General features: G+C 26.9%; 36 protein-coding genes and 1 pseudogene across 37 annotated transcripts in view; 17 read left to right on the top strand and 20 right to left on the bottom strand.

Moving 5' to 3' along the window:
- Nucleotides 1–1550, top strand: part of MKS88_004242 (20 kDa chaperonin) — a gene marked incomplete at both ends in the record, with an annotated part of 2231 nt that extends 681 nt beyond the window's left edge. Inside the window, 4 exons of the mRNA XM_067217401.1 lie at nucleotides 77–195; nucleotides 303–370; nucleotides 982–1075; nucleotides 1170–1550. Coding sequence (XP_067071833.1) covers nucleotides 77–195; nucleotides 303–370; nucleotides 982–1075; nucleotides 1170–1550 — 662 coding nt within the window. The remainder of the gene's footprint in view (nucleotides 1–76; nucleotides 196–302; nucleotides 371–981; nucleotides 1076–1169) is intronic.
- Nucleotides 1551–2651: 1101 nt separating this feature from the next.
- On the bottom strand, nucleotides 2652–4730 carry MKS88_004241 (uncharacterized protein; the record flags this gene model as incomplete). Its single annotated transcript, XM_067217400.1, has 1 exon — nucleotides 2652–4730. One exon carries the CDS (start codon nucleotides 4728–4730, stop codon nucleotides 2652–2654), a length of 2079 nt encoding a protein of 692 aa, XP_067071832.1.
- Nucleotides 4731–7620: 2890 nt separating this feature from the next.
- Nucleotides 7621–12890, top strand: MKS88_004240 (ubiquitin-activating enzyme; the record flags this gene model as incomplete). Its single annotated transcript, XM_067217399.1, has 2 exons — nucleotides 7621–9610; nucleotides 9712–12890. The coding sequence occupies 2 exons, from the start codon at nucleotides 7621–7623 to the stop codon at nucleotides 12888–12890; spliced, it is 5169 nt and encodes a 1722-aa protein (XP_067071831.1).
- A 948-nt stretch (nucleotides 12891–13838) lies between these two features.
- Nucleotides 13839–14486, bottom strand: MKS88_004239 (transmembrane emp24 domain-containing protein; the record flags this gene model as incomplete). The annotated part of the gene is made up of 1 exon (XM_067217398.1): nucleotides 13839–14486. The coding sequence occupies one exon, from the start codon at nucleotides 14484–14486 to the stop codon at nucleotides 13839–13841; it is 648 nt and encodes a 215-aa protein (XP_067071830.1).
- A 2153-nt stretch (nucleotides 14487–16639) lies between these two features.
- Nucleotides 16640–18409, top strand: MKS88_004238 (AMMECR1 domain-containing protein; the record flags this gene model as incomplete). The annotated part of the gene is made up of 2 exons (XM_067217397.1): nucleotides 16640–17307; nucleotides 18274–18409. 2 exons carry the CDS (start codon nucleotides 16640–16642, stop codon nucleotides 18407–18409), a joined length of 804 nt encoding a protein of 267 aa, XP_067071829.1.
- Nucleotides 18410–18485: 76 nt separating this feature from the next.
- On the top strand, nucleotides 18486–19715 carry MKS88_004237 (uncharacterized protein; the record flags this gene model as incomplete). Its single annotated transcript, XM_067217396.1, has 1 exon — nucleotides 18486–19715. One exon carries the CDS (start codon nucleotides 18486–18488, stop codon nucleotides 19713–19715), a length of 1230 nt encoding a protein of 409 aa, XP_067071828.1.
- An 844-nt stretch (nucleotides 19716–20559) lies between these two features.
- On the bottom strand, nucleotides 20560–25182 carry MKS88_004236 (U3 small nucleolar RNA-associated protein 4; the record flags this gene model as incomplete). Its single annotated transcript, XM_067217395.1, has 1 exon — nucleotides 20560–25182. One exon carries the CDS (start codon nucleotides 25180–25182, stop codon nucleotides 20560–20562), a length of 4623 nt encoding a protein of 1540 aa, XP_067071827.1.
- Nucleotides 25183–27385: 2203 nt separating this feature from the next.
- On the bottom strand, nucleotides 27386–27886 carry MKS88_004235 (histone H3-like centromeric protein CSE4; the record flags this gene model as incomplete). Its single annotated transcript, XM_067217394.1, has 1 exon — nucleotides 27386–27886. One exon carries the CDS (start codon nucleotides 27884–27886, stop codon nucleotides 27386–27388), a length of 501 nt encoding a protein of 166 aa, XP_067071826.1.
- Nucleotides 27887–30369: 2483 nt separating this feature from the next.
- Nucleotides 30370–31011, top strand: MKS88_004234 (Voldacs domain-containing protein; the record flags this gene model as incomplete). The annotated part of the gene is made up of 1 exon (XM_067217392.1): nucleotides 30370–31011. The coding sequence occupies one exon, from the start codon at nucleotides 30370–30372 to the stop codon at nucleotides 31009–31011; it is 642 nt and encodes a 213-aa protein (XP_067071825.1).
- A 1042-nt stretch (nucleotides 31012–32053) lies between these two features.
- On the bottom strand, nucleotides 32054–32586 carry MKS88_004233 (uncharacterized protein; the record flags this gene model as incomplete). Its single annotated transcript, XM_067217391.1, has 2 exons — nucleotides 32054–32393; nucleotides 32507–32586. 2 exons carry the CDS (start codon nucleotides 32584–32586, stop codon nucleotides 32054–32056), a joined length of 420 nt encoding a protein of 139 aa, XP_067071824.1.
- A 1583-nt stretch (nucleotides 32587–34169) lies between these two features.
- Nucleotides 34170–39010, top strand: MKS88_004232 (uncharacterized protein; the record flags this gene model as incomplete). The annotated part of the gene is made up of 2 exons (XM_067217390.1): nucleotides 34170–36612; nucleotides 36951–39010. 2 exons carry the CDS (start codon nucleotides 34170–34172, stop codon nucleotides 39008–39010), a joined length of 4503 nt encoding a protein of 1500 aa, XP_067071823.1.
- A 1312-nt stretch (nucleotides 39011–40322) lies between these two features.
- On the bottom strand, nucleotides 40323–41630 carry MKS88_004231 (RING zinc finger protein; the record flags this gene model as incomplete). Its single annotated transcript, XM_067217389.1, has 1 exon — nucleotides 40323–41630. The coding sequence occupies one exon, from the start codon at nucleotides 41628–41630 to the stop codon at nucleotides 40323–40325; it is 1308 nt and encodes a 435-aa protein (XP_067071822.1).
- A 2495-nt stretch (nucleotides 41631–44125) lies between these two features.
- MKS88_004230 (uncharacterized protein) lies at nucleotides 44126–47146 on the bottom strand (the record flags this gene model as incomplete). The annotated part of the gene is made up of 1 exon (XM_067217388.1): nucleotides 44126–47146. One exon carries the CDS (start codon nucleotides 47144–47146, stop codon nucleotides 44126–44128), a length of 3021 nt encoding a protein of 1006 aa, XP_067071821.1.
- Nucleotides 47147–51695: 4549 nt separating this feature from the next.
- MKS88_004229 (chaperone binding protein) lies at nucleotides 51696–53297 on the top strand (the record flags this gene model as incomplete). Its single annotated transcript, XM_067217387.1, has 1 exon — nucleotides 51696–53297. The coding sequence occupies one exon, from the start codon at nucleotides 51696–51698 to the stop codon at nucleotides 53295–53297; it is 1602 nt and encodes a 533-aa protein (XP_067071820.1).
- Nucleotides 53298–54621: 1324 nt separating this feature from the next.
- Nucleotides 54622–60502, bottom strand: MKS88_004228 (MSP7-like protein; the record flags this gene model as incomplete). The annotated part of the gene is made up of 4 exons (XM_067217386.1): nucleotides 54622–55433; nucleotides 55898–55941; nucleotides 57131–58387; nucleotides 59508–60502. The coding sequence occupies 4 exons, from the start codon at nucleotides 60500–60502 to the stop codon at nucleotides 54622–54624; spliced, it is 3108 nt and encodes a 1035-aa protein (XP_067071819.1).
- Nucleotides 60503–61666: 1164 nt separating this feature from the next.
- On the bottom strand, nucleotides 61667–62533 carry MKS88_004227 (MSP7-like protein; the record flags this gene model as incomplete). Its single annotated transcript, XM_067217385.1, has 4 exons — nucleotides 61667–61719; nucleotides 61937–62050; nucleotides 62274–62335; nucleotides 62451–62533. 4 exons carry the CDS (start codon nucleotides 62531–62533, stop codon nucleotides 61667–61669), a joined length of 312 nt encoding a protein of 103 aa, XP_067071818.1.
- Nucleotides 62534–64161: 1628 nt separating this feature from the next.
- On the bottom strand, nucleotides 64162–65346 carry MKS88_004226 (MSP7-like protein; the record flags this gene model as incomplete). Its single annotated transcript, XM_067217384.1, has 1 exon — nucleotides 64162–65346. The coding sequence occupies one exon, from the start codon at nucleotides 65344–65346 to the stop codon at nucleotides 64162–64164; it is 1185 nt and encodes a 394-aa protein (XP_067071817.1).
- Nucleotides 65347–66624: 1278 nt separating this feature from the next.
- MKS88_004225 (MSP7-like protein) lies at nucleotides 66625–67824 on the bottom strand (the record flags this gene model as incomplete). The annotated part of the gene is made up of 1 exon (XM_067217383.1): nucleotides 66625–67824. The coding sequence occupies one exon, from the start codon at nucleotides 67822–67824 to the stop codon at nucleotides 66625–66627; it is 1200 nt and encodes a 399-aa protein (XP_067071816.1).
- A 3423-nt stretch (nucleotides 67825–71247) lies between these two features.
- Nucleotides 71248–72093, bottom strand: MKS88_004224 (MSP7-like protein; the record flags this gene model as incomplete). Its single annotated transcript, XM_067217381.1, has 1 exon — nucleotides 71248–72093. The coding sequence occupies one exon, from the start codon at nucleotides 72091–72093 to the stop codon at nucleotides 71248–71250; it is 846 nt and encodes a 281-aa protein (XP_067071815.1).
- Nucleotides 72094–74287: 2194 nt separating this feature from the next.
- On the bottom strand, nucleotides 74288–75664 carry MKS88_004223 (MSP7-like protein; the record flags this gene model as incomplete). Its single annotated transcript, XM_067217380.1, has 1 exon — nucleotides 74288–75664. One exon carries the CDS (start codon nucleotides 75662–75664, stop codon nucleotides 74288–74290), a length of 1377 nt encoding a protein of 458 aa, XP_067071814.1.
- A 2332-nt stretch (nucleotides 75665–77996) lies between these two features.
- MKS88_004222 (MSP7-like protein) lies at nucleotides 77997–78788 on the bottom strand (the record flags this gene model as incomplete). The annotated part of the gene is made up of 2 exons (XM_067217379.1): nucleotides 77997–78509; nucleotides 78630–78788. The coding sequence occupies 2 exons, from the start codon at nucleotides 78786–78788 to the stop codon at nucleotides 77997–77999; spliced, it is 672 nt and encodes a 223-aa protein (XP_067071813.1).
- Nucleotides 78789–81924: 3136 nt separating this feature from the next.
- Nucleotides 81925–83795, top strand: MKS88_004221 (DNA replication complex GINS protein; the record flags this gene model as incomplete). Its single annotated transcript, XM_067217378.1, has 3 exons — nucleotides 81925–82854; nucleotides 83022–83319; nucleotides 83524–83795. 3 exons carry the CDS (start codon nucleotides 81925–81927, stop codon nucleotides 83793–83795), a joined length of 1500 nt encoding a protein of 499 aa, XP_067071812.1.
- A 1670-nt stretch (nucleotides 83796–85465) lies between these two features.
- MKS88_004220 (WD repeat-containing protein) lies at nucleotides 85466–87305 on the top strand (the record flags this gene model as incomplete). Its single annotated transcript, XM_067217377.1, has 2 exons — nucleotides 85466–85652; nucleotides 86053–87305. 2 exons carry the CDS (start codon nucleotides 85466–85468, stop codon nucleotides 87303–87305), a joined length of 1440 nt encoding a protein of 479 aa, XP_067071811.1.
- A 587-nt stretch (nucleotides 87306–87892) lies between these two features.
- On the bottom strand, nucleotides 87893–93427 carry MKS88_004219 (conserved oligomeric Golgi complex subunit 3; the record flags this gene model as incomplete). The annotated part of the gene is made up of 5 exons (XM_067217376.1): nucleotides 87893–88070; nucleotides 88247–88280; nucleotides 88443–88534; nucleotides 88621–88708; nucleotides 89041–93427. 5 exons carry the CDS (start codon nucleotides 93425–93427, stop codon nucleotides 87893–87895), a joined length of 4779 nt encoding a protein of 1592 aa, XP_067071810.1.
- A 1346-nt stretch (nucleotides 93428–94773) lies between these two features.
- Nucleotides 94774–96756, top strand: MKS88_004218 (uncharacterized protein; the record flags this gene model as incomplete). The annotated part of the gene is made up of 1 exon (XM_067217375.1): nucleotides 94774–96756. One exon carries the CDS (start codon nucleotides 94774–94776, stop codon nucleotides 96754–96756), a length of 1983 nt encoding a protein of 660 aa, XP_067071809.1.
- Nucleotides 96757–98272: 1516 nt separating this feature from the next.
- MKS88_004217 (uncharacterized protein) lies at nucleotides 98273–100225 on the bottom strand (the record flags this gene model as incomplete). The annotated part of the gene is made up of 1 exon (XM_067217374.1): nucleotides 98273–100225. One exon carries the CDS (start codon nucleotides 100223–100225, stop codon nucleotides 98273–98275), a length of 1953 nt encoding a protein of 650 aa, XP_067071808.1.
- Nucleotides 100226–104821: 4596 nt separating this feature from the next.
- On the top strand, nucleotides 104822–106799 carry MKS88_004216 (uncharacterized protein; the record flags this gene model as incomplete). The annotated part of the gene is made up of 3 exons (XM_067217373.1): nucleotides 104822–105290; nucleotides 105751–106475; nucleotides 106683–106799. 3 exons carry the CDS (start codon nucleotides 104822–104824, stop codon nucleotides 106797–106799), a joined length of 1311 nt encoding a protein of 436 aa, XP_067071807.1.
- A 372-nt stretch (nucleotides 106800–107171) lies between these two features.
- Nucleotides 107172–108950, top strand: MKS88_004215 (uncharacterized protein; the record flags this gene model as incomplete). The annotated part of the gene is made up of 3 exons (XM_067217372.1): nucleotides 107172–107250; nucleotides 107921–108180; nucleotides 108762–108950. 3 exons carry the CDS (start codon nucleotides 107172–107174, stop codon nucleotides 108948–108950), a joined length of 528 nt encoding a protein of 175 aa, XP_067071806.1.
- A 981-nt stretch (nucleotides 108951–109931) lies between these two features.
- MKS88_004214 (uncharacterized protein) lies at nucleotides 109932–112089 on the top strand (the record flags this gene model as incomplete). Its single annotated transcript, XM_067217369.1, has 5 exons — nucleotides 109932–110782; nucleotides 111152–111226; nucleotides 111388–111438; nucleotides 111594–111708; nucleotides 112024–112089. 5 exons carry the CDS (start codon nucleotides 109932–109934, stop codon nucleotides 112087–112089), a joined length of 1158 nt encoding a protein of 385 aa, XP_067071805.1.
- A 601-nt stretch (nucleotides 112090–112690) lies between these two features.
- Nucleotides 112691–113999, top strand: MKS88_004213 (uncharacterized protein; the record flags this gene model as incomplete). The annotated part of the gene is made up of 2 exons (XM_067217368.1): nucleotides 112691–113202; nucleotides 113873–113999. The coding sequence occupies 2 exons, from the start codon at nucleotides 112691–112693 to the stop codon at nucleotides 113997–113999; spliced, it is 639 nt and encodes a 212-aa protein (XP_067071804.1).
- Nucleotides 114000–114293: 294 nt separating this feature from the next.
- On the bottom strand, nucleotides 114294–117133 carry MKS88_004212 (uncharacterized protein; the record flags this gene model as incomplete). Its single annotated transcript, XM_067217367.1, has 9 exons — nucleotides 114294–114489; nucleotides 114650–114728; nucleotides 114959–115091; nucleotides 115242–115301; nucleotides 115650–115712; nucleotides 115825–115893; nucleotides 115998–116104; nucleotides 116645–116778; nucleotides 117087–117133. The coding sequence occupies 9 exons, from the start codon at nucleotides 117131–117133 to the stop codon at nucleotides 114294–114296; spliced, it is 888 nt and encodes a 295-aa protein (XP_067071803.1).
- Nucleotides 117134–119773: 2640 nt separating this feature from the next.
- Nucleotides 119774–120277, bottom strand: MKS88_004211 (parasitophorous vacuolar protein 3; the record flags this gene model as incomplete). Its single annotated transcript, XM_067217366.1, has 1 exon — nucleotides 119774–120277. One exon carries the CDS (start codon nucleotides 120275–120277, stop codon nucleotides 119774–119776), a length of 504 nt encoding a protein of 167 aa, XP_067071802.1.
- A 4896-nt stretch (nucleotides 120278–125173) lies between these two features.
- On the top strand, nucleotides 125174–126331 carry MKS88_004210 (nuclear movement protein; the record flags this gene model as incomplete). The annotated part of the gene is made up of 1 exon (XM_067217365.1): nucleotides 125174–126331. The coding sequence occupies one exon, from the start codon at nucleotides 125174–125176 to the stop codon at nucleotides 126329–126331; it is 1158 nt and encodes a 385-aa protein (XP_067071801.1).
- A 999-nt stretch (nucleotides 126332–127330) lies between these two features.
- MKS88_004209 (tryptophan--tRNA ligase) lies at nucleotides 127331–130009 on the bottom strand (the record flags this gene model as incomplete). The annotated part of the gene is made up of 2 exons (XM_067217364.1): nucleotides 127331–129256; nucleotides 129896–130009. The coding sequence occupies 2 exons, from the start codon at nucleotides 130007–130009 to the stop codon at nucleotides 127331–127333; spliced, it is 2040 nt and encodes a 679-aa protein (XP_067071800.1).
- A 1384-nt stretch (nucleotides 130010–131393) lies between these two features.
- On the bottom strand, nucleotides 131394–134801 carry MKS88_004208 (mitochondrial intermediate peptidase; the record flags this gene model as incomplete). Its single annotated transcript, XM_067217363.1, has 2 exons — nucleotides 131394–131564; nucleotides 131874–134801. 2 exons carry the CDS (start codon nucleotides 134799–134801, stop codon nucleotides 131394–131396), a joined length of 3099 nt encoding a protein of 1032 aa, XP_067071799.1.
- Nucleotides 134802–134938: 137 nt separating this feature from the next.
- On the top strand, nucleotides 134939–138811 carry MKS88_004207 (annotated as a pseudogene). The gene is made up of 9 exons: nucleotides 134939–135015; nucleotides 135237–135292; nucleotides 136339–136488; nucleotides 136632–136711; nucleotides 136898–137244; nucleotides 137592–137625; nucleotides 137719–137805; nucleotides 138030–138129; nucleotides 138753–138808. Coding segments are annotated over exons 1-9 (987 nt in total).
- A 584-nt stretch (nucleotides 138812–139395) lies between these two features.
- On the top strand, nucleotides 139396–142986 carry MKS88_004206 (1-deoxy-D-xylulose 5-phosphate synthase; the record flags this gene model as incomplete). Its single annotated transcript, XM_067217362.1, has 1 exon — nucleotides 139396–142986. One exon carries the CDS (start codon nucleotides 139396–139398, stop codon nucleotides 142984–142986), a length of 3591 nt encoding a protein of 1196 aa, XP_067071798.1.
- Nucleotides 142987–144179: the final 1193 nt, after the last annotated feature.

Raw genomic sequence — 144179 nt, 5'->3', positions numbered from 1 at the left:
TTAAGCATGTGTGCTCTCTATTTTTTCTTATCACCTTCACTATCACATATTTAATTTAATTTTAATTTTTCGCAAGAATACAAACTTGAAAATAAAATAATTAGAGGTCCTCTAACCCCCATAAATGAATTTGTTCTGATCCAGAAGGACGATGCATATGATACAACTGAAGCAGGGGTTTTCATTGGAGATAGTGTAATTTATATATATATATTATTACTATGCCCTTTTCTATCTGATGTTGTAATGACATTACATTTATATTACTTTTCTTTTTCATTTTTTTTTTTTTTATTTTGTAGCTAAAAAAGAACCAGTATGTAGGAAAAGTGTTGGGTGTTGGAACAGGAGTCGTTAATACAAAAAATGGGTAAAAATATAGTGTTAAAGAAAAGAAAAAAAAATAGTAATAAAAGGAATACGTTTAAAATATACAGAAAATATATACCCATACATTTTGAGGATAGTGCATTTTTTTCTTTTTTACATATATGCACTTGTTCTGTCCGTACACATAGTGTGCATTTTAAAATGTAACAAATGAAATGTTTGGTACATATTTTAATAAGAGCAAAAATAAAAATTATAGGCGCAAAAAGGCTGATTTTTTAAAAGTAAAGGAAATTTTAAAAATAGAAAATTTAGCATAATGCGCGAAAATAAGCTTTTTTTTTTTTTTTTTTTTTCTTTTTCGTCTTTTTCTTAAAACTGCAAATAAAAAGAAAAATAATGAAAGAAAAAAAAAATACAAAAATTGAAGTAAATTTGTAGAAATATGAAAATAAAAAAAATTAGTATTAACGCGTTCATAAATTTATGAACACATTTGTCGTTTTTATTTTTATTACTTTTTTTTAACTCTTGTTTTTTTTTTTTTTTGTCATTTTGTTTTATTTTACCTTTTTTTTTTTTTTTTATTATTTTATTTATTTATTGATTTATTTATTTACATATATATACCCATTATTTTTTAAATTTTAGTGAAAGGGTACCAATAGATGTTCAAGTTGGCGATGTTGTAATTTTTAACCCAAGTGATGGAAATAAGGTAAGACCAACAACTAAGAATGTTGAAGTGCGTATATCTTTTCATAAATTAGATGAAGCATTTATTTTTTCGTTGCCACGTTCTACGCTTCATTTCTTTGTGTACATTTTTCGCGCTGTAGGTAAAATACAACGATAAAGAATGCTTGTTAATATCGAATGAAGAAGTTTTAGCAAAAATAATTGATGCTTCTGCTGAAGTAAGTCCACACAACATTACTCCTTATTATGACCGTGTGTTAATAAAACTAATAAATAGAAGTGTATCATCTGACTCATTAATAATTATGCCAGAAACCAAAAATAATGAAAAATCATGTGATGGATTAGTTGTAGCACTTGGAAATGGAATTTATGATGCAAATAATAATAAAGTACCATTAGATATACGTGTGAATGATTATATAAAATTTTCTCCATTTTCGAACGAGAGTTGTGAATTTACTTATAATAATGAAAAGTATACTTTTGTAAAAGCAAGATATATTATGGCAAAATACTAGCCACAAAAAAAAAAAAAAAAAAAAAAAAAAATTATGATAATTTCGCAAACTAGACAAACGTGTGTGCTGTTTTTTAAAGAAAAAAAAGATAATGATCATGGCATAAACGCAGTAATAACAACTTTTCAACTGCCCCTAAATGTTAATGTACGCTTCCATTTCAACACTTTGAATTAAAGAAGCGAATTTCCAGTTACATGGGCTTCATATTTTTATTTTAGTATGCACGTTTGTTTTTATTTTGGTATTCATTTTGTTCATTTTTACATAATTTTTTGTATTAACATTTCTTTTCATTTTTGTATTAACATTTCTTTTCATTTTTGTATTAACATTTCTTTTCATTTTTGTATTAACATTTCTTTTCATTTTTGTATTAACATTTCTTTTCATTTTTGTATTAACATTTCTTTTCATTTTTGTATTAATATTTCTTTCCATTTTAGCATACATGGTATCCTCCATTGTGGCCTGCATATTATTTCCTCCCTCCACTTAACACCTTTACCAATGTTACGAATGAAATGGCATTGTAATACATTTTCATTTTAAATAGTTTTTTTGTTGTTATGTATAAACGTATGATATTATTTAGTTTAAAAAAATATATATACTCTTTTAAAGTAGGTTTTGTTCATTTTAAAATATTTGCGCTACTTTGCTAAGTTAAGCATAAATATACGCGTATCACGAGCGTATATTTTTGGGACTTACAACTGACAGTTGCTTAAAGCGTTGCTAGGACAAAACAGTGAAGGCGCGAAAAATGAAAAGTGAAAAATGAAAAATGAAAAATGAAAAGTGAAAAATGAAAAGTGAAAAATGAAAAGTGAAAAATGAAAAATGAAGAATGAAAAACGAAAAATGAAGAATGAAAAACGAAAAATAAAAAATGAAATACAAACACGTACGTAAAAAAAAAAAAAAAAAAAAAAAAGAAAAAAAAGACACATTAAAAAGAATACAAAGGTGCAGTCATATATGCATATAAGGATGGGTGCGTGTTGGTAGGTAAATCCATCCGCATGCGCATGAAAAAAAAAAAAAAAAAATGAATATTCTGCCTCTATGCACCAAAGGCAAAAGATAAAAAAGAAATTATTAATTAAGGTCAATTAACGAAATAACGGCTTGCAATAAACTGAGGGTTATCACTGGGTAAAATTTTGTGCAATATACATCATTGATAATTTGCATTACTTCAATAATTTTATAATTACGAATAATTTTTTTAAATAATCTGTAATTAGTGCCATATATTGGGGATTTGCTACATTCATATGTTCGAACGTAATAGTCTATAAGCTCAGTTTCGTAAGTATTATTGTTCAGAATATTTTTCTTTATATGTTGAATAAATTCAATTGAAACGTGGATACATATAGCTTCTTCCAACTCGGGTGATAAATAAAAAGACAAATTTTGATGATAATTTTGATGATAATTTTGGTGCCTATATTTTTTTTCTTCCGGAAAAGAATGGTCATATAATATTCTGACCAAGGAATAAATATGACAAAAACGTTTGGATTTTTTAATTTTGGAAAGCCATATGTATGTATGCATTAATTCATGGCACATATAAAAGAAAAAAGAAATTTTGGGGATTGAATTAGTTAAAGATAAATGATCAATCAGTTTTATATGTTCATTATCATAATGAAAAAAAATTTTTAAATTTGTATTTAAGTTTACATTTAAATTTAGATTTTTATATTTATAATTTCTGAATTTTTTATTTTGTTCATGTAACTGGATCAATTTTTTTTTGGAAATAATCACACAGTTACAAGTAGCACAAGTAGCTGCTGTTTTTTCATTTGAATTATTATTAAATATATTTTTAAAATATAACAGATCTTTATATTTTAACTGATTGTTTAATAACCTATTGTATATTTCACTTTCATTATGTCTGTTCATAAAATATAATACAATATTTAAATTATACTTATCCATAATTTGGTCAATTTTCTTCTCTTCCCAATTTTGAGTATCTTTTTTTTGTTTTTCTTTCCGTTTTTTCCCCTTTTTATACGAATAAATTACATTATTATAATATATATATTTTTTTTTTTCAACTTGTTTCTCTTTTAACCTTTTAATATATTCCAAAAGGGACCTTGTTGCATAGTTATATAAACTTGAGCATCTCGAAAATAGAGGTTTTACTGTGTACTCTCTGTTCCTTGCACTGTTTATTAATTCCGTTACTTCTTCACTTTCTTTTTGTCTTATTTCTAAACTCTCGTTAAATATCCCTTTTTTTTTATCCATTGAGGAGGGTCTCTCTTCTATAATAGCATTTTCAATGTTAGCTTCATCTTCCAACTGTTCACTCCTTAAATGATTGGGTGAAATCACATCACTACTACTATCTTTACTTTTACTTTTAATTTTTATTTCGTTCCTATTTATGTATCTTAAGGGGGACAAAAAATGTATCTTTGCCTTATTTACTTCTGTAGACTTAATTTCTTCTTCCATAAAAAATGAGTTTCCCATTTTATTCTTTTTTCTCTTCTTTAAAAATTTTAATTCATTCATTAAAGTTTTTATTCCTCCTTGTCTTTTCCGTTCTGTATTGTATTCCGATTGAGTAGTATTATTTTCCTTATATATGTCAGAAAAATATCTACTGTTCAGGTAAACTGACTTTTTGGAATATTCATGGGAAATAAATGATTGATTATTATTTCTATTACCCATGTTACCTATCTCAACATTTTCAAAAATAAAAGCATAATTATTCTTCTCCTTATTCATATATTTAATATGGTCATATTCAAATGTGCAGCTATGATTCATATCATCATAATTTATTTTATTAAATGTATAAATATTCTGAAGAATAATAAACTTGTGTGATATTTGTATACGCATGTAATGGTCTAAATAATATAATATTTCGGCCATAATTGCTGTTAAATTTTTATCGCAGCAAATTAGAGATAACTGTCTACACTCCTCACACAAATTGTTAACTTTCCATCCACAGCAAAAAGAGGGAAAGGATGAATTCATATTTTTTTTAATTTTTTTTTCACAAGAAAAACATGATTTTAAGTTGTTCATACAATAAGTGCACATATTATAAGATTTCCACAACTCATGCCTATGGGGAACCCCGTCTATGCCTTCACAGCAGTACGAGCAAACATCGCCTAGAGGAGAACTCATTTGGCAAGGGGGGGCATGGGGCAAAAAATGGGGAAATATACATGTACATATGCATATATTTATGTACGTTCAAATTTCGACAATTTACACGCTTAATCCACATAATTGCGCAAAAAGTTGAATGGTATGCAAAAAATATATGTTCAAAAATATTATAAAATCTAAAAAAAAAAATATATATACGGTTTAAATGAACACACACACAGCCATATACATATACATATATATATATATACATATATATATATCTATATGTACAAGCTCTACAGGTGAGCATATATACATAATATAGCTAATTGTCGGTAACATAAAAAGAATGTGAAATATTTTAAAAAATTAAGAGAAAAATGCTTTTCTTTTATGAAAAAATTTAAAGTAATTAAAGAAGTTATAAACGGGAAAATGGTAAAAAAAAGATTTGATCTTAATGGGGCAGTATACAAATGCAACCCGTATAGAAAAAAAAAAGAAAGAAAAAAAAAAGAGAAGTCAAGTAAAGCATAACGTAGAGCAGTGTTATAAAATGATGAATCAGCACGAGACGAAAGAACAAAATATAGCACAACAAAATTACAATTCTCGCGATTAATACTTACAAAAAACAAAGAATCATAAATTGGCTTAAATATTAATAAACTGAAAAAAAAAAAAAAAAAATAGGCACACAACAAAAAACATTGGTTTTATAAAATTTTTTAATGATGTTATATTTGGTTTTCCCAATTTTATTGGCTTCATTTCATCTTATTGCTTTTCTCTTTATGTCTATCACTTAAGGGAAAAAAATTAAAAAGTAAAAGAATAAACCAAAAAAATAAAGGGACAAAATTAAAGAATAAAAACGAATATAACTGCTCAGTTTTACAATTAACAAAGTACATGTTGTAAAATATGGGATAAAAAAAAAAAAAAAAAAATTGTCTCCTCATGTTTAGCTTTTTTTTTTTTTCTTTTTTTTTTTTTTTTTTTTGTAGATAGCTAAATAATTCCATCATTGAAATAATAAATGTAAAGCCACAGAGAAGAATAAAAATTGCATATATTTACAATTTCATCTTAGTGAAAAAATCGTTCATAGAGACTTCTTTCTCATTTACCACTCCAAATATATACTTACATGGATGTACATATAAGAAGCGATAGTTTCCATTCCTTGACTTATATATATGCATGCACAGTTATCTCTTTTAATTGTAAGCAAAATTAAAGAGAGAAGAAGAGCACTGTGCACGTATATCTTCCAAAAAAAACAAACAAACAAACATTGAAATGAAGAAGCAAAATGTTCCATAAAAAATAAAAATAATTAAAATTATTTTCTCGAAAGAAAAAAGCTTAACATAACAAGGTAACACATTTTACAATTATTTTTGCAGAGTTACAATGATCCCATAAGTAATATATTATATATAACTAGAAAAAAACAATTATAAAAAAAAAAAAAAAAAAAAGAAAAAAAAAAAAAGAAGGAAGATATACAGTAAAAAAAGAATTATATATCATGAAAAAACTTATTTATTAGGGTGTACACACATATGTATATATATATATATACGTACATGTAGCATGTATGTATGATGTATATGTGCCAAACAAAAGCCATGTTTCAAAATATAAAAAAAGAGGCAGAGGGAAAATGATAATATAAAGATAACAACAAAAAAAAAAAAAAAAAAGAAATTACAATAAAGAGAACAACTAAAATTATGGTATCGAAAATACGAAAATTTTAAATCAAAACATGTTCAAGAAAAATTTGATTAGAGTAGATATCATAAGCAAAAAATGGTTCCAACAATTATTTGAAGAAACGGATAAAATAAATTACGTTATTTGTAGAAGCATTTATTTTTATCCCATCTTGTTCAACCGTATATGACTTACCTGAACATAAATGGAGGAAAAACAAACAACAAAAAAAAATGAATAAACAGATAAATGAATAAATAGATAAATGAATAAACGGATAAATGAATAAACGGATGAACGAATAAACGGATGAACGAATAAACGGATGAACGAATACACGGATGAACGAATAAACGGATGAACGAATAAACGGATGAACGAATAAACGGATGAACGAATAAACGGATGAACGAATAAACGGATGAACGAATAAACGGATGAACGAATAAACGGATGAACGAATAAACGGATGAACGAATAAACGGATGAATGAATAAACGGATGAATGAATAAACTAATGAACGGGTAAGTGCGTGTAACAAATTTCCTTTCATTGAATTGAAAAAAATGAAATGTTAACGAGTAAAAAAAAAAAAAAATAGTAACATAATTTTTTAATTTATCGCACCATCAGAGTACCAGTTGACGCATCAATTACAGGAGAACACAGTTATAGGTGGTTGTCAAACAAATGCAAAAGAAAACAATTAAAAAGAATAATCGCTACGTTAAGTGCGCATATGTATATATACATATGTACGTATGTATGTGCATACAGACATATGTGTGTTTGTATTTACGCGGAAAACACGTTTGAGAATATTCGTATTAACAAACACAAGAATTCCATCGGTAATTTCCGTACAGGTGTAGAATATTTTTACAAACAAAAAAATGTTCATCAAAATAAATTTCTGATTAAGTCGAAAAAAATGATTGGGCGCAAAGCGAAAATTGATAACTTTATTTTTAGTATAATACTAGAAAGTTGTACATTTTTATATTTTTTATTTTTTTATTTTTTTGCTTCATCTTGTTATAATTCATTTTTCCGTGCTTCATTTGGACATATTTCATCTGGTTATACTGCATCCCGCTTTACTGCATCCCGTTTTACTGAACCCCGTTTTACTGAACCCCGTTTTATTTCATTTGATTATACTTCGTCCCATTTGTGACATAATTGCAAGACATAAAAACTATGAATTTTTTGTGTACATATTTTTATATTTTAATTTTTATTTATTTATTAAGTAAAAAAAATCAGTTGGTCTCACGTTCATTAAATAGCAATATAGGGAAGGGCGTAAAGGACTATTCCGTACCAATAACCAACAATTATTTTTCAAAATGGCGTTTTCAAGGGGAGCATTTGGACAGAACACAAGGAAAAAAAAATATATACATTCTTTATAATTTATACAATATAAATGTAAGGAGAAAAAAAAGAATAAAGATAAAAAATACAGAAAATGTAAAAATTCCAGAAAAGATAAAAAATACAGAAAATGTAAAAATTCCAGAAAAGATAAAAAATACAAAAAAGGTAAAAATTCCAGAAAAGATAAAAAATACAAAAAAGGTAAAAAATTATTTCTCATTACACAAATATTTAATTGAGGAAAAGCAAAGGAAAAAAAATGAAAATATCGTTGGCTGTGTAACGAGGAAAAACAATCTTTTAACCCCTGGTTTTGATAAGAATCAGATGAAATGCCATGAGAATATTTTAAATAGCGCTAATGAAAAAAGAAGCGTAGACAAAAGTAGGGATAAGAGTAAAGAGAAATATTCGGCCGATAATGACGTTCAAGTGTATGGAAGTCCTTTCGAACGCTCAGAAAAAAAAAAAGATTTTAAAAAGGAGGGAAATGAACAAATATATAAAAAGGAACAATTATGTGAGGACTGCGGAAATGAAGAAAATAGCGATAGGGAAGAGAATTATGATTGGGAAGAAAATCCATATGATGAAAATAATTTCCTTGGTGAAAAAAATCGTGAGGGTGAAAGGAGCACCAGCAATGAATGGAAAAATCGAAGTGATGAAATAAATGTAAACATTTTGGAGGACGAGAAAAAGTATAGCAGACAAATGTACACACATGGATATAAAGAGGAAAAAGAAATTAAAAAAAGCAAAATATTAATTATCGGTTTAAATGGAACAAGCAGCGAAATATGTAAAAATTTAATTTTGTGTGGAGTTAAAGAAATTGGTATATATGACAATCATATTTTAACCAACAACGACGTGGACAATCTCTTTTTTTGTGATAAAAAACTAATAAATAAGGAAAAAAGAAGTATTTCCTGTGTTCAAAATATGCAAAATTTAAACGATAATTGTAAAATAAAAGCTATTACAACTAATATATTTAATAGTATAACTGATTATGACATAATTGTATCTGTAAATCAGAGGGAACTATTTAATATAAACATAAATAATCTGTGCAGACAAGAAAAAAAAAAGTTTATATGTGTTAACACGGTTGGACTGTTTGGTCGAGTTTTTGTCGACTTTGGTCATTTTACCTTTACGAATGTAATGAATAGTGAGCAGTATAAAATAAGCAATATAGCATTTCAAGAGGATAATTTAATTTTGCATTACTTGCCATACTACAACGATATACAGATAAATGACAAGGATAGGATTAAATTGTGTATAAAAAATGCGAATAAAATGATGAATATCGAATGTGAAGTCAAAAATGTATGTAGGGGGAATAATACCATTACAGTATCTGTTATAGGAGTAAATTTTTGGCATTTTGCAAGTTATGCATTATGTAAGAAAATTTTGAAATATTTAGAAAAAATATTCTTCCCTTATTACATTCATTTTGTTACAAAATTGAGGAAGAAATTAGCAGAAATATATATACAAAATTTGAGAGACATGATTAAAAAAAATAAATTAAATCAGGTGAGTGTTGAAAAAATGCATGAACAGACAAAGTTGAATTATACTTGTTTGGAGGAATATTTAAAAAAATTAAAAAAAAAATTAAGTAGGGGGAAAATATTATCATACGTTTTAGATTTCCTTTCAATGAGTGGGAACACGAACGAATTGTCCGATGAAGAAGTATGTTTTTTATGTTATGACGAAATATGGAAAAGTAAAAATGAGGATGAGAAAATTTTTCCAACAGATGAAATTGTTAAAAAGTTTAAAATTTTATGTAAAAAAAAAAAAAAAATATGAATGTTCAGATAATTAATCAATTTTTGTCCGCTGTACACATTGAACTTGCTCCATTTTCTTCTTTTTTTGGCTCTTTAGTAACTCAACAAATATTAAAAGGGATAACCCATAAATTTAAGCCCATTTATCAAACATTTTATTTTGATAAGAGAGATTTATTCCCTTTCTCAAAAATATCCAAAACGTATGATGGAAGGTATATGAATCAGTTAAATTTTTTTGGTAAGAATTTTCAAAATTTCCTGAACAATTTAAATATTTTGCTGATCGGGTCAGGTGCTCTAGGTTGTGAATTTTTGAAATTGCTCTCCTTAATAGGAGTTTCTTCATCTATAAGAAAGAGAAAAATATATAGCGTAAGTAAAGCAGGACATGAACAAAACAATGAACAAAGGGTTGAAACAAAAAAAGAGGAAGACAGTTCATTAAAAGGTGAAATAGAACATAGGAAGATTAAAAGAGGAGGTATTATTCAAATAGTTGATTATGATCTCATTGAAGAGTCAAATTTGACTAGGCAGTTTTTATTTACAACAAAAGATATAGGAAAGTTAAAATGCCAAGTAGCTGCAGATAATATTAAAAGAATTAACGAGGATATAAATTGTTTATTTTTGAAGATGAAGGTGGATGAGTCGGTATTGAGTAACAGGGACTTGCTGTTAAAGCAGTTTTATGTTGAAGAGGAGAAAAGCAAAGTTCAGGACGTTGAAAGAAAAAACATGAACGGTGCAGCTACATTATTTACCCCTTTTGAAAAAGGGAAAAAAAAAAAAACAGTTTTGTGCATATTATGTCTTGATAATTTGAAGAGTCGAGTTATTTGCGATGAATTTTGTTTAATAAACTCTCTTCCATTCATTGAGACAGGTATAGAAGGACTAAAGGGAAGTAGTCAGATTATTATGCCATTTTCAAGCGAAACGTACTCAAGTAATTCTTATGATAAAGAAGGGAATGAGGAAAAGAGTAACTCTTGCACGATCACGTCGTTTCCAAAAAATCATAAACATATCATCGAATTTAGCAAAAGTGTATATAATAATTTTTTTTTTGATAACGTTTTAAAAATGAATTGTTTTTTAAACGATCCAGTATATTATTTTGGACATTTATGCAATTATGATAATATAAGCAATTTAGTGCATTTCTTTAATTTAACTAAAATTTTTTTTAATTTAAATTTTGAAGAAAATGTTCATAAATTATGGAATTGCATTTTTGTAAATAATATTATTAACCTTTTAAGTAATAATAAAGAGGATATACTGAAATATTATGATGGAAATACACAAAGTTTACCTCAACCTATATATTATAATAAACAGAATAAAGACCATTTATTGTTCTACAAATGTGCAATTAACACTTTTAAAAAGGTCTTAAAAAATTTAATGAAAATTAAACCGGACATGATAGATCATATATTTTATTACAAAAATTGGGGAGATAAAAAAAATGGCAGTAACAGCGTGGACCTTCAGATTGCCTTAACAAATTTAGTGGAAAAAAATGGCCTAGTTATAAATTTGAAAAAATTATTTTACTTTTTATCAGTTATAAAAAAAAATACGAATTTAAAATTTTATGCCATTATTGAAAAGGAGTTATATGATTTGTTTAATAATCCTCTTTTTATTATGTCATTGATATATGTTCAGAAGAGGAATGGGAAGGCAAAATATGTTGATGAAAAAAAAATAAAACAAAAGGAGCAATTTCCCTTTTTTACTCCGCTCATTTGTAATCTGGAAGACAACAAGGATGATATTAATTTTATTTTTAGCATTACAAATGTAAGGAGTGAGAATTACAACTTTTCCAAGCTAAACATTTTGGACTTTTTTAAAATTTGCAATAATATTATTCCGTCCATTGTAACCGTTGTGTCAATGATTGCTTCCCTGGCAATGTTCGAATTTTACAAAGTAGCATATTTTTTAAAATTAAGTGAATGTAAAGGGGAGGAGGATCCATCGAACAGACCCGTCTGTAGCAATAAGAGAAATATCGAGAAAACAAGAAAAATGGCAAGTGAGATGGAAAAAATGGCAGAAATAAAATTCTGTTTGAAAAAACTCTTTTCAAACCACCCTAATGAAACAGTGCGTGTGGAGAAATTCAAAAACTTGAATATACGTGTATATAAAAACATAATATATGTACAAAAAGGCAACAAGACTTTATTTTACTTTTTTAACATCGAATATGACAAATTGGCAAGGATATCTTCTTTACTTAGTAACCAATATATTAATTTAGGAGATAACTTTTTAACGAAATGTGAATTGAACAGGTTGTATACCACATCCTATGAAAATGCTTCAATACCTTTATTAAAAAATGTTAAATTTACATTGTGGAATTATATCTATATCGATATATTTCGTAAAAATAAAATTAATAATAATAATCAAAATAATCAAAATTGCACGTTGGGAGTTTGCGGTTTTCCTTCTTATATTTTTACCAATCAGATAAGCGTTCTTTCAAAAGAGGAGAAGAAAAACATAAAAAAATACTTGGATCAAGTTAATAAAAAATTGAATAACTTAGAGAAAGTGCTACGTATTGACAAACCAACAGGAGTAGACACAACAAATAAGGACTTCATAAATGAAAAGGAAAAATATGCATATAGTAGTAAAAACAAGATTACCAGAGAACATATTGATAAGATAATAAAAGAAATCGATTTAATTTTTACCTTTATGGACAATGAAATATATAATAAATATATATCCAATGTTACATCTGATAAAGCGTTTTTGAATTATGTACAAGCAAATATGTGTTATGTTAAGAAAAAGATCCAATTAATAGAAGGAGGACAAGGGATTGGTAAAGAAGCATGTACAACTGTACAAAACGATTTAGCATATATCACAATGACTGTTAAAAATCTACAAAAAAACATAGAAGAAATAAAAAGTAACGTGCTCCTCTTTTTTAGTATTAACAATACAGAAGAAAATAAAAAAGATATAACTTTAGACGAGTTTGTAAGATCTGTTGAACAACTATTTAATGTTACCATTCAGACAATAGGTGTGAAGGATAAAATTATTTATTCGAATTTCCAAACTGTTTCTTCATCTTATTGTAAACAAAATTATTTATATGATATTTTACATGAATTATTTAAAGACCAACAGGACATGAAAACATTCGTTTTGCACATTTTTGCAACAGATAATGTTACCAGAGCAGAGATTGTTTTACCTGACGTTCAGGTAAATGTTCACTATCACACTTAGTTTTGAGTGAGGTGGGAAGAGGGGGGCGCAATAGTGTGTAGATATATATATGAATGCACATCAATGTATATGCATATGTGTGTATACATGTTGTGTATAAGTTATACATATGTTGTGTATGTGCATACGGGCACGTATGTCTGTTTGTGTGTTTATGCACCCCTCCATGTTATGCATATTTATTGTTTTAATTTTTCCGATTTGTTTCATTTTTTCCTTTTTTTTTGTTGCCTTTTAAAGAGTTTGTTTTTTCTTTGTAACTGTTTTGCAGATATGTTTTTTTCACAGTTTGAACAGAAAAAAAAAAAAATATATATATTGAAAAAATGCAAAAATTGAAAAAATTGAAAAAATTGAAAAAATTGAAAAAATGAAAAAATGAATAAAATGAAAAAATGAATAAAATGAAAAAATGAATAAAATGAAAAAATGAATAAAATGAAAAAATTGAATAAAATTAATAAAATGATTAAACCGCAGAGTAGCCACTAATCTGCTTAAAATTGCACAAACGATTTACAATTTCGTTAACTGACAGCTGGTCTTATTTTATGAGCAGGTGAAAATGTCAAAGAACGATTTACAGTGAAAACGGGCATATACACTGAACTAACCCCGAGTTATCTGTACGTACATTCGACTATATATATATCTATGTATTATATATATATATATATATATATATATATTCATCCTTATAAGTATATACTAGCAAAGTGCAGTTCTTACATAAGCAAACAGTTAAATATATTTTTAAAAAAAAAAAATCTTTTTTTTTCAATACAAAAGAGGTACCATTTTTAACGCTTTTCATGAGATTAATAAAAAAATTTGTTCGAATGTCCGCATGGTAGTAGTGCACACAAACACGAGCATATGGACGTGTGTGGCTATATGTCTATGTGCCTGTAAGCCTATGTGCATATGCCCACGGGAATAAATCATTATTTAAATAATTTTTTTGGAGGTGAAAAATCTTTTAAAATAAAAGTCTTGAATAACAGCAGCAATAATTATAATAAAAATATTTATAAAGGAGAACCACATTAATGTATCGTTTAATTTATCACTCGATTTTTTTTCATTCTCTTCGTCTTTTTTAATTCTTTTTAAATTTACATGAAAATCATTCATATGGTCAACAATTAATTTTAAAAACAGTGTAGCTTCATTAAGATGTTCTGTTTTGGCTATCTGTGCATAATCTTTTGCGTCTGTTCCATGTTTCACTTCGAAATATATATCTATTGTTTTTTTTGTTTTGTTATATGCACAAAATGAGTAAGAGGAGGAATAAAATGTTGAAAATGCTGTTTTCACATTATGCTCATTAACTGACTCAAAGATAGGAAGTTTTTGTTGAGAATTAATATTCTTTTCATTTACATCCGTATCATATATATATATAGAAACTAAATTATTCTTATCGTCTGTTTTGAACTTACATACAACTAATGTGTCTTTGTTTATTCTTTCTTTCATACATTTCACTTTGTTCGGCTTCAGAGTAATGAATATTTCTAAACTATTCGTTAGGAACGGATTAACAATCAGCAGTGCAAGCAGAATAACGAATATGCTTATTATTCTTGCCATTTTTATAGCTCACACAGTCACACACAAGCGCCAACGAACGAAACAAACGTTCGTGCACACACATGGAAAGATATATATTAAGATATGTACATACAAGTACGCATAAGTGGTACATATAAAATATACCGCCTCACACATATATATATACAAATTGTGCCTATTTACGCTCAATTACACTCTCATGATATCGCTCACAAAAAAAACTGAACTAGCCTGAATTGTTCATGTATTTTTTTTCTTTTTTTTCTTCCCTTCCAAATTATTCCCCTTGTGCATCCTTACACAGTCAGAAAAAGTTACTATGTACTTGTAATTTTTCGCTTGCTCAACGAAGGAAAAAATTATTCAATAGGCAAAAATTGGTCAAAATAAACCAAGGCAAACCAATTAGTAAAAATCCTTTTATTTATTTTTTTAAGCAAAAAAATGGTGTAAGTGGTATAATTGGTGTAAATTGTGTAAAAGGTACAAAATGAATAAACAATTCAAATGCATATATAATATAAATGCATATATAGTATAACTGCATATATAGTATAACTGCATATATAGTATAACTGCATATATAGTATAACTGCATATATAGTATAACTGCATATATAGTATAACTGCATATATAATATAACTGCATATATAGTATAACTGCATATATAATATAACTGCATATATAATATAACTGCATATATAATATAACTGTATAAATGTTATGACCGTGTACATAGCATAAATATACATATGTCACAAATGCATAAATTAATTAACGTATTTGTTATTCACTAATTGTTATGTTAAAATTATGCACATTTCGTATCTTTCTTTTTTCCCTAATCATTTTTTTTTTTCCTTCTGTAAAAAAATAATTCTAATAAAAAAAAAAAAAAAAAAAAAAAAGGGTACTCACCAATTTATATTAATATATATATATATATCATTCAAAATACTTAGCGCTATTTTAATCTCGTGTGAATAGCATATTTCTGTACCATGTTCACATGTACGCTTTGCACAAATGCTTAAGTTCATAAATATATATATACATAAATACATATACATATACATAAGTGCGTACACATTCGTACATCATTACATAATTATATTACGCTCAGGTTCGTATGTACGAGTGCGTACATGCGGCTTCGTACTTTTTTATATCAACATCTTTACTGATATTCCTTTGCACCTTTAAAAAGTGCCCTTATGCATTGTCCCTATTTCGAAAAAACAATAAAAAGAAGAAAGAAAAAAGAGAACAAAAAGCAAAAAAGAAAGAAAAAAAATAGTAAAATGTTGTTATTTTGCGACTTACCGTAACAGGCGCAAAAAAAAAAAAAAAAAAAGAAAGAAAATTATATTAAGTTGTATTGTATTAATTATATTGTATTAATTAAATTGTATTAATTAAATTGAATAAATTAAATTGAATTGAATAAATTGAATTGTATAAATTGAATTGAATAAATTAAATTGAATAAATTAAATTGAATAAATTAAATTGAATAAATTAAATTGAATATATTATATTGAATAAATTATATTAAATGAAGTAAATTAAATTAGATAAATTAAATTGAATTAAATTGAATAAGCCGAGTTGAATGAGATGAATAGAATTATGTTAGGCTAGACGAGTACTGCTAATGCATCTTTATTCTTTACGAACCTAAAGAATTACCTTAGTGTAATTTATATATAAAAAAATAAGACTAGAAACCATTAAAAAAAAAAAAAAAAAAAAAAAGGATTATTGAACAGTGTGCTTTTATATGAAGTTTAGTTGTACATCTTAAAAATGGTACGCGAAGAGTAACAGTGTTGTAATGTTAATTTCACTGATGAGCTATCAGAATAGAAAAAAAGAAAAAAGATATAAAACAAAACAAAATAATACGCAGCAAAAAAAATTTAACTTAAACAAAATAACACATAGCATAACAAACTTAAGCTAAACAAAATAAAACTCAGCAAAATAATACAACTTGTAGCAAAACAGAACAAAGAAAAAAAAGGAGTTCTCCCCTCTCCCTCCGTGAGCATATTCAGCCCTAAAGGAAAAAATCCAGTACGTTGCTTTACACGTACTAATGAGCATAAAAATAGTTTGATCTTTTATCTTTTCTTCATTAGTTACATATATTTTTTTATCATTTTTAAATATGTATTCCTCCGCGTCAACTAGTGTTGAAAAGACAGTAGAATTAGTAAATGATAAAAAAGATGTGGTAACTGAACTAATAGAAAAAAAGGATATTATATGTTCATGGTGCTTTGACATATTAAAGCATGAGTTAAAAAGGGAAAAGTATGACTATATTCCTGCAGTGTTAGAAGCATTGCATCAGAAAGGATTTAAGATACCCTTTTTTGTAAAATGGATGAAATTGAACGACATGAATGACATAGGCTCTTATGATTACGATGCATATGAATTAAAAGGATGTATAGGTTGTTTAAGTGAAATAGATATTTTAGAATTACATTATTATACTTTACAAAGTTCACTTAACGATACAAGATTTGACCCTATAACACTTAAAGATTTACCATATTTAATTGTTACTATTACGTATTTATTTAATTTTGAAGAATGTAATCATATTTATGATTGGGTTATTGGGAAACATGGTATAAAAATAAATTTTACTGTGAACAAAAAAAAATATTCTTCTACATTTTTACCTGATGTAGCATCACAACATAACTTTGATCATCAAACGACGATCAGGAAATTAATAAGGAAAGCAAACTACAGGGGGGAAATTAACGATGAATTGTTGAAAATCATACAAGTAGAACGATACGAAGGTGTAAACTGTAGCCTCACGTATACAGACTATGAAAAGATGAAGCGTTCATAGGTAGTAAAATGCCACGCTCAACTGTTATAAAGGTGCGCACGTGGAGAAACCTTAAGATGTGCATATATATATATATATATAGGTATAGATAGATATAGATATATAGATATAGATATATGTTCCAACATTCATGGATCAATGGAAATACACACCACAGGTGGGAGAAAAACAGGAGTATAAAAAATTAAAAAAAAAAATAGAAGTTATCTTCGTATATATTCTACATAATACATATCACTTAAAATTTATCTTACGTTTATTCTGCGTGCCGCTTAGCCCAATATCTGTGCACTGCATCTCTTTTTGAACATCAACTTTTTTCACAAACCGAATAGGAGTTTTGTTAATAAAAGAAAAACAAAAATAAAAAATAAAAAAAATGTGAAAAAGGAAAAACAGAAAAAAAAAAAAAAGAATAAAGAAAAAAGAAAAAAGAAAAAAAAGGTAAATAATGAAAATGTAAAAAAGAAAGAAAAAAACTCAATTTTTGGAGAACCCTCCTCAAAAATTTCAGCAAATTTTATATGCATTACATGCGCATGTTTATCACGTTCCTTCAAGGGGAAAAAATAAAAATTATTCGCGCGTACGCATGCTTTATATAGTCATATATAGTTTTCCTTTAAAAAAAAAAAATAAATAAATAAAACTATATATTATATTTTTAAATATTATTATAATGTTATATCATTTCGTGAGTTATTTTAATTGTTAATCAATATTAAAAGTTATAAACCTTTTTTTCATTTTACGAAAATTCGTACTTTTATCATCCCATTTGCGTTATGTATACACATAGGGTGTTTTTTCTGAACGTGCAAGAATATTTGAGAAAAAAAAAAAAAATTATGGAATAGCAAAAAAGTTGGCTAGTTAAAATTAAAAAAAATAAGCTAATAAAATAATAGCAATATCGTTAGTAGTAGTATTAGAAGAAGTAGCAGCAACATCACTAGTAGTAGTAGTAGTAGTAGTAGTAGTAGTAGTAGTACTAGTACTAGAAGTAGTAGTAGCTGCTGGAGCAAAAAGAAGGACAGGGGGCACTCCAGGATATCGCAACATCACTAATGTTTCCTCATGTGTTAAATATCACTGCTACTTTTAAAAAAAAAAAACGCAGATAAAAATAAACAGTTCTGTTCCAATGTTCATAAAATTGATAAAGAGAGAGTTGGTATATTTTTCTACTTTTTTAAAAAATCAGCTACAAAGTAGTAGTAGTAGTTGCAGCAGTAATAGTAGCAGTAGTAGCAGTACAATTGGCAGTTACAGGGGCATTGGAGTGGTACGCTATGTGTCAAGCATTAAAAGCATAGAGCACTGTTTGGAGGAAATGAAGGCGAAGGGATGTAACATAAATGTCCTGAGCTTAGTAATTAGTAACAACAATTTGTGTTACTGTTTGTTAAAAAATAAAACTATAAAAAAGATTGGGCTGATAAATATTAAAAAGGATTTTTATTCATATGAACAGGTTAATACAAATACAAAAAAAAGAAAAGCGAATTTTGAAAAGGAGAATTTGAGATATAGTTATGATAAGGAGGAAAGTCCACTAAGTTTTAATATCAGAGAAATTTTGACAGTCTTAAAATTTATTAAGTTATATTCAGTCAAAGAAGAACATAATATAATTGGAAATAATAATGAATATATTGATGAAGAAAATAGCTCGAAAAAAAAAAAAAAAAAAAATGTTTTTATATTAGATCAAATTGAGAAGGATAACGATCGAGGAAAAAAACATGAACTGTTAAGTAGTGAGAAATTTACTGAAATATTATCGGATGAGTATGCGAGTGAACAAGTAACTCATTGTGATAATTTAAAAAATGCTTTGGGAAAAAGGAAGGAAGAGTGGATTATAGGTATAGAGAAAGTAAATGAAAAATATGAAAAAAACAGAATTAAGGAAAAGATACTCTCAGTAATTGTTTATTTTTTACGCTCTATTTTTCAGTGTAAAATATTATTCTTTTGTCCAAAAGAAGCAAGAAAATATTTTAGCAGGAAATGCAATAGTAATTTGAATAACAGAGAAGAAACATATAAATACATAAAAAACAAAATAAAAGATTTTCCAAGTGTTGATAAAAATGATAATAAAATGAACTGCTTATTTAGTGACTCTTATGTTATATCGTTTTACACCTACAGATATTATATGCATGAACTTGTAAAAAGTAATAGAAAAATATTCTTGTACCTCGAAAACGAAGTTCGAAAAAATAAAAGTTTCAATAACATTTTACAGACATTAAAAAAGACACAAGATGAGAAATATAAAATTGATCTTAGAGATCTCTTAAAAGATAGGATTGACAGAATTGTCGAAAATGAATCCTACATATTAGTAGACAAGCATATTATTTAAAAATAGGGGAAGGGAAGATACGAAATAAGGGCGCAAAAATGTATTATCCTGTATTAACGTTTTTGAATAAAACAATTTAGTATACTCATGGATATTCATTTTTTTTATTGTTTGCTTAAAATTGGAGGAACAGAAATGTTTTCCTCGTTAAACATTTACACACAAGCATATTACATATGTGCGTATGTGGGAATAAGTGTACATGGGGCGTATTTCTGTATATATATATATATATGTATATACATACACATATGTGTACCTGTACCAGCATCCACATTTTTACGTACGACGCCGCCTCTTTTCTCGTCGTGGCGTATTTTGTTACAGGAAAATTATGAATTAATATGTAATTATTATTTTTTAATTATTATTTTTTAATTTTAATTTTTTAATTTTTTAATTATTAATTTTTTAATTATTAATTTTTTAATTATTATTTTTTAATTTTAATTTTTTAATTTTTTAATTTTAATTTTTTAATTTTTTAATTTTAATTTTTTAATTTTTTAATTTTAATTTTTTAATTATTAATTTTTTTGTAAATTTAAAAAAGCTTTTTACGAATGGTTAAAATGAAGAAAAAAAGAAAACAAATTGTAGTTATATAATATTCAATCAAATGTACTCGAGTGGAGACTCTGACAACAATAGATGGTGTGCATGGGGTGTGGAAAACAGTGGAAAGAGTGAGTTGATAAATGAATAAACACATATTTTAATGTACGCACAAATATATAAATGGACGAACGGGCGATCAAACGAATGGCAAACCAAGGTACTTCAAATGCAGCACAGTTGAAACCCCAGTGATTTCCCTTCGCATGCGTAAGGGTGGTGGGGTTATTTACTTAACGTACTTCTTCGTGTCCGCTACGTTAATTAAGGTGCTGTCGATATTCTTTGGTATGCAAATTAGAACGATTATGTTATTTTCAGTGGTGTACAAGAAGTGAATGTTTACAATATTACTTCTTTTTAAGTGTGTGAGTGTTTTAAAAGAGAGTGAAAACATATTCATGTATAAGGACTCGCTCTCTTTCCTCAATTGATTTTTTCCTTTTTTTTGTTCACTTAACGAGATGTGATTTTGTTCATCGCAACTGTTAACCATAAAATTACCATCTGCATTTGGTATTCCTGCTTTTCTTATTTCCTTTTTAATAAAAGAATAGATATTTGCATCTTGAAAATATAAATGCTTTAAATTTAAAAAATTGTATTTAAAATTTAAGGAAGGAATGTAATATTGACTACATGTATTGTTATTAATATTTGATATGGTACGTGATCTACAAATATTTATGTCAATAAGAGAATGGTCATGTATATTAAAGTCAACTATTCGTACTATATTTAATCCTTTTAATATAAGACAATATTTGTATTTTAAATAATATTTTATATGTACTTCATTATTTTCCTTTTGTTCTTTACTCAATGTTTCTACATCCTCAAATGTGGACATGTTATCTTCTTTTTGATTCTCTGTATGTATATTCAAGTTGACTAAAATAATATCACTTAACTCGTTAAGATTATAATATTTGATAAGACTCTTCTTTACCATATATATGTTATTCTTATTAAAATCCATGTAATATATATACAATAAATTATCTAATGTAAAAACTAAAAAAAAATCTTCTACAACGAAATAGAAGAGAAAACTACGATGCGCATTTTCCTCATTCATATTAAAATCACTCAGTCTTATACATTTGTTTAAGTATCTTTTCATTTTCATATTTTTAAAAAACAAATAAATGTTTTTCATATAGTCAGAACAAACTATTAATCCTTTCTTATATTTCTTAAAATTGCAAAGAACCCTATCAACCTTTAGCTCTTCTTTAATTTTTTTTTTTTTTATATTATATATTGTTATGTAGTAGCTAAACGAATTTTTGTATATGTTTAGATTTTCATTTAAATTATTGTTAAAGATGAAGCTTAGTTTTGATTCTTTTTTATTTCCTACTCTGCTGGAGCAGTTTATATCATCACCATAGGGGAAACCAGCCAAGCTATTGTTCACTCTTTGAATGGACAAGCGACTGTTGCTGCTTTCCCTAGGGTTTCCATCATTACTGTACATGTTGTCAGTGTGATCCACTTGGTCATTCCTTTCAAATCCGCTATGGTTTTGTTGCATTCGATAATTCTTACCATTCCATGTGTTACCATTGGCTTTATTCGTATTGTTAATCGTTTTTACCTTATTATAATGAAGTTCATCTGTGCGTCTATGCAAAGAAACAATTATATGATTATTATTTAAAAAACAAAAGTCATACACTTTAAAAAAGTTCAGATTCGAAATGTCGTAGTTAAAAATAGTCAAAGTATCTGCATTAAAATGGTATAAGCTAAAATTCTTATTCGTTACACAAGCTATTTTATCAAATTGTTTGTTTAAATTGCATTTGATTATGTATTCGTTTTCTTCATAAGTAATGTTCACTAGATGCCTGTAATTCGATGCATTTATGCATGCACCAACTTGAGGAGTTATCCTTCCTTCAGCATTTGTCATATATGTATTGCACCTCTTTAATACCGTTCCTTCATCTGGTTCCCTTGAGGAGCGGCCAGCATAGTCACCCGCATTAATAGCGTTAGAAACATCACTAGTGTTAGCAGCGCTGGGAGAAGCAATGCAATTTTCATTGTAGTAAACATTCAACTGATTCGAATAAACACACAGGATGTTCTTCAAATTCGATGAAAAAAATACATGTTTGCTATTTGAGATATTTTTAATTGAGTAGTACTTCTTTCGGTTATGCAGAATATCAATTAAGCAAAAGGTTAAATCATCGCTTATACTTAACAAGTAGTTGTCACTTAAAAAAACGATCTGTTTAATGTCTGAAATGTGTGCAGAATATTTATTAATAAAATACCACTTCTTGTCCATCTTCCTTGATGCTTTTACCTTGTGGATAAAGAATAATTCCTTCGCACTGATGTTACTATTACCATGATGATTATTGTCATTACAGTTAGCACCACGGTTAGCATATCCATTAGGATAGCCATTAGGATAGCCATTAGGATAGCCATTAGGATAGCCATTAGGGTAGCCATTAGGGTAGCCATTAGGGTAGCCATTAGGGTAGCCATTAGGGTAGCCATTAGGATAGCCATTAGGATAGCCATTAGGATAGCCATTAGGGTAGCCATTAGGGTAGCCATTAGGATAGCAGTTATCATCGCAGTTAGCATCGCAGTTAGTATCGCAGTTAGTATCGCAGTTATCATCGCAGTTATCATCGCAGTTATCATCGCAGTTATCATCGCAGTTATCATCGCAGTTATCATCGCAGTTATCATCGCAGTCAATAATATTATTATTACTTTTCTGTGGTCGAGGCGAAGGGACTGTCCCACCTGAGCTGGGGTGGGCTTTTTCATGAAAACGATCCCTTCCATTATGCTCATCAAGCTTGTAGTTGTTCACCCATATGAATCTACTTCCACGAGCTGTGTTACTATCCCTCTGATAGTTAACACTACCAGCCGTATGTATTTCGGATAATGTATATTTAATTATATGACGATCAACACCTGCTGAAAAAATGAACTTCTCATTTAACGTTTTAGTTAAAGAAACAGATTTGTAATTGTGAATATTAAAAAAATATTTAATAGAATAAGTGTTGTTGTCAAATATTATTAATGATCCTTTATTATCAACACATACAATTTCATCTGTTTTGTAAATGTACATGACATCCCATATTACAGAGTTCTTATTCATACTTATAAACTCCCCTTCACATATACTGTTCGACAAATTGTATTTATAAATTTTCGAATTTTCGCTTCCTAACAGTACATAGTGATTATAGTTATCATACGACTTTTCAATGGATCGAATTCCGCTTCGCAGTTCACTATGGCACTCCTTGTTGTTGGAAACGGAGCGGTAGCCGCCGTAGTCGATGTAACGGCCAGTTCCAGTTCCGGTGCCAACGCCAATGCCAATGCCATTGTATTTTCCTATTTTTTTATTCTTTTTCATCAGGCCATGATCCATAACATCCAGCAAAACACTCCTCTTTTTAAGCACGTCTACAAAATATAAACAAACTAACTTTTCTTTGCACTTAAATTTATTTTTAATATAAATGTTAAACGTTTCGTTTTTTACATAATCATAATTGTGTTCGTCCTTCTGAGCAAATAGGGGAAGGGTTGTGCCCTCGCCAGTGTTGTTTGGCTCGTCATTCGGCACAGCACTGCTCGTATTTCCATCATTATTAATGCCACTATTATCATTATTAACGCTACTATCATCATTATTAACGCTACTACCATCATTATTAACGCTACTACCATCATTATTAACGCTACTACCATCATTATTAACGCTACCTTCGTCGCTATTTTCTCGGCTGCTTTGCATGTTATAAGTATCATCCAAGTAGGACGACAAGTCATTCGACAGCTTTATCCTTTTATTACATTGCTGCTCCGGAGAGGATATATAGGTGCATCCTTCGCTAGCATGTACGTACTCGTCCCTTATGTTGCATAAGCTACCATCCCTACTTTCACTACTTCCTCTGCTTCCTCTACCTTCTCTGCCTCCTCTGCCTTCTCTGCCTCCTCTGCCTTCTCTGCCTCCTCTGCCTTCTCTGCCTCCTCTGCCTTCTCTGCCTCCTCTGCCTTCTCTACCTCCTCTGCCTCCTCTGCCTTCTCTACCTCCTCTGCCTCCTCTACTTCTGCTTCTTTCTCCATTTCCTCTAATTTCAGCTCTGCCCCTCTTGGCACCTTTCCTATAATTCTTACTCTTCTTGTAGTTTGTCCCATACTGGACGATTATTCCCCCCTCTTCCTCTATGTCCGATTCGTAAAATTTGTCAAAACAGTTATATATCGTTTTTCCCTCATTCTGGTAAATATTATATAAATAAAAATATCCATTTAAATTGCACATTCCGAAATACTGCAACGTATTGTTTAATTTGCAACAGCTTATACTTCCGTTCGTTACTATCTTTTGAACAATATTTTTACTTTCTAAGTCGTACAGAATTATAATTCCACACAAGGTTGAAATGAATAATAAATAATCCTTATAATCATTGTTCATAAATAAGTGTATTTTCTTTTTACCATTTTTTGTACTATTTTTGCTACTACATTTATTCTTTTTGCTAACCCATATAACTGATTTCACTACTGTGCTAGTACAGTAAATGTCCAGCTTCAGTATATAAACAAATTCATTTCCTACAATTTTATATACATATATTATACCAAACGAATCACAGATACTCATGTAATACTTACATGGAGATATGTTAATGCAGTTTAGTTCTCTTTTCTCATTTTCGTAAAAATTAAATTCTCTTAAACTTATATTTATTTTCTTTTTATCATTATTTCTTTCTAACAAATTTGTTAAAATGCTTTTGCATCCATCGTAAAAGTCGCTTTCTTCTCCTGTCATAGTTACCATTTTGCCTTCATGCAGTAGGTACGTAAACTAAATGTACATATATGTATCACACGTATATATACAACTTGCATATATATGATTACATATATGCCAATACTTAGATATATATACTTACTTACATATCTATACTAATTTTTGCTTTTCTCTTTTAAAATACTGTTTTACAATAGAGTTCGTTAATAAAACTATTTTTTTTTTTTTGGGAAAATCAATTCCATCATTCTGCTTTTTCCTGTGAAACTTGAAATGAGGGTTTTTCACCAGTGTTACATACGATTATAATATATACATAACATGAATTATACAGATGTACGCGCAAACATATATATGTATATAAATGTATACATATAATACGATTGCTGTACTATTGTTTGTACAAAATGTAACTTTGACGAAAAGGAAAAAATATATTTTTTTTAATTTTATATACATAAGCATGCATACATACATATATATATATATATATATATATATATATATATATATATATTTATATATTAATTATATGTATGCAATTTTTTTTTTTTTTTTCAACGGTAAAGTCGCACATATATATATATATATATATATTTATATCTATATCTACTTGTGCTCAATTTTTCATGCTTCTATGTAAAAATTTAAAACTCCAAAAAAAAAAATTATATCTCATAAAATATTATAATAATATTGTGCTAATAAATTAGTGTCGTTTTAACCCCTTAGTCAAGAGTTGAATCACTAATGTATGCATTTTCGTATTTACCGACAACGCATATTTGCTCGCATATAATTAGTATTTATATAACCATACAATTTATAAGCATAAATACATATGTACGTACTTACCTGCAGAACGATGTTGTATCCTGTACTAGTTCCCACCTCATGAACGCCGAAAAATACATTCCGCTTAATTTAAAAAAAAAAAAATAAAATAAAATTACGACCTCTACATTTAAATTGAAAGTGGGAAAAGCCAAAATTAAAATTTTGGAAAAAGTACAAAAATTATGCAAAAATTACTCATCTTTTTTATACATAGTAATAAGTGCCAAAAAAAAAAAAAAAAAAATACATATATATGTGTATACATATATATTTATATATATATATATGTACATACATAAATGCATACAATATCACTCGCTAACATGCTCGTATATACAGCATTAATCCAACAATGAAACAACATATAATGCGTACGGGTGAACGCATTTGCAAAGGAACTATTTTTTTCATTTTTAATACCTAATTTTATTATAATTAAAAAACTTAAAAAGTACGGATGAATATATGTCAATAAAAAAAAAAAAAAAAAAAAAGGAAAAAATATATAATGCTTGGTAAAACATGAAAAGTGAGCTTGTAAATGGAAGAATTTGAAAATTAAAGCGCTCAAAAGCGTATTAATATATATTCGTACGTGTATTTATGCATACACTTATGCTAACGCGAAACAACATGGGTAAAAAAGAGAAAAAAAATTAAAGGCCAGAAAAGTATTATGACAACAAAATTAATATCGAAAAAAAAAAAAAGAATTGTTGAAGTTGAAATGATCAGTTGCAGTTATATTAAACGTTCATTTTATCCTTGTTCGATTGTAATTAATGTATGGGGTTCTTTACATAAATAACTATTATGCCTTTTTAGAGGTAGCACCATAATTGTACTACATATATATTGGTTATACACACATACAGACAAAAGTATATGAGCACATGCGTCCATTTTCCAATACATAAAGGAGTAACCTGGAAAATACTCTTTCCTGAAATGTCGTTCCCCACGAACATAATCAAAATGTTATCCCAGTTGTACTTCTTCACTTGTTTATTTTCGCTCATACATTTTTTTTTTTTTTTTTGTGTTTATTTTTTTTTTTCCTTGTACCTTAACGGGTTTAGGGGTCGATTGGGAGGAGAATTTTTTTCTTTTTGCTTTTTGCTTTTTTCTTTTTTCATATATATATTTTTTTTTTTTTTTTAATATAACGTGTGCTGTTATTATCATAATCATTCGTGTTTGTCCGTTTTTGCACATATTATTGCAACAGCAAAAAAATAAAAGATAATATAGTGCAATAAAATTTGGTACACTGTATTAAAATGTAGTACGTTGTAATATTGTGCTGAGTGATAAAGGGCAATAAAATATGGAGGAATAACTGCTTCATATCTGAACGTCCAAATACTGCAAGGAGTAATTGCACGTAAAGAACTCAGTCTCGTCCTCGTATTCTTCTAGCTAAGTGTATGTCTTTTGGCATAAGGGTAACTCTATTTGCGTGAAGAGAACATAAATATGCATCTTCAAATAAACTAACTAAATAAGCTTCTGACGCTGTTTGAAGAGCTAACAAGGCCTCAGGAGTATAACGAAACTGATCACCTGGTAATTCAAACAAACGAGTAATTTCTTTTACTACTCTTACGAATGGTATTTTTGGAATTAATAATTGTGTAGTACTTTGGTAAGCTCTTATTTCTTTTAAAGCTAAAACACCTGGTCTATATCTATGTGGTCGTCTAATACGTGCTTTCTTTAAACCTTTTTGTGAAACTTCATTTAAGTTTCCTTCATTTATAGTTCTATTCGTTTTAGAAATAATTTGTTTATGTGATAATCTATTTTGTGCAATATTATTTATAGGTAGATTCCCATCCAAATTAATTATGTTTAATGGGTTATGATTTACGGCATTCTTTTTTGTCCTCACCATTTTGCAATTCGCTCAGACGGTTTATCAGTGCGGGTGGGTTACCTTTTCTTCGTTGTTGGTCACTCTGCTTTATTCGTTGTGCGTTATTCGATGTACCTTTTGTGTTTTACTTAATATTCTTTACAAGACTTCTGCTGAAAGTGCACGTTTGAAATCACTTCAAAAAATCTTCCTCAACTTTGTGGGGATAAAGTAAATCAAACCCTCTGCATATAGATATATACATATATATGCATATGCATATGCCCTTTTAAAGGTGATATTTTTAAAAATAACAAATGCCTTTATAAATTTGCGAAACGTACAAGGGGTGCATTTTAGCATATTTCAGCGCATTTTAACATCATCGCTATGGTTGTAGTTTCTTTCTTTTTGTTTCTGTTTTTGCTTCTTTTTTTTTTTTTTATTTCCCCATTGTAATCGCTAATTCATTCGCTTTATGGAAAATAGTACTCGTAAAAACAGAAATTTACCATTTTACAAATATACTGTTATTTTGGATATATGGAAACCGCTATTTTTGATCATTTTAAAAAAAAATGTTTGATAATTATTGGCCTTAATACACAAATTATTAATTATAATTTAAGAAAATTTTGTAAAAAATATTTTAAAATTTTACGAATATTTCACTTTCCATTTTGCTTTTTAGCACTGTCAGATAATTGCATAAAAGTTTTTTTATTTTTTTCTTTTTCGAACAATTTATAAAATTTAAGAATTGTAAAAGAAATCGAAAAACAAAAAAATAAAAAGAAGCAAATATATTGTTTAATCAATAATGGAAATTTTTTTTTTTTTTTTTCCAGCTCTATGAGGAAAACAGTTAATGTGCAAAGGAATATGTAACACTTCATGGCAAAAAATTATCATTTAGGAATCCGCGCAATTATATCTATTCATGTGCATAACATACATACATATATACATACATACATATATACATACATACATATATACATACATACATACATATATACATACATACATACATATATACATACATACATATATATATATATGGGTATTCTATTGCGGAGTGTAATACTGTGCTATGGAGCACGAATTACCAACTTACATTCTCGTATTGTTCGTTCCTTTGTTCACTTGTGCATTTTGCTCCTTTTGTTTCATTTCATATTATTTCTTTTTTTTTTTTTTGTGTGTGTAAAAATGTTTTCCCTAAATTTTTTTTTTTTATTTTTTAAAAGAAAAAGTACACACATTGATTAATTTCCCAATACACCTAATTTTTAGCCAACTATTTGAAAATTTTAACGAAAAAGACAACATGGTGATAGATCATCCATCGATTACAGTGAATGTTCATATATAGATTACATATGGAAAGACAGATAAGGACAAAATAAAAATCCATATACTTCCTGTTCCCCTTAAAAGGGTATATTCGCAGCACAATATAAGAAATGTATAAACAAACATATATATATATTTATATATACATATATTTATATAATATATATTATATATATATATATATATTTATATATATATATTATATTTATTTATATACGGGATAAAACGTAAGCTTCTACAGAACAGTACATTCGCTCTTTTTTGATAACAGTTAAAACGTTTTTTCAAATAACAGAATGAAAAATTGCATGCCGAATATTGTATTTTTACATTAAATACGTAAACCAGAAGGGTAAAAAGATGTAAAAAAAAGAAAAGTGAATTCGAAAATATAGATGATTTTTGTGCATGTATGTTATACGTATGTATATAACATTCTCTGTGCTTTTTTGTGTTCCTTATGTATTATCCCCTTATCGTTAATTATTTTCTTTATTTTGGATTTCACCAATATTGTAGATTAAGCTACTACATTATCGTTTGTTCTCTTATATATATTTTTGCTTTTAATTTTTTTTATATTTTTTTATTTTTCAATATGTTAAATATCTTATTTTAATTTAAAATTTAAAAATAATCATGTAACACTGTACAATTTGTATACGAACATTTCATTTGTTTACTTTGCAAATTATTGCGTGCTTTATACGGATGAACAAAGGTAAATAAACCGTAATAAAATAAACAGCTGTTATTTATTTACGAACTCGTAACAGCAGGTGTAAATGAAAAAAAAAAAATATATATATATATCCTATACATTTATATATGCAAGTTTGAATGAAATAAACTTTTTTCCTACAAACATTTTTAGAGTACTTGCTCAAGGATTCAATTTGTATCAGTTTTCTTAAATTTTAAGGAGGAAAAAAGGAAAAAAAAAAAAAATTAATTTGATATAGTTTTATCCGTTTAACATAAAGGTAAAATTTTTGCTTTCTATTAGAAAATTTAATAGGAGGGCAACAAAATAGGGCTACTTATATATAGCATACCCAATTACAGTAAAATAAACATACACGTGATATTTATATGTATATATATATATATATATATATATATATATATATATATTATATATATATATAACGTTTAACAGCGCAGAAATGGCAGTTTCTTTAAACACTCTCAATGAAGAAGACCTCAAGGCAATGGAAAATGGGGGAGCAGACCCCGTTTTATACAAAGGCAATGATATAGAGTTTGTTTATAATAAATTAAATTTAGGAGGAGGGAAATTATTCATATTAGAGAAAAAAGTAATTTGGGTGAGAAATAAAAATGAATATAAAAAAGAGAAAGTAACAAGCTTTAAGGAATTATCAACAAATAAAATATATTTGAAGCATTATGAAAAGAATAAAAATTTCTATTTACACCTTTTAAATGACGTTAATAGCATTAGTATAGACTCTTCGAACATTGCCTTGCATGCAATAACTTCTGATAAAAATATATGCAATAGTTCTTGCGTGTACATACAATTAAATTCAGATTTGTCAAGTACTTTTCAAAATGATAAAAATGATGATGATGATGATGATGAACAGAACTCTTTAAAAAGTGATAATGAAAATACAAAGTCGGATGAGGATACTAATATACTAAATGATGAAACTATAACACCTGAAATATTGCTAGTGAGTAAGAATAACTCATCTAATGATGAAATTTTTCGTCAGTTAAGTAACATGGACAATTCGTTTAAGGAGCAAGACGATGATGAAGAGGATGATGAGGGAGAATAAGAACGAGAACAGGAGTAAAGAAAAAAAAAAAAATGTTTATATATTTATGTATTTATTTCCCATAAAAAAAGGACCAGACTTGCAGATAAAATATATTACACTTTTAAGAAGAAGAAATGTTAAAGAGTAACGCTAAACACCCTTGTGCAGATTAATTTTTCAGGAATTTTTTTTTTTTTTATGACCTCGATCCACATATACAAGTTATATGCAAATAGGAATTAATAAATTGCAGATACACACACACTAACACACACAAAAAAGAAAGAAATACAAGAAACAAAAGTAATGAAGTATATACAATAAACAAAAGTAATGAAGCAAATACAAGAAACAAAAGTAATGAAGCATATACAATAAACAAAAGTAATGAAGCAAATACAAGAAACAAAAGTAATGAAGCAAATACAAGAAACAAATGAAAGAAAAAACAAAGGACAAGGAGGACCTGAACTATGTACAAAATAATAGAAAATATTCCTTTATTTTTACAATATGTTATTGTAGAGATATGCATTAAATTCAGTTATAAGTATCTTGCTTTACAGTTAGCCATTTTTTTTTTTTTTTTTTTTTTTTAAGACTTTGTTTTTCCCTTATTTTATTGTTTACAATTAACCTGCTTATTTTTAACTATAAAAAAAAAAAAAAAAATGCAGCTTTGTTTTCACCTTTTTAATATTTAAAAATTGGATAAAATTATGTTTTGAACTTTTCATGTAAAAATAGTTTATTTGCTTCATATGTGTTTACTCATTTGTTCCAGTTTTGCCCATTTATGTCTTATCTACGTTTTTACGTTTGAATCTATGTGTATATATCCTTCGATATTTCGAGATATTGCTTCAAATTGTGGTAATTGTGTAAAATATTGCAAACAATTGGGAATGACTATAAATAGATAAATTATTTAGCTTTATTTTACTTCATTTTTTCTGTATAAATGACTTTATAACTACAACTTTTAATATTATAATCTCGAAAAAAAAAAAAAAAAAAAATTGGAGATGTATTCCAAACTAGTACGATGGTATAGTGCATTCTACCAGTTTGCCATCCATCTGATATTATTATTATTATTATTTTTATTATTATTATTATTATTATTATTTTTATTATTATTATTATTATTATTATTATTATTATTATTATTATTATTATTATTATTATTATTATTATTATTATTATTATTATTATTATTATTATTATTATTATTATTATTATTATTATTATTATTATTGTTATTATTATTATTGTTATTATTATTATTATTATTATTATTTATATTATTATTTTTATTATTATTATTATTATTATTATTATTATTATTATTATTATTATTATTATTATTATTATTATTATTATTATTTTTATTTTTATTTCTTATTTTTTTAATTTTTAATTTTTAATTTTTTTGTTCTTTGTTCTGATGGTACACGAATTTTGTGAAACGTAAAAAAAAAGAAAATGTTTTTGTGTTGAGCAGATCTTACACCTACGCTTTAATTGGTTACATCTTGTACTTAAAGGTGTCTTCCTCTCTTCCTCTTTTAATGTTTTAACTGAGAGAAGCATTTTATTTCACATATACTTATAGTTGTACGTATAACGCTACACAAAATAAAGGACAAGTTCACCATAGCACTAAATCAAATATACATATTACATAGAATTTCATGCTAATACGTAATTTTATTGATTCCATAATTTATAATACAGAAACTGCTATAGCTTATGAAATATAAGGGTCTAATCAAATGTATGGTGCTACTCCCCTTATAGGAATATTTTACACAAAGTGGTGTAATAAATTACATTCTGAATAACGACATTACCAAGTAACTTTACAGTAGTAACTTACTAATATATCAAATAAGAAGACTGGGTTATAGTGTTTTCCTTCCTTTTAGTTCATCTCTAAAGGTAATAACGACATTAAGCAATTTATATATAAGCCTTAAGTCCCTATGATGATGTGGCACTGGCAATAACAGTAACAATACCAATTGAAACGATAATGCCAATGCCCATGGAAACAGTAATAAATGTAGTAGTAAATATTTTCAAAGTAAAACTGCTAATAGTCACTAATTCTTGCAACGTGAAAGGGAAAACCTCCTAATTTTACTAGTTTAAAATTATATGAAATGAATAAGAATTCTATTCATGTTCCGTTATGAGGAGAACCCATCAGGGTGAACAAATGTTAACATAAGGATGGGTAAGAAAAATTAGCAAAAAAAAAAAAAATAAAATAAAATAAAAAGTGCAAATGTTTGGTATGAGCTATACATGTGCATATTTTTATGCTAAGGGTAACATTTTGCCCATTTTTAATATATATGTAAAATCTGGCTTTTCTCAATTTTGCATTTGATACGTTAAATTTAAAGGGTACTTTATTTTAATTTTTGTGTAAATTGGAAAAGCTGACGATTTCATACTCATTTTTATTATTATTATTATTATTATTTTTTTTTTTTTTTTTTTTTTTTTTTTTCAAAGTGATCAGGAATAATATAACAGAATGGTATAATTACAGTGTACCTGTATTACTAAAGAAATCCAGTGAACAGATCTTAAAGTATTTTCCAAGGGTCAACCTTTTTTTTTTTTTTTTTTTTTTTTTTTTTTTTTTTTTTTTTAAACATATAGCTAATTTGATTATGAGTTTTTTATTTTAAGATGATATATAAAAAAAAAAAAAAAGGGGGAAATGCATTAGCAGATATAAACATATCGTAGTTCTATTATAAACTTAAGTATAAATATGCATATAGAGAATTACAGGAACATTTGTAGCTAAAAAGGATAAAAGCTGCATAAATAGTGTAATAATATATTGGGCAAGAGATATGTATAAGTAGGCGTAAACATATAACGAGCCAAGAAGAAAGAGATAACCAAAGGAGCCAAAAAGTGCACGTTAAAATGCAGAAATGTGGTAAGGATTATATACACATAAAAGTAGAAGCCCATCTGAATAGATACATAGCGTCCAGTATGTCTGCTACTGAAGCTTTTCATATTGTGTTATTCACTTTTAGCGGGTAAGGCATCGTGAGACTGTAAAGGTGAAGTAAAATAAAAATCAGCTAAGAAGAAGGCAAGAATATGAACAAGCCTGATAATCATTTCCCCCTCATGCAGTAGTCCTAATGATGAATATATTAAAAAACGTAAAATTAGGAAAAGCCTTCTTTAACACCTTGAACGTAATGAAAAAAAATAATTTTTCAACAAAAGAAAAGAACTACGAAATATTTGAAAATGAAAATTTTCTAATTAAATTTCAAGAATTAAAAATGAACAAGATAATATATAAGAAGGATTATAACGAATATTTAAAACTGTACAAGATGTATAATCCGAATTATGTCAAGCTAACTACAGAAAAAAACAATTCCTTTAAGTTTTCCATCTGTTGGATAATCAATGATAAAACTGTACATGTGAATAATGAAGAGACTAAAAAGATTAAAGCCTTTACTGTTACCCTATGTAATTTAAAAGAAAAGCTGAGCAAACTAGGGGAAAATTTAAATCAAGCAGAAGATGACTTTGTAATAACTGCAGAGGGAGGGAAAGAGAGTGAACATGGAAAAAGCTTGAGTAACATTGTAAGCAAAAGTGGACAGGATGATATAGGTAAAGGTGAAAAGAATGCAAACTATGTAAATATAACAGGCAACGTGAACAATAGAAATGGCGTACATGGCACAAATGTAGCACAAAAGAAGGAGGGAAAACGAATAAATTTATGCAAAAGGGTTAATCATAAGTACAGGGGCCATACAGTGGACACTTTGGAAGAGAAAACCTACACAGAAGTAGATTCAAATTGTGGACACATCCCCCCCCGTATCAATTACAGCAATTTCGAAATACATGTAAATAAGAGTGTAATAATGAAAGAAGAGGAAAAAAAGGAAACCAGAATAAATTATGTAAAAATGGCAAAATTGTGGGAATTATTTTTATTTCATAAAGAAAATAATAATGTGAAAGAAGAAAAAGTATATTTTGAAATTTTAAAAAAATTATTTTTAAAAGCCTCTTTTTTTGAAAAAAATAAAAAAAAAGATTTCCAATTTTTTGAAAATATACTAACTTCGTCACTCCTAAAACCGGATATATTTATTAGTGTCTTAAATTTACTTTATTCAATTTTTTTTAATTCATCATTAAGTACAAATAATGATATTATGAAAAATGGGAACCAAGTTAAGGGTAGTTGTAACAGTAGTAATCATCCTATTGTAAGTAGCACTGTGAACGGGGCAAAAATTAATTCATGCAGTTGTTTAGTGGATGGAAATAGTATTGTTAATAGGAAGGATGTGTATACATACAGAGATCCAGCCATTACTAATGTACATTTTAAACAAAATAATATAGTAGTAAGTGCTAAGAGAAAAAATATAAATGATACAATAAAACTTACACACATTTCTGATAGCCAACATGAGTACAAAAATAGGTCCACTGAAAATTTATTACTTAATTACGATATGATCAGCAAAATTAGGAGGTACATACTAAAGTATTTATTTAACACTTTCTATGAAAAACATTTAGGTCTAAAGAGCCTGCATGATACCTTCGATATGCATTACTCATACAAGTTGAAATACTGCTCAAGGGAAAATAATCTGTTCAAGTTTGTTTCCCTAAACGGGGTTGAAGCGGAAGCTAAAAATGTTTTATTGATTAGGTGTACCAGTAAGAGGAGTGCTGGTGGTACCAACTATACTGGTAGTACTAGGTGTACTAGGTGTGATATTAGCCCTGGAAGTTGTAGTATTAACGAAGGTACTTGCAGTTGTCGTTGTGATGGTAGCACAAAGGATACCTTTTTTCTAGGATTAGTAAAAAAAGCTCAGCGGATCAATGATTTGTATGTCCTACATTTGGATGTAAAAAAATATAAGTTGAGTAAATGTAACAAAGACATTATGTTATATGAAGAGATGAACATGAATGAAGATTATTATGAATGCTACTTAAACAGTAGGAGTAAAAATTGTACAAAAATTCTAAATGAATATGCGCAAAAGAAGCAGTATGCTTCGTGTTCGTGGGTCAACAGTACGCCTTGCACAGATAACAACAGTAGTAGTAATTGTAATAATAATAGTAATAACGTGTATGAAGCCGTCACGCTGACCGTTCAACTTAATACCATCTCGAATAGAATAAAATATTCCATGTTGAACCTATTCGATAAAAAGGAATTCTTAAATAAGGAAATTATCCAAGTATTATTAAATGAAGAAAATGGGCACATAAGTAAAGGGGAGTTAAAAATAAACAAGTTTAATAAAATATTAACTAGTGTAGGAGATTATAATTATTTAATTGAAGAAGCCATAAATAAATTCTTACAACACAGAAAAAAGGAAATTAATTATTTTAATGTATCAGACAATGATTTGATAAAAAAGGATCAAATAATAAATATATTGTACAAAAAATTGAAGAATGACCAAAATGAATTTACCAAACTGTGTAATATATATAAAAAATTTGACATATATCAAAAAAGTGTTTTATACGATATCTTAGTTAATGAGAAGCTGGTGCCCGTACACTTGGTTCACGGTAAAAAAAAAAAAAAAAAAAAAAAAATATATATAAATATATATATATATATATAAAACAGTTCTGCTTTTTCTGCGTATATGCATGAGTATTCAATGTAACTTATGATTGTGGATATACGCACTCACATGTAAGACATATATATATGGGTATTATTCGTTCGATTGGTTTTACACTGTAGAGGTGCAAAACAAATGGAATTTTTTTCTTTTCTTTATATTTTCCTTTATTTTAACTGTTATTTTATCCTTTTTTTTTTTTTTTTCCTGCTCATATTGCACCACATTTTGCTTACTTTTGTACCGTTTCTATTCTCCCAACCCCCTTCCTTTTTGTAGGCGCCCCGGGAAGCGGAAAGAGCGACCTCATTTCTTTCATAATATACGTGTTGACGCTTGAAAAAAAGAACAACGTTTTTGTTGGAACGAGTAAACACATATCGGTGCAAAATATACGAAACAAATTACATCATTTGAATCTAAGCTTGAATAGAGATACCATGAATAGAAGAATTCATCAAAAATCAGATGTATATATTGACACCATATATCAAGCATTTAAAATAAAAGAAAAGAAGATAAAACATTTAATTATTGATGAAGCTTCAAGTCTATCAGAATACAGTAGTTTGATTTGTCTAAATTTGAATTGTGATTATATATACGCTTTTGGAGATGACAAACAGTTAACATTTCCAAGTGTTATAAATGAAAAGAAGAGATTAGAAATAAATTATTTAAGTATATTTGAAAAATTAAAAAAGCATAAAAACATAAAGTGTCATTATTTGTTAATACAATATAGATTAATTTTCCCAATATATTTATTTACATCTTTTTATTTTTATAAAAAAAAATTGATTGCCTCAAAAAATATTGTAGATAACTTTTTTCATTCGCATATTATGAACAAATCCATCTTTTTTCAAATTTTATCAAATTACAATTCTTCAACCAATTTAAAAAAAAAATTCTCACAAAATGTTGGTATCCCAATTTTATTTATTGATACATATGATGAAGTATTTAACCATCAAACGTTCGAAGAAAAGATTAATTACTCTTATATAAATCCATTCGAGGCTCAGGTCATTTTAAAATTAACACAAATTTTGACCTTAACAAGTCAGCAGAATGTTGCTGTTTTGACACCCTATACTAGCCAAAAATTGTATATACAAAAAATGTTAGAGGACAGCGACGCGTACAGATATAATGATAATAACAGTGATAATAATTATTATGATAGTAATAACAATAATTATTCCAATAACAGTAATAACAATAATTATTACAGTAACAGTAATAACAATAATTATTACAGTAACAGTAATAACAATAATTATTACAGTAACAACAATAACAACAACAATAGTAACAACAATAACAACAACAATAGTAACAACAATAACAACAACAGTAGTAACAACAATAACAACAGTAGTAACAACAATAACAACAGTAGTAACAACAATAACAACAGTAGTAACAACAATAACAACAGTAGTAACAACAATAACAATAGTAGTAACAACAATAACAACAGTAGTAACAACAAAAATTATTATAATAATAATAGCACATGCCACGATAATGAAATGTATCGGAAGAGAGAAAACTATGAAATGTATGAAAATATTCTGTATCAAAAAGAGTTTAATAATTCGTGCAATAAAGTTCAAGTAGACAAAACTATTACTACTACTGCTAAGAAACAGGGGCATATATCGCCTCGTGCTAACCGTAGCTCTTATACACACATATTCAATTTTTTTAAAAACACAAATAAGGAAAATAGATTAAATGAATCTAATTATCATTCAGAAGATAAAAATGTAAAATTAGATGACCTGGATATGTGTAATTCTAATCAATTTATTACTACTGACAAAATGCCCCAGCTATATTTCTCAAAATGTAAGGGGAAATATAGTAACAATTTAGCCTCGTCAGAGGTAAAAATCCATTTAAAATGTAAAACAACAAATAATTGCAGTGGTATGAATAGTGATCATAAGAATGACTTTTACGGAAATAAGCTAATTGATTTGTTTAATAGACCAAACGATAATGTAGTATCAACTTATAATTCCGAGGACAGAGAAAATTGCAACACTTTACATAAAAATGTGCATACAATTGACAGCTACCAGGGGTGCGAAAATGACTTAATTATTATAAGTACAGTCAGATCAAATGACAAAAATATTTTAGGCTTCCTAAATGATGAAAAGCGAATGAACGTTTTGTTAACCAGAATGAAAAAAGGAATTATTATCGTTGGAAATTCAAATACACTAAGGAATAATTTTTTCTGGAATGAATTTATATCATTTCTTGACTTCTTTAATTCAAGAAAGTCTATTTTGAGTTTTCCCCGCTTAAGCAGTTTCAAATGAGTACATTAATTGCATTAGTCGTTGCAGTATTGCGGTGTTAAGGTGATATACAGTTCCACTGTTAAACTGTTACGCGAATGTTTCATTTTTATTTTATTATTATTTTTGTATTTTTATTTTGTTTTGTTTTCTTTTTTTTTTATTTTAATGTATAACGGTAAAATTTACCTTTTCTTTTTTTTTTTTTTTAATGTGTCATTTTTTAAAAAAATATCTTCACAAATTTTTATATTTTTATGATCTACATGTTTGAAATTTTTCTTTAAAAATGATATATAGTTTATGGCTCCTTTACACGTGTTTTAATATTTATTGTATTTATGCATAGTTTTAAAGAATCTTAATTATGAAACTTTCATATTTTGTGTTCTTCCAAAAGGATGGAAGCTACTATTTTACCTTTTTTCTTATTTTTAATCTTTTTAAATAAAACTTTCGTCATTTTTTCCCTTTTTCCTTTTACTTTTTACTATCTACCTTTTTCTTTTTTCAATGTATGTAATTTTTTAGTAATTGTTCCCCCCTTCCCCTCTTATTAAGTAAACATAATTATACTAATAAATATGTATGTCCCACTTATTCGTTCTTGAGTCTTCATTTATGTACGACTCTGCGTTTGTACTTGTCCATTGTTCATACTTCATAATTCTTTTTTTTCTATTATTTTTCATATTTTTCGCCAAACAAGCATAAACAATTTTTGAGTGTTAGAATTAAATCCTTTTTGGAAGAAGACTAAAATGCTTGAAAATTTTTTTTAATATATTACAAAAACAAGAAAGAGATAAAATTAAAAAAAAAAAAAAATGACAAAGTGTATATATATATATATATATATAGCTGTAAAAAATTAAAAAAAAAAAAAATGACAAAATGTATATATATATATATATAGCTGTAAAAAAAAAAAAAAAAAAAAAATTATGAATAAGTAAGGTAAAGTGAGGGAAATATATTATAAGATAAGGAAAAATGAAGGAAAAACATAATCATGTAATAAAAAATGAAGGGGGAATATGATCAGGTAAGGAAAAATAAAAAAAATGATTATACTTTATTCGAAAATTAAAAACACAACGTGTGCCTATGTGTCTACGTATATGTGCATGTGTGCATGTAGATACGTACATATGTACACAGTTATAACAAAAAATATGGTCACAAAAACGTTCCGAAAAAAAACAAATTTGGTGCAATATTTATTGTTTAATAAAATGGTGCCTATGCATGAATTATAATACACACGCACTTATTGAGGAACTGCAAAATGAAAATGTGCTTCATACGGAAACGCTTATGCAAAGTTATCAATTCAAATTCTTCTAAAAAAATCGGTTATTTTAGTTGACTGAATTGGAAAGGATTTCCTATTTTTATTTCTATTAATTTTATAGGTGTGCAAAAGTTTTAACGAAGTGGAAGTAGGCGTCTGCGTTTTGTAGTTATGTAATGAGTTTACTGTTTGACCGGAATCTGTTGGATTGGAATATACTTCACTGTTATATTCTTTTTTATTTTCGTTATGATAATTTTTATCAGTCAGGTTATTAAAAATTTTGTCCACTGATTTATTTCTAAGTAGGTCTATTTCAATTGGTTGATATTTCCGTTTTTTTGGAGTAACATTCACTTGTTCAGGAGACTCTGAACTGTTCATTTTTTTATTAAGAAAATTCATAAAACCTATACTATTATTCAAGAGACTATTATGATTAGCAGTTTTTGACTTGGAATAAATAGAATTGTCGTTACTGTTTCTGTTATTTTTTCTGACTGATTCTAATGTTTTAACACGTCTAATTATCTTATTTTTAATCTTAATAGTTTTTGTATCATTTTCATCATTGGACACTTGTTCATTACTATCAGTTATATCATGATTGAGCTTGTATTTATATAACTTCTCTTTTAAACTTTGAATTTGGTCATCTTTTTCGGTTATATTTTTATTTAATTCTTTAACAACTATTTCATTTTTTTTTTGGTTACTTAGACAGTTTTTAATATAATTATGAATAACATTTTGTTGTTCTTCTAAGGTTAATATGTTAAAACCAAATAATAAATTAATTTTATTTAAGTCTTCTTTATTTAAATCGTCCAAATAATTTTGTACGATTTTGTATTTCTTTAGTTCTTTATCATATTCTTCAATTTTTGTTGTGAGGAATATTTTATCTTTCAGATATGCATCTTTTAATTCTTTTAATTTTAATTTTTCACAGTGATCTTCATTCATTTTGACATTATTTTTATTTATAGTATCACTTAAAATTTTATTTTTATTTGTTAAGGTTAAAATTTCAAGTGCATATTTCTCATTTTCATTTTGAGTTTTTATTAATTCAGCTTCGTATTTTATTAAAGCTTCACATAATTCATCTTTACTTTTATTTACCAAATTTTCATTAATATTAATTTTATTTTCTTCGTTTATTTCGTAGTAAATATATAACAAATTTTTTTTATAGCAAGTACATTTGCATAGAGGGCAAGACTTCTGAACAGATATCCATTTTTTCATACAGGCATAATGAAAAATATTTCCGCAGTTCTTTTCTACACATAAGTTTTTCTTCAAGCTTAATCTACATATACAACACTCGGGGATAAGGTACATTTTGTTTCTTAAAGAAAAAGGATATCAGTGGAACTGCCAGGTCGCTGTGAGCCTTTCCAAATGTTTTGCGACAAAAAAGGGCGAAGACGAAAAAAAAAAATAATAAAATAAAATAACGTAAACAAACGAACAAACGACCAAACAATCAAACGATCGAACATATGAACAAACGAACAAACGATAAATCAAATGAACGAAAAAACAGAAAAAAAAGACATATTTGAAGAATATGGCATGTATAAATACATTTATCTTGTTCCTTCTTTCGTAACATAGAAACAACTGTGCATGCTTCCTACCATATGTAGGTGAAGGACTACTTCATGAAGAGTATTACATATATCTACAAACTTTTAAATAGGTGTTAAATTTGGATATTATATATACATATACATATTTACATATACATATTTACATATACATATTTACATATACATATTTACATATACATATTTACATATACATATTTACATATACACATATGCATATTTACATATACATATTTACATATACACATATGCATATTTACATATACATATTTACATATACACATATGCATATTTACATATACATATTTACATATACACATGTACACATACACATATACATATTTACATATTTACACATACACATATACATATTTACATATTTACACATACACATATACATATAAACGTTTTTCTTTTTTTCAGGGCATGCCGTGGCCCTCTCTGTTTTGCTAATTCAGTATTTCCTTTTATGTTATTCTTGGGGCTTTTTTTTTTTTTTTTTTTTTTTTGCAAACACTAGAATTACATTATTAAACGTTGTCCAACAAATATAAAGATATATTTTTCGTTTTATGAGGTATGCTCGAATTGTTTATCTTTTGTATATATTTATGTTTTCCTATATGAACTTGTACACTTCTGACTTCATCATAAAGTTCTCGCATATATTATATGTTCACATGTTCATACATTTCGCATATTAACAATTTGATAAATTCATATTTTATGTATACTTCATATGTTTAGATGGTGATCTCTTTGAATTTTTAAAAGGATCATAAGTATGCACATCAATGAAAAATTACGGTGTGTAATTTAAAAAAAAAAAAAAAAAAAAAAAAAATTGGTGATTTAGGGATAATTAAGCACAATGTTAAAAAAAAAAAAATTTCATAAAAATATTTTATTTTAACATAATTTTTTTTTTGAAATAAAAGGGAGGAAAGGAAATGGATAAAGGGACTCCTCATTTTAGCGTGTAAAAATTGAAATGTGAATTATATTTTGCGAGTAATTTGAAGTTGAACTTTTCGTATATTTATATATGTTCGCTTCATATTACGCGAACATATATAGCTTATATAATATATTTATATATATATATATATATGTACACATATATGCATAACTTCATATTTATAAAATCATCATTCCTTAGAGCGAGAATATACGTCCTTTTACTATCACGGGTAATTCCTTTACAATACCTGCTGTAGCATTTAACAAGTGGTACAATTTCTTCATGTAAGGTCAAAATAATCCCATCCTGTATGTTATCATTTCTTTTATAATACAACTAGGAATATGTAACAGCTTACGCCAAACAAGGAGTTAGGAAAACTGCCGCTTTATATTCATTTTTAACAAAAATATTACCTAATATGTATATAAAAAAAATGCGTTTTAGGTAAGTTAGCCTTTCCCATATTTGCAGTGTTAGCGAATAATGATACAAAAAAAAATAAAATAATGAAAAAAGAAAATAATTAAATAATTAAAAAATGAAAAAATGAATTAATGAAATAATGAAATAATGAAATAATGAAATAGTGAAAAAAATGAAAACATGAAAAAATGAAAAAATGAAATAATGAAATAATGAAATAGTGAAATAATGAAATAGTGAAATAATGAAAAAATGAAGAAATTTAATACTAAGAAAATATAATACGAATAAAAAGAAAGCACAAAATACGGAGACCACATAAAACAAGCTGTACTACGATAATGGGATAAAGACGTTGTCATAAATTTTTAAAAACGTTTGGAAAAAAAAAAAAAAAGAAGATATCGTGGTACGGCTTAATTGAATTGAAGGCCTTTTTATATAATATATCCATGAACTTAAAAAAAATACTGTACATATATATTAATTTACAAATCATTTGAGAATATGATAAAAAAAGGAGAAAAAAAAAAAAAGAAAATGCATTAAATGTTAATATTTTTTAAAAAAGACAAGTGGTTAATATATAACTGTATATACCTTACAAAATGTGGAATGGGAAAAAAAAATAAATGAAGTAAAATAAATTAAGAATAAAATTTATAATTAATGTAAGGCATTAAAAAAATACACTCCTAAACGTGCATTATATAGAAAACATATTTAAAAAGGTTAACAAACTATTTCTACAAATATGCCAATGGGGGGGGGAAGCGGCCAACTACACACACACACACATACATATACATATATCTATATATGTAGGCGTAAGCATACCCCTACTGCATAACCTCGGTATTGTGCTTTACCCACTGAATTAGATTATGGTTTAAATTATAGGATTCCAAGTTTTCCAGAAATATATCATAACAAGGAAATTTGGTTGGTTCATGTAACCCAAAGGAATCGTTACTAAAATTTTTGATATTCAAATGGCTTAATGAATAAGAGGATAAAACGATAATGTCTAAGTCTACTAATCTAAAGAATGATCTTCTGTAAGCATCTACTGAAAAGCCGATAATTTGTTCTTGTGGGTACGCTTGTTTAAATTTATTTATTTCTAATATAATTACATACAACGTTTTTGGTAATATCTCTTTTTTATATAACCTTGTAAAAGCACATAATATCATATACTCAATTGAGCATAGATCACGTAACACCTTTTTAATATAATGCTTCCTAATAAACTTGGACTGAACGTTGTTCAATATGTATTGGCTTTCCGTATTACTTTTGAATTTTATGTTTTCCTTTAATTTACGCGGACTCATATCCATGTGCATATCAAAGTGGAAGTTTTCTTCCTGTCTATGGGCATCCCCATCAGGATCCCTTACATTATCATTACCACTTCGACTTCCAATACCACCAACTCTATCATTACCACTGTCATTCCCGCTGTTAAAATTTCTTTTTACAGGAGTGCAATCTAATTTACCTTGTCGTTCCCTTAAATATTCTACATTACCCCTTTTCTCTTTGGAAAAGAAACATAATTTGTCAGCACCAACGAAGGAAGATAAATTATCATTATTATTCTTGTTCTTCTTACCTTTTCTTGGTATTGCTTCCCCTAAGTTGCTTAGGTTACCTACTTTTCTGCTCTCCCCATAATTATCGTATTCCATTTCTCTCATATCAGCCATGCCCTTATCAACTTCTCTTGCATGTGTGTCATTACACGAAAGGGTTATACCTCCTGTTAAGTAACTGCCTTTAGTATATACGTTAGAGGAATCTTCTCCATTTTCTGATTCTTCCCCATTTTCTGATTCTTCCCCATTTTCCGCTTCTTCCCCATTTTCTACTTCCCCCCCGTATGCGTGCCTACCGGAGTAAGAATCCAGAAGTGTGTTATTCTTAAATGTACGCCTGTTCGAATTTAAGATATGCTTGTACTCACATATGGAGAGAATCGCGTCTACACAGGTGTGGTATATATGCCTTATGTCGAGCCCATAATTTATATCGTATGACCACTGTTTCAACAAATGTTCATCGGCAATTTCTTTCTGCATAGTAGAATTATATATTTGTAAAAATTTTTGAATTTTGATCAAATCTGAATATGTAAAATAAACAGAATAATATTTTTTAATAAGATGAAAATCGTCTAAATTAACATACAATATTTTGTATACTAATTTCGAAATTTCTTCTATATTTAAAATAGGAGATATATGTAACATTTCAAAAGTAAACCTAGACTTAATTCTTTTTTCTAATGTTTGAGTAATATCTAATACGTTAGTTACACAGATAATGTTAATAGAAATATTTCTTTTATGTAGTAAATCAAATAAGGTATATAATAAATTTTGCTTATTTTGTAAACAAAATTTTTCCACATTTTCTATTATTAATAATGTTTGTTTCTTTTCATTATTTATTTGAATTAACAATTGCTCTAATATTATAATATAATCATTTAGTAATAAATTAGTTTCCATCTTTTCCTCTGTATTGATGTAATTATATAACTGTGTTAAGATAGACTTTATACATTGTAAATCGTCTCTATATAGATATGCACTAATACGAATTGTATAAATACATCTTTCTTCATTTTCTTCTTTTTTAATTTCTTCTACTATTTTTCGATATTTTTCATTAAACTCTGAATTTTCCTCATTACTATCTGCTTCCTCCTCTTTAGTATAATTATTATTTTTTTTAAACAATTGTTCATATTGAATTTTGTTCCTTATATTTGCATTTTTTCTGAGTGGAGATAAATCATTATTTTCGAAAATATTTTTTATGTTATCATTTATCTGTGCAACATTTGAATTATATATATTTTCCCTCAAATTAAAAGAGCAATTTTTTTTAATCAGGTTCTCTTCCTCACTCTCTGAAGCGGATTCATTTGAATTTACCGTGCTGTTACTCGTTTTGGTATATTTTGTTATTCTATTTTTTATCATTTTACTTTCCAGCATTTTGTCATTGTTTTTGTTCTTTTTTGGAGTGAAATTAAAAAGCGGTTCATCGCAGTTAATCCTGATTTTCTTCTTAGCATGAGTTGGTGTAGAGTCAGACGTATTCAAATCCTCTTGTTGGTAATTCCTACTAATATAGGGAGTTTTCTTGTATATCTTTTTATTTATACCCTCATCAGGGGAAACAAATAAAACATTTTTTCTATTATTCTTATTGTTCATATTTTTTTCAATTTGCAAAAATTTATTAAAATATTCTATGGCTAAGCTCACGCAGGTAGTTTTCCCACACCCTAACATTCCAGTAACTAAGAATATTTTATTTTCTCTAATCTTGTATGACTTAATTAACTTTTTTAGCAATTCTTTAATTGAGTAATTCAAATCTTTTTTCTGTTCCTCCTCAGTTAGGTTACCTCTTTCAGGGAGTCCGGTTTCTCTTGGTTGTTGTTCCTTTTTTCCTCCTATGATACTTTGGTTAATGCTACTCGGCTTTGTGTCCTTATTACTCCTTTGCCCATACTTCCCTTTATCCTTGCTATCCTCATTATCCTTATCACCCTTATCATCTTTGTCCAATTCGTTCTTATTTAATAATATTTCATACATTATGTTTGAGATGGACTCTTCTTCATATTTTTCGAAATAATTACTGTATAATCCTCCATGTAAAGCCAAATTTGCTTTTATCCTAACGATATGTTTTATATATGTTAAAATATAAACATTGTAGAAATTTTCATTTTCCCCTTCTTTTCCTTCCCTGTCCTCATATATATTTACATTTTTGTAAGCCTTTATTTTAACATTCGCAATGTTCTCCAGGCTCAGGTTATTCAATGGATAACTCATTTTTTCGATATTTTTTCGCTATTTATTCGATATATTTTCGCTATTTATTCGATATTTTTTCTCTATTTATTCGCTATTTATTCGCTATTTTTTCTCTATTTATTCGCTATTTATTCGCTATTTTTTCTCTATTTATTCGCTATTTTTTCTCTATTTATTCGCTATTTATTCGCTATTTATTCGATATTTTTTCCGGATTTTTTTCAACTATTCCTTACGTTAATATGTGTTTCTACTTTTACACGCGGAAGCGATACACACATTTAGGAATTTAACAGAGGACGTGCATCCTGCCTGTTTGCTGTTTTTCTTTTTACCGGGGGGGCAGCCATCTACTTTGGCAAAAGAACCTAAAGGAACGGAGCGATTTAAAATTAAGGAGATAATTGAAATAATAAGCCAAGTTAAAATAATATGGCGAATTAACTAACGAGCAGAATTAAAATAATAAGGAGAATTAAATAACAAGCAGAGTTAAAATGACAAGCCTAAAAAGTGAGTATAATGGGGGGAAAAAATAAAATCAACACAGCTAAAACTCAGTGTGTGTAAATATTTAAAAAAAAAAAAAAAAAAAATTCCATAAATGAAATTGAGCTCTTCTGGCATAGGGGAAATACAAAGTATCACTAACTTCACATAAAATACATTTGTATATAAATGCACAAATTTATTTTAATAATAAATTTATATGAAGAGAAAACCCTCGTTCTGCTCCAAACATATTACTGCATGGATGCACTGGGACATATACCCTCTCGTTTTTTTAATGGCACGTTTAATTGATAATAATGAAAAAAAGGCTTTCCGCAAAAAAAAAAAAAAAATTAAAATAAAATATACTAACAATATGAAGGAACAAAATATACTAACAATATGAAGGAACAAAATATACTAACAATATGAAGGAACAAAATATACTAACAATTTGAAGGAACAAAATATACTAACAATATGAAGGAACAAAATATACTAACAATATGAAGGAACAAAATATACTAACAATTTGAAGGAACAAACTAAACGAACCAAATTAAACATAATGAAATATTATATAATAAAATATAATATAACATAATATAATATAATAAAATGCAGCAAAATCCAAAAAGAATGGTATAATTGTAGACGCACCAATAAAACCGTGGAGAAATGTATATAAACAAAAAAAAAAAAAAAAAAAAAAAGAAATGATATATTTATTTTAAAGCGAACTAATTTTTCCATTTTACTCTTTTACTTTTTCTTTTTCTAAGGAAAAGAGAAAAAATGTGTCACTATATTTTCCTTTTTCAGTTAAATATAAGATATGCTTCTCTACGAAGAGTCAGTATTTGTTATACAAAATGTGCTAAAAAAAAATAGTAAAAAATAAAATAAAAAAAAAAAAAAAAAGCAAGCGAATATTCTTAACACATTCTGTCTGCATAATTTACAATTCTTTCACTATCCCTTTTAAGCTTTTCAAAAATCGTTTTTACATGATACCGAATATTTTGTTTACAATGATATTATAGAAGAGAAAAAATTACTGTATTGTTTTATATAATGCTTAACATGTAAGAATAAACTTTTTAAATAATATGAAGCTATGCGCTAACAAGATTGAAAGAACAGTACAAGAAAAATGAAAAAATATACTATGGAAAGGGGGAAGATACTTCGTTCCTGTGGGTGAGGAAAAATCTCGAATATTAAAAAAAATAAAAATTTACACATAAAAATTAGCATTCAAATTAACATTCAAATTAACATTCAAATTAACATTCAAATTAACGTAATAATTAACATTAACATAGTTATAATAAAATATAACGAGATTGAGTAAAAATTATAAGAAAGAGGAACATAGAAATATATTTTAAAAAATTAGTAAAGTTTCTTACGTGTGTGCCCCTTGCATATGTTATTGCTTAGGCAAGCATAGTTCGGCAAAAAAGAGGAACATTACACATAATACATTTCTGTTACAATTTTTTTTGATACATTTTTCCTCCGTTTTTCTTTTCACTCTTTCCCCTATGCCGTAACGCCTTATTTATTCATATGTTTATTTGTTCATTTGTTTGTTCATTTGTTCAATTGTTTGTTTGTTCATTTGTTCATTTATTTTTTTATTCATATGTTTATTTGTTCATTTGTTTGTTCATTTGTTCAATTGTTTATTTGTTCAATTGTTTGTTTGTTCAATTGTTTGTTTGTTCAATTGTTTGTTTGTTCATTTGTTCATTTATTTTTTTATTTGTTTGTTTGTTCAGTTGTTTATTTGTTCAATGTTTGTTTGCTCAATTGTTTGTTTGTTCAATTGTTTGTTTGTTCAATTGTTTATTTGTTCAATTGTTTGTTTGTTTGTTTGTTTAATTTCTTTATTCTTTTTTTTTTTTGGAAAGTTCATAAATTTTGCGAATAGCAAATTGTACATTCAACATTCCACACTGGTAACGTTTCTTTGCTTTGAAGAGGCCGTTGAACAACCCATAAAAAAAAGAAAAAAAGGAAAGGATACAACACATTTGATGCGTATAAAACACAACTAAAAAAGAGTAAACATTTTGCAATGTAAAAAAGGGCTATATGGTAAAATTTTAGCAAATTCCATATATTATGATTTTATATGTGTATCTCTAGGGGTTAACTATTTGGGGGAGTGAGAAAAAAGCAGAGAACAAAGGAGTTCACTTGTTCAGAAGAGCGTTTATTGGTTACATATATGTATACAATTACTTATGTAAGCATATACATATGTATACATGTACGCAAGTAGGCATGTAATTAAAATATAAATGCATATACTTCTATATATTCCCTATGCTGAAGTCATGAAAATAAAAGGGAACAAATTTTCCTTTTTATTCCCCACATTTGTATGAAAAAAATTGGTAGATTTGTTCATTTGAATAAATAAATAAATACATATATAAATAAACAAATGCATAAATAAATGTATAAATAAATATATATATAAATGTATAAATCAATATATAAATAAATGTATAAATAAATATATAAATAAATATATAAATAAATATATAAATAAATATATAAATAAATATATAAATAAATATATAAATAAATGCATAAATAAATGTATAAATAAATGTATAAATAAATATATAAATAAATATACAAATAAATAAATAATGAAACGAAAGAGAGCTAAAATTTCAATATATCACACGTATAACGAATTAAGAACACAATATGTAAGTACAAACAGCAATATAGGTTTCTCTAAAATTGCAGTTATATTAAATTAAATGTACTTTTTGACGTAGTTTTTGTTTCATTTTATTTTTTTGTTTAAAATGATACATTTTTATTTTTCACAGGTTGAAGTTCATGTAATTCTTCATTTTTTAAAACAAAAAAAATAATAAATCAACAAGGAATAAAAAAGCCTAAAAAAAGATAAAAAAAACTACAAAAACTATAAAATAAAGCTAATTTTTTCTTTTCACATTTTTTATTATTATTATTAATATTATTATAGTAGTAGTATATTTAACGTAGTGCAGGGTAAAAAAATAAAAAAAAATTAGCAAACGGCTTAATTTTAACTTCATAGAATTTCTTTGCGCCTAATCTTGTTCGTAAAATGTTCATTATTTATTTATGTGTTTTATACGTAATGTAATTGATACCGTATTGTATGCATATGTATAATATATATTTACATATATACTTAATATTGTACGTAAAGATAATACAAAAGGATAAAAAATAAAAAACTAATTAAAAGTGTTAACACGATCTACAAAAAAAAATATATATATTTACGAATTAAATATTATGCTTTTAAAAATCCCCCCAAATTTTAAAATTGTATTTATGCTGAAATAGTTCATTGTAGATATACGTACACGTATAAAATTATGTACATATGTATGTATTTATATATATATAAATCTACATATATATCTATTTATACATACGCATAAATTGCCGAGCAAAAATTCCACAAATTTACGATTGCAAAGTTTAAATATAATAGTTTAGTGCTGAACAAGCATACATATTTTTCCTTTTTCTTTTTTTTTTTGCAAATGTAAGGCCCTCCATTTGTATTTTACAAGTAAAACATATATGATAGAAAAATATTACGTTACGGGCGCACGCAAATATACGTACACGCGTTTATATACGTATAAAACATATACATATGTATAAAACATATATATACGTATAAAACGTATATATACGTATAAAACATATACATATGTATAAAACATATATATACGTATAAAACATATACATACATATAAAACATATGCATACGTATAAAACATATACATATATATAAAACATATACATATATATAAAACATATACATACGTATATATATATACGGATAATACATATTAATAGATATAAGATATACAGTGATACATAAAGGATCGTGTATATCCCCCCTCCCCCATACATACATGTACATATACACACAAACAGTTGCCTACACGCGGCAAAGCAATCTCTATACTAACAACGTCCGGATCTCATTTTAAATAAGTGAACATTTCGCTTCTTTATTTTGCTTCCCTTTTGGGTAAAAATGAATGATATGGAAAAAGAGGGAAAAAAGAATTCATCAAAAAAGGAAGAAAATAATAAAGTAGAGGATGAGAATGAAAAAGAATTGGAAGAAAAGATCAAAGGGATGAGTTTGGATGAGAAAATAAAAAATGCGTTAGACTTAAAATTAGAAGGGAACAATGATTTTAAAAATAAAAATTATGAAAGAGCTATTAGCAAATATAATGAAGGAATGAAATATTTAAAAAATATAGAAAATAAGAATTCTAAGATAAACGAGTTAGAAATAGCTTTATACCTAAATCTGAGTATATGTTACTCCAATGTAGAGAAATATAATGATGCATATGAAAACGTAATGAAAGTGTTAACTATCGATAAAAAAAATGCAAAAGGTATGTTTCGATTATGTCAAATAGAATTTAATAGATGTAATTTTGATATAGCAAAGGAAAAGATACAAAATTTTCTTAAACTATACCCAGATAATGTAGATGCAAAAAAATTATTGAAAAATATTATAATAAAACAAAGTGAACATAATAAAAAACAAAAGGAAGCCTTTTCAAAAATTTTTGAAAAAGCCTCAGGTCTATATGATGATAGAGAGAAAGAAATTATGCGAAAAAAAAAAGAAAAATATGAAAATGATATGAAGTCAAGAAAGGAAAAAAATGAAAAAATAATCGATTTTGATGAATGGGAAGTATTAGAAAATGAGAAAAGAAAAAAAGAAGATGAAGAGCAAAAAGAAAAACAGAAGGAAAAAGAAAGAGAAAGAGAAAAGGAAAGAGAAAAAGAAAGAGAAAAGGAAAGAGAGAAAGAAAGAGAAAAGGAAAAAGAAAAAACAAAAAAAAAAAAAAAATGTTCATCAATTACATCCAATACAACGAATAATTCCTCTTATTTAGATATAGATGAAGAAGATCAAAAAATTATAGACGAAACTAAAAAAATGGGATATTGTTATTTTAAAAAAGATATAAAAGAGGATGATAAAAAATTTTATGAAAAAAATTTACCAAAAAAAATCGAAAATGGGATTAATGATGATGATTTACATTTATATAAAAATGAGAATAAAGCAATATCTTCATGGAATGCTGCTGGAACAACATATGAAGAAAAAGATATGAGTAAATGGGCCAAAAGTAAAATAGAAGAATGTTTAACAAATATTCATTTTAAAAATATAGAAAAATCAGACCACCTAAATTTAAATAATGAAAATGAATATAATTTGTCAAATTTACAATATCCAGAAATACTACCAATTCAGTATTTATCAAAAATTGATATAAATGAAATAAATGACTTATCCGTTGATGCGCAAATTGTAGTTATACGAGGCACCAAAAGACACATCTTTGAATTCTCTTGTAATTTACATGTTACCTTATATGTTAACATAACAGAATTGCATATTCATAAAGTTATAGTTGAAATAAAAGAACTGTCTAGTGAGTTAGAAGCTGGAAAAACATGGAAAAATTATATAACTATCAAAAAAAATGACAAATTAAAAATTTCGGATAAACTGTTTAACCATATTTATGAAATGTTAATGGATAAGGTAGAAAATCAAATCAAGCTATTCACGGAGGAATACAGCAAATTTTGAGCAACACATGCACAGGGCATACACGGACCTATCCACGTGTTCATTTTGCAACTGACGCTTGAAGTTTTTACCCCCTTAGATATTACGTGTGTGCAATGGTATATGTTCTTATATATATAAGAACCTATATATATATATATATATATATTATACAAGTGTGTGTAAATCCAAGAAAATTACACACACAGACAGCCACACACGGTTACACGAACGTATGTATTTATGTATGTATGACTACTTACTCCCCTCCCCGCCCTTTTACATACATTTATTGCTGCATTTATACCTATTTTTATGTACATTGTCATCAGAATTTTTGTTTATATATGTAACGCTGTATGTATAGAGTTAATGAACTGATTTTTTTTTTTTTTTTTTTTTTTTTTTATATTATATGTCTTTTGATATTTTTACACACGAACATGTTTGATGTTTATGTGTACACTTATGTATACGCATGAATTTATGCATATTTATTTATCCTTCTATTTATTTATACTTATTTATATCTATTTATACGTACCTTTATTTATATTTTCGTTTTCCTTTTTTTCTTCCATTTTTTTCATATAATATCCCCTTATTAAAAATTTCCCATTATAATTTAAAAAATTTTACCTTAAAATATACATGCTATGAATACAACGTTAAAGGTTTCAAGCTGTAAGTGTCGTATGAAAAATGAATTTTTAAAGTTTGCACTTTAAGGAATTTTTATGACTTAATAATTCAAAAAATAAAATAAAATAAAATATATATATATACGTATTCATAACTATATACACATATATATATATATATGTGATAACCTATGTGCCCAAGCTTTACTCTTCGGAGAACGAAAATTAAAGCAAACATATTTGCATAAAATAAAAATATATGCTATTGCACACACTTCTAGCACTAATTGTACATCTTATTGTAACGCCATTTCAAAACATTTGATTCATTTTTGAAAGAAAAAGAAAAATTAAAAAAAATTTCTTTTCAATTGAGTGTACAAATAAATATACATGCAAAACAAAAAAAAAAAAAAAATACAACTTTCTTTTTTTAATGCAATTTTGTAAGAAGGAAAATGCATACAACATGTTTCATCATAAATTTTTGCTTGAATAGCAAAGTTCGATAAAAGTGTGTGCACAGGCATGTATCCGTTAATATGCATATATGTATGTACGTATATATATATGCGTGTACAATATACGTACGTATACCTACACACATATGTAAACTTTTAGGGAAAATACATAAAAATCCACGATGAGCTATGCAAATAGGTTTCATCAAAACATAGGTTATTTAGTTATTTACTTACCTACTTCTATAGAGTATTCATCATATCACCCACATAACCAAAAAACTTATTGTCGTTATCTATTTTCTTAGCGTTCAGGTAACTATGTCTCTTAGCAAATATATAAACTCCGTATATAAAATTTTTAAATTTTTCTTCGAATTTTTCATCACTTAATATATTCTTAAATATACCTGTTATTACGGTATTCTTTTTAGCAGCATCCGTGCCTTTTGTTAATATAGAATCTATAATCTTTTTAATAATTTCGTATTCAATTTCATTAATCTGAAATGCGTCATACTTTTTTTTAAAGTCGTTATATTTAATGTGGTACTCACTTTCATCTATGATATTCTTCTTATTGGGATCAGTAAGTAAATCATCATAAAGGATGTCTAAATATATGATTTGGGGAGAATTCGTACCAACTTGGTGTTGAGCAGCGGCTTGAACTTGAGGTGCTCCGTTTGGAGGTTCTGCAGAAATTGGTGCTGCAGTCTGTGCATTTGTTTGATTTCTACCTTCTGTAACTGGTACATTTACGGCAGACTGCTGTTGCGTAGCTTCTGTTTGACTTCCCGAATTTTCTCCTTGTCCACCTCGACTTTCATCTCCACTTACACCATTACCTCCACCCCCACCTCCACTTCCAACTACACCTACACCTCCATTTACATCCCCCCTTGCATTTTGCCCTATGAACGTTTTTTCACTATTTTCTGCATCCCCCTTGTCGTCTTTCAAATTTGCATTTTCATTTACTGTCGTATCAGGTATATTATTTGGCTTATTTCCTTCATTTGTTATTAGAAATTTTTTTTTTAATTTTTTCAGTTCTTAAATTTTATTTTTTAATAACATAATATCTTCTTCCGAATAAGTAGTGGTTGATTTGCCAATTGTAAGATTTTTATATATTTCCTCTAATTTTTGTTTCAATTCTTTTACTTCTTCATTTGCTATGTGCTTTTCTTGTGGTATGTTGGGCTGCTCATCAGCCAACATTAAGTGCAACGAAAGTACAAAAAAAGAACATGAAAAAAATATCAGTTTTCCTTTCACTGCACTTAATAAAAATTAAAAATAGCTAAAATGTATAACCAAAAACCAAAAGACAAGTATATAATGAATAATTTTTACCCCAAATGGGCATAAATATGCAGAAAAAAAAAAAAATACGTAAAATGGGAGTGTATGATCTTAAAATGTATCAAGTTGGAAGATTAAAAAATGAAATTAAAAAGGTAAAGCATAATTAAGGAAATTACACAAAATAAAAATGCTGAAAAATTAACAAAACGAAAATGGGTAACCTCAAAATGGGAAACCTTTAAAAGTTCAAAGCTGAAAGGTTAAAGAAAAAAAAATTAAAAAAAGTTCATTTTGTGGTATATATATATACATATATGAATGTATTTTTCTCAGTACAATCACCTAAATAATAAAAAACTTCGTGCATACATTTCATAAAAAATATGGGAAAAAAAAATTATTTTAGCAAGAATTCAAGCATAACTGTATAAAATTTTTATTACAGATAAACAAAACATTTTTATGATATTATGTACAATGTGCATTTTTCTTAATCATGGAAAATATTCATCCATTTCAATTTCCCCTTTTTTTTATAACCCACTGAATGAACTGTATTTTTCCAATTGGAAATACACAACAGACAATAGTTTTATTTTTACTTTTCAGCATATTAACAAAACGTCCATTTGGAAAGAATTGTACGAATTGGGATATTTTATACATGTACTACGCATACACATACGTATATGCATAATTGAAAGATTTATAAAAAAAAAAATAAAATAATTCAAAGTGTACTATGGTGCATTCCATTTGGAAAAAGAAAAAAATTATATATATTTCTTTTTTTTAAAAGGTGTATTTATAATTTAAAAGCAAAAAGGAAAATACTAAATTTACACAGCCACTTTCAGATATCTGTATTATTTAGTGTATTTATTATTATAATAATTTTTTCTGAAATATTTTATTATATATACAACATATTTATGTGTGCATGAATTTAAATAATAGTCTGTATTATTCGGCCGTAGCGCTGGAAAAATAAAAAATAAAAAAAATAGGAAAAATTAAAATAGAAAAGATAGGAAAAATTAAAATAGAAAAGATAGGAAAAATTAAAATAGAAAAGATAGGAAAAATTAAAATAGAAAAAATAGGAAAAATTAAAATAGAAAAAATAGGAAAAATTAAAATAGAAAAGATAGGAAAAATTAAAATAGAAAAAATAGGAAAAACTAAAATAAAAAAAATAGGAAAAACTAAAATAAAAAAATAGGAAAAATTAAAATAGAAAAAATAGGAAAAACTAAAATAAAAAAAATAGGAAAAATTAAAATAACAAAAGTGAACTTTTATAAATGATGCTTTAAATACTACTAAACATATACCATATTCACACGCTACAAAAACGAAAGCTATATATTTATAAAAGTGCAATGCCCTATATAAAAAAGGTATGAGGTAATGTCAGTGCTCACATGCTGGTTAACTTTACATTGTGTTTATTAAGCTTAAGGCATTGTTAAATAAGACTTTGTATGCATCGTTATTATTTATTCTTTCACTACTCAAGTACGAATGACGTTTAGCAAAACCATAAATACCATGGATGACATTGTCAAATTTTTCATGAAATACATTATCTTCTAAAACCTTTTTAAAAACATTAGTAAAATTAGTTGCACTGGAGTTATTTCCTTCCCCTTCTTTGAAACATTCGTTAAAAAGTTTTTTAACCATATTATACTCATTTTCATCCATAGAAAATTCATATTGTTTTTTTAAAGCATTATATTTTCTATGGTATATATGAACTTCTATTTCTTTTTTTTTATTTGTTTCACTAAGGATATCGTCATACAGTTTATCTAGGTACATAACCTTAGGTGGTTTCATAATGACCTGTTGTACAGCAACCTGACCTCCATCTCCTGACGATGCTACTCTATTTTGTTGAGGTTGTGCTGTTGTATCACCATTTGGGGCTGATGTATGTAGATTCAGTTGCGATTGTGCATTTGATCTTGCAGCAGCGTCCGTGGGCACTTGTGCTTCTTGTTCCTTTGCTTCAGCGCCTCTAACAGTTGTTTCCCCTGACGGCACATTGCCTTCGCGTGGCAAGGATCCACCTGATTGAGGTGTTTGCAATGTATTATTACTTGTGACAGGTGTATGTGTATGGGCAAGTTGTACACCATCCCCTGATACATTACGCTCTCCTTGTCTAGCTTCCTCTAATGTAACTTGTGTACCACCAGAAGTTTCTCCAGCTTGATTCTCTTCATTTCCTTCAATTCTTTGAGATTCTGGGTCATCAGCAGTTTCATCATCATCATAATCGTCCTCATCTTTTTCCCCACTTTCTTCGACCGCTTTACCATGCACTTCATTTTCTTCATCCCCATCCTCCTTACCTTCGTTTTCATCTATGTTTATGGTTTTCCCTTGTCCCAAAAAATTTTCGTCGTCATTGTCTAAATCTTCTTCGTCCATTCCGAAATTTTTTTTTTTTTTTTTTTTTGTAAATCCTTCTAGTTCATTGTCATAAATGTCGTCGTAGCCTTTCCCTGCATACTGAGTTTCATACTTTTGTATTTTTTCAATTTGCTTTTTTAATAACTCAAGTTTTTTGTTAAAACTATCGTTAGCATTATTCTGTCCTATATTATGTATATTACCTAGTTTTTTTTTCAATATATCTACTATATGATCATCCAAATTGTAATTCACCCCATTTATGTTAGTGTTGTTTCTGCACGATGCAGAATGCAGCAAAAATAATACAAAAGAGGAAAAACAAAAAGAAAAATTTCTGTGCATTGTTATTAATAAAAATTATAAATTTTAAAGAATGTAAAAATAATGCCACTAATGTGAAGAAGTTAAGTTTAACATACTTTTTGTGTAAAATGCATGCTAGGAAGTAAAGGTACAACTGGGGGGAAAAAATTTATCTGATTTTATTTTATCGCGTACACGAGCACATATAAATATATATATATATACATGTGTGTACATATGTGTACATGTGTGTGTTTTTTTTTTTTTTTTTTCTTTTTTGTTTATCCATAATTTTACTTAAAAAGAAAGCAGCATCGTAAAAAATGCGCCAAATATCAAAAATATTTTTTAATAAAAATTAAAAAAAAAAATTATTCTCTGAATGTGTGCCATGGGGGCAAAGCATTATTTTTATCGCGTCACTTACATGGGCAAACATATTTCAATTTAGCGCATTTAAAAGCGCGATATATTGTTTTTTTAAAAAAGTCAAATATTTACTTTATCGGGTAAATTATAAATATATTACTCCAATTTACGTGCAAAACTTTTTAAAAAGTTTAAGGAAATATATTTTTTTTAAAAACTAAATTTAAAAAATTAAATTCGGTCAAATCTATGCAACATTTCGAAACAACACAAAAAACAAAAAAAAAAAAAAAAAAAAAATGCAGATATATTTAGGAAAATCGTTAACAAAATTTATATATGGAATAAGAAAAAAAAAAAAAAAAATAATAAATATTTCAAAAAACTCACATAAATCGCATATATTGTGTAATTGTACAAATAAAACATCGAAACTTCTACGCAGAATTTACACTTTTTCATAATTGTAAATTTTGGGCTGTGAAGTAAAATTTTACTCTAGGATTTGTTCAGTGGCATAACAGATGAATACAAAATTTAATGAGAAGACAAAAGAAAAAAAAAAAAAAAAAAAAAAAAAATTTTAAATGTTAGGATATATATGTATAATTAAAAATTTCATCGCAAACATCTTGTTAATAAAGTTACAAATTTAAAAATGTATTAAAATTTATAAAAAAAGTTCAAAATGAAATGACTTCTGGTCGTCCATTTCATTTCACACAGTGTTTAATAAAGTTAAGACATTTTTGAGTAAAGCGTTGTACTGCTCCTCATTACTTATTCGTTTGTCATTTAAATAATTATGACGCTTAGCAAAACTGTAAATACCATTCATAAAATTTTCAAATTTTTTTTGAAATGTTTTATCTTCTAAAGCTTTTTTAAGTACATCAATCAAACAAGTCGTATTTGAACCCTCCCCTGCACCATTTTTAAAACACTCTTCAAAGAGTTTTTTAACCATATCATACTCCTTATCATTCATAGTAAAGTCGTCATACTCTCTTTTAAAATCGTTATATTTTGTATGGTACGTAGTTTCGTCTATTTCGTTTTTTCTTTTTAATTTATCAAGAATGTCATCATATATTCTGTCTAAGTGTTTAACCTTCGATGGTACATTTGAAACTGGTGCTGATTCTTTCTGTAACGGAGATTGTGTTCCGGATACCTGATTTTGTGCTTGACTTTCTGTGCCTGAACTACTACCTGAACTTCCAGGTGGAATTTGAGCCGAAGGAACCGCTTGAGGTGTACCATTATGTTCTGCTGTGGATCCACTACCACCTCCAGAAGCTTGATCTTGTGATGCAGTGCTTAATACAGGTTGTGGTGTAGTCTGTACACCTTCTGTTCCTTGAGTATCTGCAACTGCTGTTGTCTCCTCCGTCTCACCCTTAGTTACTGTTTTACCTTGCCCCCAAAAATCTTCGTCGTAATTGTCTAAATCTTCTTCGTCCATTCCGAAAATATTTTTTTTTTGATCTGTTAATTCATCGAGATCATTGCCTAAAATATCGTCATAGTTCATTCCTGTATACGCATTTTCATATGCTTGAATTTTTTCAATTTGCTTTTTTAATAATTCAAGTTTTTTGTTAAAATTTTCATTCGAATGATTCTGACCAATATTATGTATATTACCCAATTTATTATTCAGCAAATATAATAGATCACCATCCATATTGTAATTCCTCCCCCTTAAGTTATACATGTTATCACATTCTCCCGAATGCAAGGAAAATAAAAAGAGGAGGAAAGAAAAACATGCAATTTTTACTTTCATATTTTTTTAACAAAAATTATAAAAACGTAAAATATTATGCTGTTATGGACCGAAAGACTTAAGTAATATATTTTTATCTAAAAAGTGAGCAATGGAATGGATGGATGAAAAAAAAAAAAAAATAAAATAAAATAATATAAAATAGAATAATTCAAATGGTTGAATTTCACTTATCATTCATATTTAATAAATATGTATACATAATGTACATTATATATGTGTGTATTATGCGTGTATTATGTATGTATTATGTATGCACGTATGTATTTATGTATTTATCCATTTGCATTTATATGCACATGTGCATGAGCATTTCCATTTGAATGTATAAATTTGTTCGTGCAGATTATCGTAAATATGAAAACTTATTTTTCATGAAAATTAAAATTATGTGTACATAAAATTTTGCGACGGGTCGACATAAAATTTTTATTACATTACTCGAGTGTGCAATTCTCTTTCCCATTTAAATAATGAACGCATTCGACTTTTACACTTTTGTGAAGTAACAACGTATTTTTCTAAATAAAAAAAATATATACATTATTGTAAATTTTAAGTGCCATTAAATAAATTTACTCTAATTGTGTGTATGCACGAACTTTGAAAATGAATAAGAAAAAAATAAAAAATAAAAAATAAAAAAATAATAAATTACAACAATTACTCTCGCTCAAATCTATGCATTTCAAAAGAAAAGAAGGAAAAGGAAAGGGACCACCTTAACAATACGGTAAAGTAAACAATAAATAAAAGAGGAAAAACAAAAGGAAAACAAAAGGAAAATAAAAGGAAATAAAATGAAATAAAAGGAAATAAAATGAAATAAAAGGAAATAAAAGGAAATAAAAGGAAATAAAAGGAAATAAAACGAAATAAAAGGAAATAAAAGGAAATAAAACGAAATAAAAGGAAATAAAAGGAAAAAAAAAGAAAGGAAGGCACCCGGCAAAAAATATAGCAAAAAAAAGTAAATAATGTTAATTAAAAAATGTGTACTATATATATAAGCATATATATGCAAAAATAAACATTCATTAAATTTACGAATTTCTGCTTTTGTAATGAAAATTTGGGATACGTTAAAAAGAATTATTTAACCGTTTCCTTTACCACATAGACAGGATGCACATGTTCATACAAATCTGCAATCAATGAAAAAATCTTATAATATTAAAAATGTAACATTATATATATATTTATGTAAAGGTGTTAAATAGCATTATTGTTCATCCTTCAATTTATTCCACACTGCGCGTCAATTACGTACGAAAAGTTTTTAAAAATGGCATTTTATGCATCGTCATCTTTTGTTCGCTCACCTATTAGTTAAGTAGGATGTTTAGCAAAGCCATAAATAACCATGTACGATGTTTTTGAAATCCTTGAGAAATGTATTATCCTGTAAATCTCTTTTAAAAACATCACTATAATTGACTTCTCTTGAGTCATCTCCACTCCCTTTGTTGAAACAATCTTTGGAAAGTTTTTTTACCCATATCATACTTCATTTCTTATCATCCATATTATAATCATATTTTTTTTTTTTTTTTGAAAAAGTTCATTTTTATATTTTTTTTACATTGATGCATTTCATTATTTTTATAACTAAGGACATTATCATACGGTTTATCTACGTACCTAACGCCAGATATATTTTCATTCACTTTTTGAACAGAAGATTATTCCCATATCCTACCATTTTTTGCACTTGGTCCAGGTACAGCAGTAGGGTGTACTAGTGAAGCATGTGCATTTGCACTAAATGGGGAAGAGGAGGGTTCTTAATTGTCGTCTTCCTCCTAAACCTTCTGACGTTATTTCAACTCGTTTGCCCTCGTCCGCCTAAAATGTCTACACTTTGTGCATTTCCTACCATGGGTGATACATAGTGTATTCCTTTGTTGGTTGGTGCGTCAATATGTGTACCCGTGTATATGTTTCTAGTGAGGGAAACATTACTTGGAACACGCTGCCTTCAGAAGAGCCTTCGTTTTATCTATCAGCAGCTTCAGGAAGCGATTTTTCCTTTGGAGGTTATACTGAATCACGTTTTGCACCTTTATCTGCTTTATTTTTATCCCTCTTACGTTTCGTTATTCTTTACTTTGTCCTAAAAAAATATTAGTAGTAACTATTTATTCATACTGGTCCTTTCGGAAATTTTCCTTTTTTTTTTTTTTTTTTTCTTGACTTGTCATAAAGTTCTTTGTCTAATATATCTTAACATCTTAATATCTTCATATCCTTACAATGCAAACTCACCTTCATAATTTTGTATTTTTTCAATTTGTTTGTCTGACAAGTCAAAATTTTTGGTTAAAGTTGACTTTATAACTATTCTCACCAGTAGTATATATACTATTTTTTTTTTTTTTTTCCCAAATATTTACTACATCAGCATCTATATTGCAATTCATCCCCTTCATGTTAAATTTGTTATCACACAATGCATATTACATATAAAATAAAAAATAGTCAAAAAATTTTAACTTTGTCATTTATACTTTTTAATAAAAATAATAAATTTGTGTGATATGACTGGTAGCATGCCAAAATATTGGCGAAATTTTGTTTTTGTTTAAAATGCACATAGAACGGTATATAAGCAATAAATGAATAAAAAAATTTATTAATTAAAATTATTATGCACAAATTGATAGTAAAGTTTAAAACTTGTTAGCATAAAATAAAAATACAGTCGATATTTATTATTTCGTGCATGTATTACATGTGTGTGCATATATATATATATAAACATTTCAGGAAAGTGAAACCATGATTCTTACCTGTTAAGAGCGATAAAAATTTTTTAAGAAACATAAAAATATAAGTCAAAATATAAATGGCGATTAAATCAGAGTATTTCGCATGTCTACAAACCAAAATTACCTTCTCATATGGGCATATACGGTGTACAAGAGTATTCAAACGAACAAATTTGAAATGTTATACTTTTTCCGATTTTGTAGAAACGCATTTTTTCAGGGTTACAAATTTTTACTTCTACTACAAAATGGAAAAACAGTAAAATGTTATAACTGTATTGCACTTATGTATAATCTCTTAAAAACATGTAGCATAATAAATTTAAGAATGATTAGCACCCGAATCACAATATGTTCGGTACAGAACATACATTTTGAAGTTAACGATTTAGCTTGTTGATTTAGTAAAACCTTGGCGTGAACAATAAATAAGAAGAAGAAAAAAATAATAATAAAATAAAACAAAACAAAATAGAATAATTTTTAATAAAACGAAATGGAATAATTTTTAACAAAATATCTTACAAAATAATTTTTAATAAAAAAAAATTTTTACGAAAAAATATGATATGATACGATATAATATGATATACAACTTCACGAATAAAAAGCTTAAAATTTTGCGCTGTCCTTTTAAAAAAATAAAATTCTTTTGAGACCTGCTCAGCTGAGCCAAAAATTAACATGCAAACAGATGAATGACAAAAAAAAAAAAAAAAAATATAAAACAAAATATAAATTAAAATATACAATAAATTAAAATACAAAATATAAAATAATAGACAAATGATCAACTAACACTATTGCCCATAACGTAACCTACACAATGTTTGACAAACTTAGCATATTTTTAAACAGCTCCTTATACACATTCTCATCGTTTGTTCTATCCCCTCTTAAGTAAGTATAACGTTTAGCAAATCCATAAATACCATGCATGATATTATCAAACTCTTTTCGAAATACATTATCATCCAAGACCTTTTTAAACAAATTAATCAAATTGGATGCATTTGAACTCTCTTCTTCCCCTTTTTTGAAATAAAAATCAAAAAGTTCTTTAACAATTTTATACTCATTATCATTCATAGTAAATTCATATGCTTTTTTAAAATCATTATATTTTCTATGATATTTATGAACATTTATTTCTTTTTTTTTATCTGAAGCTATAAGATAATCATCAAACAATTTGTCCAAGTACTGAACTTTTGGGGTGCTTATATTACTACCTTGTGTAGGGCCATGCTCTGCATTAACTAATGCGCTTTCAACTGGTTGACGTTCTTTAGCTTGATCTTGAGAAGCTGCTTTAGCTTCGTTTTCTCCTGTAGATGGTGTATTTGATTGTGCACTAGGACTATTTTCTAGTGGTGTTTTTGCTTCTGCTACTGCAGGGTCTCTTGTTGTACGCACGTCCGTCCCTCCACTTTGCTCTTGTACCTCATTACTTGATTCACTAGTAGGTTGTGCACCTCCTTGAAGTTCAGTCGATATTTTTTCTGCTCCCTGCGCTAACATGGAAGTATCTTGTTCACCTTTAGATTTTAATTCTAAAGCTGTTCCATCCTCTTCGCCCTCTTCATCCTCATTATCATCCGCACCCTCTTCATTGTCTTCTCCTTTAGTCATAGTGTTACCTTGTCCCAAAAAATCCCAGTTATACTCATCCTCATCTACCCCCAAAATTTGTTTTTTATCCCCTAACGATTCTTCAGATTCATTTTTTAAAATATTCTCAATATTTCCTTCAGTATATTTTTTTTCATATTTTTCCAATTCCTCCATTCGTTTTTTTAATGATTTGAAGTCTTTATTCAAAGTATCTGATACCTTATTCGTTATTATTCCACCTTGTAATTTCTCTAATTTGTCTTTTATTATATTTAATAGAACATGTTGATTATTATAATTTTTTTGTTCATCTTCATATTTGTCTTTTGATGATACATAACGCAACAAAAATAAGAAGAGGGAAAAACAAAATATATTTTTTCTTTTCATTATTTTTTGAGAAAATTGTAAATAAGCAAATCTGTTATGAACTGTGGTGTACCAGCATACTGATGCAATTTTTTTTTTTTTTTTTTTTTTTTTTTTTATTTTACCTAAATCGTGTGCAATATGTTAAAGGAAAAATGTGAACTGAAGTTTCCTTTTATGCATTTGGGTATACATGCATATACATATATGTGTGCATACAGACACACACATGCGCATTCTCCCACACACTTGTATGCATGCATTCCCATATAAATTGAAAAGGAAACTTGTTCACACCAACTGTTCGCACTAACTGTTCGTATCAATTGTTCGCAAAAATTGTTCGCAAAAATTGTTCGCAAAAATTATTATAAATACAACAAAGTTCAATAAAAAATTAAATTGTCATAAAATAAATAATTATAATGGTTAAGTCCGGCGCACCAAGGGTCGACAAAATATTTTTAAAATTTTAATTGCATGTTCATTTTTACTTTACGCTCAAAGTATCAAGAAATTTCAGTTTTCCTCTTTTATGCCATCATTAAAATGTATTTTTTCAAATAAAAAAAATGCGCATTATTTTTATTCGCAGTTAGCTTAATATATAACTCTTATAAATATCAGCAGAATGACAATTCGTTAACATAGTCATTAAATTTCTTTTTTTGAGATGGTAAAAAAAAGGGCAGCTTTTATAGGTTAAATCTATTTATATTTTCAAAAGAAAAGGAAGCAAAACGGGTAAATGTGAAGGAAGTCATTAGGGCAATATATTCGTAAAAACAAAAACAACAAAAACAAAAGAAATAATAATAAAAAAATAAAATAAAATAATAAAACAAAAAAAAAAAAAAAAAAAAAAAAAAAAAAAAAAAAAAAAAAAAAAAAAAAAAAAAAAAAAAAAAAAAAAAAAAAAAAAAAAAAAACAAAAAAAAATAAAATAATAAAACAAAAAAAAAAAAAAAATTTCGTTAAAAAACATTCTCATAACATGTAACTGTACAAATATATGCTCAAGTCGTTTGTGAAAATGACCACATTTTCGAAATTGTAATATTGGACCAGAAAAAAGAACAGAATGTTAATATATGACTTGTTTAGTTGAGTAACAGATGAATATACAATTTAATGCCAGGATAAGTAAAAAAAAAAAAAAAATTTGTCCAAACGCAGCGATACATATGATTAAAATATATATTCGCAAACGTTTGCTGAAATATAGTCATACATTTGAAAACAAAAAAGAACATATAAAAAAGGTGTAAAATAAAATAACTGCTCTTCGTCCATTCTATTTTATAATGTATTCAATGAAGTTAAAGCATTTTTGAGTAAAGCGTTGTACTGCTCCTCATTACTTATTCGTTCGTCATTTAAATAATTATGACGCTTAGCAAAACTGTAAATACCGTTCATAAAATTTTCAAATTTTTTTCGAAATATATTATCTTCTAACGCTTTTTTAAATACATCAATCAAACAAGTCGTATTTGAACCCTCCCCTGCACCATTTTTAAAACACTCTTGAAAGAGTTTCTTAACCATATCATACTCCTTATCATTCATAGTAAAGTCGTCATACTCTCTTTTAAAATCGTTATATTTTGTATGGTATGGAGTTTGATCGATTTCGTTTTTTGTCTCTGATGTTTCAAGAAGGTCGTCATATATTTTGTCTAAGTGTTTAACCTTAGATGATTCATTTGCAACCTTCCCAGGAATACTATTTCCACTGGTTGATGCTTGTATGGATGGATTGCTTGCAGTAGGTGAACTAGGTAATGTTTGGGGTGTACCTTCTTGACCTTTTTCAGAGGAATTTTGTGCGTTTTCTGGGGTAAGTTCAGAATTTTCACTTCGCTCATCTTGTGCACCTGATCCTCCTGATGCGCTTGGGTTATTTGTTGGTGAGGATCCACTAGATGTAGATGTGGCTAATGTTTGGTTATTTGGTAAACTACCATCTGTATTAACCTTTTGATCTAATTGTCCTGCTGCAGCTACTGCGGTTTTTGAGGATGATTGGCCATTTACTTGTTCAGTTGATTGATCATTCGTAAGTTGAGTACTTGTTACGTCTCCATTGGCACTATTTGTAGCATGCTGACCTCCTTTTGCACTTTGCCCCAAAAAATCTTCGTCATAATTGTCTAAATCATCCTCATCCATTCCGAAAATTTTTTTTTTTTTTTTTCCTGACTCATCTTGGAATTCACTGTCCAAAATATCTTCATAACCTTTTCCTCCATACTCGGTTTCATACTTTTGTATTTTTTCAATTTGCTTTTTTAAAATCTCAAGTTTTTTGTTAAAACTGTCGCTAGCATTATTCTGGCCAATGTTATGTATATTTCCCAGTTTTTTTTGCAATACATCTACTATATAACCATCCAAATTGTAATTCTTTCCTCTTAAGTTCGACTTGTTATCAGACGATACATGGTGCACGTAAAATAAAAAAAAAAGGAACAAATAAATTTTAACATTCCCCTTCATTCTTTTTAAGTAGAATAATAAATTTGTAAAATATAATTGTACGATGCGCTGAAATGGTAGTGTGAAATTGTTTTACCCCTAAAGTAGGCACAGGAATAAGCAGACACCAAAAAGAGGTTAACAGGAATGTGCGTATGTATGTAAATATTTAAGTTTGTATTTATTTGTGTATTTATGTACGTATTTATTTGCGTATTTATGTGTGCACTTACGCATACATATATGCACACACTTTAACAAAATAAGGAATATCACTCAATTCACCTTAAGTAATAAAAAACAATTAAAAATAAATTATAATTATATTCAAATAGTGTTTTGCTACGAGTTGACCAATTTTTTTTTTTTTTTTTTTTTTTTTTGTAATTGTTATATTTCCAATTTAATTGCCTACTGAGAGAACAAACATATTACACATTTTCTCTTTTTTCGTATCCTCAAACTGTGCAATATTAATTTTTTTATAATATAATAAAATTTCACAGCACTGTAAGTTTTAGCATTGTGAAATACACCAATTTATGTTTAATATATTTATTATATTAACGTTTTAAAATATTTAAAGAAAAAATATATATTTTTTTAAATTCAATCAGAGCAGTTAATTTCTAAAAAATATAGCCATGAGCACGGAAGAGAAAACGGGTCAGTGTAACCAAATTGTGTCAAAAATTGGAGAAAAAAAAAAATATAAAATACACAAATAAATTGAAATGGAAGTTAATTAAAATAAATTAAATTAAAATAAATTAGAATAAATTAGAGTAAATTAGAGTAAATTAAAATAAATTACAGTAAATTAAAATAAATTAGAGTAAATTAAAATAAATTGAAAAAAATTAGAATAAATTGAAAAAAACTAGAATAAATTGAAAAAAATTAGAATAAATTAAAATAAACTGAAAAAAATTAAATTAACGTAAATTAAAATGAAGTAATATCATTTCGGAAAACTGCTTCAGTACAAATAATTATAAAAATGAACATTCCCAAATTGTATGCAGTTTTCTGTTTTCTCTTTTGTCTTTTATTTTATTTTATTTTATTTTAATTTATTATTTTGTTTTTCATTCGTGTAACTATGGAAATTATTTTAAATAATAGCTTTACTACTTTTACCTTACAACCTACATAATTATGTAACATATTCATATATGCAAATTATTGCAAGGTCAGTTAAAAAAAAAAAAAAATTTCATTTTTAACTTTTATCTTATAAAATTAATTGGACCTTTAATGACAAGTGCATACAAAAAAAAAAAAAAATAAAAGGTATGTAACTAATAATGTAACACAATACATAAAAAAAAATATAAAGTAAAATAGCTGTTCTTTCTTCAGTTCACATAACTCACTATTTCGTAATGGTACGTATTTTTAAGCGGAACCTTATACAGATCTGCACTATTCATCCCTTCAACTTGCATGTATTTACAACAATTAGCAAAGGTATAAATGTACCATACATAAATTTTTGGAATTCTTTTCGAAATGTGTTATGTTATGATGTTTTTAAAGCTTTTGGTAATTATACCAGTCAAACGAGTACTAATACAAACCCTCTTTTGCACCATCTTTGAAACAGGCATGTGCTTTTTTTTTTAACAATATTATACTATGTATCATTCATAGTAAATTTATTATATTCTTGGTTATTATCATTATATCACCTGACTTCCTGAATAGAACATTGCACATCATTAGTTTTATTTTGAAATGTTTAGTATATATCCTCGTAGTGTTTCCCTAAAGCGCTTAATATTAGATATGTTGACGTATATAACCTGTTCAAATGAAACAGCATTTCTACCTTTTGAATTCTCGAACAGATGCTGCAAGTAATTGCATGTGCTTTTTTTTGTATGTCCAACACTCTTTTCTTTTGTAACATATATGAGTTAACTTTAAATTTATGCACTTGTTTACTCTGATGTTTATTCTGTAACGAAGTGATGATCTGGGGTTAGTGGTTATGTAAAACTTAGTTGTATATGTTCGTATATTCTATCTCCTTTCACTTCAATGATTATATCTCTGTTAGGATATTCCTCTAGCTTTTGTATGTGAAGGTGTATCACTTATTAGAACCGTTTGATTATATATGATGGAGGTTATCCTATTGCTCGACTTTCCGCGTCTACTCTGTTAACTTGTGAGCATATTCAATTATTATGTTCACCAGGTGAGACTCGCGAAAATGCTTGCTCATTTTGTAACTTCGTTAACATTAGTTTGCCTCACTTTTAGTCTTAGTTGTATTTGTATTTGTATTTGTAGTTTCAGTTGCAGTTTTAGTTGCAGTTTCAGTTGCAGTTTCAGTTGCAGTTTCAGTTGCAGTTTCAGTTTGTTCTATTAAGACCTTGTCATAATTTTATAATTCTCGTTTATCAACAATTTAAATTTTTTTTATTTTTTTTTTGTACATATATACGCCTACTTGATCTCCCATTGTGTAATTCCTCCGCTTAGTGTTAAATCAATATTTTCGTAATAGGGATGATACCAATAATAGTCAAAAAAAAAGGAGAAAAAAAGAGCACTTGTTCTTTTAATACTTTTTAAAACAAATTATAAAAACGTAAAATTTGGTACTGTTACGTTGTGCAAGGCTAGTGTAATTTACCTTTACCCGCAATGTGAGTGAAAAAATAAAGATATAAAAAAAAAAAAAAAAAAAAAATCAACTAGCCAAAATTTGTCTCATCATTTATGTATGTATGTATTATATATATATATAAATGCGTATATGCTTGTACATTTGCGTATATTTTATTAAAGAGGAAAATTCTCTGAACAAAAAATACATTAAGTGTGTGAAGATAATTTACGCGCATGTGAAAACTGAGCTTAAATGGCAGTGTTGTACTGGTATAACAAACTTTTTCCTCATATAGCTTCCAGGCGCGGAAGGTACAACTTGTTCACTGGATTTATATCAACCTTTTATTTTTGCTCTTTTTTTACCCTCTTTAAATTACTTTTTGCACATATAAATTTATTCTCAATTACAAGTTGTAAGTAGCTTAAAATATAATCGTTTTAATGTAGTGATTACATGTTTACAGAGGTCATCCTTTTTAAATATATTTAGGAAAAAAAGATGGATGAAATGTTAAGCTCAATTTTTTTTTTTTTATCCCATTACAACTTGTGTGTTTCAAAAAAACAAAACAAAAAAAAAAAAAAAAAAAAAAATTTTATTTAAAATTTTTCCTTATAATTCATTTATGCTTTTATTTTCTCGTAAGATATATATACGTACATATACATACACATACATACATATATATACATATACGTACATATGTATACATATACATACATATATATATGTGTAATTTTTGTTTCCCGAAATTACGAGAATTATGGAGAATTAAGGAAAGTTGGACAAAATTAAAGAAAATGTTTATACTTAACAGCAATTCAAATTGAACTTAGTAACTTCAAAAGATTTTCAAATAATGTCATATATAATTCTCCTTTAGTTCCTTCGCCTCTTAAATTATTGCGACCTTTAGCATAATTATAAATACCTTGTACAAAAGTTTTCAATTCATTACAATACGTTTTATCAGTAATAGTTTTTTTAATGGCTTCATATACAGAATCAGGTTCTTTACAAATATGTGTGTTATGTACAGAAAAGGCATCAAGTAGTTTTTGAATTATTTCATATTCATTTTCATTCATAGTAATAAACATGTCATATTCTTTTTTAAACTCAATATATTCATTATGATAATTATGTTCATTGGATCCATTTTTATTACTTAAATTTGCAATTATTTCTTCAAAAAGTTGATCTGTATATTTCGCTTCCGTTGTGTTAGTACCACTGTTATTATCATTTGGATTATTTTCAACATTATTTCCTGGCTCTCCTATACCCGAACCATTTTCATTATGAGCTGGCACATCAGTTTGTAGTATTTCTTCACCGCCTCCACTATTATTATCATTTGAAGATTGACCAAAAAATTTCATACTTTCCGATGTTTTTTCTTCAATCTTTGAATCATTATTTTTATTTTTCTTATCCTGTTCGGAATAATTCGACGAACTCTGCGCAATAAATGATTCTTCATCATTATTATTTTCTAATTCTTCCTTAGTTTTTTCTTCTGATTCGTTCATTTCATGGAATACATTTCTTATACCTTCTTTTAAAATGGAATTCTTATTATTACCTTCTGTTTCCTTTCCTTGGTGAAAATCATTCTTTTTGTCATTTTTCACTCCTGTGTCCCTTTGAACATGACGCGATGACATAGAATGTAATGAAAATAGGAAAACAGAAAAAATGATAATTTTTCTATTCATTGTTTTAGCTAAAAATTTCTCCTATATAAACACGTATACGTAGGTAGGTATGTATTATACATGTATATATGTATATATATATGTATATATATATGTATATATATATGTACATATATATGTATATATTTATATATATATATATATGCACATGTATATTTGTGTACATAAATACATATAAGTATTATTTAGCACATTAATATGTTCTAAAATTTACGCGCAAAAAAAAAAATATATAAAAAAAAATTTTAAATAGAATAAAATGAAAACGTTAAAATTTGTTGCTCTTTCAAAAAAGTATAAATAACGAAAAAATAAAAACTGCATAGGATATCCTGGTAATAAACTGTAGGTAAAAATTATTTTTAACGAAAAAACACCTAGGTCGAAAAAAATACCTTTATCGAAAAAATGCACTTAACGAAATAAATTCACAATGGAACAAATGGCGTAGCGAAAAAAAATGAAAAGCGGGAAAATGTGAATGAGGTTAAATACAAAGCAGTAAAACGCATAGCAGTAAAATGCATAGCAGTAAAACGCATAGCGGTAAAACGCATAGCAGTAAAATGCAAATCCGCAAAATGCAAATCCGTAAAATGCAAATCCGTAAAATGCAAATCCGTAAAATGCAAAATAGTAAAATGCAATCCGTAAAATGCAAAGAGGAAAAACTAAAAGCGGTAAAATGCTAGAAGGAAAAACATAAAGATGTAAAAAGAAGGCCCAAAACTGCACAAAGGGCAAAATGGAAAGCAATAAAATGCACAAAAAGAAAAATGCAAAGCGGAAAAACGTGCAAACAGAAAAATGCAAAGCTTCTAAATGCACAAGCATAATATTGCACAAAGGAAAAATATTTCGCAATAAAAAAAATGCATGTACGTGTATATAATAAATATATAAAAATACAATTTTATACACTCATATGCATAAGATATATATAATGAAAAAATACTACAAAGCTAGAAAAAAAAAAAAAAAATTCATGTCCATCCTTTTTTGCCAATTTTTATTTCACATCTAACCTTTTTGCTTTTGCATTTTAAAAATGGTTTTTTAATTGATACAACTTATCCAAAAAAAATTGTCTTTTTTAAAAATTTCAAAAACGATTGATCATGTTTTTCAAGGGTATCAAAAAAGCAAAAATTGCCCATGTTGTTAAACCGTAAATATATATATATATATGTATATGTGTGTGTAGGTGTACACATACATGTATGTTTATTCATAAGTGTTGTTATACTACAGTGTTATGATTGCATTCATTAAATAATGAAAGAATGAACATAGGCATATATATCCTTTTGTTTGTTGTATTATTAAAACGTAATTTGTACATTCCATTTTAGAATATTTTATTTTGTATTGCAGTTAAACGAAATTATCAATATTACAACTGCTCCGTACAGGCTTATTCATATGCATATATGGCTAATGTAAATGTACATGTGTGTGCGCGTGTAGGTGGGCTCACATGTGAACGCATCCATATATATATATATACATATATATATAAATATAAATATAAACGTAGAGTGTTCATATTTGGGAGAAAAATGTTAAAAAAAATCAAATAAACAAAAATGTTCATTTTTATTTTATTTTTGCACGTCACACAGGTAATTAAAACTATAAAAAAAAAAAAAAATTGCAAATTTTTGATATAGAAATTTATTCTATAATGACAAAAAAAAAAATTGGAAATATCGTTTGAATAGCAATCTATTCACAGTTATAAAATACGGAGAATTTAGAAAAGTCCATTTTTACTATTATTGTTTATGTGTTTATGAATTTATTATTATTTTTTTTTTTTCAGAGTTTTCATATATACCTTCAAGAGTACAACTGAATACATATTTAAAAAGTGTTTGAAAAAAAAAAAAAAAAAATATTAACTATTAGTGATGTACAATGCTGTAAATATAGTTTATTACTCCATTTGACCCGCTAGCATATACAAGTACACTGCGCATATAAATATATGTGCATATGTATATATATATATATATGCAATATACATATGCATAATGTGCTTGTATATGCACACGCATGTTCAGAGGTAGCAACGTTTATGAACAGAAGAGCGTGGGAATAAAAGCAACGAGGTAGTATATGTAGTAAAATTATTTCGTATAATTCACTTAATTAGCAATGTGTCTAGTAGACTAACCGCATTGTCATAAAATTTATCGTAAAATTCATTGTTTGTTGTTACATCACCTCTTAGATAACTGTGCCGTTTAGTAAAACTATAAATACCATACATAACATTTTTGAACTGTTCTTTAAAATTATCATTTTCTAATGCATTCTTAAACAGTTCATGTAGTGCATTTTTTTTCTCAGTCCCTACCTTACCTTTAGAAAAAACAGTGTCAATAAGATTCTTCATCATTTCATACTCCTTTTCATTCATAATATATTCATTAAATTCTTTTTTAAATTGCTCATATTTAGTATTAATATTATTACTACTATTATGGTTACGCTCACTCATTCTATGACTATAACGTACCCGTTGTGTCATTTCTGTTCCAGCAAGGATTTCATCATACAGTCTATCTAAATGTTTGATTGTGTTTATTGTACTGTTATGTGTAGATGTGCTACCATTTGAAATTTCTATTCCACCATTTGGTGAGGGTGCGGAATTTACAGTAGCTGCAGTAGGATCTGCGTGTCTTACTTGGGGTTCTCTTGACACTGTACTACGCGGTCCATTACCTTCGATTTGATTATTTCTTAAAGCAGCACTGTCTAATGTTTCAGAAGTACTGTCTTGTGGTTGAATTGGTGGTGACTGGTCGGGTACAGTTAAACTGCTTTCTTCTGGTTTTCCTTCTGTATCTCCTTTTTCACCAGGGTTATCCTTATCAGTGTTATCGTTACCAGGGTTATCATTACCAGGGTTATCCTTATCAGTGTTATCGTTACCAGGGTTATCATTACCAGGGTTATCATTACCAGCGTTATCGTTCCCAGGGTTATCTTGCCGTACTTGCTTATCTGCAGGGCCTGCAGAAGCAGGAACTTCATCAACTCCTTTCGATAATTTTACACTAGGGCTTGTTACTGTTCCATCTGTACTATTAACATCTGAAGCTATCACTTCAGTACTAACTCCTTTTGCATTTTTTCCCAGAAATACATTACTGTTATGTTTTAATACACTGTCAACATTTTCCAAAAATTTTTCTTTTTTTTCTGGCTCCTCGTTAGTTTCTTCTTTTGCCTCACTTTCACCTTTGTATATCTTCATAGTTTCTTTTCCTTTTTGTTCTTTCTCATCGCTATTATTAAAGGAATTGAACTCATCTGTAGTAATGTTTTTTGTTAATGTTTCTAATACATCTACATCTTGATTTTTCTGATTGCCATGTTGACTTTCATTCTGGTTTTCATTCAGTGTTTCGTTCAATGGTATAGGGGGATTTTGATTCCTAGATGATACATAATTTAGTGAGGCTAGAAAGAAGGGGAAAAAATAAAAAAAATAAATTACTTTTCCTTTCATTGTTTTATGTTAGGTCTGTAATACACATATATATATATATATATATATATATATATATATGTACATTTATATTCATGCATATAACGCAATATTAGTGAGAAAAAGAAATGCTACGAATATTTTTTTTTTTTTTTTGTTAATACAAAAAGGGGAATAAACAAATGAACAGGTGAAGACAAATGAATGTACAGTAACCATGCACAGTTAAAAGTTTTTAATGGGAAATTGTGTGAAATTTTGAAGTTCCATTCTTTCATTAATTTTTCTATTTTTTTTTGTTTTTCTTCTTTTTTTTCTTGTGTTTTCTTCTTTTTTTTCTTGTGTTTTCTTCTTTTTTTTCTTGTGTTTTCTTCTTTTTTTTCTTGTGTTTTCTTCTTTTTTTTCTTGTGTTTTCTTATTTTTTTTTTTGTGTTTTCTTCTTTTTTTCTTTTTTCCCTGCACTGTTCATGTAAACGCTCTTAAAATAAGGGAAGTAATTTCATAAATACCAAAGCTGTCATACTAATAAGCAAATTTGTAATAATGATAATGAAGCTATTTATTATACTAATGTGTACACATATTTCTTAAAAACATTTAACCTAAAGGAAAACTATTAAAGAAGGAATTGAATAGAGCACTGCGTAAATGAATACTGAACTGAGCGTAATGCACCTAAAAAATGTAAGACAACTTCGCAAAAAAAAGTAGGTGCATATGGAAGTAGAAAAGAAGAAAAAATATATTTGTCTTGTTAAGTTTTACTTTATTTTTTAAAGACAGAAATAAAAACTGTAAAATGGTGCGCACAATAAACAACATATTCCTAATTTTAAATTCGAATTTAAAAAAAAAACAAGATATATTATTTTATTATGTCTTATTTTATTACATCTTGTTTTATTATATCTTATTATATCTAGTTTTAATTTATCTTATTATATCTTGTTTTATTATATCTTATTATATCTAATTTTATTTTGTCTTATTATATCGTGGTTTATTGTATCTTGGTTTATTATATCTTGGTTTATTATATCTTGGTTTATTATATCTTAATTTTTTTTTATTTTTTCAGCTCAAATTGTTTACACACATTTAAATAAAACTAAAGCGGACTAACGTATGTTAATCGTAAAAAGGGAAATATGTTTTTTAATAGTGTGACTAGGAATTTATATGTAACTATGTACGTATTTATATATATATACATATATATTTATTTTTTTTTTTTTTTTTCTCCCGTCGACCATTCATTTTTTTGAATTTTTTTTTAATTTAAAAACTTAAAATTTTTAAAAACACTGCAGTAAAATTACGATCAATTTAATTGTGTGTGCATAATTTTTTTTTTTTCTTTTCTTGTTCAACTTAAATATTTAAATGTACAACACTGTATCATATGGACATCTTTTGGTTTTTTGGGTACTAGGGTAAGACGCCCTGGAACGCGTGCCTGTATATGTTATATATAAGCATGAATATACAAATTAAAAGCAACAAGGCAGTGTACTAAGCAGGAAAAGAGAAAATTTTATTTAAGCTATTACATCATTTAAAGGCAAAAAGAAAAAAAGGTAAAAATACGAGGCGTCCACTTATGGATTGAAGCGAAAATTATTGTGTTGAATATGTGCTTGTTATTATATTTTCCAATTTATATTTTTTCTTTTTTTTGCGTATTTTCGTACATAAAGCAGAACTGTGTTATTTGATTCAACAAAGATACACCTGTTTATATTAGCAGTACTAATATAGAAGTTTTTCAAAATTTTATTTTATGTATGTATCATATATGCTTAAATGTGAGGGAAAACGCACAAATAAAAAATGCTGTGTCTTACGAAAATAAATAAAATAACACTAATAAAACACAGCAAATAACGTAAAACATAACAAATAAAATAGAACTAATAAAATAAAACTAATAAAATAAAGCAAAATATATAGATATTAAACATACTAATGCTTAGAGTAATTTTTTACATTACAACATTTTAATTATCCATAATCGTGTCCAATATATTTATTGCATTTTCATGGGCTTTATTATATAACTCTTCACTGCTATTTTCATTTAAGTAACTGTGTTGTTTAACATAGATATAAATACCATGAATTACATTGGTAAATTCTTTATAATATAAATCATCTGTTAATGCTTTTTTAAAAACTTCATTTATTGCATTTGCTTGTGTACCTTCTGTTTTACCTCTTTCAGAAAATGGTTCAATCAACTTCTTAACCATTTTATACTCTTTTTTAGTCATGATATATATATCAAATTTCTTTGTAAACTCATTGTATTTATCATTATTTGCCTTATTTTCTCTTTTTATCACATCACAATTCTTTAGTATGTCTTCAAAAAGACAATGTAAACACATAACCTCATCAGGGGATTCGGTATTAACCCGGAGTCCTGCGGCTGTTTTTCCCCATCTTGGGGAGCTGGAGAATCTGGATTTACTCTTTGTGCAACTGCTACGGGCACTTCTGATTCTTCTACAGCTCCTGGTTCTTTTTCCTCCCCTTTATTTTCTTCACTTGCTCCTGGTTTTTCTGATACTGGTACTGTTTCTTGGCCTCCTTTAGCTTCTGGTGCTTGTTCATCTGCTCTTCTAACTTCTTGTCCTTTTCCTCCTGCACCTTCTTCCTCAGGAGTTTTATCAGTGGTATCTTGAGCAAGTAGTTCAACTTGTGAATTTGCTCCTTGTCCGATGAATAAATCCGCATTATGTTCTCTTTCATTTTCCCCATTTATCAAAATTTTATTGGTATTACTTGTTTCATCTCTTTCACAATTTTGTTCTAAATGATCTAATTTATTAGCATATTTTTCTTCTCTTTTTTCATATTTATTTTTCTAAACACCCCGAACACCCTGTTGTAATATAGGATCATGATGATATAATTCTAATATTTGATTTTTTTTATTTAATAATTCTAAATCTTCTTTAATATTTTTAGATAAATTATCTGTTACATTATTCTTTAAATTTTCTATTTTTTCTTTCAATTTTTCTATTGGTTCATTTTTTGTGTAACAATTTACTTTTGAGTTAACATATTGATCTTCACATAATACAAAAAAAAATAGCAAAATGGAAAAACTAGGTGGAACAAATGTATATTTTGTTCTCATTGTTATGGATGAAATTTGAGTAACACGTGAGGGGTTATACTAGTAAAAAAGGAAAGGGAAGTACAGAAAAGGAAGAAAAGTAAAGGAATAAATATATTATAATATTTTCCTTTTTTTTTCTAAAACGTGTGTGAAATAAGGAGAAAGGGAAAAAAAAAAAAAAAAAATCTAAATATTACGTAAATAGAAAAATGCTACAGAAATAAAATACTATATACAAATAAGAAGATTGGCGTAATAGAACTAAATTATTATTATTATTTTTTATTTTTTTTTTTTTTACTATTATTATCCTTTATCCTTTTTTTTTTTTTTTTTTTTGATCCATTGTTGCGCTTAAAGTGCTGAAATATTCTGTGTAATTTTTTTAAATTAAAAAATATTTTTAGCAGTATTCAATAAATAATAAATCGTGCAAAATATTTTTTGTCGAGATGTCAAAGTGTCAAATTATTTACTAGTGAAATATTCTTATTGTGTAAAATAATTCGCACAGTGGTGTTTTATCTATTTTCCCTGTTTCCTCGGTTTTTGTTTTTTTAAAATTTTTTTTCTTTTTATATCGAACATAATTTATGATGAACTATTATAAATTATTAGAAATTATTTTTTTTTTACGCAATAGATGTTAATTACTACTATTTCAATTTTCAATACAAACACATTTTTAATCGTCTAAGGGGTAAAAAAAAAAAAAAAAAAGAAGTACAACACAGTATAACACAGTACAACAATATGTAGTAAAATAAAATACTATCACTAATACACATCACATAAGATTAAATACAGTATAATATAAGAATGTTCAATATATATTATCAAGATTTTTTCTTAACGATGTAACGCTTCTGTCTTCTGTACATAACTACAAGCTTCCTTTTTTCCTTTTTACCTTTTTTCCTTTTTTCTTTTTTTTCTTTTTTTTTTTCTTTTTTAAAAAATATTTTAAATGTTTCCATGTTTCCCCATGTATTTTAATTTATAAACTATCCTACTTTAGAAAAATATAAAAGGGAAAAATTGTGAAGGGAAAATCGGAGTATATATATGTAAATATAATTCTTGCTATAATTAACAAGTTGAAAAAAAAGAAAAAAAAAAATGGACAAAGTTGAACGAAATAGTTATTACCTTACAGCCATATTGTGCATATAAACATTCATGTATAAGAATAGCAGAATAACGATATATGTATGGGTGATAGATGAAAAAGAGGCAATTTCATATTTTTCTCCCTTGCCGTTTTTTCATTTTTTTCTTCTTTTTATCAATTATTTCTCTTTAAGGAATAAAAAAACTTGGAAACTATTTGAACGAAAAATACGGGGACTAATAAAACAATAAATAATTACTGCATTCTGTACAAATTAAATTTGAAAAATATTTATGCTTCTTTTCTTATTTTTCCTAACATATGTTAGAAACACCGGAATATTGTATCTCCTCAAAAAAAAAAAAAAAAAAAGAAAAATAGTGCACTTTTTAAAAAAAAAAAAGAAAAAGTATGTATATATAATTAAAGACGCGCCTTAAGAAAGCTAACAGTGCTTTATATTTGAATTAAATACTGCTATATATTTTTAATCATCGTATTTAGTATTTAGGGTAATATTATGCATTTATATAGAAAATTCTTTTATATATCTATAGAAAAGCATACTTTTTGAAATTTTTTTTTTTTTTTATTTTCATACATTTTATGTTAAGCCTTCATACGTGTGTACTTCAGTATGTCTTAATACAGGCATTCCGAAAAATGTTAAATTAAAGTTATAGAATTTTTATTATATCAAATTATATATCTTTTATACTCATTTTTTTTTTTTTTTTTTTTTATTTATTTAGAATTTATTTATTATTATTTTTTTTTCTCTTTTTTTTTTTTTTTATAATTCCTCTCTTTTTCTCCCTTTGTTGTAACAGGGTAAGAAGAGGAATATAAAAAAGTATTTAGGAGTGAGAATGTAAATAATTAGGAAAAAGGCACTTCATTTTAGCGGAAAAGTGCATTATATATATATGCACATATACACATGCATAGGTACATATGTGCATACATTCATTCATACATAATTACTTCTTTAGTAAACTCTGTATTCATAGAATGAGTGTTCTATAACCATTAAACCTTTTACCATCACAAACGTACACATACCCATGCACATACACATAATTTGGAAAATATAAAGCAGTAATCAAACTGGCACATTTTTCATAAAATTTATACTTTCAAGAGTGAAAATTTTAATACTACTAAATACATTGCATCTAAATAGAGATGCCTATCACTTGAAGGTATAAATATGTAAACACTTATATGTGCCAAAAAAGTATAAATAGATTTAGGCACATATGCATGTATTCATTCATGTATATATGTATGTATGTACATACGTATAGGCACGGAAGAAGAAAACATATTAAATAAAAAACCTACATTTTGCACATTACAATTTTTAAAAAAATATATATAACAGTTCCTTTTATGCCTTCACGCCATTAACAAAAATGGACAAATAGTAAAGCATCCAAGAGGTGCACTAGTCCCTACGTTGCTGTTAATAAAATTATACATGTTAGTCTTTTTTTTTTTTTTTTATTATTATCGTATAGAACATTTTTATAAATCTCTGCAAATAGGCTATACTTAAAATCTCTTGCAAAAAGTAGTGCATCCTTTTCACGTAAAAAAAAAGAAAAAGAAAAAGATAAATTGTAATATCTAAAATGTAGTACTACAAATCAGTTTAATATGTGCATGTAATGCAGGAGTAAAACAATTCAGAACGACTACTACAACATGATCAGTAGAAACAAGGCAAAAGAAAAAAAAATGTATAGATAAAATAGTGGAATATAAAATGCATCCTCTTCTTCTACGACATATGTTTATGTAAATATATATAAGTATGTATGCATATATTTGTAAGTATGTATGAATATATATGTAAGTATGTATGCATATATATGTAAGTATGTATGAATATATATGTAAGTATGTATGCATATATATGTAAGTATGTATGCATATATATGTAAGTATGTATGCATATATATGTAAGCACATATGCACATATATGCACGCTTCCGTGCTGAATAACCCCACACATCCTCTCCTCCCCCACAGACGCATTTCATGATGGACGACGTGTTTGCTATTTTTAAAAAAAAGCATAAGACAAAGAAAAGAGTGTCTACTACAAACGGAACAGAAGAAAAAAAAGAAAAAAAAAGTTTTTTTCACTTGAATAGAAAAAACCCAAGAAGAGCGCATAATGAAGATGATTCTTTTAATTATTATAGAACTCCTGGAGAAACAACAAACGAAAAAAAAAAAAATAATGATATTGAAAATGTAATTACTGTTGAATTTCCCGCATTGCCATATAAAAATACAGAGTCATGTATATCATTTTATTATATTCAATATTTAAGAAATCAATTATTATATGGAAATAAAAATATAAAAATTGATGAAAATACAAAAATGATAGCTGAATCATTACTTGATAAAATGGATAGTATTATATATGAATTGGAAAATAAAGAACATGATGAAAATAGCTATAAAAATGAAATAAAAATTATAACATTTAAATCAATATATGATAGGTATTATAAAATATTCACTACATTTATATCATACTCTGATATTGTACCTCTACCAAATAATTTATATGACTACGTGTTAAATAATGGTGTATATATAAGGTCAAAAAAAAATAATGATTTTAATAGTAGAGAAAATATACATAATATATATTCCTACTTAGATAATGTACAAGTAGGAGAAAATGATTTATCAATTAACGATGAAAAAATATATGTTGATAATATTGATATAAGTAAACCTACTATAATAAATAAATCCATATTAAATCTTGACATAGATATTGAATACTTACCATTAAAAATTAACTCCTCTTATTATTATGCCAATATACAATATGCGAAGTTGTTTTTAAATGATGCTATAAATATGTCTTTATATGATAAAGCATTGGGCGAACTGGTAGTCGTTAAGGCTTTAGTGGACATACCCTCCCTGTCCACGGAATTTGTCGAGGTTAAAACAGAATCGACAAGAAAAACAAAAGCACGCGGTGCATGTGAAAAACGCATAGTGCGCACATGCCATATATACACATGCACAGATCTGTGCACGTGGGCACCCTCATTATACCCTTACCATGGCCGCCACTTCATTTTTTTTTTTTTTCTTTTTTTGAAAAGGGCTTTGAAATAAAGGAAATGAAAGCCGGAGAAAGGCAATGGATGCCGATATACCTAGCAATAACTCTTTCATCCTATACATATGTAGATGTAGAATTTCCTTTTTGGTTTTACATAAAGAATTTTATAAACATAAAAGAGGAAGAATATAAAAATGGAGATGAATTATTTGAATTACCTTCTCCCTATTTTTTTGAGATATGTTTTATGTTTTTAGATCAAAAAATATTTTCAAAAGCTACTCCTATTGAAACGGTTGGACAGAAAAGTTTTTTTAAATATATGTCGAAGGTAGCAGGTGAGATCTTTCATCCTTTTTCGATATAATATTGAACTACTACAATAGGAACAATGTGTCGTTAGTGTTATTACTATTACTACTATTACAGAATAATTCTGCATTGTAGTAGTATTTTATTTTTTATTTTCTATGTAACATACCAATGAATATCACTTTAACTAGATCTACTTTGTCCTTTTGATATATATTCTGTTTGCTTAGGTTATGTTGAAGATATTAAGCATTGTAGAGCTGAGAAAATAATAAAATACCTTGAGGAGCAAGATGTGCACTCTACCCATATTTACATTCAAAATTTGCAGTACTCTGAAACTTATTTAATTAATCTATCTCTGTACAGTTTTTGGAAGTACGATAAAAATTTAAACGAACGAGGTGATTCCATAGATTTTACCTCATACTTACTTGAGCCATTTATAAAAGAAGCGGGGGAAGACAATGATGACGAGGAAAATATACTACATGATTTGTAGGCACCTTTTTACAAAGTATGTAGTCGGCAAATTTTGTAAGCTTCCCCTTAACGAAGAAGATGTTTTGTAAGTATTTTTAACGACAGAAATATATTACACGTTTTGTGTGCATTTTTTTTTTTTTTTTTTTTTTTTTATGTACTGCTTCAGCGTGTGCTTATATGTAGGCACAGTTCATTATTATATTACTGCTGAGTTCTCCTCTAATTATAGTTTCAAAAGAAAAAAAAATATATGAAAGGGAAAAGGGAATAAAGATACGAAAAAAAAGCAAAGGCCAAAAGTGTGCAAATATTTCTTAATTTAAAAAAATGTTGTAAGCACATATGTAAAATGGTACATGTATTATTATATATTCTGCAATTTTTTATCAAAATAATTTTTACCATTTATATTAATTTAGTAATATTGATATGTTCACACTGCGAATAAGTACTATTAGTAATAAATTTAATTTCTAGTTATTCCAAAACTAAATTGTAATCATTTCACGTTACACAATTTTGCTGATTTGGTTAGGTAATACTACTATTTTTACTCTTTTTTTTTTTTTTTTTTTTTTTTTTTCCTTGTGAATTATAACTTTCCCATTTTTTCGTTTTTTCTTATATACTTCTTTTATAATTTATTTTTCGTCCCTTTGTACATTCGTTAAATTTTTTTCCCTTTTTTTTTGTGTTATTTTTTTGATTTTTAAATATGAAATTATAATATTATTTTTTATTTGTTTTAAAATGGGACGTAAATAGCAAAATTTAATTTTCCCCTCTATCCCCTAAAAAAAGATTTCTTTTAATACCCTTGATAAAATTAACAACTTGCGCATTTGGACATTTAAACATTTAAGTAATTAAACAAATAAACAATTAAACAAATAAACAATTAAACAAATAAACAATTAAACAAATAAACAATTAAACAAATAAACAATTAAACAAATAAACAATTAAACAAATAAACAATTACGCAAATAAACAATTAAACAATTAAACAATTAAACAAATAAATATTTAAAAATCTACTCATTATATATTCCATATAAAGGATAAATGAGCAAATTAAGAGAAAATTGTTGGAGGGGTAAAAAAAAAAAAACTCCTATTTTACAAATATATATATTTAATTATCCTCATTGTTTGTACAAGTTTTTACATATACATAAAACATGCAGGTTTATACGAACTAGACGAAAAGAATAGAAACCTTTTTTTCCATTTTTTGCGCCGTAAACGTGTTATCAGTGGGATATTATATACACGTTCTTATGCGTCATCAGCAGGGTGCTATCAGTTATATCAACCTGTGTTATTTACCTTATATTTTTTTATCATGACTGTAATATTTTTATTATTACAAATCTTATATTTATAACGTATTTATAGCATATTTTAAATATATTTTTAACATACTTTTAGCCCATTTTTAATTTATTTGTATATATTTTTGCGTGTATTTTTTCTTTACTTCCTCATGCGCACTTCATTCCTACACGTACTTCATTTTTTCTCTTGCTTTACATTTACGCCATATATTTTTTTTTTTTTTTTTTCGTTCACTTTAATCTGCTACTCCGTACTTTGCACTCATTTGCCAACAATGACTGAGTAAAAGATGTAAAGGCGTAAATTGTAAGAAAGCTATTATTAAATGAAAACAAAAAAAGAGAAAAAATGAGTAAGGAAACAAAAGTAATAAATAAATGTTTTAAAGGCAAAAGGAACGTATGTTATTATCTGAAGATAGGAGAAAAGAAAAAAGAAAAGAAAAATGAAAAGATCATATTACATAATTGTATTCAAACTTTACTATCAGATCCTTTAGTTGTTTTATATACGGATGATAATTATATTTGTACAGGTATTCTTTTTTATATGTACCTACTTTACATTACATATATTATATTCTGTTCTTTTCCTTTTACGGACTCATTGTTTATGTCCTTTTTGTATTTCCCATAGCTCCTTTCCATAACATATTCCAATAATAATTTTTTTTTTTTTTTTTTTTTTTTTTTATTCTATACCATTTTATATATCGTGTAAGTTTTTCGAGTTTTACGCCATTTTGTGTACTTTATATCTTTTATATTATTGTACAATTTAATGTACTATTATATCTAATTTTATACCTTTATTTTATTTTTTTTTTTTTTATTTTATTTTTTTTATCTTTACTCTCTCTTTTTATCTTCTCTTTTTATCAACCTTTATTTTCATTTTTCGAATGTCTTTCATTTGTCTGTCCATTTCTTCTGTAGGTTCTTTGACGGGGAAAGTTTGCATATATAGAATAACGAAAAAGGAGGACAAAGAAATCAATACGGATGTTTCATATATCAATAGTAAGAATAATGTGGAATTAGAAAAAAAAAATATATCCGATTTGAGCAGAAACGGCTCAAAAGGTGCGAACATAAATTCAACGGATGACGTTCCTCTAGGCCTTAAAAACGGAACAAGCATCGGTAGCAATTATAACGACGTGAATGGTAATAGCAGCAATAACAACGATAGTAGCAAAAACGATAGTAGTAGCAAAAACGATAGTAGCAAAAACGATAGTAGCAAAAACGATAGTAGTAAAAACAATGATAGTAGGAATAACAATAATAGTCACTGTAACAGTAACAATAAGATTAGTAATAAGAATAATAACATCAATAACAGTAGCTGTAATAATAATAATTACAGTAACAGTAATGGTAATAGCGGAAGCTGTAGTAACTATAGGGAGGTTCTCGAAAAATACCATATTCTGTGCATGTTCAGAAATAATAGCATAAAAGCAATTTACATTGATAGGAATTATATATATGTTTATTACGAAAGCTGTATTGATGTGTTTTGTATAAAAACCTATCATTTTATAAAAAAAATAAATTTAGAGGTGTCTAATAATAAACAAGTAATATATTATGAAAACCTTATTTTATTTAACAACTCGAAGAGCCTATTTATTTATGATATTACAAATAATTTTACTAGTTACTTTTATAAAAATTTTTTAAAAAATATAATTATTTTTGATTTTAATATTAATTATTTATTATGTTATAAAAGTAATTTTGGCAAATGTCATATTCGAGTTTTACAAATTTCCATCAATGCACAAAAATGCGAACATGAATTAATTTTTTGTGTTGATTTTTCTTCAAAATTTATAAGTCATGGTAAATTTTTAGATGATGAAAAAATTATAGTAGCAAAGAATGGAAGGAGATTAATTATATTTGATTTTAAAAAAGCTGTAGATATGTATAGAATTAAAAAATTAAAAAAAAAAATTCTAGACATTTACAAATCAGCTGAAAACATGTTATTTATATTAGTAGAAAACCAAATATTCATATTTAATTTATCTACTTTTATTTTTTATAAATGTGTGAAGCTACCTCCAGGGTTCTTCTATTTTAAATGGTCTTATTTTATAAGACACAAAAATAACAAAATAATTTTTTCCTCGGACAGGGGCATTTACTTCATTGATTACCCCATTGAGGAACAAGTTTAAGCACGTACGTGTTTATAACATGAGCAGTTACAACGTGAATGAATATAGTGTAAATTGTTTATGTAAATGCGTATTGGCGTAGCCGAGCACCCGTGGATATCTGCAACAACGTAGAAAATTGCACATATTGGCACGTTGGTACGTTGCAGAGCTGTGTTAAATACATACAAAAAAAAGGAATATATAAGCATATATGTATATATATATAAAATAATGCATTTGCACCTGCTGTGATACAATATTCATTCAGTTTTGCTAGCGTGTTTCTATGCTGGCTATACGCAAAAGTGATTTATAAAAATTTCTTTAAGTATATTTACCATATATCTTTTATAATATAATTTTTATCTTTAGTTGTATGCAAATTTTTTATAATTAAAATTAGTATTATACTATTCCATATACCTCATTTTGTTTTATTGTATTATGCCCTATTTATATTTCTACCAATGTTTTTATTCATTTTTTGCCTTTTTTTTTCCATTTTTCGCATTTTCCCTTTTTGCATGTTTTCCCCTATTTTTTTTTGTTTTTTTAATGAATATTATGAATCTTCTTAATTAAGCAGGAAAATGTTTTTAAACAAACTATTCACTTAAAAAATTATAATTTTTGTTTGTATCGTAATACTGATGAACGTCTGAAAATACACACGAATACTGCTCACTCGAGTTTAAAAAAAGAAATATGTCCTTGATATAATTCCCCTCAAAAATAGTTCCAATTTGTTTGCCATATTTGCATCGTAGCATTATGTACAGCTCACTATAAAAAAAAAAAAAAGAAAGATATATATATATATATATATATATATATATATTATTATACTGATATGCGGTTTGCTCACAAAGGCACGACATCCTGTGAGTAACGGATAACATTAGATACGTGTACAACGAGATAAACAACTAGGCAATTTTATGAATATAAGAATGGCGTACCTCAACAGATATATTATTTTATATTTTAAAACACCTATAATGTAGTTAAATAAGGAGGGGAAAAAATGATTTTCCTTATATTTATCAGCATTTGAGCATATAAATAATTTAACGTAAAAATATATCTTTGGAAACAAAAAATAAATTTGGTGCCGGAAAAGTTGTAGGCCTTTTTTTGCGTTATCCATATTTTTACCATTTTTGTCATTTTTGTAATTTTTGCTGTATTCACAATTTTTACCATTTTCACCTTTAACCATTATTGCGTATTTTTCTAGCAACTCAAAACTTATTTCACTCAAAAATGCGAAGTCTACCTTTACATAATTAAGTTGTTCATTATCTTCATCTTTTTTTTTTTTTCGTTCATAAACTTATGCACCACGTTTTTTATCTCTTCTTCTTTTTCGGAAGTCTTGTCATCATATTCGGCCGACAAAATTTTAATTAGAGGGGCACAAACTGCGGAGCAAAATAGGTGCATAGGGATGAGAGACAAATTAGATAAACGCAAATGTGGGTAGAAAAATAAGTACACAAATATGTAGACAAATGAACATACAAATAAATGGATAACTTGGTACACAAACAAATTGCTATAATTATTTCCACATAAATAAGCAGCCAAAATATGCACACACAGTAGGGTTACACAGATTATTGCGCAGTTAAATGTGAAAAATGGTTGCTAAACACATGGGAAATATTACTCACAATGAACACATGTTACATACACACATGCTAAACACATACTACACGCGTGTTTACCAAATTTATACACTGCTTCGTATTACCTATCGAAATCGTCGTTAATGTGAAGTTATATATATTTTCATTAAATGAAGCCAGTATTTTACTCTGTATATCATTGGTGGATGACAAATTGTAAACTCTTTTAATAAAATAAAAAATGGAGTTTTCATTCTCCCCCGTTGATTTATTCTTATCTTTTCCCCTCTGTTTGAGATAAGTTCTTTCTTTTTTTGCGGCTTCATGTAGAAGATGTTCTGTTAGCTCCTTATCTAAGTACAGGTTTAAAAAATCCTTATCATTAGTAACTTTGTAAAATAAGTAAAGGAGAAAACTTAAATTTTTAATTAAGTACAAACTTGCATTAATCATATCTCCATCATGATTTTTAAGATGCTGTTTGTAAATATTAATGATCGAGTTATAAGTATTATCTAAGCACTCATTGAACAGATCCATAAAGGTGCTTTCCTCCATTATAAAATTTATAGTTTTTAAAATTAATATTGTACCTATTATGTTGATATCTACACCGGTTAGTGAAAATTTTGTATCTTTGTTATAATAACAGTTAAGGAAGGAAAAGGGTTTGTATACACTATTTTCATTTAATACATTAATATTATATTCATGCTCTTTGTAATTATGTTCAATATCTATACTCTCACTAGAATCATCGTCTGAATTACCTCTGCTTTGATTATCACTTACATTTTCCCCACAATTTTGACGAGATCGATTATTGCACGTGCTAAGACAACTCATTTCCACATTCACCTTGTTACTACTATTGTTATTGTGAATGATAGTACTATTGTTATTGATATTACTGCTACATAGAGGAGGTATGCCATTTGAAGACCCAACTGTATTGTTCGATATGTCGAGGTCTGCTTCTTCCTTTTCTTTTTCACAAACATAATTGCACCGTTCACCAGTATTATTTGTAAGTAAATACTCGTCATATAAGAACTCGTTAACCATATCTTTGAATTTCTTTTTTATCGGTTTGAAACATGTGTATGGAATAGTAGAAGAGATATTTTTTGTGTAGTACGAAATATACATTTCAATAATGTATAATAATCTGTCTTTTAAAATTTTACAGATTTTTATTAAATAATCTCGTATAGTACTATATAAATTATCGCCATATATTTCTATAATATCTACATAAATAATTTGAATAATTTTTCTTATAATTTGTATATTATTTAATTCGTAAATATTCTGACTAATATTGTCATATACAGATACACCAATAGCGTTTAATATAATACTAAGAGAGGAGTGAAGAAAACTATTGTTAAATATGCTAAGAAATAAATCTATTTCTAATTTTGAAATATATATAGATAATAGACAAACATTTTTTATGTATTTACATATATCACTATTTGAGAAATAGTCAAAATTTCTTATTATATTATTATTTAAAATTTTTAATCTCGTACTTGTGTAAAAACTTTCCAATGTGTTATAATCATCTACATATAAATTATTTTCATCAATCATTGATTTTTTATATATGTAATTTATAATATCTTTCATACAACCACATTTTATTTTGTACTTTTTGTAATATTCAAATTCGTTTATATATTTACTGAAATATATCATGTTCATATTGTTGTATATTTTGTTAATCTCGTTTTCGTCATCTGTTAGTAATAATAAAGTTTCATTTGTAACGATATTGTCGATACATGGCAAGGTGTTTGTGTTTTCTCCATCCTTTTGTCCTCGAATTAGATTCAAGTTGCATTCTTTCACTGCGCTATCTTTTGTTTTGACATTATCAGCTTGGTAGTGTTCCACTACTAGGTTATGTCCTTCCATATTATATTCATTCGTTATGGTGTGCCCTTTACCCATTTTACTTATACTTACGTTTGATTTGTTTATGTTCGATACTCCTTTAACTTCGCAAGACGCAGGTTCTCCACCCCTTCCTGAGTGGATTTCGCTAATGTACCTATTACCCTCTTCATGTTCGTATTTACAACTGTGTTCACCCTCATGTTCATTTTTATTTTTTACTTTTTTGTAGCTTTCTTGTGGTAGCTCTATCATTGCCTTCTTTTCGCAAAACGTGCTATCGCGAAGAGAATTATTACTATCAAAAACGTCACTGCTACAAGGAATATTCAAATCTGCATTGTTTAAAACATCCCTAAATAAATTTATAACGCACTTCAAAATTCTCTTAATAATGGATTGATATTTGGCCAGCTTGGACTTGGCGTTCAAATATGTGCCATTCTTTTTAAAAAATTTTATAGCTTTTTCTGAGAACTGAAGCATATAGTAAATTTCATTTTTTCCCTTCAACTTTTCTAACTTCTTGGGTCCACTCCGCTTGTCCGTTCCATTCAACTTGTAAATCTTATTCAACCTATTTGGTTTGCTCATCCCATTCGTTTTCCTTTTTTGTGTTTTTCCATTTTTCCCCCCTCCTCTTTTTTGTAAACCTCGATACAGTTCTTTCTTTAATCCATTGCCTCTATTTATGCTTTCATACTTTTCCTGCCTATACTCATCAGATTGTGGGGGAAAATTGCCCAAGAAATTTTTACTTCTTCCTGATTGATTTTTTAATAATTTACGATAAGCATACCCTTTTCTATTCATATATTTTTCGTCCATGCATTTTTTGCTCATATATTTTTCGTCCATGCATTTTTTGCTCATATATTTTTCGTCCATGCATTTTTCTTCCATATATTTTTCTTCCATATATTTTTCTTCCATATATTTTTCTTCCATGCATTTTTCGTCCAAGCATTTTTCGTCCAAGCATTTTTCGTTCATACGTTTTTCGTTCATACATTTATTCATTTCATATTTCTGATCCATACATTGACTTCTTGGTATTACGTAAGAGTCACCTTCCGTGGATACATATTTTGAATGCTTCTGATCATCCCCGTTTGAGAATATTTTATTATCGTCATCATCTATGTTGTTAAACAAATATTCATTTTCATCATCGTTACTGTATGCCTCTTCACTTGCCTTCTTCGTACCTCTTTCCTCAACCTTTTTGTTACTGTCACTATTACCGCTTACCAGTTCTTCATCACTACAACCACTTAGCGCTTCATCGTCAGTATGACCGCTTACCAATTCATCGTCCGTATGACCGCTTACCAATTCATCGTCAGTATGACCGCTTACCAATTCATCGTCCGTATAATCGCTTTCTTCCGTACATTCCTCTGTGTCCCTCCCGTCGTCGCTGCCCCCATTTGTTTTCGCGCCTCTGCCCTTATCACACGCTTCATCTGTGTTTGTTGTTCTGTTCTTCAGAAAGGAGTTATTATATATATCTAAGAAATATGCGTACTGGTTTTTCTCTATATTGCTCATAATAATTTCAAACTGTTCTATGTTGGTATAATATTGAAGGTAACGTTCAATTCTGCCTTTGTTAACTTTCATTAATTTAATTTCTGAATACCTATAATAATAATTTAGAAAAATAGAATAAAACGTTTTATAAATAAATTGTTTATTCTTTACTAATGTATGTACCTCGTTTTTTATTTCTTTATAACAGCTTAAAATGGTATCGATCTTTTTAAATATTTCTGATAAATGTAAAATTCTTTTATTCTTTATAGTTTTTATTTCATTTATACTTTTGTGCTCCTCCATTCTTCTATTCATTTTATAAATTAAATAATAATTTTCTATTTCTGTGTATGTATCACTGTCTCTTCTGTTATTGCTAGTATTACTTACGTCTATTACGTCTCCTTCGTGTATTTCACAAGGGTTACTACTATCATATATTTTGTCATTTTTACTCTCACTATGTTTAGAAGTTATATTATGTGTATAATAATTTGATGTATTATAACTTTTCTTTTTATCCTTTTCATCAGACGAAAAATTGAGAAGCGAGTCACATGAAAACTCATCATCCTCTTTATTATTAGGATTTAATTTTATATCGGGGAATACAACTGTCTCATCTTTACCTTGAGTACAATTAATAACTGCATTTCCAAGCTTATCGTTATTTGTATTATCCCATATTTCGTCTTCTCCTTCACTACTTTCGTCACTATCCGTAAAAGAGAAAGACATACTTACCTCTTCATAAGATGTACATTCTATGTCTTCTGGAACGTTACAAGGATAGGCGCTACTCTCATTATCATAAAAACCACTCGTATGATTAACTACTTTTTTTTGATTTTCTTTAAACGCTCTACTTTTACCGTTACAAATAGCATTTGCATCTTCTTGTAGTTCACATTTACTTTTTTCCTTTTCATTCTCACTTAATTTTTGATTTCTTCTGGCACATATTATTTTATTTTTTTCTCTTTCAAAGTTGATTTTGTCGCACGAAAAATTTTCTATTTTGGTTATATATTCATATAGCTTAAAGTACAAATTTTCCTTGTTCTCTCCCCCCTTCATTCTGCCTTGAGCTATTATCTGTCAGCTTCAACCTTTCAGCTTCTAGCTTATAGCGTCGCAAACATACATGTATACACATGTACACACAAGCCCATACATGCCCTTATATATATATATATATATATACATACATTTACATATATTACTCACAAACAACGAAATGGCAAGCACGCAGCATCTTAACTACACATATTCCTTATAAGCCCAAAAGGTACTAATTACTACCAGGTAATTATAACAGTGTCAATATAAAATAAGCACATTCGTAAATATTCAACTATGCATAGAATATTTTAAACAATTATATACAAATTTAACAAGGTACTTCTAGGGTGCTTTAATCGGGGAAAAAAAAAAAAAAAAAAAAAAAAACAAAAAAAAAAATGAAAATAAAAAATGAAAAAAAAAAATGAAAATAAAAAAAAAAAAAAAAAAAAAAAAAAAAAAAAAAAAAAAAAAAAAAAAAAAAAAAAAAAAAAAAAAAAAAATAAAAATAAAAAATAAAAAAAATACAAAAAAATATAAAAAAATACTAAAAAATATAAAAATATAGTAAAAAATATAAAAAAATAAAAAAAAATATAAAAAATACAAAAAAATATAAAAACATACAAAAAAATATAAAACATACAAAAAAATATAAAACATACAAAAAAATATAAAACATACAAAAAAATATAAAACATACAAAAAAATATAAAACATACAAAAAAATAAAAAAAAGTGGGAATCTCACACCATTTGACAATTTTTAAACAAAATGTGAAGTACAACAAAAGCAGAAAAAGTATCAGCAAAGTATCCAAATAAAAATGAGTGCCACCTGTAGTATGTGCCAAATATATGGTGAAGAAAAATGCCGAAATGTTTAGAAATAAAGCCAAAAATAGTACCACAAAAAACGATAAATTTTTATCCCCTTATTTGCTTCTTTGCAGATAAGTATGCATCTAATAGTGAGGACTTCCCCATTTCTTATTTATAATATATCGTAACTCTTACGCGAAATGGATTATAATTAAGATTTTTATTTTATTTTAAAAAAATATCCTTAACACTTATTCGGTAGTAATAAGGTGTGAGTTCACACGCTTTTAAGGGCTAAAAGATAAGCAGTACGCTTTTTCTTTTCTTCTCATTTATACTCCTTTCTTCATATTTCTTCTCTACTTTTCTCATTTCTTCTCATTTACCATTTTACTTTATTACTTCAATCCCTTGCATTTATGTAATAGCTAGCCATGAGGGTATATGCTAATGAAAACGCTCTCATAAATTATGTCCCTACCCCCTCTACCCCTTTTCCTCATTTATCCGCATCGTGAATATATATAAATCATTGGCATATGATTGATGAGGAAAAAAAAAAGATGTCCGACTTTCTAGGAACAAGAATTACAAATCTGGATGTGTCTGAAATAAGAAAAGAGTTTAGTAAAAAGAGAAAACATTTTGATGAATACGATTTTTATGTTTTTTACAAAAATTTAGTTGCATCGGATAAAAAGAGAAAAGGAAAAAGAAGCAAGAAAAGTGGTAATAAAGAGGAAGAATTCAAACCGTGTAATTACGTATCAAGTATATACAAAAGTAAGAAAGTAGTTAAAAAGAGCATATATGATTATATAGATGATGAAGATAATATATATGAAGACATAGTGACCAATGAGAATTTTGCAGATGACAAAAATTTTACAGATAACATTAGCTTTACCTTTTTTAATGAAAGTATTTCATATACATTACTGAGAAATAACAATTATATTGATGGTATACCAATTGGAGTTGATCTTAAAATAAAGAATAATAATAAGAAAGAAAGTTCTTGGAGAAGTGAGGAAAAAAATTTATCCCAACATTTACCTGATTTATCGTCGGCTGCTACACCTCGTGAGAAGTATGATATTCCACCAAGGTATATTTACAAAAATAAAGAAGAAGATATTGAAAATAAAGGAAGTTTACCATCAGTAAGGTATTGTAATGATAAATTAAGCAAGACGAATGAAAATGGACAGGAGTTGAGAAAAAAAGAAAATACTAAAGGTGGAAATATAAAAGTGGTGCAAAAGGCACAAAATGCACGCAAGGAAATAGGCCCAAAATTGCCCGATATTTTTGAAGAGATCAGAAAGAATATTGGAAATGATAATAATGATAATAATGAACGGAATGAAAATGAATACATAAATATTTTATCCTATAAGAACCACATTATTTTAATTAAAATGAAAGAGCAGAGAGAATTCGAAAAACGAATTAAGGAGTTATATGTACCAAAAAATAATTTTGAGGGAGCTTTCTTTCAAAATAATGTAAATAGTATATATCAGAAAAAAAAAAAAGAAGTAAGTTCACTCTGTAATGATTTTTCGAAAAACACAGGAGGTCATCGTAATATAGAAATGGGGAGTATATCTGGAAAAGGCTCCTTTTTTTCTGCGGATAGAGGAGATAAGAAAATGTTCAGTCATGTTCCGGACGATAGTTACTCGGACAGCTCTGTAGAGAATGTTTATGCGAGTTGGCAGCATAAGAAATTATATGATGAATGCACCTCGGAAGTTGAAGAAGGGGGAGGGAGAGGGGGAAGCGGTGTTCATAGTCGTAGCAGTAGTGGTGATAGTAGCCGAAGGAGCATGCAGATTACCCGTGCTTTCCCGTTCGTCATGTGTGATCCGTCCTTTTTGCACGCGAACGAAATGCACATTTGTTACAAATTGTACCATTTTTTTTTTTGTTCGAAAAAGAAAGATAGAAAAAATGGAGGTGAGAGTTATCGAAACGTGGAAGAGTTAAAGGATTTATATATACGATACTCCAAGTTAATAAGAATAAATAACGAAGATGTTTTGAGCAAAAATGAGTTAATAAATTTGTACGTCCCGAAGAAAAACTGGGTACAAGCCAACAATAGCGAGATAGGAGATGAAAATTGCAAAAATGAAATTTATGTTTTAAAGAATAGAATAAATTTTAATAACGATTTAAAAAAAAAAAATAGATTTTGTTTTTTTTGCAAAATGAAGGAAAATAAAATAAGAGTAAAAAACATTTTTAGCAGTAAGGAGCGTGAAGAATTCACTGAACTAATGAACAAATTTAAAATATTTTATCTAGATTTTTACACAGATCAGATAATAAATGAAGACTTAAATACGAATTTTCAAATTTATAATTATGAATTTTCTAAATGTGTTTATGACAAATTAAATATTTCAAATGTGTATAAGGGTAATGCAAATTTGGAAAAGGATAGCACTCCAACCTTATGTGACAGTTTCCTGAACATTCCGCAGTTCATTTTTGAATCTATTTTTTCGTCTTAAATATATAAAACGTTATGCGCATTTTGTGGATTTTATTACCATGTAAAACTTTTTCCCCATTCGGACAAACTCAGAAGATTCTTGTCATATTGTACATTCGTCACTTTTATGTACAATTGATTTTAAGAAAACAAGGACCCGTGAAATTTAATTGGATTTCCCACCTGATACGGATGAATTGAATATAGTTTATGCGTGTTGTTGACATTGTTAACTTTGTTGATGAGTTTTTTTTTTTTTTTTTTTTTTTTTCGAATCATCCTTTTTTTAAAGTATCATTTATTTTGATTACTCCCCTTTTTAATCTTTTCATACCCTTTATGCTTTATATTTTATTATTATTATTATTTATTTTTTTTTTTTTTTTTTTTTTTTTTTTTCTATGCGTTTACAATTGTAAAATGTGTTTAAGAGCGGAGCGATGCCTTAGTTTCATTGCCCGCTGAGTTTATGTACTGCTTGGAAATTCGATTTACTACCATGCATAGATATATGCACGTGTGTAAATACGTGTAAGTAAATTCACAAGTATATATATATGCATGTATATTTATCAGTAAATTCACAAGTATATCCACATTGTATATGTATCTCTATTTATCTGTAAATTCACAAGTATATCCTTATGTATCTGTATCTATATGTATAAGCAAATTCACAAGTATATCCTTATGTATCTGTATCTATATGTATAAGCAAATTCACAAGTATATCCTTATGTATCTGTATCTATATGTATAAGCAAATTCACAAGTATATCCTTATGTATCTGTATCTATATGTATAAGCAAATTCACAAGGAACCCTTATATGAAAACCCCTTAATTACCACAACAAACAATTTTTTCATTATTGTGTGCTAGCATGTGCAATTATGAAAAATCACATCTATCTACCTTATCTTTTGAGGATTAAAAAAATGATGGGTAAATAATATTTAATTTTACTTGTTTATAAGTTCTTGTTATTCTACTAAAAATATAGTTAATCACAAATGATGGCAAAATTATAACACAGGATATTAGTGAAATTTAATTAAAAATAATAAAAGCATAAATGAAAGCTAAAATGAATGGACAAAAAAAAAAGAAAAAAAAAAAAAAAAATATATATATATATATATATAAAAGGGATAAACGAATAAAGGAATAGAGTAATAAGGGAATAAACAAATAAAGGGAGGATTAAATAAAAAAATACAGGAACAATTCAACTAGCAAGAACAGTGTTTTACGATATTGTATTATCGAGGGGAATAAATATTCCGTATTTTGTTATGTCTACATGCGAATGTGCCCACATCGCATAAATATGTACCCGCACATACATACATATGTATGTATATGTATGCGGGAATGCACATACGGATGCATGTACTTATAAATGTAAGTAGAACGCACATGTTGGGACATATATTTTCACATGCGCACTTGTTCGTGCCCGTGCGACTGTTTTTCCCTTTCCGAGGAGGTTCTTATTTGCATACATACATTACAGTACTGAGTACTGGCTTCAATTAATTCCAGTCGTTATCTTCTGGTAGTTTGAATTGGTCATTCTCAGTAAGATCCTTATCTTCCTCTGGAACTGCATCATCGAAAGGTGTATTTTCAGGTGTTAATCCAGATGCAGCACCATGGGAAATAAAGTTGTAAGCAAATCCAGCACATCCTATTAAAGCTAAACCTCCAATAATACCTCCAGCAATTTTATTATTATTATTTGAGCTCCGTTTTCCATTATCTTCTCTTTGTTCATAATTTGGACTTTCACGTGTTTCATCATATTCAGGATTGGCATTATAAGAATCCCTAGGTGACTCTGTATTAGTGTCTACTTTATGTGGTCTTGCAACTCGATCTTCTGGACCATTATTATTTGGACTCTTTGAATAATTATGATTATAGTTACTTCTATTTTTTTCATTATCTATTGGACTGGGGATACGGGTATAAGCTTTTCCAGAATAATCATTATTAGAAGGGGAACCTGGATGTTCATTATTTCCAAAATTTGGGCCTCCATCTGGATTGAGAATATCTGGTTGTCTTTGTTTTCCTGGTAAATCATTTGGAGCTTGTGGGAAATTATCTTCTACATTTTCGTTACCTTCTGGTTCAACTGGTAAGGATTCTCCCTCTTGAGGTCGTTCCTCCAGTCCTTCTGGTAAATTAGAATTATTCTTGTTTTCTTCATCTTCTTTATCACTAGGTAAAAGTTTATCTTTACTTTCTGAATTTGGTTCATCAGGATTTACATCGAATACATCACCTCGACGTGGTGGTCTATCCTCTGGTCTATCCTCTGGACTATTCTCTGGTCTATCCTCTGGACTATTCTCTGGTCTATCCTCTGGTCTATTCTCTGGTCTATCCTCTGGTCTATTCTCTGGTCTATCCTCTGGTCTATCCTCTGGTCTATCCTCTGGTCTATCCTCTGGTCTATCCTCTGGTCTATCCTCTGGTCTATCCTCTGGTCTATCCTCTGGTGGAGCAACTTCATCTTCTTCTGGGACATCTAAACCCTTCCTAAAATTTGGATGATCATCATCATCATCGTTTCCACCTGGTCTATTAATATCTCGTATATTTGGAGGGAGAACAGGTGCGACTGGAGGTACAACAGGACAATCACCATTATCACATGATTCAGTCATTTCACTTGTACATCCTGCATGTAATATATCCCTTGATCTATGTTTGGTTCCCTTTCCACAAGTAACAGAACAAGAGGACCATTCTCCCCATGGGCCACATTGCGCAGTTTTTTCTACCTCATTACATATTTTTTGTAGAAAAGGTTTCATAATGTTTACTGCATTACTCCAAGAAGCTTGTGCATATAAATTACATTCACGTACTCTTGGAGGACAACCAGCTAACAGTTTATTGAATTCATTATCAATACCATTACCAACACCAACGATTGCAAACTTGACATTTTTTTTTCTTAAGTCCCCTACTAAATTTACAACACGAAATTTGTAATTTGGAACTCCATCAGTTATAATTACAACTAGTTGTACAGCCTCACTTCTATTAACTCTATCCTTAAGATGTAAAAGCACATCTGTTAAGGCAGCGGACATGTTAGTAGTTCCACTGGGGCGATATCTTTTAAACTGAGCTAGTACATTTAATGCCTTTAATCTATTAATAGATTCACTACTACCTAATCTAATAAGTTCTTTAGAAGTGTTACCAAAAAGATTCACAGAGAGATTAATGGCATCTTTTGAAATATTTAAATTTTTTATCATACCAAAGAGCATTGGCATTATCTTAGATTTCCAGTTTTCTTCTCCTATACTTCCCGATCCATCTACTAATAAGTATAAATCCACCTGTTCATTACATACTTGTTCACTGTATTTTACTTCATCCACAATGGAACCATTACCATTCAACAATGTACTAATGTATAGAATAAGCACAACAACTAAATAACATTTATTCTCGAACAACTTCATAGCTTCTATATTTACAAAAAAATGAAAGAAAAAAATGAGAGTGAAAAATGAAAGAAAAGAATGAGAGGGAAAAATAAATGAAAAACTGTTATTTTACTCTACTTTTTTGCATGCACATTAATGTGCTTATATGTATGTACACGTATATGCATATGTGTATGTATGTTTATATGCATATGTATATGTGCATCCATCCCATATAATGCCGTCGTTACAACCTTGTATATTTTTATGTACACGAAACGGAATAAATGTGTATTTTTAATGTAAGTTCATGGGGTTTATTAAAATGCATGTAGTGGCTATATTTTTGTGAAGTTTTTTTTTTTTTTTTGTCTTATTTAACATGTATATATATATATGTTTATGCATATATGGTACATATATATATATATGGAATGTGCATATATATGTGTGTGCATATATGTTACATATATATATATGGAATGTGCATATATATGTGTAGGTATATATGTATACACCTATATCCATGAGCGAAAGGATTAAAAAAATTTACAAATTATGTTACAATAACAACACGTTGGAGTGAAAAAGTTTGTGTGCAATTAGTAAGACATGTACTGTTGATGCGTAAGGAATTATTTTATTAAAAAAAAAAAAAAAAAAATGAAAAACAAGCATGCAAAGAGATATACATACAAGAATAACAGACAGACTGCATAGTAGACAGATGAAATGGCAATTTAATCGAATGTGTATTGTTCAGAGAACAGACTAAAATTAAGTGTAAAAATATATATGTGCACGTAAATGTATAACATGTCTATGTATATTCACGTATATTTTTTAATGAAAAGCTTATTATACTCGGAACATGTTTGAACATTACGAAAAAAGAACAAGAGAAAAAAAGGTGTTTACATGTTGTAGAAGGGGTTATAAATATATATGCATATGCACCCATATGTAGGTGTATATGTATATACATGTATATGAATGACTGTATATGTATGGGGTGTATGTATATGTGTGTGTATATTTTTGCGTATATATTTGCTTATATATTTACGTATATATTTGCGTATACGTGTATGTATTTTACGGGAAAAGGTGGGAATTGAATTAATCTGCAAAAATAAAAATTATTTTTGTTTGGTTCAGGATCTTATCCAATTTCAGGGGTATATTTTACATTTAAAAACTATAATAAGTTGAAATATTCAATTTATTATTCTTCGTAACGTTTTAAAGGGCAAACGAAAAAATAAAGTAAAAGAAAAAAAACAACGAAACAGGGAAACAAAAAAGCTTCAAAGACAGTAATAAAGACAGTAAAGACAATTAAAGACAAGCAATATAAAAAGCGTTTTTCTTAAAATTTATGTAAACCAAAGAAACTTAAAGTGGCAATAATAAAAAAAAAAAAAAATATATGAAGAAGATAAAGGGAAAAATTGTTAAACACACAATAATTATAGATGTTTAAATATATTGATTAAATATAAAAATGTGTAAAATTTTTTTATTATGAAAAAAAAAAAAAAAAAAAAAAAGCCCAAATATTTTTGATAAAAAATAATATAACGAAAAAATAGTTTGGTTGTAATATGTTAAATTAAAAGCGTAGTAAAAAATTGGCTTATGATCGAAAATTGTATATATATACAAATACATATACAACTTTATGAACTGAAATGAGAAATATTCGTGAGAAGCAGACTTAAGCAGATGCATGTTAAATTAAAAAATAAAAAAAGAAGAACATGGTAACACATGTCACGTGTACATGTAAAAATGAATTTATAAAAGTTCAAAACTTTCGAGTGAATAATAACAACAACAAGTTTTTCGTGATATTTATATCTATACAACAGTAATGTTCATTTGAAAAAAAAAATATACATATATATATATATATATTTGTACATATTTATGCATATGCAGATATATTTGTTCATATATATACATACATATATATATACATACATATATATACATACATATATATATATATACATATATATATATATATATATATATATGTATAACAATCAATATAGAAGACAAAAGATTCATAAAAAAAAAAAAAAAGTTGAAAAAGCAAGATCTCTCTTTTATTCGCACTTTTAACATTTTCATCTTATTAAAATGCAGTTGTGCCATTTTGAATGCATTCTCTTGTCTTTACATGCACTTAATTTTCTCTTCTGCTTGCATTATTAAAAAAAAAAATGCATTCAGTAATACTAGCCATAAGATTATAAGATAACACTGAAAAAACAAAATAAAACAATAACGCTTAAAATACCTTTTTATGAGTATTTTTTTCTGCATTATTCTCTTAAATGGTATAGACCTTAATTACGTCATATTTTTTATGTGCACACAAAAAGATGACAACTGAGACTTTTCAAAAAAAAAAAAAAAAAAAAAAAAAAAAGAAATCTATATTATTGGTACGATACTTCTTTTTTCATTTCCACAGAGTGTAAGTATTATTGTTATAATTTTTTCTCTTTTTATATTTAACAAATTTCATAAAATTAAAAAAAAATTCTTTTTTCCTTGTACATTTTGCATGCGTAAAATTAAGCAAGGGGAAATAACGAAAAAGGGAAGGTAAGCATAATAAAAGACAGAAAAAGTCTTGTTACATTTTTAATCATAATCAAATATATATATATATGTGGGATATTTATCAAGTTTTTAGCTGTTTTGTGAATATTTTACGCAAATATTTTTATGTTTACTATTTTATATGAAGCACAACTTAGAGAGAGAACAGGGGAAATATTTTAACATTATTGTAGTACACCTTAAATATAGTATACATATATATATATGTATATGTGTACTTATTTATTTTTTTTTTTTTGAGTTCCTCACACTTCCGAATTTACAAAATATATATATATCCAAAATGCATATTTGAGATGATGTTAAAATGGTCTTCATAATAATTTTTTCTTTCTTATATGATGACGATTAATTTTATTAAATGATTTTTCAACCGTGCAAAAATATTAATCAGAAGGAATTAATATTTTGCTTAATTCAGATAAACATATAAATGATATACCAAAAAGGTATAGCTTATTTAGACAATCGTAATGAGGGAAAAGAGGAAACAATTTTTCTAAAAATATGGAAGGCGTTTTTCTTTTTTTTTTTTTTTTTAATTTATATCGTATTTATTATGCAAAGGGACAAAATTCCCTAATTATTAGGGATATATATAATTTTTACTTGCTTTATATTTTGTATATATCGAACACATGAAGCATTCAGTTAAATATATATGTGCACGTATATATACATATGCAAATATAAGCATATAGATATTATATATATTTTTTGTGCTTCATCATTTTAACGAAATGGTCATCATAACAAAAATGAAATTATCGAGAACATTCCAAAAATATTTTTTTACAAATGACAGGTTACATTACAACCTCTTCCCGTAATATATTATTTTTATTTTGTTCATACATATATTTATCATTCCTCAGTTAATCCTTTTAGCTTTTTTCTATTATGTCCTTTTATATCCATAAAAATAAAACCCATTGTTCCATATATATTATTAGATGTATTTATATGTACCTGTGAAATAGGTTGTGTAATATAAATACAATCTCCTAAAACAACTAAAGAGGTGTTCATAAGTTTTGCTCTTTTAAACATTACATTATAAAAAAATTAATTTTTAATTTTGGAGTTTATTGTACATTAACAATTTCTATTATTTGTGAAAGAGGAAAAAAAAAAAAAATGAAAAAAGAGGAAAAAAAATGTTTTATTTTCTTATATATATATTATGCTGCTACTTATCTGAATTTAACAAAATAAAAACGATAATTATATAATTTTTGTTCTTTTTATTTTCCTCGCATCCATGATATTATTTATTTTTTCTTTTTATCGTATTTTTGGAAAAAATAAAAATTATAAGATTATATTTTTTTTTGATGATATATTTTTTCTTCAGTTTTTCATTTTCACAGAAATGAGAAATTATTCCTTCATATTTTAATTTAAAAAAAAAAAAATAAAAAAAAAAGCAGTTTTTCTTGAATAAACTAATAAAAAGAAAATGTATATAGTGTTATTTATATTATATCAATTTTTTACTCTTTCTATTGCTTCATCTTGTTTTTTTTTTTTTTTTTTTTTATATTCAATATTTTTATAGTAACTCCTTGTTACAATATCCCTATACGTTAAACATGCTTATTAGCAGTTATTCATAAAATTGATAATGTAAAATAATTAAATTGTATTGAAACATATATACAAGAATTTATATCGGGAGTTCGAGCTGTGAATAATATGTATATATATCATATATACATATCTATGCTGATATGCATATATATAACATATAGCGCTCTTTTAACTATTTTACCTTAGAGAATAAAGACAACATATTATAACTGTCACAGTCGTACCTTATAATATCAGCTTAAAATAAAATTGCCCTATATACTGGATTTTAAACATTTCCACTTTTTTAGCATATAAAAAATGAGGGGGATATGATCATAAATATATACTAACAATGACACATCTTTAATTTGCAGAAATATATTTTATATATAATAACATAATATCAGAAAAAAAATAAAAAACAAAATGAAATCATTTAACAGTTCCTTGATTAGTGATAAAAATAAAGCAGATGAAGTTAACTCCTTAAATAGCAATTTCGGAATTCAACAACATACCCTGTGTTCAAATAAAAATGAAAATGAAAAAAATTTTAGTTTAAACAGTTCCATTAATATTACGAATAACACAGCTAACGTATATAATGATAAAAATAATGTAATGATAAATGAAAATATAAATTTTAAAAATAATTTTGCTAATTTGTTAAATAATAATGGTACCAACACGTACCAAGACAAATTAAATGGTGTATCAAAATCAGGTGTTGATAATTCAAATAAAACAGATAACAACACAAATGATGAATTTAAGAAAAACAATGAAAAAAATGATTTGCAAATTAATAATCAAAATGGAAATATTAGCTTGGAAAATAAGTTTAACTTTAACAGTTCTTTAAAAATTAGAAAATCTCTTACGGAGCAGTTATGCGGTAAGAAAAATGTAAAAAAAAATATTATAAAAAATAGAAAAGAAAAAAATATATATACATATATATTATAAAATACATAAAAAAAAAAAAAAAAAAAAAATATATATATATATATATATATAATATAAAATACATAAAAAATAAAATGAAAAAAAAAAGTAATTTGTACCGCGTTGTACGTGTGTCTGATATGTGCATAGATTTTCATAATGTATCAATTTTGTAATGACTGTTATTGCATTGGAAGTGTTCAACATAACTGTGTTGAAAAATTTATGATAGAGATAGCTCGTCCACAGTTACCGTATGTATCCACGTACCAAAATATATAAATGCATACCTAAATATATGAATACATACCCACATAAATACATATATATGAACACACATTAACTCATATTTTCATACACCTGTAAAAATGCGATCGCCGTCACTTCTTTATCTCCCTCTCCCCTTTCAGAGGAAATATCAATGAAGCTAGGAAAAATATTCATATGCAAATCGTACCTAGAGACATACGTATTTGAACAAAGCCCGTACATAATGAACTTTATTTACCTGAAGGACGATATGGGTGAATCGAAAAATAGAGTTTTGAATTCCTTACTGTTAAGCTCCTTTTGTAATTTAATATGGAATAATAATATTTACAAACATGAATATTTAATTTCAAAAGAAATATTAAGTAAATATTTTAAAGCGATAGAAAAAAATCCGGACAAAAACAACTGTTGTATTGTACCAATATATAACCTTGATAAAATAAAAATGGTTTTAAATGACCAAGACAAAAATATAAAAATTCTTAAAAAAAAAAAATTGTGTATAAAAAAAAATAATGAAAACCTTTTATTTATTTTAAATATTATAAAAAATAATTTTTCGGAAATTAAAATAAAAGCGCAACGAATTATTCAAAGATTGCTATTCAGATTAGATATATTAGACAAACTTTTTATATTAAAAAATAATACTGTTTTTTTTTCAAATAAATATGAGTTTAATAAATTCAAATTGATGGAAATTTTAGATTTTTTTAATTCTTTTAATATAGATAATCAACTTCAAAAAATTAATAAAAATATTACAGAACTGGTAAAGGAAAAAAAAAATTTTCAAAATTTTCTTTACGCAGAAAATGAGTTTACATCTTCTTTGAAGAGCACCATAGCGAAAAATGAGCAGGTAAGTGTTATTTGTATAATAGCATATTGAAAAAAATAAAATAAAATAAAATAAAATTTTAAATTGTCATTTTGTAAAGAGAAAAATTTGCTCAATTGTAATGTAATATTCGGAGTCACAAAACGTCGAAATGAGCTTATTTCTTTTCTTTTCTTTTCTTTTCTTTTTATTTTACATATATTTATTATTTATGTTCAACTTTTGTAGGATATCACGGAGCTAAAAAGCACAACATCCGAGATAAGCATTAACTTAGAAGAGAACAAGGAGTATCTGTACCATTTAAATGCATTTGAAAGGGAAGAAAATTATGAAATGCTTTAATGAAGCTTTTTCTTTTTTTTTTTTCCCCTCTTTATTTAGACGTCCTAGTACCTTTTTATTTAGCATATTTACCTATTTTTTGCTGTTATTTTTTGTGTAAATTTTCCTTCTTGTGGTTTTTTGTTTTTTTATCATTTATCTTTGACTTTTTATTTCTTACTTTTGTTTAATTCTTTTTTTTTTTTGCCTTTTAAATTTCACAAGTTTGATGTGGTTATCACTTTGACTCTTTTTATTTTTTTATAACATTTCAATGTATATATTTAATTTATTATTTAAGATTGTTATATTTTTATTTTTTACATGGTATATTATTCATATTAATTTGTACATAAAACTAGCTTAATATACATTTATATATAAACAGCTAAAATGAGCAAAAGTGTAATTACCTACAAAAATGGTAGTAACCCGCAATGTGATGAATTTTCAATCTCGCTTTGTTACAACGGTGTGCATATAATATGGGCATAACGTATATACACCTGAGCAGTAAGTTTAATTGTGAATAGAATAAAAATGCTATAACAAATATGCCTATGTTAGTCATTGTAAATGAAGCAATATTCAGAGCAACATGTAAAAAAAAAATATTAGTTGATATTTTGTTTTCGCAAAAAACAAAAAAAAAAAAAAAATAAAAAAAATAAAAAAAATGAAAAAAATAAAAAAACGCGAATAATAATGTAAAAAATGATAGAAGAAGCAATAAAAATAAATGAGAAGTTTATTCTTTTTCGAATAAATAAATTTTTAAAAGGAGCAAAAATTTTCATAAATATTCTAATTCACTTAATGGATTTATTTAATTGGCAACTTTGTTTTTTTTAGTACGTTCTTCCTTTTTTTTTTTTTTTTTTTTTTTTTTTTTATGATAAAAGGAATACAAATATTATGAAAATATGTTTCATTCTCGCTTTCCAAGTAGAAAAATAATTCGTAATTCAAAAAAGGAGCAGAGTGTATATACATATGTGAATGTGCGTTTGGAATTATGCGCCTATAAGTATTGTATATATACCTACATATGTGTACATACATATGTGTACATACACATGTGTACATACGTGTATATGAATAGGTATATATGTGCATATTCTCCTTACTCCTTTTCATCCTAGAGAGTATTGGCTGCGAAATTTTTACAACCGCAAAAACGATAAACCGACATGACCAACTTACGACTAAACATAACAACAACAGCTTAACCGATGTGTATGAGTGCTATGAGGTTTTAAAGAATTTTAAAAAGAAAAGCACACTGAAGAATTCATTAAAAAGATATAGAGAAATAGTTCAAAAGGAAACTAAAAGAAAAGGCTATAATTTCTATTCTGGGTGGCCTCCAAGAGATAGAATAAAAATTACAGATGATGAAAAGGTAACTAAGAACGGAAATATTAGCCAATATAACATGTTCTACATAAGTATGTATATTTACCTTATGTATTAATAAGCACGTGCCAACTTTGTTAACTGTGTTTTTTATATTTTTACTTGAATGAAACAGAGTTTCGTTAAAATAGGTAAATGGCGCTGATATGATGCTTCATATAAATATATATATGTACATTTTTATATGAATGTTCCTACTTGTATATATGAATGTTCCTACTTGTATATGTGAATGTTCCTACTTGTATATGTGAATGTTCCTACTTGTATATGTGAATGTACCAACTTGTATATATGAATGTTCCTACTTGTATATGTGCATGTACCGACTTTTATATATGAATGTACCAACTTGTATATATGAATGTTCCTACTTGTATATATGAATGTACCATCTTGTATATATGAATGTTCCTACTTGTATATGTGAATGTACCAACTTGTATATATGAATGTTCCTACTTGTGTATATGAATGTGTCCATTTGTATACGTTAATATATCTGCATGTATAAATACACATTTTTACCGTTTTTACGCCCATGCAATATTACGTAAAATTTATCAGTTGGGACTCTATGGGCGGAAAATGTTTATAATGAACAGAGTAAAAGGAATTAAAGAAAAGGAACCTAATCTATGTATATGTTGCAAAAATAAGAATATCCTTTTTTTTAATAAATCTGAATTTGAGTCATTGTTAAAAAACATGGGTTTCATAAAACATCAACTGGAGGAATTTGCAAAAAAAATTTGACCAAAATGTGTGTGAAGTTAGCTTATGCAATAATACCTTTTCATGATATATGAGAAATGTATATTTTTTGCATTCCTTTTATTTTTCCCATTCATTTTGTATAGAGACTGTGCATGCATGTGTTCATGTATGCATATATATATATACACATATATATGTATATATTTACTTATTCTTACATGTACATACGATCCATACACTTGTTTTGGCGCTAGCTGATGTATTCACAATTCACAAAATGAAAAATTGCGCTCCACTTCACACGTTTTATTTGAAATTATTTCAGAAAAGATAGGTGTTCATTTTTCTTTCCATTTCTTTTCTTCATTTTTTTTCACTTTTTTATTTTTTCCATCCTTTTTATTTTTTTCGTTTTCCAAATAAATTTTATATAGTGCTCAAAATAGCTAAATTAAAATATAATGAGGTTAAACTTTACGAAGCGAACTTGTGTTAATGCATATGAAGTATAGCGTAATAAATGACAATAAACAAAACAAAATTAATGCTAAAAATTTGCAACTGCTATTTTTTCGTAAAGAATTGAATTATTCATAGTAGATTTATTTAATTTATTTTCATTTTTATCTTCATTTTTATTTTCATTTTTTTATTTTCATTTTTTTATGTTCATTTGTATTTTCATTTGTATGTTCATGTATTTCAGTTCTTTTTTTCTATTTTGTGAAATTTCATAAATTTGAAATGGAAAAATAAAAAGAAAAAAGATCCAAAAGGCATGTAGGTATAAATACAATTAACAAGATAAAGAGATGATTTTTAAAATGAGCTCAATCATATTGTAACACCTAAATAAGAATAAACGTTAACATAAATGTAATGTCTATTATTAGTGCTAAGAAAATGTATGCATAATATAATGAAGCTTTCAAGTGTTAGTATTTGTTCTACATTTTCTGTGTATATATGTACATATAAAAATATACTTAATATAGTTTTCAAAGGTTATATATATATATAATGAAAGAGAATGCGGCGAACAATTCCTTTACTGCATATACGAAAAATACAGTCATTAACTCCGATTTTGGAAATATAACAAATAAAGAGAAGGGGAAAGAGAAGAGGAAAGAAAAGGGGAAAGAGAAGGAAAAAGAGAAGAGGAAAGAAAAGGAGAAAGAGAAGAGGAAAGAAAAGGGGAAAGAGAAGAGGAAAGAAAAGGAGAAAGAGAAGGAGAAAGAGAAGGAGAAAGAGAAAGGAAACGAAAAGCAAAGGAACGAAATGAATTTAATGAAAGTATCAAAAGAAATGAATGAAACGAAAGTAGTGAAAGAAACGAATGAAACGAAAGTAACGAAGGAAGAAGAAAAATCATTTCTAGAGTATTCATTAAGCGACGTTTCAATTTCGACCGTGAGTAACAGCACAGGTATTGACTCTGATTTGTATAATAACGTAATTAAGGAAATTAAAAAAGAAAAAAGGAGAAAAAGAAGACTGAGGAAAAAGGAAAGAGAAAGGGAAAGGGAAAAGGAAGAGGATAAGGAAACGGAAAAGGAAAGGGATAAAGAAAAGGATAAGGAAAGGGATAAAGAAAGGGATAAAGAAAGGGATAAGAAAAACGAAAAGAAAAATGATAAGAAAAGCGAAATAGAAAAGGACATAGTAACAGACAAGGAGGAAGACAATGAGGAGAAAAGAAGACCAAAGAAAGATACATCACATGCACTTAGACTAAAAGAGGAAAAAAAAAAACAAAAAAAAAAGAGAAGAGTTTCAAAGGAAAGAAATGATAGTGAAAGAAGGCATAAAAAAGAAAAAGACAGAAAAAAAAATAAAAAACATAAAAGGTCTAAATCGAGGAATAACTGGTAACAGTATTCACGCATGCGTATCCCTCAACATAAGGCATAACTATTACTTTTAAGCGAGTTGCACATGCTAACGAGCATATATGAACATTTGCATGTATGAATATTCGTATGTATGCATATTCGTATGTATGCATATTCGTATGTATGCATATTCGTATGTATGCATATTCGTATGTATGCATATTCGTATGTATGCATATTCGTATGTATGCATATTCGTATGTATGCATATTCGTATGTATGCATATTCGTATGTATGCATATTCGTATGTATGCATATTCGTATATATGCATATGCATATATATATACGATATGATGTACCACGCCGTCACGCGGTTTATATTTTATGTTTAATCCCTTCATAGCGTATACAACGAAAATATACCAAAGGACCCATTCAACCCTCTACTATTAGCTTACGAAAAAAGGAAAAAGCATAAGTAATAATCAAAAAATATTGCTAAAAATTGCAGATTGTCGCAAAAATTAGAAAAGAACTTCAAAGAAATACTAAAGAAATAATAGAGAAATATTAAAAAAAAAAAAATAAAATAACAACAATATATACATATTTTTAAAACGACTTTCTTTTAAAAAATAGAAAAAGGAATGAGGAGGAATCTGATTTAAGTGGCAAATGGAAGCATGATAGGTAAAACTTACGTGTACAAAAATATTTGATTATAATTGCAGAGTGCTAGTAATAAGAAAAATTTTTATTTGAAAAAATAAGCATATTACCGTCATAAGCATTAATGTTTTTGCCGCATTTTGACTCATTTTATTTGCTCATTTTCAACATACTAGATATGAAACTACATCTGATGAAGATGAAGCAGTAAAAACACAGATGTGCGATAACTCATTTCCCAAAATAGATGTACATGAATTAAGGAAGAATTTATGGAAATCAAAAGCTGGGGTAGGAGAAACAGATGAATAGAAATAAAAATAAAAACGTAAAATTTTATAAAATGTGTGGGGAGAAATGTGTGCAGTGAAAAATGTTAAGTAATATACGCGAAAAGAAAATCAGATTGGAAATTTAAACGAATTACTAAAAAAATTTTGCACAAATTGAACACGCAGTTATTTCATCCTGTTTATTACTATTTATGCGGAAACGTACATATATACGTACATATGCACGTACGTACACATAATTTCATGTACATGTAAACATGTCTATGTGAATCTTTGCGCATTTACATCATTTTATTACATACTTTTACTTTAGGGTGTCTGTGTACCTCAGATAAACCAAGATATGAATGAGAGAAAAAAAGACAAATTATTCAAATGAAAAAATGTTTCCTTAACTTCTTTATTTAAAAATTATTATTTATGCGTATCAGTATATGTATATATATATATATATTATATATGTATATTTTTTTTATTAACCCTTTAAGTTTTATTTTTTCTCTACTTTTTATTTTAAAAGCATTGGAATAATTTTTGAAAAGGTTTGTCTATATGTATAAATGTATATATGTGTATACACATATGTATTTATACGCATATGTATTTATATGCTTATATACAGTACGCACGTTCTTTCCTACGTAAGCTACATATAATGCATTACGATGTTTTCCTTGCCAATTAAAATTTATGTTTATACTAAAGCGATTTATATGAAAATTTTGTTTTTTATATGCGTGCCTGTCTTATTCTGTTTTTTCAATTTATCAACTGAAATGAAAAATAAAAATACGTAAAATTTTAGAAAAAAAAGCAGAAAGGAAAGAAATAAAAGAGTTGAAAAGGGAGAAGTAAAAGGAACAAAAAGACGAAGAAACCACAGAAAAAGAAGAAACGGAAGAGAAAAAAAAAAAAAAAAAAAAAAAAATTTGATCAAAAGCATTTACCCCCATCATTTATACAACACAAAGAAATCCTAAATGGATAAACTATATGGCGATTATGATAAAGTTGTTGAAAAATATAAAAACAATACCATATATAAAAGAAAAAACGAAAAGGATGGTACATGTATTGGTAAAAAGGAAACTAAAGAAAAAAATACCTCGGATAAGAAAAAAGAGAAAGAACTTGGTAAAAAAGAAAAAGATAAAAAAATTAACGAAAAGAAATTGAAAAAAGAGAAATGTTTTTTAAGTGAAGACTCGTATAGCAAATTTCAACCAAGCGATAATACATTAAAAGAAAATAAAGAATATTCCTTAAAAAATAAAAAAAAAGAGAACGATGAAAATATACAAGAACGAACATTTAATGAATACAAAATAAGAAAAAAGGTTAGCATAGAGATAAACAAAAAAATTTATAGTGATTCAGAAAATATACTAATAAATGATAAATCATTTATAGATCAAAATTTTGGAATTAATGAAAATGATTATATTTCAAAAAAAAAAAAAATTAAAAATGAAGATCAGAAAATTAAAAGAATGTTAAATAAAAAAGATAAAACCAAATTTTTTGTAATTTTCTTATTTGTTTTATATTATATATTTTTTTTTTTTCATTTTATAATTGATATTCAAGTAAATCAAATATACAACATAGTCATAAATACCTTTACAATTATAATAATATCTGTTCTTTTATGTTATATATACTTTCTTAAAACAAGATATAAAAATTTAAAAAAAATTATCTTTTATATTGCTACGTATATAAATTTATTATATTCTTTACATATATTTAACACCTTCTTATATTGGTTAAACATTTATTTAAATTTCACCTTAAGTAAAAGAATATACTTAAAATATAAAACTCTTTATAAAAATATTTCTTTTATATTTTCCTACTTCAGTTTTGATGAAATTTTTTTTTTTCTTTTAATTTTTTATGCCTGCTTTTTTCTTACCTCTTTTACATTAACCTTCACATTATTTTATTACATATATAACTTTATAAATTACACATTTTGATTGCCTTCTTTAATCCTTACTCCTGGGATAACAGTGCACATGCATAGCTCTCAAGTTACGGCATATGGTTTATGTTTACATAGAAGAAAAAATATAAAGCATACCTATGCATATATGTATATATATCTATGTATAGGTATATGTATGTATTCGTTCGCCGTAATTCTGTATGTTCTTTTGTAGCTATTATCGATGGGATGAAAAAAGTGTTACATTCATGTTATATTTTATTAAAAAAGGAGTTACAGTATTATTATACCTTGAAAAAGAAAAATGTAAAATATTAGGGTTAATGCTCTACGCAAAGTAAAATAAAAATAGGAGAGTAACGGAAAACGCTTGAAGGTGCAAATGAGCAAATATATATAATATACACACTTCTGTGTATATGTGCATGTACACACATATATACGGGCATGAACTTGTACATAAATATGTATACATATTATACACGAAATAATGTAAAAACAAGCACAAAAATGTAATTAAGGGAATAATGAAGATGGTGCTAGTGATAATGGAAAATAATATAACAAAACAATTTCGTAAATGTGTACATAAAAAAAAAGAAAAAAAAAAAAATCCTTGCTAATAATACTATATATCAAACCGAACGATATTCATCATCATATGGTGCATCGAAATTTTTTGCAGTGCCCTCAACAGTTTTATCATCAACATTAATTTCCTTCACTTTTTTCTTATTTCTGCTTTTATTTTTAGAATTTTTCTTTTTTTTTTTCCTGTACTTTTCATAATATTCTATATAACCAGTTTTCAAATTTTTTAAGTTGGGTATGCTGCAGGGGTACTGTTGTAAAGGTTACCAAGTAGAAGGGGAAATTTATGTCTATACATGTGCTGATGTATATATGTATTTATGTATATATGTATATATGTATATATGTATATATATTTATATATGCATATGTATGTGTGTATATGCGTAGACGTGTGCACATCTGCACATCTTGTACCTTTGAGCTTAGTACGTTCTGCGTGAAGGAAACATTTTTAACAATATATTCTAGTGTGCTCTCTACAAAAAAAAAAAAAAAAAAAAAAATTAAAATAAAATAAATAAATAAAAATATACACAAATACGTAAATAAATAAACAAATAAATACATACGCAAATAAATAAATACATACACAAATAAATAAATACATACACAAATAAATAAATACATATACAAATAAATAAATACATATACAAGTCATATAATAATAAAAATGATTGTAACGTAAACAAGCATATTAATACGTTACTTATTATAATTAATTTATTCTTTCCCTTCGTACCATTGTCAACATTGTAGTAACTTAAAATTATATCATCAATCCTTTTTAATGTATTTTTTTTTTTTTCTATTTTTTGTATTAACTTTTTAGCTTCCTCACTCTATAAATTATTTCGTAATAAAAAAAAGAAAAAAAATCAGTACTTTTTATAAAACAATAATTGATGAGGGTTACAAAAGATAGGAAGTTAATGCGTAAAAACATAATTGAAAAGGGTTATAAAAAAAAAAAAAAAAAAAAAAAAAAATACATTAAAATCTTGATAAGCCATAAGCATCATGACATCATCAATTTCGCTAATAAGGGATGGCTGTAAAAAAAATCAAAAATGAAATAAAATAAAGAAATAGGTAAGGATAAAGATAAAGAAATGGGTAAAGATAAAGATAAAGAAATGGGTAAAGATAAAGATAAAGAAATGGGTAAAGATAAGGAAAAAGTTGAACATGCTGAACACGTTCAAAATGGATAGATATGTAAAACAAATGCAATATGATTACAAAATAGTGAGACACTAAAATTTAATAAAATGTAACAAGCCCCCTTGTAAATGACAATGGAGTGTTATGTGTATGTTACAGAAAGTGTAAAACATATATGTACATAGATCTGCACATATCTATATAACTAAATATACAAAATGATAGTTGGAGCGAACCTTTTCATTTACATAGGGAGCCAGTTCTTGTTGAGAATACATTATTGCTTCGTTGATATTACTCTGAATATTAAAAGTAATATATTATGTTTATAAGGTACATCCATATGAACTACCTCATATAAAGCTGTACACGAGGCGTATATATTTTTTTATAGTCTTTATCTGAACTCACGTTCAATATCAATTTCAGTAACTGCTGTTTCTTAAGAAAAAAGACTAAGTCCTTGTGTTTTTTCAAAATCTAAAAATATGTGAAAAAACAATAAATATATGATGCAGGAAAAAGAGATGATATCGAAATGGAGAAAAAAATAAAAGGAAATAAAAAAATAAATTATGTCTTACTCCTTCATCTAAATTATTGATGTGCTCTATAGCCTCCTCAATTTTGTTGTTCATTATTTCACTCTGAATTAAGTACCGTATTTTTACTGTGTCTATAGGCATGTCGGCTGAAAAATAATATGAAAATTAATTGCTTTTTAGATTCTCTAATTGTTAAACAACCAAAAGGAGCACACATACGTGTATATTCGTTTGCATGTGTTTGTTCGGTTGTGTATATTTTCTTGTGTTTGCGCGTGTGTATATGTACGTGTTTATATAGATAGATAGTCATGCACATGTATGTATATATTGTGGAGCCTGCTTTATGCTAGGAGGACTAAAATAGTTCAAATCTAGTTTATAATAATGCATTATTTTATCAAAATGTAATAAAAAAAAAAAAAAATCAGTTCAAGGATGACAGAGTTTTCATCATGCTACATCGTAGTATGAATTTAATGTTTGCGCGAAAATATCATCATTTTTTTTTTTTTTTTTTCTATATCGTTCATTTGTTATCACAGTGTCGTATTAGCAGTTTTTCACAGATTAATTTCTTTTTTTTTAAGTTATCATATATTAATATAATGTATGTTACTGCACGTTGTTATGTGTTGTTATATCGTGTAATATCTTATTATGTGTTATCTCTTTCAGGTCAGTACGTTTAACATTTGCCTCCTTTTGAAATTCCTTTGCAACGTCATACATCCGATGAACACAAAAGTAGTTCATTATGACTTCATTTAAATCATTTTCATGTATTTTGGTGTATTCAAATTCCTTTAGCCAATTTTTTCTTAAGAGGGGAAGTAAAAAGAAAAAAAAAAAAAAAAAAAAAAAATTAAGCGTAGGAGTAGGAGCAAAAGTAATCAAATTGTATCACTGAACGTGACACACATTTCATATACTTTAACGGAAACACATTTCTGTTGATGTTTGAATATGCATATTGATACGTATACGCATACTTGTGTACATACGTATATATGCGCACATATGGATTTGTACAGATGCAGTACACTCAGAAGTATACACCTATACATAAACTTGTACATATGTTTATAAATCATTTTCTTAAAGTTCATATGAGACAAAATGTCGTACGGGTTTAAGTACACATGGCAATTTTCATCTATGGAATCTTCAATCATTTGTTATGGGAAAAAAATAAAAAAGTTAAACCGAAAGTGCTTGGATCACAATAATAAAATAATTATAAAATCAGGAAAGTAAAAATAGTTTATAAAAATTTCCTAAATGACAATTAAATGACAATCCGAAACACTGTATGGATAAACATAATAAAAATTGTTTTGAGGATGGGATAAATAAAAAAAAAAATAATGAAATAAAAAAAAATAAAATAAAAATGAATAGTGGAGGGAAGGAGAAACATTAAATCCTCAAACTACTTTTTTTAAAGGTAACAAGTTTATAATAAACGAGTTTCCACCTATTTTTCATATTTTTTTTATCTGTTAATAAATTTACAAATGATCAGATATATACATAGTACGACTGAAATAATAATAAAATAGGTACACACAGTAGTTATAACTACATTGAAATGGATGCACATACATACTTATATATGTGGAAGAAGGTAAGTGAAAAAAAAAAAAATATTAACTAAAAAAATTAATTTTAAATTGTTACTACATTTGCTACACAGTTTATACGGAATAGCTCGAATAAAATTTATGTATATATCACGAAATAAAGTAAATCGAGAAGTCAAACGTAATAAAGAATATATTTACATTTTCATCGCAAGAAAAAAGAGAAAATAATTAAGAGGATAAATATCTTTATTTCGTTCTTTTTAGCACAATGAAGTAAAAAATGTAGAAACAAAAGAAACAGTTTTTAAAAACAGATAAAAGAGTAAACCTTTTTAGGTACTTTACGAAATGTATATTTATTAACCAATGCCAATAAGATAAAAGAAACGAAAGGAAAGCTTGAAAATATTTTTTGAATGTATTTTTCATAAACGAATTAAATACATGTGTTTATGTACATAGTTATATACATGTAGGTGTAAAAATAATTTTTTTTTTTTTTTTTTTTTATTTTATTTTATTTTATTTTATTTTATTTTTTTTTTTTTATTTTTTTTTTTAATTTTTTTTTTTTGAATTACATGTTATTATGTGAATAGGAGTAAATAAATTAGGAAAAATGTGGCATAGAGGTATTAAACATGCTGTAAAATTAATATATGCAAATATGTTTATATATATATATATGTATGTATAAATGTGTAAATGTATAATTACGCGTATATATACATATGTGCTCATGTTTGTGTGGCATATTGTTATTATCTGTCCGTTCATGGCAATGCGCCCATTGTTGCTCATGTTCAGAATACTACATTGTATATGTTAAACCGTTTTATTTCTTTTTTATAATAATATGAAACTTTCCCAAATATACAGGGGTGTTAACTTTATTGTGCAACTCATGTCGATATGTTATTCGAAAGTGGCATGTTCCCTTGCTGGGTAAGGAACATTAAAAAGTGTCTACAACACGTGAAAGCGTAAACATATACATACGCGAATGTATAGAATATACATCCCTATATATATATATATATATATATATATAAACACGAATAATTCAGATGATTTAGCTTTTGAAAAATTAAAATTTGTTTCTTTTAAATGAAATTTTAGTGAAATTCCATTTTGATTATATCTCTTGATTTCTTTTAATATTACGTTTTAGTGCTTTTAATATTTCATTTTTTGCTCTTCATTTTTCAATTTAATTAGGAGTTGACTGTAATGCTAACCCAAGACACAAACAGGTTTTATCGAATCCTTCCCCTAGGTCTAGGGGAATACCAAAATATTTAGAAAAATATATTTTTTACAAACAACCAACAAGAAATCCGAAGTACAAATCTCAATTTATTACCATGTATACTGCCGGTTAGGGGAAACAAAAAAAAAAAAAAAAAAAGGATTTGAAGTGAGATAAAATAGATTCGTAGTAACTGTGAATGAATAAAAGCCATATAATATATATTATGTATCCCCAAACATAATTACAGTTTGGCAAAAATTTATAACATTTTTTCTTCCTTTTTTTCCCATTAATAGGACGGAAGTACAGGCAACAAATTAAAAAAACTGCGTAGAACTAATGTGTGTGTGCACATATTTTTTTTCTTTTTAAGTGTTAAAAACAATTTCATCATAAATTTGAAAAATAAAAAAAATGTGCAAAAGGTAAAAGGGACGAAAATATAAGAAAATAAAAAAAAATTTTACTTTTAAACACAATAATTATAATCACAAAGAAAAATACGGTAAAAAAAAAAAAAAAATTTTTTTTTTTTTTTATGCTAATTATTCCTATTAATAAATAGGTGAAAAGGAAATAATAAAAAAATAAAGAAAATGGATTAAAATATGAAAAAAAAAATACACAACTTAATGTTACACATTTTATACAATTAACCCTATAGATAAATAAAAAAAAGGGAAAAAAAAAATTCACAATCCTAATTGAACAAAACACATGTAAATATCTCCTCTTGTTAAGTACAGATATAAATATATGTATTCATATATATATATGTATTCATATATATAATATGTATGTACACGTACATATATACTACGCATTTTTCAATTTTGTATTTTTTTAAAGATAATACATCATTATAAATGCAATGGTAACAACTACAAAAATTACTTATTCGATTCATTATTAACGTTGCTAATGATGCATTAGAATAATATTATTATTCTATGGGTACTTTAATTTTGTTCTTTAATTTAATGTTTATTTCCTTTTTTGTTTTTTTTTTTGTTTCTCTTATTGGAATTGCCATCTACATCATCATTATCATTACCATCATCATCGTTTTCATTATCATCATTTCCGTTATCATCATTTCCGTTATCATCATTTCCATTATCATCATTTCCATTATCATCGTTTACATCCTCATCATCATTATTACCATCATCGTTGTTGTTATCAATAATTTCATCATCATCGTCGTCATCATCATCATCATCATCACCACCATCGTTAAAATCTCCTCCATTGAAATAATTGAAATTATTAAAATTATTTCCACCATTATTTATGTTCCCATCATCTGCTTTTGGTTCTGTTTTTGTTTCACCTTCTAATCCGGAATCCATCTCTTCTTGAAAATCTTCTTCTGGTTCCGCAAGGGGCGCTGGTACTTGACATGTGCATTTATTATTTTTCCATATATTTGGAATAAACGTTAAAACAGCAAGGATAAGTAATAAATTTCGGCGAACCATTTTTGCGGTTAATTATAATAGTCTTAAATGCGGAATTACTAAAATGGGTAAATGTACAAAAAGGAATTGTGTAAAAGTATATTATTTATATATTTATAAGTATATATGTATATGTACTTGTGTACATGAATGTATATTAATACGCATGGGAACTTAAACCCGTCATAATTTCTTCTAATTTTTATACTAAATATTTATTATATAAAATTACATTTACAAAAGTTCTTACTTTCGTTTATAAAAACGCTCAGTAATGAATTTTACTTTTTTGTAATCAACTCTTTCAAAGCAAAAAAAATAAAATAAAAAAATAAATAAAAAAAAAGGAATGGAAAAGAAAGGAAAGGAAAGGAAAGAAAAAAAAAATATAAAATATAAAATAAATGCTCAAAAAAAATTATGTAATATATATATATTTTGTTGTTCGCATATGAGTGTGATAGAAAAACCTTCTAAAAAATTTTGAAGAAAATTTTACCCTTTTGGTAAAAATTTTTAAATTCGTTACTTAAACTGTTCGCATTAAGGTTTTTATATAAATATAAATATAAATATAAATATATATATAAGTATATATATAAGTATATATATAAGTATATATATAAGTATATATATATGTATATATATAAGTATATATATAAGTATATATATATGTATATATATATGTATATATATATGTATATATATATGTATATATATAAATAATATGAATATACCCCTCCCTTATACAATTTTCACGCGTTTGTTTATGTGCAAAACAAATATAATAATAATATAAGTTATTACATAAAATTTATACATACGTTAATATATATAAAGCATATATAAACATATTGTAAATATACACGCGTACTGTTGTGTTTTAGTGTTACCAAATTAAAAGATTAAAATAAAGTTTTTACGTAAAATTTATTTTTTTCTTCAAAAGTTCAAAATTCCGTAACTTCTAAATTTTTGGAGAAAGAGCAAAATGTAGTAGTAAAAAATGCTCAGGTTTAAAAATTGAAAATTTTAAAGAAACTTATTTTATGTATTATAACTATACTGCAGCAACTATATTATTTATAACTACAAAATTTATGAGTATAACATTTATAATAAATATTTTAATATTATATATGGGTAATCTTAATTATTTATAAAAATTATAATATATAATTATATTACATAAAAAATTATGTTTGAAAAAACATTATATATTTTTTTGTACTACAAAATATAATTATTTTATTTATATACATATAATTTATGTATATATATATTATATTCATTAATTATTTTTGGATATCCAATTTAACTGTCGTTTAAGTGTTTTTTTTTTTTTTTTTTTTTTATGTTTCACTATTTTTTTCTTTATCCTTCCAGTAACTGAAAAAAAAAAAAAAAAAATAGTGAAACATAAAAAAAAAAAAAAAAAAAAAGAGAAAAAAATAAAACAGCACATGCTATATATATATATATATATATTATGTGCGTATATACATATATATAAATATAGTATATAAAATATAATTTGTATGGGCACAAGCTAAGCAATATTAAATTGAAAATATATATAATAATGATGAAGAGATTAAACGAACCACAAATAAATTTATGTAGTAAAATTATTTATGTGGATGAAACCACATTTATATAAAATGTAACTTTAAAAAAAAAAAAATTGAAAGATTAAAAATGAAAAAAATAGTATTATAAAATGTACTTAAGAAGAGGAATTTCCTCTGTTTTCTTTAAATTTTATTATTAGGATTACAGCAAAACCGTGGAATAATAACTACATAAATTTATTATAAATATGTATGTGTATAGGTATATAAATTTATTATATATATGTATGTGTATAGGTGTATAGGGGATTATATATTCCATAGTCTTTAGTAAACTTGTGATTTTTTTATATTTGTTATATGAGTTACAACTTATAAATAGCTTTCATTTTTTAACGTCATATTGTGTGTACACAAAAAAGTTCGTAGTTTAAATATCTTGTTAGGATTAGAAAAATGGCTGTGAAAAAATGTATAAAAGCATTTTCATTGTACTTGTCCCTTTTTTAATAAAATGTGTACCTTTTTAATTGGTGTGGCGTAGGAAAAAAAAAAAAAAAAATATGCACATGTGTACGTATATTATGTATGTATGTGTATGTATACTATGTATGTATGTGTATGTATACTATGTATGTATGTGTATGTATACTATGTATGTATGTGTATGTATACTATGTATGTATATATATATATAGTTATTTATTTATTTAAAGTAAAAGCAAATATTTAGTTTGACAGGAAACCTAGGTGTTCCGTAGTGTACAAAAATATGTTGGCTTAAAAATAGCCCCATCGTAGTAACACATGGCATAATTTTGATCGCATATATATATTGTGATATTTTTAAAACAAATACTGTATCAATTAATTATTAAAGATACATAGCTTATTCTCGTGGTACCTATTCATTATTAGCATGCACTCTTTGGAATAATATGATTTGCCGAGCTTTGGTGAGTAGACAAAATACGAAATAAAGGGTGGTATGAAAACGCTTATGTGATATGGGCAGTTATGTCTACACCAAAGCAACTCGGAAAAGAACGAAAAGGGAGAAAAGGAAAACAAAATAAGTATTTAAATAGAATACACATATATAACGTTTTATAGTGCCCTAATAAAAAGGTGCATTTTCTGTCTAGGTGCCCATTAAACCCTTGGTTTTTTTTTTTTTTTATACAAACTTTTTGAAATATATACTATATAAGATAAATTTTAAAAATATTATATTTTTTTTTTTTTTTTTTTAAAAAGTAAAAGAACATCAAAAGGGTTAAGATAGACAAGGATTGTAAATACAAGATGTATTGGTAATTTCTTATTTTGGTAAATGTTCCTGTTTTATTTTATTATTATTATTATTATTTTGTTTTTATACTCTTGGAGTGGTTTAACTAAGATTTAGTGGTGATTATTAAATTTATATATTTATGATATAAGAGCAGTTATTAAGAATGAGCAGAATAAGGTTCATATATTTCTAAGGTTAATTTTGTTTTTATTTTTTGTAATAAAAAAAAGAAAAGAACAATAAAAAGAAATGATATATTAGTTAAAAAGAATTACTTAAAAACAGTAATTTCAATGTTTTTACTTCCTTTTATTATTACCTTGTCAGAATTATTAAATGGAAAAAGTTTCATTTAAATTAATAATAGGCATTAATGTAATACTTCTAATGTTCCTTTACAATTAGGTAATCAATTCAAATAGAGGTACAAATAAGTTTACATTATGTACAATAATAGCCTATTTTTGATAATTATTACCTATTCTTTTATTTTTCATATATATCTCTTTTTAATAATGATATAAAAAAAAAAAAAATTTACAACCGTATCAGATAATATCATATTTGCTCATTTTATATTTAATGTGATGGCATGTTGTCATTCTTTATTTTTTTATTTCGTCCATTAAGGTTCATAAATTACCCGTTCAGCCTCTACGTCCACATATTCTTTCCTTAATGTATATTAATAAAACCATAAATCATCTTTGAGAAGACTAGCTAAATTTGCATTTTTCCTTCCCCATTGTTGTACTTCGTATGGGCGCGTATGTACGTATGCATGAACGCATGTACTCAGTTACTTATATATATATGTATATATATATTTATATATATAAGTATTCCTGTACATTTTCTTCAACAAGCTTCATTCCTCTTTGCATTTTTAAGAACATTATTTTCCACTTAAATTCCTTTTTTCTTCATATTTTTTATTTCATTTCTGCTACCATATATATGTGCAATTTGCTACACTTCTTACAGTTGATTTATTTTTTTTAATTTTGCCATATGCATTTTTTTTTTCCTTATATTTTTCAAAAATATTAAATATTTTGTATTATATATAGTATCTCATTAAAAAAAAATAAAATAAAATAAAAACAAGTTGAATATATAAATGAATACATACATACATACACTTATATATATGTATCATATAAAAAGGTAATATTTTATAGCTTCTACATACGTAAAATGAGTTATTTTTTTTTTGGTAATATTATTCATAATATGATATATGCGGTACAGTAATTATATTATATATTATTCTGAGACGAATAATGCATTAAATCATTTGTTCGAACAGCCACTTATATTTTCTAAGGTATGAAAATAATTTGAAGCTTTTTTTTTTTTTTTTTTTTTTTTTGCATCATACATATATATAGGTATAATATATAAATTATATACACTCAACTTAATTTGTATGCTTATATATATACATACATAAAAATATATATCCCATTTTACGTGCATGTGCTTTGAATAAAAGAAACGACTATTTTCAAATTTAAGTTTTAATAATATACCATTAAGTAAACAGCAGAAACTTTGCTTTTTCCGTTTCGAATATATTTTAACAGTTATATTTTATGAAAAAATTAAATTACATTATTACATCCACAAATTAAGTTTTTTTTTTCTTTTTTTTTTTATTTTATTTATTACTTTTTTTTTTTCGGTTTACCCCTTGTCACATAACATCATAGTTCCATATTTGCAAATAATTCAGTATTAGTTTTATATGTATATATACATACATATATATACATATAAATACATATAAATACATATAAATACATATATATACATATATATACATATAAATACATATAAATACATATAAATACATATACATGCATATAAATACATATATATACATATATATACATATAAATACTTATAAATACATATATATACATATAAATACATATATATAAATATATATATGTATATGCTTTTTTGACACGAAAAGAGCAAAATTCAAGGTAATATAGTACCTTGTTAATAGCAACAATTATTATTTTAAAAAAAGGGGAAAAAAAAAAAATGGATTCGGATGTAGTAGTAAATGAAAAGTTTGACTTTATTATGTTAAATATAGCTAGGGAATGTGGTGATATAAACAACTTAATGAATCTATTTTTTTCCTTTTTATTAAGGAAAACAGATTTTATTACAAATTCGAAAAGTATAGAACAATGTGAGGAGGTTGTGTTGAAGACTCTAAGAAAACATTATAAAAAAAAAGAGGAATATTTAAAGAAATTAAAAAAAGAGTATGAAATGATGGATGAAGAGAAGAAGAAAATATATGAACGAGAATTCAATCGGAATAATAAAAAAGACAGTATAACTGATAAAAAAAAAAATACAAATTTAAAAGTAAATAAAAATATGGAAAATGGAAAAATCAGTAATGACCGAGTCGTAGATTTAAGTGAAGAAGAAGATGAAATGGAAAAAACGAAAAATTTTGAGGGAATGAACAACAATGATAAAGAATTAAACAAAATCAGCGATAAATTTGAAAGGAAGAAAAATAATAACAACAATAGTGGTAGTAAAAGTAGAAGCGGTATCAGTAACTGTAATAACAACAATGGTGATAATAAAAATCAAAATAGCAAGTCGGACGATTCAGATGAAGAAGACTCGGCTCCCCCCAAAGGAAATGGAGGGAAAACGGAAAAATACACGTGGACACAAACAATAAACAGCTTAGATATGTATATAGATTTAGAAGAAAAGGTAAGAACAAAAGATATTAAATTAGATATTACTTATAAAAAATTATATGTAAAAGTTAAAAATGAAGTACTTATTGATGGGGAATTTTACAAACATATAAAGCCTGAGGATTCTATTTGGACATTAGAAGATAATGGAGTTATTCATTTATGTATAGAAAAATTAAATGGAATGGAATGGTGGTCAACTGTCATTAAAGGAGATGCAGAGATTGATGTAAAAAAAATTGTACCAGAAAATTCGAGAATGGAAGACCTTGATGCTGAGACGAGATCAGTTGTAGAAAAAATGCTTTATGATCAGAAACAAAAAGCTTTAAATTTACCTACATCAGATGAACAAAAGAAATTTGAAATTTTTGAGAAATTTAAAAAAATGCATCCTGAGATGGATTTTTCAAAAGCGAATATTAATTATGGAAATTCCTCTTCAAATAATATGTTCTTCGGAAACTAGCGCGCGTGGAGGACCTCCTGTGCATATGCGTATGCATATGTACGTGTGTGTATACTTACGTATATGCTTGTTTATTTACATATGCTTGTGTGTATGCATATGTATATGTTTATATACCTATGTGCATATAATTTTATAGTCTCTCAATTTTTTGTTTTTTTCTCCTTTCTTAAAGTGGACCAAACTTATTGTTATAATGTGTGTATACACGTCGTTTTTTTTTTTTTTTTTAATATACCCTTAGCCTTTTTTTCCGGGTGTGTGTTTCACAAGCATGTTCACAAATATGTACACATCATATGCATGCATTTGTACTTTTAAATTGATATCCCAGTGAATATATACACACACCCACGCGCATATGATTTAAAAAAAAAGGGTCATACATTTGAAGTATATTGTTATATATTTATATTAAAATAAAAAAAAAAATTGTAAATATAAACAAAATTTTTGAAGTTTTCAAAAAAATTTGCTCCTTACGCACACATTAAATAGCAGGAATGTTAAATATATAACAGAAAAATAAAATAGAATAAAGTAAAATAAAAATAACTCGGAAAAGAATAAAGCTAAATGTATATAACCCTTTGTCCACTTCGTTTAACAATGATATCGAGCTATATTTTTAAAGCAGAAAAAAAAAAAAAAAAAAAAAAAAAAAAGAGATAACGGGAAGTATGAAAGAAACTATGTGAGGAATAATTTTTATCCGAATAAATATGTAAAGATGTTGTGATATATATATATTTTTTTTTTTTTCTCTTCTTATGAATGTCGGTCGAACTTCAAACACCTTAAGTTATTTATTTTTCATCCTTTTAATTCCTATTTATTTATTTAGATATAATTTGGCTATACACATGTTCACATTTGGAGCAAGCTCTTCAAAAATTGTTATATATTTTTATAAATATGACAACATATATATGTGTGCATTTGCATGTATATGCATGCATGTTTATGTACATATGGATTAGAATTTTAAAATAAAAATTTTTACATGTCCTTGAATTTCCTAAGAGCCGGTTTATTATCATTAAAAAAATTTAAAATTTCCTCGTCTTTTAAGGATGCCCTTCTCTGTTGATGTTTTTGTATCAAATCTGTTAAAACGTCTATGAGTATTTTTTTAATTTCACCACTTAGCATTTCCCCCTTTTTATATTTTTCACCTATTTCGTTTAACTGGTCATCATCATCTAGAAGGTACCTTAAATATTGATAAGAAATATCCTTATCTAAATTTGCTCCTTTTTGTCTATGCTCCTCTATAGTAGCACCTCCCCCACTGAAGGCGTATTTGTTAATTTTATTTCTGACTTGTTCAGGTGAATCAGTTAAAAATATTACACTGTTATTATGTTGTTCCTCCTTGGGATTATTAGTAATGCTATTAGTGCTATTATTGTTGTTACTGTTATTGCTGCCCTTGTTGCTACTATTGTTTATATTACCCTTTTCGTCTTTCTTTTTCTTCGTGCTGCTCATTTTGGAGTTAACTCCATGCAAACCCGGCATAAAAACAGAATGCACGACTACGGGCTTATGTAAAGCTAATTTCACGGCAATATCTCTACTTAGTCGGAAGTAGGGATCCTGATCAATCCCTTGAGGGACTAGGCAAGGTATATTTTTGCCTAAAAAATTTGGAAAGCACTGAGAAAAACAAGGAGCAATTTGAAAAGACGGATACGATATTTTTCCAATATTATCACTATGATTAAAACCAAAAACATTCATGCTTTGATTTAATGTTGTTTTTTTATGAATTAATAAAACAGTAGGATATAAATTACCTGCATATTCAGTATTTTTAAAAATAAAAGTTAAATCAGGATTTAGACCTACTGCTATTATATCTTTTACATTTTCATATGCTAGTTTGTTAATATATTCTAAGGAATAATTTTGATTAAATAAAAATTTTTCATCATCTGAGATTTGTATAACCAAAGGAACATTAAATGCATCTTGTAAATATTTACAAAAATAAAATGGTATTAAATGACCTAAATGCATAGATAAAGAGGAAGGACCTCTACCAGTATATATGTAAAAGCATTTATTCTTTTCATAATAATTTAATAAGAAATCTAAATCTCTATGACTAAAAAAAATTCCTCTTCTAATAAAATGATGTGCTTTTTTATTAGTTAACTGTTCAATTCTTTTAATATGATTTTCTGTAATATTTGAACACCCAAAGTCCTTTATCAGTTTGCTATAATTTATCCCTTCTTCACTTATATTTACGTCCCAAGGTGTAACCTCCTTAGATCTATCAAAATTTATATTCTCGACACCTGATGGGGGTAGCACTTTATTTTTCGGAAAAATCTCCTCTACACTTATATGCGCGGAGGATTCGTTCAAATTATTCAAGCCATTTATGGCATTCGCGGCAGTTACCCCATTCACACCAATCACCCCACACTTATCCGTTGCTCCTACTCCATTATTATCCTCATTCGTAGAACTAGTATTTACCTTCATCACAGGGCACAACAAAAAATTGTGTAGTCCTCTCTCATCTTTGTAAATGGCACTTAACTCTTCAAATGTATACTTCGGATTAACAGAAAAATGCACTTCCAACGATTCCTTATTATTCAAATATTTAAATTTACTTACTTCAATATCTTTTATCAATCCTGTATGCTTTAAAACTCTATTTCTATTACAATTGATATTCCACTCTTCTAAAATTATTAAATTTATTTCGTTGATATCCTTTGCTAATCCGAAATTATCGTAAATACAATCCCCATAAAACTTTTCCGCAAACCTTCGATCGATGCAGTAATTGTAAAAAGGCACCTCTTCCTGAATTTTATTTCTTATAAGCTTTTTTATGTCATCGTACTGATTTATTGTTGGTTCTACTGCGATACGATTTACTGTCAGTATGCCCAAGTTGTTTGGCTGCACGAGGGGGGAATAAATAAAAAATAATAATAATAAAATATAAATAAAATAAAATAAAATAAAATAAGAATAAATATAAATATAAAAATAAAATAAAAATAAATATAAATATAAATATAAAATAAAATAAGAATAAAATAAAAATAAAATAAAAATAAAAATAAAATAAAAATAAAATAAAAATAAAATAAAAATAAAATAATAATAAAATAAAAATAAAATAATAATAAAATAATAATAAAATAATAATAAAAGGATTACAAATTAAGAAAAAATAAATTAAAGCTATATATCGTGAATAAAACTATTCAACAGTACAACAATAACGAGTGAATCATTGTCTAAATCTTGTGAGTCGCGTGGACACACCATTAACAAAAAATGCACAATATCCACGGGTAAAATTATTCTATTTAGCGTCTAGACGTTCTGCTTAAAAGTTGATTATATAATATGATCACGACACATTCAGAGTGGCATATAAAGATATGGTCTAATTCACAAGTGAAATTAATTGGATTTTTTATTTTCGTTTCTCTTATTTTTTTTATTTTATTTTTTATTTTATTTTATATTATTTTATTTTATATTATTTTATTTTTTAATTTTTTTTTTTATTTTATTTTTTCGAATTACCTTCCTTTTTATGCTTTCAGTTGTTCTGCTTGTGGGAATCTGCAAAATGATACATAAAGCCCCTTTAATTATGCTAAATGCAGAGTCCACATACACTGTTTTTAGTTTATCCATTACACCCTGTGCTCTTGAAGTTCCTTTTTTTTTTTTTTTTTTTTTTTTTTTTTTTTTTTTTTTTTTTTTTTTTTTTTTTTTTTACTTTATTTTTTTTTTTATTCCAACGCAAAATATACGGCTAGAATAATATTTAAATAGTAACATACGTGCCCACGCACATATGTATGTACTCACAGGAACAACCTTTATTTTTTTTACCTTTCGTATGAATTATGTTTACATGTATTTGTTTTTTAATTACAGCTATTATTTTCTGTGTGCGTTTTATAACTGTTTTTCTCGTAATAACACACGTTAATGTTATTGCGGCAAACCTTGAATTTACTAAAAAAAAAATTTTTTTTCTCTTCCCATTTTTCACGAAAAAAAATCTTTTTCATTAAAAATGATTTTTTTTTTTTTTATGTTGGTCATATATTATTTAAAGAAAATAATTTTATACGCTTACACATTTTAAAGCCTTTTTTTTTTTTTTTTTTTTGTTTTTCTTTTCTTTTCTTTTCTTTTTTTAATTTTCTTGAAAAATGCATTTGAGGAATAGAAATACTGCGCATGTAATGGATTGTAACATAGTTCGTGGCACGACACATAAATACAAGTACAAATCTGCCTCAATATGGAAATCTTTTTTTTTTTTTTTTTTTTTCACCAACGGGTTAACATTAAATTAGAGTTAATATTAACATCAATATTTATATTAACAATAATGTCAATGTTGGTATTTTCGCAGCACTAATACTGTCTGTTTCTTTTTCTTTTTTTTTGGCAAAATTAAATTTATTTTAAAATGCGGAAAAATACCTTATACCTTTAATGACTTTTCTTGCTGTGGCTGCTTTAACAAAGAGGATAATGAAATTCTGTATACCCCCAATAACCTTAACTTTATATAATAAAATATGTGTACACATTTTTAAGCAGCACAAAATTCATGTACAATCCTTTATAAATACAAATTGAGAAAACAACTTTCCATTTAAACTCAGAAAAGTCTTCCGTTGGAGATCACTGGAAATGATCATTTTTTAATGGGATACAATATACGCACAGTTCAAATTTTGTATGTATAAATACGAATATAAAGCACTATTGGAAGAATGTATAAGCATTTTTCAACAGGGCAAAAAAAAAAAAATAAAAAAAATAATAAAAATAAATAAATAAAACAAAAATAAATAAAAAAAAATAAAATAAAATAAATAAATAAATAAATATATAGAATAATAAAAATAAAAAATAAAATAAATAAATAAATATATAGAATAATAAAAATAAAAAATTAAAAGGAAAAATTTTTTTTTTTAAAAGCATTATATCAATTAATTCCTTAATGAGGGTACACCCAATGGCGGAAAAAGTTAAAAAAAACTAAAAAATTTCATTATAGGGACTGCAAAAATGTGTAGTATTTGCTCTCTTTATTATCACCTTCGTAATATTGGAAAAAATCGTCCAATGGGATTTGGTGAGGATTTTGTGTATAGTGTTCAATTTTAGCCTTGTCATTTTCCACTAAAGATATGATATTTTTTAAGCTCGAATCAACTGAACCCTGAAGAGATAAGGGTAGGGTAAGGGAAAGTAAAAATATGCACATATGTTTATACAGGGTGTATGTATATGTAAATGCAACTGTATAGGTATACATATATACACGTGTGTGCACATATGCATATACATGTATATATGTATGGGTAATTGTATAGGTATACATATACACACTTATGTACACACACATATATATACGTTTGTATATATATGTGTGCATGCACAGGCTCATATACACGAAGGACAGATATACGACAAAATTTAGAAACATGGAGTCGTCCAACGAACAGCGTAGCATGCATTTTCATTTTACCCCTTGTAAGAATTGCACAATTTTTTTAGCTTTATCCTTATTGTATATATTATTTTTGAATGTTCTATTCCATACATATTTAGCTAATACAGAGCAATATAAGTATGAGTAATAATTTGAAGGATAATGAATTAAGTGCGTTGTTTTTGAAAAATGTATTTGTGGGAATAAATCTAAAATAAAAATGCCTTTGTAATTCATTCCTAAAAAATAAGCATTTATTTCATTTTCTATCAATTGTTTCCGTTCAGTAATAGAATTTGAATTATGAGATATGGAATAAAATATTTGATCAATTATAGACTGAATTGTAACTTGAACAAGTGAATAATAACAGATAATATTTTTATTTTTTATGTAATCATGTATCAAAATTTTCATATTATCCTTTTCTTCTTTATTTTTACTATATAATAGTAACAACGCATCATAACTATTTAAATATTCTTCAAAAAAATGAGACGAAAATTCGGAAAAATCTACACCACTTCTATTTCCTGATAAATGCTGTAAATAAGTGGAGCTCAATATGCAGTGTAACGTATGACCGAATTCATGCAGAAACATACTAACTTTATCTATAGACATTTTTATTTTTTCTAAAAAATATGCTATTTTTGAATTTACAAAAATGGTATCTTGGGGGCTGTTCATATCGGCATATCCATACTCAGTGTCGTTCAAATTTACGTTAAAATTGCAAACCAAAAAAGTTGAAGTTGTTTGCCTATAATTCGACGTGCTGTGGATAGGGCATTTCCCACTATTCCTCGAGTTGCCGTTATTAGTAGCACTTGGGTTGATGGTGCGACCGTCCTCTGTGCTGCTATCACATAATTCCACTACCCTTCTCTTTGTCTCATTCCTTGATTCGTCTTTTTGCTCCTCTTCCAGGGTATTATTAGGAGCATGTATATCCTCCTCGCTCACATTATCAGCATTACGGTGCGCATTATAGTCAGCATCATTTTCAGTACTATTTCCAGCTTTAGAGTCAACATTACTGCCAACATTTTGAGTAACACTACGACTAACATGATCTCTAACAATTCCCGAGTAAAAGTACGGACACTGCTCAGCATTTCGTGCAAACCATTTATATTTCAAGCAAGCGTTCATATTCTTTGAACACCGTACAGTGTACTGAGCAATCGAATGGCTCTTATTTTCTCTCTCAAACAAGTCCATATATATATGTCCATATATATAGTTTCCTTTTTTTATTTCAAATTTTATAATGCTATCATCCCACAGTTCATTATATAGGGGCATAATATTAACCATTTCTAATGAATAAGTGTCTCTCAAAAGAGTAATGACGAACTTTATAACATCATATAAGCTCAAATGTTTGTTCATCTGTTCTTCTATTTTTTTTAGTTTTACCTTTTTGATTTCGTTCATGTAGTAAAATATATTTGCTGGGGTTAATTTGGCTATCATCCGGTCCGAATAATTGTAGCCAATTTTATCATTACTACTATTATTTCTACTAGTGGGAAAGACGACGTTGCTGTAGTCGATCTCCTCCTTCGATATATTCCCACCTTTGTTATCCGCTTTACAAGCTACTGTATTTATGTATCTCTCTATAAACTGCAATTCTTTAAAAAAGCATGGAATAATTTTATCTAAAAAATTAGATAAAAAGAAACTTACCTTTGCTGGTGTATTCAATATACAGTGTATTAAGGAATATTCATTATAAGTCTTAAAATTTCTAAAACGTATTAACATATTTCGATAATACTGAAGAACTAATATATTGTTTAGAAATAATTTATTGGGTTTTTTGAGTAGGGCATATACCTGATTTGTTACTTGCTCATCATTGACTTTTTCTAATATTGTCATAACGAAGGAACTGTCTTGTAATAAATATATATATTTGTCCATAGAGTATTGTTTATTCATTTTTATTTTATTATTTTTAACAAAATGCATAACTGTTTGTTCATACTGTTTAATGATGTGTTCACTAATATATGGTGAAATTTTATTTTTCTCAATATAACATCCATCGTATTCAGAATTAAAATTTGAGGAGGCCTGAAAAGAAAGATTCTTTTCCTGATATTGTAATTCTAAATATTCTTTTTTTTTTTTTTTATCTTTTATATGAACACCTTGATTCTCCATAGAAAGAATCATATTGCGTAGCACTTCTCTATGCTCATGATCTAATATATTTGCATTTTCATTATATTTCTTTTTTAAAAATTTATAAACACTTTGATCAATATTTATTTTGTCAATATAGCTAGTTAATTTTTCTAATGCCTCATGTGCTCTTGAAATAACACTCTTATTATTATGCAAATTTCTCAACAATTCTAATGCATCACCCAGTTTGCATAAATTATTTGAAACCGTATCTACCATATTTATAATTTTAAAAATATCTTTTTCTTTGCACATTTTATTTAATATATCTTCACATGAACGTATACATACGGTACTAGATTCGACGATGTCATTTCCATTGCCTGTTATTCCAATTAATTCTAGGAGATATCCCTCCTCACCCTTTTCTTTTATATTTCCGCATTTTTCTTTTTTCTCCTTAACATGCCGTAAAATTTTATCAATTTCGTAAACATCATCGTCTTTTAATAAGTCTATGTTTGGGGAGCACTTGCCAAGGTGAGCGGGTGTTCCATAAGAGATGTCTTTATTCTGTGCGTTATGTAGTGCAATATGTGTAGTGTTATATGCCCCGATGTTTTGCAATCTATCACCATTTTCTTGTGTTATGTGCTTACCCTCATTATTTACAAAATATTTTAGATTAATTTTATCGAATATTTTGGAAATTCCTCTTTTTTTACTGCTAATTATATCGAAGAGAAAATATCGCCTAGAAAATATTTTTTTGCTTTTGCTCCTTCTACATTTTAAGACGACCAAAGAGCACAACATGGAATGCATTATTTTAAGCAAACTTTTAGGCAAACTGTTCGGAAATCTTCTTAACAATCTTTTAGGAAGACCCTCCTGTAATCTTCTACGCGCTTAAATATGGACTCAGGTTGTAAAATATATTTTGCATATACAGATATGGGTAGATGGACTCACATCATGAATATATGGGCACATTTAATAGCCATTTCGAACGTGATTTGCATATTGATTCTACTCGTAGGTTAAAATATGACAAGCTGATGTTTATATCTATTCGCGTTTAAGTTGAGGAGTGTATTAGATCATCGCTTAGTTTATATTTCTTTAAATTTTAACTTTTCATGATTCTCTATTTTGTGTGCTTTTTTCCGTCGAAAACAACTATATATTTTGAAATTAATGTTACTCTTCCAATTGTGTAGAAAATGTTCTTAACTTTTCTTTTTTTTTTTTCTCTTGTAGAAATAAAGATCTAACTAATTTAAATCAGGATCAAGTACTATACTGTGAAATATTGTGTACGGGTGTATATATATTTTTTTTATTTTTTTGCCTGACATAGTCAGCAGGTTATAAACAGCTGTTCAGGCAATTTCATATTTGACTTTTGGGCCCTAATTCTTTAGCACTAATTTTTTAGCGCTGCTATTTTAGCATAAATTTTACAGTAATAATTTTTAAGTACTGCTTTATTTTTGCTTCTTTTTTTTATTTTTTTTTTAATGAGAACCCACTGATTTGAATACAATCTTTCTGGGTTAGAATGTAGGGCCAATAATTAGTGAGGGATAAAAATAAATAGATTGCTACTGTATTTTTATTTTTTATTTTTTTGTATTAAGTCGAAAATTCAGGTTCTTTTTTAATAATTAAAAATTGAGTTATGTTACAGTAAATGGTATAATTAAAATATAAGTTAATTTCATTTTTTATAAATGAAAAAAAATACACAAATTGATAGTTCTTCATTAAGAGTTTTTAATGATAAGAACTTTATAGCTTGCTACATATTCATTTAAAGAGTTCTGGTAAGATAAGTAAAGAGTGATTATTCTCTTTTTTTTTTTTTTTTTCTGATATTTTAGGGGATATCCAAAATACAATATGCATATATGTATACGTATGTATATGAATACGTATGCATATGAATACGTATGTATATGAATATATATGTATATGAATACGTATGTATATGAATACGTATGTATATGAATACATATGTATATATATACGTATGTGTGTGTATGTGTAAGTGTGTGTACGTAAATATAAAGTAGAAAATGTGACGACTGTTCAGGAACAATTATAAGAAGTAAAACTGCAATTTTTGGCAATGAACACAAGGGACATTTCAAGTTTTAATTTCTTGTGTGTAATAGGAAAAGGAACGTATGGTTAGATTTTTTCAGATGCTGATTTATGCACTAGAACATCTTTTCTGACAGTGCTAACGTATGTTTTGTTCATGCTTATGTACTGCAAGAACAAATATACAATGAATACAAACATACCGTTGTAACTACATACTCATTACGCATATTAACATGTACATGCAAAATTTTAGGAATTGTATATAAGGCGCTGGACAAAAAGGATAACAACTTTGTAGCAATCAAAAAAATAATAAATCTGTGTGATGATAATTATGGCATAAGTAAAAGCATCTTACGGGAACTAACCATACTTCAAAAAATAAAACACAAAAATATAATTGGTATGACATATTGTAGAGAAAAAAAAAATAAAAAAAAAAAAAAAGTCAAGAGTGAAATTTATGTAATCGTGATGTATATTATTTATATTTGCCAAATGATTTTTTTTTTTTTTTTCTTACTACTTTTTATTCTTTTTTTAAAGGCTTAAAAAGTATTTTTTACGGGAAAGATATCGAAGAAAAACTGAAGGGCGAAAACTTAGAGAATTCCTGCCTATATCTGGTTAAAAACAAATATGCAAAGGTTGACGTCCCCCACGCCCACCAATTTATGCATATGTGTGCGTATGTGCGTGTGTATGTGCGTTAGATTGGTCATGAGTATGTATGTATGTATGTTCACCCACCGACGCACATGTGCCAGTTCTTCTTAACGTCCTCCTCTTTTTTTTCCCTCTTTTGCATAAAGGTTTTTGAATACTGTAATATTGACTTACTTAATTTTACAAAAAAATACAATTTGAATTTTAAGGAAATTAAGTATATAATATTTGAATTATTATTGGCTATATGTTATTTGCACTCAAACAACTATTTGCATAGGGATATAAAACCTGAGAACATTTTTATCAATTCCAATGGGGAAATAAAATTAGGGGACTTAGGTTTGTCAGTTGAGAAAAGTGACAACATGACCCCTACTGTTGTAACCCTTTGGTATAGATCCCCAGAAATTTTATTACAGTCAAAAAATTATGACCAGAAAGTTGATGTATGGAGTATAGGTTGTCTGTTTGTGGAATTGATATTAGGCAGGTAACTTACATTACGCGCGCGAGCATAGGCTAATATATACATACATGATGCATATACATGTATATGTATGTATATGTACATGTATGTGTGTATGTATGTGCATACGTACGTGTATTTGCTTATGTATGAGAGACATTTACATAGGTACAGCGTGGTGTCCGTTCATGTTCATTTCGTTAAACATATGTATATGCAGGTTCTTGGAACATTTGCGCAAACAAAAAAATAAAAATAAATAAATGAATTAATGCGTAAATATATAAATAAACAAATAAATAAATTAACAAATACAAAAAATAAATAAGTAAAACAAACAAACAAATTTAACGCTTTTATTTCCTATAAAGGCCGCTATTTCCTGGGAAGAACGACCAATCTCAAGTAAATTCGAAGAGCATATACATATTTGCATAATATTTTAACAGGCTTGTTCATTTTTCAAATAATAATGTGTGTTCATGCAAAAATTTTTAGCTTGAATTAATTTATTTAACTCTTGGAGATAAAAATAAGTTAACAACTGAGGATGCGGAGAGACACAATATGTTTCCTTATTTTGAGGTGCACTTAAAAGATAAGCAAAAATATGAATATATATATATATATATATATATATATATATACATATACACACGTGTGTACACAAATATACACACATGCGTACGTACATACGTATCCACGTTTGAGGAAGGAATGAAGGACAAGTGCACTGTGCATTTACTGTGTTATATACTACCTACTATTCTCACTTTCATCAAAAACTTTTCCGTTCTTCTCTCACCCAGACGAATATATTAAAAAGCGCAATACCTGAACAAGCAACTGCTGATTTAATTTCAAAAATGCTTATATATGACCCCCGCTACCGAATATCATCAAAAGAAGGTTTGTATTTTAGAGTTTTAAAAAATACATAAGTAAAACTGTACATGTCGCGTAAAAACATGCATAGAAGTATGTGTATGTATATTATATATTCACACATACGTATATATGAATATATTCACAAATTTATGTAAGCATGTTAACGCATTTTATGTACCATTTTATGCATCATTTTATGTACCATTTTATGTATCATTTTATGTACCATTTTATGTATCATTTTATGTACCATTTTATGTATCATTTTATGTACCATTTTATGTATCATTTTATGTACCATTTTATGTATCATTTTATGTACCATTTTATGTATCATTTTATGTACCATTTTATGTATCATTTTATGTACCATTTTATGTATCATTTTATGTACCTTTTTATGCTTCTTATTTTAGTTATTTATACATTTATTTATTTATTTTTATTTTTATTTTTTACAATTTTTCATTATTCGACTAATTTGCTTTATTTTCTTATTCATGCCCATGTGTTAATATATTTTTATTTTTTTTAATTTCGTTGAGCTATTTGCATATTTTGCTTTAATATTACTCTTCTGCTAATAAATTATATGTACATCCTAATCTCATGTTTTTTATTTTCCTTCCTTATTAAATGTGTAGCCCTAAAGCACAACTGCTTCAATGACATTGAAGAAACAAATCTATCTCATGTTCTTTAAAGAAAATTTTACAAAGATAATGAAGGCGAAATTTAGGGGTCAACAAGTACACATATTTGTACGCTCGTTCGAAAAAAAGAAAATAAGAAGAATAAATTAAAATAAATGGTATAAAATAAATAAAGCAAAAATATAGGAGGTAATATTATTTTTTTTTTTTTTCAAGTATTCGTCGCGTATAGAACTGTGTATTAGAATATATTACTTTTACGTGTTGAACGGTTAAACAAATTATACATAGGTAAATATTTACATATATACACATACATATATATACTTTTTACTGTTTTTTAAAATTCGTATCTTCAGCAATTATGCTCCTTTTATGAGAACCTCGTAAATTTGTTAATGTTGTATATATCAGAATAATTAAGTACATGTATGCATATACGCGTCATACATATTTAAGTTTACATACAGCGCAGTCGGAAAGCTTGAAGAAAAATCTTATTATAAAGGCGATCACGATTACAAACACTTTTTAAATAGAAATGTGAGTTGATTTTTTTTTTTTTTTTTTTTTTTTCATTTAATTATATTAATTTTCTTTTTCTTTTTTATTTTCCTTATCATGACATGCCATCATGTTCATATCAGTAACTCTTTACCTGTCCCACATCTTACTAGTTTTAACATGCATTAATTTGAATAGTGCAAGTAGTAAAAATGAGGCAAATAAAAATATAATTTACTTAAAAAAATTAAGTAAGATAACAAGAAAGAAGAGCAGTTTATGTAGTACTTGTCAGAATTCGTTTCCTTCCATTTTTAGTATTGCGAGTTATGATATTCACAGTAGGCAGCAGCCGGTTGAGGTGAACAATGTGAATAGGGCTCACAAAAGGGCATGCAGTAGTAGTAGCAGCAGCAATAACAATAGCAACAGCAATAACAATAACAGTAACAACAGAAACAGTAACAACAGAAACACTAACGACAGAAACACTAACGACAGAAACACTAACGACAGAAACACTAACGACAGAAACAGTAACAACAGAAACAGTAACAACAGAAACAATAATAGTAGTGATTCCCTCAATAGAAAGGGAGAAAGAGGAAGCTCTGTACGTGCAGAGGAAACATTTAATAAAAAGGAAATTACAAAAAATTTAAATGAATCCACTTACGACTGTGATACGGTGGACACGCATTATTGCGAACGTAACTTCATCCCTAAGGAAGTTAATATAAAACGTACAAGTAACTCGAATCTATTATTTATAAATTATTTTAATTTAAAATATTTGAGGAAATGCTTTTTTAAAAAAAAAGACTTCATATTCAGTAAGAATGAAAAGTATTACATCCATAAGAAGCATAGAAGTAATAGTAGTTACTCGAATAGTACTAATGTAGGGAACAACTTATTCATAGATAATCAGAAGGACAGATTAATTACAACTTATAGTAGCAAGAAGAACATAGATGGTAGCTCTGTGAGCTCTGTGTTAGAACATGAAACAAACTCAAATAATAAGAAAATAAATTTGGATGTATATTTCGATATGATCAACAGTTATATAAAAATTGAGGAGTACAAAAATAAGTATAGTAAAGAAATATACAGTGAAATAATAAAACTGTATGTAGAGAGGGATATACCTGAAGATTATGAAAAGCTATTTTTTTCTCAAGATATTATTAAAAAGAGTGTTATATTTGATATAGACAAATATGATGAACCACAATTCGAAAAATTGCTTCAGGAAGAATTTAGGAATAATGGAGTGTTCATAAATAATATAGATAAAAAATATTATAACAAAGAAAATATATTAAGAATGAAAAAAGTATTAAATTATTTACCTTTACTAAAATTAATTAATAATCCTTCTGATTTGAAAAAGTTAAAAAGTAAATATTTACCTTTGCTAGCACATGAACTAAAAATCTTTCTTTATTTCATAGTAAATATAACAGGAGGACATTTCTCGGCAGGCTTAAGTTTACTAGAAATGCAGTTGTTGTTGTTATACCTATTTGATCAACCGTATGATCATGTAATATATGATATAGGCCATCAGGCCTATGTACATAAAATTTTAACAGGGAGAAAACTATTATTTTTTTCATTAAGAAAGAAAAAAGGTATTTGTGGTTTTCTAAGCATTTTTGAAAGCACTTATGACAAGTTTGGTGCTGGTCATAGTTCCACTTCGTTAAGCGCAATTCAGGGTTTGTATGAGGCCGACTGGCAAGTAAATGGTAAAGAAGAGAGGGGAGATGTACAGGTTGGAAAGAAGTTAAGCGCGGATGTGGGCAGCAGTGTAAGTAGCAGTCTAGGCAGCATTTCAGATGAAGAAATGAAAACCTGTGGGGCAGAAAATGCGAATGACCTGAACAATTTAATAAAAAACTTGAGCCCAGGGAGAAACAATTCGGAGGATTTTATGAACAGAATGCACATTGCAATAATTGGTGATGGAGGGTTAACAGGCGGTATGGCACTAGAAGCTTTAAATTACATTTCATTTTTAAATTCGAAAGTTTTAATAATTTACAATGACAATGGTCAGGTTTCTCTACCTACAAATGCATTAAGTATATCAGGAAACAGACCGATAGGTTCCTTGTCTGATCATTTACATAGTTTTATTTCTAATAAATATTCAAATAAAGATAATATAGCTAGGTTAGAAAGCGGAAACAATATATTTGAAAATTTGAACTATGATTATATTGGAGTGATAGATGGAAATAATACAGAAGAATTACTCAAAGTCTTGATGGATATAAAAAAAAATAAAATTAAAAAAGCTACGGTATTACATATCCGTACAAACAAATCAAATGAGTTCATTAATTCGAGGAGTCCAATAAATATAATGCATTCAATAAAGATTAACGAAATTTTCCCTTTTGATTTGAATCTGTTAAATGATCCAGCTTCTAACAATATGCATAGTTCGTATACTTCAGTCCCCTCAAAGCTAGAAGGAAAAAAAATCGATAAAAATAAAAACTCTAAGGAAGAAGAAAAATGTACATATAGTGCCGAAAACTGCATGCAAATGGAAAAGGGGGAAAGTAAAGATAAAAATAGAAACGAATTTTCAAATGACATAATAAATTATGAAGAAATGTTTTCTAAAGAAACTTTTACGGATATATATACAGAAGAAATGTTAAAATATTTAAAAAAAAATGAAAAAAAGATAATCTTTATATCCCCTGCTATGTTAGGTGGCTCAGGATTAGTTAAAATTAGTAAGAATTATGCGAATAATGTGTATGATGTAGGAATAGCTGAACAACATGCAGTTACATTTGCAGCTTCCATGGCAATGAATAGAAACTTGAGTGTTCATTTATCCATTTACTCAACATTTTTACAAAGAGCTTATGATCAAATTATACATGATTTGAATCTACAAAAAATACCTATAACTGTTATTATAGGTAGAAGTGGTTTAATAGGTGAAGATGGGGCAACACACCAAGGTATTTATGATTTAACTTTCCTTGGATCATTAAGTAATGCCATTATTATATCACCTAGTAATAGTATAGACTTAAAAAAGGCTTTAAAACTTAGCTACTTGAATAGAGAGGATTCTCTATACATCCGTTTACCCAGAATAAATTCGTTAAGTAACAATTACATGAAGAAATATTTCCACATAGACGTTGAAAAAGAGGAAGCATCGCTTGACAGTCTCAACGTTAGGAGTGCTTTTTTTGGAAAATCTAGAATTATTAAATTAAGCACAGAGGATAATGATAAAAATGGCAGTACAAGAAGAACTGAGGAAAAGAAAAAAAAGAAAATTAGTATTTTTAATATGGGTAGTATGTTATTCAATGTTGTTAATGCAGTTAAAGAGATAGAACAAGATAAATATTTCTTTGAAAATTTTTCCTTTTCAATTATTGATATGATCTTTTTGAATCCTTTAGATAAAGATATTATAGATTACCTAGTAAAACATAATAAACACCATTGTCTTATTACATATGAAGACAATACCATAGGTGGGTTTTCAACACATTTTAATAATTACATAATACAAAAGAATTATATTTCTACTTATAATATGGCAGTTCATAATATTTATATACCGAATACTCCAATAGAACATGCAACTTACAAAGAACAGCAGATAGATGCCGGAATGGACAGGAGGAATCTCGCTCTTAGAATAAAGGACTACTTGAAAAGCAATATATTGTAAAAAAGTAGAATAATACAAAATGGGATGGTTTAAAGTAGATTGATGCAAAGCAGAGGAACATAAAACGGGGTGAAAACAAAGTAATATAAATCAAAATAAACGCCCCCCCCCTAAGCATTTTACATTTTTAAAAGTATATTATATATTGATCATTTATGCTGTGCATTATTGTGTCTATATATGTACATATACCAACTCGCGTACATACGGATTTACATTACGCATATACATCTGTTCTATGTTACTCTACCTTATTCTTGTCATTTTTAAAGTATCCTATTTTTGTTTATTTATTTGACTCTTTATATTTAATAAATTTTTTTTAGACCTTTTTTTTTTTTTTTTTTTTTTTTTTTTTAAATTATTGTACCATTAAAGCTGTTTAAAAAAAGTGCAATAAAATATTGCTTTCCGATTTGGAATGTATAAATTCCACCATAAATGCTCGTATGTAAATCGGTTACAAATATGAGCTTATTGTAGGTGAGTCCATTTTGATCACTTTCCCCCACGCCCTGATCAAGTACGAGGAATATATAAACGTATGCCCAAATATATACATCCATATATAATACAGGTAAGCACAAATATATACATCCATATATACCATAAGCACATATAAATTTATACCCATATGACACTGCCCCTTATACATACCACTTAAAATATGGGCAACTCAAAAAATCAAATTGTGGTCACCGGCTCTTGGTATATATTAACTGAGGGAATGTAACACAAGTAAAAATATTCGTCCAAAAAGGAACTACGCAATTAATATTGTGCAGTAAAACTACAGTTAGTGTTCTTGAGCCATATTTCGCCTTATACGTAAATTTACATTTTTATGTAAACTGGCAAGTTATGCATTTCACTCAGGGAAAAGAATAATTAATGTTTTATATATATATATATATAAACGAAGTGACGAAATGTTAACGTAATTATAAAAAATGGCAAATAAAAAAATAAAATAATAATATTAAAACATGGTAACGTTCATAAAGAAAATCAAGGCATTCAAAGGGGAGCTTCCCATTAATACTCTCTTTGATCAAAAATAAATACGATATTTTAAAACAGTATATATTATTATATATATATATATATATATATATATTGCTTATTTTTATACATTAGTTCGTAGTTTCCCATTAACTTGGTATCATATCAAATGTTTCGGTTTTGATCCTTTT

The sequence above is a fragment of the Plasmodium brasilianum genome, chromosome 12 (assembly GCF_023973825.1).
Source record: "Plasmodium brasilianum strain Bolivian I chromosome 12, whole genome shotgun sequence".
NCBI lineage: Eukaryota > Apicomplexa > Aconoidasida > Haemosporida > Plasmodiidae > Plasmodium > Plasmodium brasilianum.
The sequence above is the reverse complement of the archived record's forward strand: the minus strand, read 5'-3'. Positions and strand labels throughout refer to the sequence as shown.